The sequence below is a fragment of the Euleptes europaea genome, chromosome 18 (assembly GCF_029931775.1).
Source record: "Euleptes europaea isolate rEulEur1 chromosome 18, rEulEur1.hap1, whole genome shotgun sequence".
NCBI classification, from domain to species: Eukaryota; Metazoa; Chordata; class Lepidosauria; order Squamata; family Sphaerodactylidae; genus Euleptes; species Euleptes europaea.
The window spans coordinates 21451091-21573625 of record NC_079329.1 but is presented as its reverse complement, the minus strand read 5'-3'; the positions used below and the strand labels follow the sequence as shown (position 1 = coordinate 21573625).

General features: G+C 48.7%; 5 protein-coding genes and 1 non-coding gene across 6 annotated transcripts; 2 read left to right on the top strand and 4 right to left on the bottom strand.

The window, feature by feature from the left end:
• Positions 1-1424: 1424 nt before the first annotated feature.
• Positions 1425-1498, top strand: TRNAA-AGC (transfer RNA alanine (anticodon AGC)). Its single transcript has one exon. It is a non-coding gene; the product is annotated as a tRNA-Ala (tRNA).
• A 2126-nt stretch (positions 1499-3624) lies between these two features.
• FUZ (fuzzy planar cell polarity protein) lies at positions 3625-20943 on the bottom strand. Its single transcript, XM_056863913.1, has 11 exons — positions 20816-20943; positions 18601-18722; positions 17538-17622; positions 14824-14892; positions 13380-13484; positions 11037-11234; positions 10858-10953; positions 9918-10024; positions 9722-9792; positions 4695-4796; positions 3625-3857 (listed from the first exon to the last, which is right to left on the bottom strand). The coding sequence occupies exons 1-11, from the start codon at positions 20915-20917 to the stop codon at positions 3655-3657; spliced, it is 1260 nt and encodes a 419-aa protein (XP_056719891.1). The 5' UTR covers positions 20918-20943; the 3' UTR covers positions 3625-3654.
• Positions 20944-22698: 1755 nt separating this feature from the next.
• Positions 22699-38142, top strand: MED25 (mediator complex subunit 25). The gene is made up of 19 exons (XM_056863909.1): positions 22699-22921; positions 24387-24432; positions 24550-24674; positions 24871-24969; positions 25952-26072; positions 26915-27071; positions 28423-28553; positions 28631-28724; positions 30101-30297; positions 30423-30545; positions 30640-30725; positions 31600-31657; positions 32652-32759; positions 33955-34128; positions 35505-35606; positions 35744-35818; positions 37333-37506; positions 37627-37834; positions 38016-38142. The coding sequence occupies exons 1-19, from the start codon at positions 22785-22787 to the stop codon at positions 38123-38125; spliced, it is 2325 nt and encodes a 774-aa protein (XP_056719887.1). The 5' UTR covers positions 22699-22784; the 3' UTR covers positions 38126-38142.
• Positions 38143-39800: 1658 nt separating this feature from the next.
• On the bottom strand, positions 39801-43317 carry LOC130490110 (lutropin subunit beta-like). Its single transcript, XM_056863911.1, has 3 exons — positions 43303-43317; positions 41860-42045; positions 39801-40038 (listed from the first exon to the last, which is right to left on the bottom strand). Exons 1-3 carry the CDS (start codon positions 43315-43317, stop codon positions 39808-39810), a joined length of 432 nt encoding a protein of 143 aa, XP_056719889.1. The 3' UTR covers positions 39801-39807.
• Positions 43318-54558: 11241 nt separating this feature from the next.
• Positions 54559-55068, bottom strand: LOC130490800 (brain-derived neurotrophic factor-like). The gene has a single exon (XM_056864608.1). It carries the CDS (start codon positions 55066-55068, stop codon positions 54559-54561), a length of 510 nt encoding a protein of 169 aa, XP_056720586.1.
• Positions 55069-66663: 11595 nt separating this feature from the next.
• Positions 66664-79016, bottom strand: LOC130489550 (brain-derived neurotrophic factor-like). Its single transcript, XM_056863305.1, has 2 exons — positions 78906-79016; positions 66664-67301 (listed from the first exon to the last, which is right to left on the bottom strand). Exon 2 carries the CDS (start codon positions 67278-67280, stop codon positions 66666-66668), a length of 615 nt encoding a protein of 204 aa, XP_056719283.1. The 5' UTR covers positions 67281-67301; positions 78906-79016; the 3' UTR covers positions 66664-66665.
• Positions 79017-122535: the final 43519 nt, after the last annotated feature.

Genomic DNA, 122535 nt, shown 5'->3' with positions numbered 1-122535 from the left:
ACAATTGCGGGGTGGGGGTAAGAGGACCCGTGCCAGTCTTTCCTCCGGGAGTGATCTTCCTCTCGCCAGGAGGGTGGCCCTTGGAGGCCGAGATTTGTGGTCTTAACCCTCGCCAGCCCACACATAGACACACACACACTCCGGATGACGTTAGGCTGGCATTTTTGGTTTCTGTTTACAATATTAACCCCTTCTCTCCCTTCATCGTCCTTCCTCTGGGAGGGGGAAGATGGCTGAAACACACGTCACCTGCTCCCATTTCCTTCTGAGCTAGCTGGAGGGAGGAATAGGAAGGGTGGGGAGAGAATGCTCGTAGGGGTTTTTGTGTGTGTTTCTTTGCCTTGTGTCTTTTCCCCTAGGCGGTGTGTGGGAGGTGCATTCTCCCTTTCTTTTGTCATGGACCATTCCAGTGTTACAGTGTGTGTATTTTGTGGGGGGGGGGAGTAATATGATGCGGAGGACAGGCCTGCCTTCCTGTTCTCTCGCCCCCACCCCGAAAGGAAAGCAAGCTGCACAGGGGGGCGAGAAGCAGAGTTGGTCCCCCCCCCCCCAGTCCCTGCAGTTTTAACAGGATCCTTAAAAAGCTGTAAGGTTTGGGAAGAGGGGAGACGAACTCTGGAGTGCCACCCTCCATGCGTTTTTGGAACAAAAAGGGAGCGGGGAGGGGAGGGGTTCAGTTCACGCTAGTTTGGGGGTGTCCCAGCTTTCCATGCTGGCCCGGGCTCCATGTTACTCTGCTGTGTAGGTGTTATCTAGCGCATCTTAGTTTTAATCTGGGTTTTTGAATGCCTGTATCTTATCTCCATGTGACTCTAATAAAGCCGTGGGGGCGGGGGAGAGCCAGAATCAAGCCAGGCTGGGCCACCCCCACACCGCTGACTGACTAGTTGCCCATGCTGGTCGTTGCTTGCAGATGATCTGAGTGCAAGACGGAGGTGCCGGACCCTGGAGCCGAGACATGTCCGCCTCTGAGCTAGGGGCAGCCATGATTTCATGAGGCTGAGTCTGCTGTTCTCAGCATAGGGGCTTCTAACCCTATCCCAGCGTGGCGGGTTTCTGGAGCTAATATCCCTCCCTCCTGCAGAGTGGTTTTCCCTGGCTCCAGTAGGAGGCCAGGAGGGGAGGGGCTGTGGCTCAGTAGTACAGCATTAACTTGTCATGTGGAAGGTCCCAATCCCCGGCATCTCTAGTTAAAGGAACTAGGCCAGTTGGTGACGTGAAAGACCTCTGCCTGAGATCCTGGAGAGCCACTTCTCGTTCTGGGTAGACAATACTGACTTTGATGGACCAGGGGTCTGATTCAGTATAAGGCAGCTTCATGTGTTCAAAACATGGGACCCCGCAGAGCTGCTGCCAGTCATAGCAGAAACCACATACTGAGCTAGCTAGCTGGACCAGTGGCCTGAGGGTTGCCAGGTTGGGGAGGGGCTATGGCTCAGTGGTAGAGCATCTGCTTAGCATGCAGAAGGTCCCAGGTTCAATCCCCGGTAGTTCTCCAGTTAAAGGGACTAGGCTAGTAGGTGATGTGAAAGACCTCTGCCTGAGACCCTGGAGAGCCGCTGCCAGTCTGAGTAGACAATACTGACTTCGATGGACCAGGGGTCTGATTCAGTATAAGGCAGCTTCATGTGTTCACGTGAGACTGTTCAGAGTCGTACGGAGTCAGTTGCGCCGTTTTGCCAAGAGGGGGAAGGACTCGGCACACAAATGCAAAAACCTGTAATCGCCCAGATACAGAAGAAGAGTTGCTTTTTCTCTACCTTTAAGGAGTCTCAAAGTGGCTTACAATCACCCTTCCCGCATCAGACACCTTGTGAGGTGGGTGGGGCTGAGAGTTCAGAGAGAACTGTGACTGGCCCCGGGTCACTCAGCAGACTTGGGGAAACCAACCCTGTTCTCCAGATCAGAGTCCACCGCTCCAAGCCACTGCTCTTAACCACTATACCACGCTGGCTCCTTGTGCAGTAGGTGGGGCCAAGAGAGTTCTGAGAGAATTGTGACTAGCCCAAGGTCACCTAGCAGGCTTCACGTGGAGGAGTGGGGAATCGAACCCCGTTCTCCAGATTAGAGTCCACCGCTCTTAACCAGTACACATTGCTGGCTGTGCCAACTTGAGCCAAGTCTTACAAGGAAGCAACTGCTACCCAGGAAGCAGCACAGTGGAACTGCCAGGATCTTGTGAGAACTCCATCCTGGAGAAGCAGGAGAGAGCTGTTAGACCACATTTGTATCCTTGGCACTCAATGCTTCTGCCCAGCAGTTAAACTGTGCAGTGAAGAACTCCCCCCTTCATCTGCATAAATATTTGATTTGCATACACCCTATTTAATTAACCACTGCGAAAGTCTTTGTTCAGCTGGGAGGGAAATGGCGAAGAAAAGTGTTGAATTAAAGCAACAGTGGAAGAAAGGCAGTTGGATCTGTACAACTTTATATAAAAAGTGGGTTCACAAACATTTTATTAACTGTTATAACAGACATATGATTAAAAGGGAAAGGTATTCCGCCAGTGCAAGCACCAGGTCATTACTAACCGATGGGGTGACGTCACTTCCCGACATTTACGGGGCAGACTCTTTATGGGGTGGTTTGCTATTGCCTTCCCCAGTCATCGACACATTACCCCCAGCAAGCTGGGTACTCGTTTTACCGACCTCGGAAGGACAGAAGGCTGAGTCAACCTTGAGCTGGCTACCTAAAATCAACTTCCGTCAGGCTCTAACTCACGTCAGCAGAGCTTGGACTGCAGTACTGCAGTCCGTGGCTTTCCAGTGAGCTGGCAGAGGCCTGATTTGAGCAGGACACATCTCAGCCGCACCAAATTCTCAAAGCGCAAGTTGTCGCTTTGAGAGATCCGCAGCAGAAGCATTGAAAGGAGAGTCTCCGTCTGTAGAAACGCAGAGCATGCATGGCATATGAAGTCGAGAGAAGCTGACCAAGTTACCATGGAAATTGTAAGAGGAGAGGCAGGAGCACGAGTACCCACCCTGCTGGGGGAAAATGGGCTGACACCAATTTCAGTGAACATCAAACCCCAACCCAGGTGAGTCAGCCACTGTGCAAAGCTGTCCTGTGTCAAGGACCTTGATTTCTTGGCTCCAAGTCTACCGCCGCTTTCGACCTGTCCTGCAGGAGGGACAATTGCTTTCCTTGCTGTATAGTTGTTATATCAATGCATAAATACCTATAAGACCAGGCTTGTCCAAACCGGCCCCCAGGCCACACGTAGCCCAGGATGGCTATGAATGTGGCCCAACACAAAACCGTAAGCTTACTTAAAACATTATGAATCAGCTAGCGTTAGTGTATTTTATGTGCGGCCCAAGACAATTCTTCTTCCAATGTGGCCCAGGGAAGCCAAAAGATTGGACCCCCCGCTATAGAGAACAGTGGGAGATGCACTTCCTGCCAACCTCTTCGAAAAAGTAAGCATTCCTTTCTGTAGGGGGGTGGGGAAAGAGAAGAGTCCACAGCCAGTCTCCCAAGAATGTCTTGGTTAGCTCCCGCTTAACAGGCAGGGTGTCAGGGGGGCCCTGCTCCCATCTTCAAAATTCTTCCTGCTTTGGGAATTTCTTCCACATCCGGGCTGCTCCAGTATACAGGAAATACGCCTATATGTGTCCCATCCCAGCATCCTGTTCGGAACTCCTCTGATCAGAAGGCAGAGTCTTCTGCTGTGAGGGTCTGCATCGTGCTGGTTGCCAAGGAGCGCAGGGCAAAGGTGGGCACGTCTGGCTTCAGGAGCAGGAAGAGCTGGTGCCGCCTCCCGTGGATGGCGTAGGCCTTGTGCATGGCGCTGACCACGTAACAGTGCTGCGGGGGGTGAGAAAAGCCTGCCTGGAAGTCCTGCAGAGGTGCTGAGGGAGGGACAAGAAGGTTAGGAGGTTAAGTGGGCAGCGGCCGAAGCGGAGGAGAGCTGTGTATGTTCCGCACGCCTCGGAGTTAGACTATAAAAATGCCGAACGCGGGCTCCAGCCAGGCCACCCCAAGAATCTCTATTTTTATCTCAGTTTTAAACCACTGGGATTACCCCAGAAGGTCAGACCAGAACCAACGGGTTGAAATTAAATCAAGATATTAGGAAGTCTAACAGAGCAGTTCCTCAGTGGAACAGGCTTCCTCGGGAGGTGGTCAGCTCTCCTCCACTGGAGGTTTTTAAAAAGGCTAGATGGCCATCTGTCAGCAATGCCGATTCTATGACCTTAGACAGATCATGAGAGGGAGGGCACCTTGGCCATCTTTTGGGCATGGAGTAGGGGTCACTGGGGGGTGTTGGGGGGGAAATTGTGAATTTCCTGCATTGTGCAGGGGGTTGGACTAGATGACCCTGGTGGTCCCTTCCAACTCTATGATTCTATGAGCAGGCAAGTGAGGGGGTGGAATTTCTCCTTTTGCGTCGACCATGAATAGGCATTTTAAAGGTTGCATTTTTTTAAAAAAAGCTTTGAGCGAGCATCAAAACTGGCCCTGCATAAATGGCCTTAGAGTAGCTAGCGGCTACCCTAGCTACTCTTAAGTTATCCATCGTACTGGCCTCCCCATGAAGTTTCAGATGTGGGAAAGCCTGAAAACTGCTCAGTGTGCAAATACTTGGCATCGTTTTTGAAGGTCCTAGAAAGACCTTTTTTTGCTCACGGTACAAAACATGAAGGGTGACACCGATGGTACCAGGTGTCCCTACCACCGTGACTCACCCGTGCTCCCTTCTGCCTTCTCGGAGGGAAAGTACAAAGAGATAGCTAAGGCGTAGAAAGAGCGGAGGGCGCAGAGGCGACTCTTCAGAGGCATCTCGGATCCTGGAAGAGGGAGGCAGAAGGCTTCTGGTTAGAAGGGGGCTTCTGAGAAATTGCCGGCCCACCAGCACCCAGAAAGATAAATCATAAACATCTAATTCATGGAATGGATGGGAGCTTTTACTACAGTTTTTGATGCCCCTCTGAGAACGAGCCTTGATTACTTACCGTGAAGGCTCCTTCTGCTCTGAGATACGAAGGGCATCTATGATTGGGTGTTTCGGCTTCGCTTGCTTCGGGAGGCAGGACCTTAAAAAACTTTCGCTCCCACTTCCTGGCTCCTGGGAAACGCCCCCCTTCTTCTCCAGTTCAAAACTTTCCGAGAAGCTAAAGGGCTCAAATATAAGTCCCCCAGGAAGGTAGTACTTAGAAAAAACAGGTTATGAACAACAAGGAATAACAAGGAGTAACAGTATTTGCAGATATGAGTCATGGCATAACAAAATAATGGAAGACAGAGAAGGAAATAACCTAACTAACGAAGTACTGTCTAACGTTATACTAATCTCTTTCAGGAACTAACTGATCCAGGACGTCTGGGCGGGGAGATGCCCTTCGTATCTCAGAGCAGAAGGAGCCTTCACGGTAAGTAATCAAGGCTCGTTCTTGCTCTCAGAGAGAAGGGCATCTATGATTGGGACATACCAGAGCTGTCCCCTATAGGGCGGGCTTAGACGTCCTGTAGTATGCTCTGAAGGACGCGCCTACCAAAGGTGGCATCCGCTGAAGCGTACAGGTTTAATTTATAGTGCCTAACGAACGTGGAGATGGAGGACCATGTTGCAGCCTTGCATATTTCTTCCAAGGGGGCCCTGCGGTCAAAGGCCGTAGAGGTGGCCGCGCTCCTGACTGAATGGGCCGTGATTCTTGGTGGAACTGTTAGGTTACTGTGTGTGTATGCCTGAGAAATACACTTCGTGATGGTTCTGCTAATAGCCGCCCATGACATGGCTTTCCCTTTGTTGGGCGAGGAGAGATTGATAAAGAGAGCATCTGATGTTCTACAACGGCCTGTGCGTCGAATGTAAATTCGCAAGGCGCGTCTCAAATCTAGGGAATGCCATTCTTTCTCTAATGTTTTTGGGTGAGGACAAAAGGAAGGCAAAACTATTTCCTGTTCCCTATGAAATCTAGAATTAATTTTTGGGCAGAAGGATGGGTCTGACCTCAGCACCACCTTATCCGCGTGGAAGGTGCACAGACCTGGTCTGACTGACAAGGCGCTAAATTCTGAAACCCGTCGAGCTGATGTCACTGCCGTTAAAAATAGTGTCTTCATGCGGAGCCAAGTAAGCTCCACTTGGCGAAGGGGTTTGAATGGGGTTTTGGTTAATGCTGTTAAGACTGTATGTAAACTCCATGTCGGAAACCTATGGACGACAGGTGGAGAAATTAATGCTACACCCCTCAAAAAGGCCTCAACATGAGGATGTTTGGCAATTGGAAAATCTGAGATCTTGGGAACTATGGTGACAATGGCGGCCAACTGCCGGCGTAGTGTGGAAACCTTCAGTCCCTCTTTACGCTCGTCCTGTAGAAAGGCTAGAACATCTGACACACGTGTTTTTAGCGGGTTGACGTGTTTACATCGACTCCATCTGGCAAAGGCTTTCCAGGTGGAATTATATATTCTGATTGTCGAAGGTCTCCGAGACGCTAAGATGGTGTCTGTAATCTCTGGAGAGTAGCCTAAGCCTAGGAACCTGTCCCTTTCAATGCCCAGGCGGTCAGCTTGTACCATCCTGGGTTGGGGTGAAAGATCGGCCCTTGATGCAGAAGATCTTCCCTGTCCGGTAGTCTCCAAGGCTCCTGGGTGGACAGTTCTCTCAGGACTGGAAACCAAGGCTGACGTGGCCAATAAGGAGCAACAAGGATCACCGACGCCCGTAGACCCCGTATGCGACGTAACACCCGTGGAATTAAGGGTAGCGGGGGAAAGGCATAGAGAAGCTCTCTCTTGTCATGGAGACACCAGTGCGTCGGTCTGTTCTGCTCCGCTCTGCTTGTATCTGGAGTAGAACCTGGGAAATTGATGGTTTCAACGAGCTGCGAACAGATCTATCTTTGGATGACCGAATCGTAGGGAGATCTGGTGGAACACTTCTTGGTGGAGAGACCACTCTGCTTCACTCAGGGTTTCCCTGCTGAGCCAGTCCACTTGTACACTCAAGGTCCCTTGAATGTGTTCTGCTATGATGGAGGACAGATTGGCTTCGGCCCAGAGCATCAACCGTCTGGCTTCCCTGCTAAGTACCGCTGAGCGGGACCCCCCCTGTTTGTTGATGTGAGCCTTTGTGGCCACATTGTCTGTCCTGACCAGGAGGTCCACACCCCGGATCTGGGACTGAAAGAATTTCAAGGCCTTTAGGACGGCTCTGGTCTCAAGGGCATTGATATGAAGTTTCCTTTCTCTGGAGTTCCATACTCCTTGAGCCGGCCGACCCAGGAGAGTGGCTCCCCATCCCGAGAGGCAGGCATCTGTAAAAATCTCCGTCGGTGTGGGCCTGATGAAAGGAAGCCCTCTGGATAGGTTGTTGGGCTCCGACCACCAGATGAGACTGGACTTCACTTGTTCTGGCACGACTAGGAGTCTGTCCCGCTTTTGTGTGATGTCCTTTTGGTAAGAGTTGAGAAAACCCTGAAGAGGTCTCGCATGCAGTCTGGCCCACTGCACAGATTGGATGCAGGCTATCATCATGCCTTGGAGTTTGGCCAAAAGCATTCGCCGAGATGATTTGGCGGCGATTGTCTTCTTGGAGATGTCGCATATTTTGCAGATCTTATCCTCTGGTAAGATGAGAAGGTTGGTGGAGGTCTTGATGTAGACTCCTAGATGTCGGATGTGCTGTGATGGAGTCAACTGACTCTTCTCGAAGTTTGTCAGGAAGCCATGCTCTGCGAGCATTTGCAGCACCATAGCTGTGTGTTCTTGGCTCTGCTGTTCTGATGAAGTACAAATCAGGAGGTCGTCCAGATAGGGGTGGGGTCTTATGCCCCTCTCGCGTGCCAGCGCCACCAAAGTTATCATCACTTTGGAGAACACTCGCTTGGCAGAGGTAAGACCAAACGTGAGGGCTGTGAACTGGTAGTGTAGATGGTGAAACTGGAAGCGCAAGAATCTGCGGTGTGAAGGATGGATCGGAATGTGAAGATATGCTTCCCTGAGGTCCACTGAGGTGAGGAAGTCTACAGGTCTGAGGGCCTCTGAGATCGACTTTAAGGTCTCCATGCAAAACTTTTTTCGATAGATGAATTTGTTTAGAAATTTTAAATCGAGAATGGCTCGCCAATTGCCGTCTCTTTTTGGCACCATAAAGAAATAGAGTAGACTCCGGATCTTCTCTCCAGCGGAGGGACTTCTTCTATGGCACAGATGTCCACAAGGTGATGTATGGCCGCCAACGTTCTGAGTCGTTTCTCTTTGTTCATGGGACGTGGGGAAGGCACCGTACGGTCTGGAGGATCCCTGAAAAATTCTATTTGATAGCCCAATGTTACTATTTTCAAAACCCAGGGGTCTGGATGGGAGGAGGACCATTGCTCCTGGAAAAACTTGAGCCTGCCCCCCACAGGCTGCAGGAGGGTGTCATTGTTTGGGCTGACGTGGGGCTTTGTCCCCTCTATCCGACTGAGTATTGGAGAAGCGGGAGGACCTGGAAAAACGACCTCCCCTACGAAAGGACCCACGCTGTGAATTCCACTGGCCTCTTCTATTGTCAGGTCTGTAACGCGACAGGGCATGAAAGGACCGAAAGGGAGTCTGGCTGTGATATTTGTAATCTTTGCTTAGGACTTTGCGGAGGGCCTTCTTTTTATCTTTGGTTTCAACTAAGATAGATTCTAAAGATTCCCCAAACAACTTGCCATCTTGATATGGGTAGCCCATCAGAACGATTTTGGACCGGTGTCCAACTTGCCAAGGGCGGATCCACATGGCCCTCCTAGCTGCCACTGAGGTGGCCAAGGCTCTGGCGGAAAAGACCATGGCATCCAATGAGGAATTGGCCAGGAAGGAAACCGCTTTAAGTATCCTTGACACCCCCTAAAGGGCGTTCCTATCGTCTTCAGGTATAAGCTGGGCTAACTTCCTGACCCAAACAATAGCCGCCCTAGAGACTAAGGCCGAAGTGATGGACCCGCTGGTAGCTAGCGCTGAGGCTTCATGGGAACGTTTACAGGCAAGATCCACCTTGCGATCAACAGGGTCTCTAATCATTACCTGGCCCTCTTCCGTAGCCAAGTCTGCAGAGTGTAGGGCTGAAACAGGGGATTCAACTGTGGGGACCCGAAGTAGGTCGGCTGAGGTAGTTGCCAAGTTGTAAAACTTTTTGGTGAATTGAGGGGCCCTTTTTCTCCCCAGAGGCTTAGCCCACTACTCGACCATTACCCTTTACTAACACCCTAAACAGAGGTGAAATAGTCAAGGAAGGGTAGATTACAATAGATTAGAATAGAATTAGGTAGATGAGATTTAGATAAGGATCTCAGATAAGAAAAAAGGACCTTTCCTAAAGCTGCTGCAGAGAGCTGGAAAAAACATGCTCTCCCGATAGCGAGGCAGGAAAGAACTGGAGAAGAAGGGGGGCGTTTCCCAGGAGACAGGAAGTGGGAGCGAAAGTTTTTTAAGGTCCTGCCTCCCGAAGCAAGCGAAGCCGAAACACCGAATCATAGATGCCCTTCTCTCTCAGAGCGAGAACCTGAAGCTGTCTTATACTGAATCAGACCATTGCTCCATCAAAGTCAGTATCTGTCAACTCAGACCGGCAGCGGCTCAAGCAGAGGTCTTTCACATCACCTGCTGTCTGGTCATTTCGACTGGAGATGCTGGGGGTTGAACCTGGGACCTTCTGCATGCCAACCAGAGGCTCTACCACTGAGCCACAGCCCCTCTCCTCTGTCTTTTCCTTTGCAGCGTGCTCGAGCCCTACCTTCCGCCCAGGTGCCGTGAGGTTGTACCGTGAAGATGCTTTTCCTCTGTTCTTGGTTGATCAGCAATAACCTGTTGGTGATAAAGGGATGGGCAGTATGGTTTTGGAGGGGAGACGCAATAGTGCTTAGAAGGAACCCGTTCTCTACAAGAACCAACAGTTCTCAAGAGTGTCTTTGCTATGGCGGAAGACTCACCCAAGGATGCCAGGGGCAAGAGACGTGCTAGGAGGGAGGCAGCGAGGAGAGGCTCTGGCGGTTTGCTTCAGGAGATCCAGCAACGGTTGCCAAAACTGTTTCACAAGCTATGGGGTGGAAAGAGACTGCTAGCGACAGCTGCCCCCTAGGGTGATGGAAGCTGGCTGGCTCTTGCTATTTATCTGCTGTAACCCAGGAGGGGCCTTAGACTCACCTCTCCCTTTGATTCCCCCATGCAGATGGATAAGTAATGTACATTATCCTACCTAGTACATTTTCATCCTGCCCTTTCCCCATGAAGCTTAGGGTTAGGGTGGCAATATGTGGTTCTCCCCTCCCATTTCATCCTCACAACAGCCCTGTGAGGGAGGTTAAGCTGGGAGACAGGGACTGGCCCATGATCACACAGCAAACTGGCAGAATAGGGGACCTGAACTCCAGTCTCCCAGCTATTTGTCTGGCACTCTGATCCAGACACCGCACTGGTTCACTAATGGATGGGTCGGCCCTAGGTGTGGGTTGGAGGGGTCGACACTTGAAGAAGAGTTGGTTTTTATATGCTGACTTTCTCTACTACTTAAGGGAGAATCAAACCAGCTTACAAATCACCTTCCCTTCCCCTCCCTGCAACAAACACCCTGTGAGGTAGGCAGGGCTGAGAGAGTGCAACTAGCCCAAGGTCACCTAGCTGGAGTGGGGAAACAAATCCAGTTTGCCGGATTAAAGTCCGCCGCTCGTGTGGGGGAGTGGGGAATCAAACCCAGCTCTCCAGACCAGAGTCTGCCGCTCCAAACCACCACTCTTAACCACTACACCACACTGGCTCTTAACACGTCGAATGGCTCTTTCCTACCCAGCAAGGCTGCAAGGAAACAAAGGCAGGTTGCTTCATTCGCAAGCGCCGAGGTTGATATTCCACGCCCCCCCCCCACACACACACCTCATCAGCCAGGTACTGTAAGGAGGGACTTGGCCCGCACAGCAGCACCACCTCCAAACCAGGAACAAGCTGGAAGGTCAGAAACCGGTGGGGGACCTGTTGGAGAGAAAGATGTGGAAAATCGGAAGACTCCCCTCCCCTCTGGGCTCCTTCCCGCCCTGATCTGTCTGCTTGCTCACCGTGGGACTGCCGTGTGGAAGGTAGACAGGCAGATCGCGGGAGGTGTGAGGGGGCAGGGTGCGCACCAGCCACACCAGCAGCATGGCCTCCTGGCCTGCAAGCTGCCACCACTGCTCCGTTGCGCACAGCACGTGGCCCCCCGTAAGCAGGCTGCCGAACCTTGACTCGGCTGCGCTGGCAAAGGCCTCCAGGCATTCCTGAACGAGGGGGAGAAAACACTGACGTTTGTACCTTTGCTTTGCTGGGGATCCTTGGAATACGTCAAGCCATGTTTCAATCCATCGTTACCCTATTTTAAAGGTAAAGGTAGCCCCCTGTGCAAGCACTGGGTCATTACTTACCCGTGGGGTGATGTCATATCCCAACGTTTACTAGGCATACTACGTTTACGGGGTGGTTTGCCAGTGCCTTCCCCAGTCATCTTCTCTTTACCCCCAGCAAGCTGGGTGCTCGTTTTACCGACCTCGGAAGGATGGAAGGCTGAGTCAACCTTGAGCCGGCTACCTGAAACCGACTTTCATCGGGATCAAACTCAGGTCATGAGCAGAGCTTGGACTGCAGTACTACAGCAGTACTACGGGGCTCTCTTACCCTGTATTAGCAAGCCCTTAACATGTGTTGTTTTTTGTTCACTTAACTCTTCTGGCAGTGCAAGCAATAAAGTCAGCTGGAGTATATATGACACATGAAACTGCCTTATACCAAGTCAGACCACTGGTCTATCCTGGCCGGTGTCTAGTCTGACTGTCATTGGCTCTCTTAAGACCTCAAGCAAAAGGCTTTCCCATCACCTATTACCTGATCCTTTTGACCAGCGGCACCACAGATTGAACCTGGGATCTTCAGCATACAGAGCAGATGCTCTACCTGTGAATCACCACCCCTTCTCTTAAAAGAATGCAAATTGCAAGGGGTGCTGTACACAGTTCTCCCATTCTCCGTTTTGTCCTCACAACAACCCTATGAGGTAAGGTTAGGCTGAGAGAGCGAGAGCAGGACTGTGAGTGGTTCAAGGTTACCTGGTAAGAGATTTGTCTCGCCAGGGCTCGGACCACAACACCCCAGTGGCATCCGTGGAGATAGATCACGATGGGTAGCCATGTTAAGAACTTAAGAAAGGCCCTGCTGGATCAGACCAAGGCCCATCAAGTCCAGCAGTCTGCTCACACAGTGGCCAACCAGGTGCCTCTAGGAAGCCCACAAACAAGACCACTGCAGCAGCACGGTCCTGCCTGTGTTCCACTGCACCCAAAATAATAGGCATGCTCCTCTGATACTAGAGAGAACAGGTATGCAGCATGATCAGCATCCATTCCAACTAATAGCCATGAATACCCCTCTCCTCCATGAACATGTCCACTCCCCTCTTAAAGCCCTCCAAGCTGGCAGCCATCACCACATCCTGGGGCAGGGAGCTCCACAATTGAAGTATGCGTTGTGTGAAAAAATTCTTCCTTTTATCTGTTTTGAATCTCTCACCCTCCAGCTTCAGCAGATGACCCCGCCTTCTAGTATTACGGGAAAGGGAGAAAAGCTTCTCCCTGTCCACTCTCTCCAAACCATGCATAATTTTATAGACCTCTATCATGTCTCCCCTTAGCCGCCTTCTTTCCAAGCTAAGACCTTAGTCTTGTCTGTAGCAGCAGAAAAGAGCAAGAGTCCAGTAGCACGTTAAAGACTAACAACATTTCTGGCAGGGTATGAGCTTTGGTGAATCACAGCTCACTTCAGATTCAGCTACTCCATCTATCCTTAAGTAGAGAAGAGTGAAATAGACACACAATGGCAATAGCATGTAAATGTCAATAGCAGGTAAATGACATTAGCAGGCGTGATCGGATTAGGTGTGATATGCAAGAGGGGTGGTAGGCATGGAGAAATCAGCAGAGATTTCAAAGGGAGGCTAGAAAGAGAGACTGCTGAATTACAGCTAGTAATGAAGCTCAAGAATGCTGATTTCTCCACGCCTACTACTCCTCTGCATATAACACCTAATCCAATCACACCTGCTATTGACATTTACATGGTATTGCCATTGAGTGTCTGAATTCACTCTTCTCTACTTTAAAGTATAGATGGACTCACATTCTAGCTGTATCTGAAGGAGTGAGCTGTGACTCACGAAAGCTCAAACCCTGCCAGAAATTTTGTTAGTCTTTAAGGTGCTACTGGACTCTTGCTCTTTTCTACTACCGCTGTGGCAGTTAAGACTTCTGTTGCTTTTGAGCTTCATTCTGGTGGGAAAGTGAAATGTGATCCCTGACTTGACACCCCCCCAGGTTTTTTTTTGGGGGGGGGAAGTTATGGGAGGTGGTAACCTGTTGGTCGAAAGCCAGCCTCACCTGCAGGATGGCCCTGGAGGGCATCACAGCACACTCCACATACTGTGTCAGGTCAGCGCTGCATTTGCTAGGCTCCAGGAAGCTGTCAATCAATCTGTAACATGCCTAGAAAGAGGAGGGGAAAGCAGGGTGTGCCTTTGATATTTAAACAGGTATCCCAAATCTCTCCAAACACTTCAGAACAAGATGGCAAAAACAGTTTGGGAAATTATTGTTCGGGAGCAAAAACCGCAGAGGGAAGTTAAAAAAGGAAACATCCTGCTAAGAAATCACTGATAGTCCCTTGCCGCTAACAGTCCACATAATACGGCCTTCCACTCTGCGAAAGACTATCTTACTCAGCCTCTGATGGGCCCAAGACTACCTGAGGGGGAGTAAGGGAGGCACTTGCCTCAATCACAGAAACTTAAATTTAAAAAGGTAAAGTAGACCCCTGTGCAAGCACCAGGTCATTCCTGACCCATGGGGCGACATCACATCCCGATGTTTACTAGGCAGATTATATTTACGGGGTGGTTTGCTAGTGCCTTCCCTGGTCGTCTACACTTTACCACCAACAAGCCGGGTACTCATTTTACCGACCTCAGAAGGATGGAAGGCTGAGTTTTTGACTGCGGTACTGCAGCTAAGCGCCACAGGGCTCATAATCTTAAATTTACTTATTAAAAAAAAATACCCTGACACACACTTCCAGCTGGTCACCAAGAGGTCTAGAGTGACGTCCGAGTGACCTGCACTGCCCCCTCGGATGGACCTTCTGAGGGAAGGAGGCTCCAAATCAGGTGTAGCCTAAAGAGGAGACGACTGAGAGGGATATGATGACCATCTTCAAGTACTTGAAGGGTTGTCATATAGAGGATGGTGCCGAGTTGTTTTCTGTTGCTCCAGAAGGTCGGACCAGAACCAACGGGATTGAAATTAAATCAAAAGAGTTTCTGTCTAGACATTAGGAAGAACTTTCTAACAGAGTGGTTCCTCAATGGAACAGGGAGGTGCTGAGCTCTCCTTCCCTGGAGGTTTTTAAGCAGAGGCTAGATGGCCATCTGTCAGCAATGCTGAGTCTATGACCTTAGGCAGATCACGAGAGGGAGGGCATCTTGGCCATCTTCTGGGCATGAAGTATGGGTCACTGGGGGTGTGGGGAGGGAGGTAGTTTGGAATTTCCTGCATTGTGCAGGGGGTTGGACAAGATGACCCTGGTGATCCCTTCCAACTCTATGATTCTATGATCGGCAAAGCTGCTCTGCCATTCAGACTGCAGCCAAAGACCCCTTCAGTTGATCTGAAAGAGCACAACGGACTGGAGCAGCAAGCCCTTGATCTCAGCCCTGCTGGGAAGTTTACTCTGTACCCCACACTTCTACCTCTTAAGGTCCCAAGAGGAAGTGCAATCACTTCTGCTCCAGCCTCTCGGTCCCTGGCAGGCCCTCGGCCAAAAGGTTACCTTCAGGTCCTTTTTGAGACGTTCGACGTTGCGTGCATTGACTAGTTCCTCCAGACCCAACACGAGAACCTGTAGCAAAACAGACAACCGTCTCCTAATTCGGAAGGGGAAATCTCTCCAGGAAAGAGGGCTGCTGTACTTTGAGCAAAGGAGCACAATGCCCAGCTCTCTCAAAAGCTAAGCGGTTTTCTAGCCCTGGTTTTGTTGGCATGTGCTCTGTGATCTTTAGGATCTTCTGGGTTCTCTAACACCCCACACACAAAGATCGCACCCTTTTCTTGCAGAGTAATTTATCTACAATGGTCCGAGATCCATGCTCACAATCTTTAATAAAGACTGGCATTCCCACTCCCGCTACAGGGTTCCCAACATCCCTGTCAGGGATGCTCTAGGCTGATCCTGCATTAAGCAGGGGGTTGGACTAGATGGCCTGTATGGTCCCTATGATTCTATGGTGCCCATGGGCACCCACCAACATCTTTCCTGGCACCCATCAAGTGTTTTTAGAAAGTGGGTGGGCCAGGCGGGGCTCTTGCCCATCAGGGCTTCTGATTGCCCACTGGAGACCTGATTGGCTTTGCAGATTAAGTTAATGTTATTTCACAGGAAGCTGCCGCCACAGTGTTGTTTTTATTCTCTCTCACTGTCCTTTCTCAGTGCATTTTTAACATTTGGGCTTCCTTTGCATGGTTCTGCCTCACCTCCTGTGGCAGCCACTTTGTGGTTGTGCCTACCCTGGACCACCCTGGGTCAGAATTCCAAAGGTGCACACAAGCTGGAAAAGGTTGGGGGACCCCTGAGCTACGGCGTGCACTAGAAGACTGGAAGACATCTACCCTTTCACCACCAGTACCAAAAGGAGGGCTAAGGAAGGCTTTGGAGATCCAGAACAGAAGATTTTTAAAAAGGTTGCAAGCTCTGCACTAATTAATTCCTTGGGGTTAGCAGGCTGGTGGGGAAAGGGTTGGAAATTGAGAGTTGGGCTCTTGGAAAGGTATCTGCTTTTGGAGAGTACAGCAAGGGCCCCGGAAGAAAAGGCTCACCCATCCCCATCCTGGTTCAAGTAGCTACCTAGAAGAAGAAGAAGAGTTGGTTTTTATATGCCAACTTTCTCTACCACTTAAGGGAGAATCAAACCAGCTTACAATCACCTTCTCCTCCTCACAACAGAGTAGGAGTGAGGAAACCAACCCAGTTCACCAGATTAGAGTCCGCAGCTCATGTGGAGGAGTGGGGAATCAGATCCGGTTCTCCAGATTAGAGTCCACTGCTCCAAATCACTCTTAACCACAACATCATGCTGGCTCCCTACAGTCAAGACAGTGGCTTGCCTAGCACTCTCTTGGCTTTTCAGAAACATTGGTTCAGGCTTCAGGCCTACAAAATCATAGACGCTTCTCTCTCTCTCCGGGAATTTGAGGTCATGCTGACTGAAGTTTCATTTTTTTTTTTAAAAAAAAGATTTTTTATTTTTCCATACAATCATTATACATTTCATTACACATTGTAAAAAGTCTAATTCTTTGACTTCCCCTCTCCCCTCCTCTGATCCTTTAATTAACATTTTTTCTCTTTGTATTGTTTTTCTAATTCAATTATAACAAAACCGATGCTGACTGAAGTTTCAGAGCACAAGATAAGGAGATGGGAGTCTGCTACAAGTGCCAGTGAGTCAAGGGTCCTGGAGGTTTCAAGGCCAGGAATTGGGAGGGCGTTTCCCTTACACATTCGATCTCATTAGGGCAAGGACTGGTGGGTGGGGTGGCTTGCTTAACTGGGCCTACGTGCAGCTGTGGAGTACCTGGGTTCATGCTATCAACACCCCTCATTGGTTAAGGTCACTTGGTTAGCCACACATTTGATTGGTCAACTAGAATCACGCCAATGAAGATCGCTTGGCATAAAGGAAGATCCCTCATTCTAGTCCGTGTCCTTCGTCTGGATTCTATCTGCTTTTGGTTCACCTATTGATTCTGAACCAGGTTGGGGCTTTTCTGGTTGGAACACCTGCCTGGAACTCTGAAACTCTGTCTACACTCAATCTGGTAAGGTAACATCTGGATTAGAAAACCAATGCTTGTAAAAGTGCCTTAGGTTATTTAGCTTTTGTTATTTTATTCATGCTATTCCCTGCTCTTGTATTCTATTATCTCTGCACGCTCTTTTAACAAAGCTTATTATATTTTGTGGTGTTCTACGGTTTTGGGGCATCAATCTGAATCCAGTACTTTAGCCCGTTATTGGCTACAGCTACCACAGTAATTGTTTTTGGAACTCAACTTGCAAGTGCTCCACCTTGCAAGGCTGACTTCTTGATTTAGACCCAGGAGGGCTGGAAAATCTGTCCCTTGATTTCTGGCTGGTTACTAAGGGGGCTGGTGGTGGCTTGCTACTCTGGAGTCGCAAGGACTCACTCCCAGCTTTTTGCTCTTGTCTAACCTGTTACCCTTTAGGAATAACTGTTTGACACCTACTGCAAAGGCAGTAGTTTTTCTTTTGGGTCGTTCTAAAATTATCAGGAGCAGCTCCGGACACCAGTGGAGATTTAACACGGAAAAGGATCTGCAGCTTTTACGTGCAATATTCAAATAAGGCCAGGCTCATCACATTACTTCACTGCTCCCCTCAGAATGCTTGTCCCACCCGCCAATGGACTGGGCTTGTATTGCGAGCTCCTTTTGCACAACACTATTCCATCACCCCTGATGGCTCACCATGGCACTGAAGACATTCTCAAGGAGCCTCCCAAGGCTGTAGTCACTTGCGCCTTCATCTGAGGACAGGACAATGAGGGTGATGCTGGGAATGTGAAACATAAAATGTAGAAAGAGAGAGGCATAGATGCCTGAATGCCACAGAAGCTCTGCCCATTAAATGCGACAGCTTTCAAGAGAGACCTGTATATTTTCAAAGACTATAATGGTTAGCAACTTGTTTGGGGCATTATCCTTATCCTGAAACAAGATACAAAGGACCTGAATAAATTCCTCATAATAGTAATTGCGTGCCGTCAGGTCACAACCAAGCCACAGTGACCCCAGGACCATGGATTTTGAAGGCAAGAGATGAGCAGAGGTGGTTGTGCCATAGCCTTCCTCTGCATAGCAATCTTAGTGAGCTCCCATCTAAGTACTAAAAGTGGCTGACCCTGCTTATCTTCTGAGCTCTGATGAGATCAGGCTAGGCTGGGCAATCAGGCTGCTCTAGGTGGATGTTTGTGGGGGGAGTTATCTTAGGAAGCAAAGACAGCCCAAGGAAACAAGGCCTCCTTTTAATTGCCTTTTTGTTTGCAGTCCTTTGTTCTCCATTGCTGCGGTCACTACATGGCGCCACAGATCTTTGCAACCAGAAAAGTGAATGAGAACCCCGCCCCAAGTTCTAACAAGGTCTCAGAAGTTAGATAACATACAACCCCCAATGTACATGTCTTTATGAGGCTTACTGCCTACTGTTGTGGGAGCTAATGAGAAAGGTGAGGGAGCCGGGCCAAGAAAAGGGTGTGAGACCATTCTGCCTAACAACCCTCCCCCAACATTCTTAAAATGGCTGTACTGAATACAGCCTGCAACCTTCTGCAACCTTAGCTAGAGGCCTGATTGGTCTAGATTTTTATATGCAAGCACAGAAACTAGAAACCGACTTTTTAAAAAAGCAAGAAACTGATATTTTCTGTATTGCCAGTACCTGATGACAACTACAAAAATGTTAACCCAGTTGATTATAACTTGCATACTAATGTGTACCCCCCTGATTAGTTGATACAAATTCTTTGCTCACCTGTTGTGGAACACTTTCCACACCACACGAGTGTTCTCTGTACAGGCAGCTGTTAGCTGGACATCCAGGTTGGAACCAAACATGTGAACCCCATTCAGGGAGCCAATCACCGAGAAGGGCAGCTAGAAGAGGAGCAAGTGAGCATGACTATCATTTTTTGTATGATTTATAACACTTCTTGTTTACTAAGTGCTTCACAATTTTCTCCCTCTCCCATAATACTAGAACGCAAGGTCATCTGCTGAAGCTGGATAAAAAGAAGTATTTTTTTCACACAACACATAGTTCAATTGTGGAACTCCCTGCCCCAGGATGTGGTGATGGCTGCCAACTTGGAAGGCTTTAAGAGGGGAGTGGACATATACATGGAGGAAAGGGGTATTCATGGCTATTAGTTAAAATGGATACTAGTCATGCTGCATACTTATTCTCTCTAGTATCAGAGGAGCATTCCTATTATCTTAGGTGCTGTGGAACACAGGCAGGATGGTGCTGCTGCAGTCGTCTTGTTTGTGGCTGCCTAGAGGCACCTGGTTGGCCACTGTGTGAACAGATTGCTGGACTTGATGGAACTTGGTCTGATCCAGCAGGGCCTTTATGTTTTTAATTCTCATCTGTTTCACCCTAATAACAACCCTGAGTAGTTTCCAGAACAGCTACGCAGCTGCCACAGCTGAAACCAGAATCTTCACACTAGCAGCTTCCCCAAGGTGCAAACACACCCTGCCTTTGAAACAAAGTGGGACTTATTTGCTATAAGAAAGCTTCATATGTTTACTAGTAGGTTAAACCACTGACCTCTCACCAAGTATAGTCTACTCTGACTGGCAGCTGCTCCCCAAGGTCTTTCCTGAAAGTATTTTCAGTGGGTAGCCTATGCACTCCACCACACTAACTGCACAGAATGCTGGATCTAAAGCTTTCTTCCAACTGACTGTAACACTTATCCTATTGATTGCATCCATTTGCATTGAGTAATCTGCCTTGAGTCTCAGTGAGAAAGGCGTACTATAAATTATATAAATAATTTCAAAAATAAGATGAATTTGACAAGGTGGGCTCTGGATCACAAAAGATCATGTCATACACGTGTGTTAATCTTTAAATGTGCTAAAAGCCTATTATATTGTTTTGGCTCCAAAGACTCTTGTGGCGCCTTAAAAATGAACATATTTACTGTAGCAGAAGCTTCTTGTGAACCAGAGTCCTTTAATTCTTGGTTTATTTTGTACTTGTTGGGGGAAAAAACAGTTACCACAAACAATACATTAATCAAAGTAACTGAATGAAGAATATAATAAAATGTTCTGATCTGTTTTGGGAGACAGAAGGAAAGTAACAGTCATATAGTTTCATCAAAATGCTTTCCCAAGAGAAAGCAAAAGAGGTTGTAATGGTAATATTACAGCACACATCTCATGATTAATATACTATAATGAAAAACGTTGTGGTTTTAATATAAACATAACTGCTGTTCTGAGTACAGCAAAAATCACTAAAGTTTCTCAAGAAAGCGGCTTTTACAAGCCAAAGATTTTAAGTGCCGTCAAGTCGCTTCCGACTCATGGCGACCGTATGAATGAAAGTCCTCCAAAATGTCCTATCTTTGACAGCCTTGCTCAGATCCTGCAAACTGAAGGCAGTGGCTTCCTTTATTGAGTCCATCCATCTCTTGTTGGGTCTTCCTCTTTTCCTGCCGCCCTCAACTTTTCCTAGCATGACTGTCTTTTCCAGTGACTCTTGTCGTCTCATGGCGTGACCAAAATATGACAGCCTCAGTTTAGTCATTTTAGCTTCTAGGGTCAGTTCAGGCTTGATTTGATCTAGAACCCACTGATTTGCTTTTTTTCGGCCATCCACGGAACCCGGAACCCTCTCCTCCAACACCACATTTCAAAGGAACCTACTTTCTTCCTATCGGCTTTCTTCACTGTCCAGCTTTCACACCCATACATAGTAATAGGGAATACGATGGCATGAATTAACCTAGTCTTGGTGGCCAGTGTCACATCCTTACACTTCAGAATCTTTTCTAGCTCCTTCATGGCTGCCCTTCCCAGTCTCAATCTCCTTCTGATTTCTTGGCTGCAGTCTCCCTTTTGGGGAGAATATCAGATGCACGTCAAAAATAAAAATAAAAAGATCCCTGTGCTGAGCAAACGGGAAGCAACGAGATTCCCGCGAGGGAGGAAGAAGCAGAAACCGCAGCCCTCACCTGCTGCTTGACGGAGCCTCCCCGGCTCCTGCAATACAAAGGCACCCCGCTACTGGCCGTGAGGCACAGCAAGGTCACGGAGTCCCCTGTTTCCTCCCACATCTTCAGACCGAGGAACTCCGCCGCCGGGCCCCGGGCCCTGCCCCGCTCTTTGCATCACTTTGGCAAAGGCCAACCCCCGTTCCCCACGCTTTCCCCTCACTCAGGGCCGCCATCTTGACGGCCCGCTGCACGCCGGGATAGACAAGCGGCCCCGTTGTCATGGTGACGGGCGCGCCTTAGCGACCGGCGACTCGTCCCCGCTTCTTTCCCGCCCCCTCCGCCGGGACGCGTGCGCCTGCGCGCAACTCCTGCCTAGCGCAGCAGGGGTTGTGCGCACGCGCGCCGATGGGCGGACCAGAAGGAGAGCGCTTCCGGTCGAGGGGAAGCAAGGTGGAGCTGGCCGGATGTCAGCGCTGGGTACGAGAATGGAGGGGGGCCGGTGAGGGGTGGGAGTCAAAATCTTTGAGGGGAGTATTGCCTTAGGAGACGCTGAGGTGAAGATCCCGTCTCTGTCTTCTCCCTTTATTTGGCACATGGTTTCTTTCTCTTTCCGTTAAGCTAAATTGGTGACCAGTGTGGAGAGTCAGAGAATTTTGGACTCTCTCCTCTATAATGCTAGAGTTGGGACTGTGGTAATCTCGTGCAATTGATGAACAGGTGGTTCAGACCAGAGCAAGTAGGGTTGCCAGCCTCCAGGTAATAGCAGATCTCCTGCTATTACAACTGATCTCCAGCCGATAGAGATGAGTTCACCTGGAGAAAATGGCCGCTTTGGCTATTGGACTCTATGGCATTGAAGTCCCTCCCCTCCCAAACCCCACCCTCCTCAGGCTCCGCCCCAAATTTCTCCCACCGATAGCGAAGAGGGACCTGGCAACCCTAAGAGCAAGCCATCGTCTTTTCTCATCTATTACCCTTAGAACGTGTAATTAATCCATGAAACTCGTAGCCGCAAGATGTAGACTTATGATTGCCAGCTCTGGGTTGGGAAATACCAGAAGATTTTGGGGGTGGACCTTAAGGAGGTGGGGTTTAAAGAGGGGAGGGACTTGTCATAGAGTCCAATTGCCAAAGCAGCTATTTTTCTCAAGGTAAACTATCTCTGTCGCCTGGAGATCAGTTGTAATAGTGGGAGATCTCCAGCCACCACCTGGAGGTTGGCAACCTTAGGTTTCTAGTGTCGATGGCTTTAATGGAAACGGTTAAGATAAATTGAGGATGCACATCCGTGGCTATTAAAATAATTATCACAAAATGAAGCCTCTGCTTATTCACTTGAGAGCAAGCATGATGTGTTGCTTTGAGTGTTGGACTGGGATCCGAGAGACCTGAATTCAGATTCCCCCTTGAAGCTTGCTGGATGGCCTGGAGATGGTTAGGGTTGCCATCTATCAATCTCACTTCCCTGCCAGGGGTGTTGTCACCCTGAGCTCCTTGGATAAGGGCAGTCAACAACTAAACTGATAAATTTGGTAGTACACAGACATCCAAGCAGGGTACTTTGGAATACAAGTTGGCAAAATGAAGGTGAAAACAATAGCAAAGCTTTCCTCTGCATGTGGGCTTGCTGGAAGCATTGGGATGGTCACTGTGGTGAATATATGCAAGATGGGATGGATCTTAGGTCTAATCCAGGAGGCCTCTTATGTCCTGTGTAAACCACTCTGCCTCTGCCTGACTTATAGCTCCACTTCTGCTTGATTCTCCCCTACAATAACCTTCCCTCCACTACTAAATTCTCAGTCTCTAGTTCTCTCCCTTTTTATTGTTCTGCTTACTCTGTCCCCCACCAGATACATATAAATTCTGTGTCTGTTCCTTTGGCACTGAATATTATTAATCGTTGGTTTCAATTTTGCCTCGGTGATTAATTTCATGCCATGTTGTTGGGTGTATAGCCCCTCCCCATCCTAGGTAGCTGGAGGAAATGGTGGTGCCAATGCTGGACATGCCTGCTCAGCCCATGGGGATGGTAGCCGACGTGGTCTTCGTCATTGAGGGCACTGCCAATCTTGGACCTTACTTCGAGTCCTTGCGCAAGCATTACCTTCTTCCTGCCATTGAGTGAGTGTTGAGTATGTTCCAGCATATAAGAATATCTCTGTTGCAAGGAAAAAGAGGCTCTTGGGGGGTACAGGCACTTTTGGAGAAGGCAGTGCTCAGAAAACGCTCCATTCTCAGAAAGGACTATATAGTTAGTAACTACCTACTGCTAAGTTCTGTCTGTTTAACTGTATTGTTATTTAAATGGCTAATAGCTGTAATATAAAGTATGTTGTCTTCTAACAAGTGTAAATTACAGATAACAGTATTAAATCGGACTTTGCTCTGGAAAATTGCAGATTCGTTGAGTGAGCGTGGGCAAATCCATTGCTCCTTTTTCACATTTGTGCAATGAAATATTAATTACTGATTTCATGGCATATTTGTGTGGATGATTGAACAAAAGGCTAAAATATTTGTTTACTCAATATTTTATGCAAGTTGGTGATAAAACTCATAATATCTATCAAGTATGTTGTGTCGGCTTTGCAGTTAAGTCCACAAAAGATACTGGCTCGTTTTACTAGTCCACTTGCCAGTGAATGCACAAATGTGTTTAAAGAGCCCTAATTAAATAATCAAAAATTTGATCTCCTACTTCTAATGCTATAAAAAGCCATTGTGTAATTAGAGGATGAAGAAAAGAAAAAAATAATGTGAAAGGGAGAACCAAATTTTTATTTCTTTGCAACTACGAAGAAGGAATCCTCCCTTTCCTCCCCCAAATACCCCTATATATTTGTCCAAAGTTATGTGTGAAGGCGGACCCTATACAACTCTACTTTTAAGTAACGTGTGCCATTTTCAGTAGGGCTTATCCCCAGGTGAGTGTCCATATAATACCGTGTGGTCTTACATCCAAGTAAACTTACATAGGATTATAGTGTTAGGATGCACATTTACTTGGAAATGCATCCCACTGACTTCAGTGAAACATATGTGGTAATAGGAAGCTTGGAATAGCATTTTATTGATGGTATTTTATTAATAAATTGTAGTTATGTTCTCCCTTTTTGCTTATGTGTTCAAGGTGGTTTAAAATAATGGCTTACAATGTGAAATATATGGTACAGAAGGAGGGGATGGAGAGGGAAGAAGAACATTCAAATTTCCGCCATTCTTCCTTCAAGTCAAAAATAATTGCTGCAAAAAGAAAGAATGGCTCATCTTGCAGTTTCCAGATTACTCTGTTTCGAAGCCTCCAGGAAAATCACGCATAAAAGTGCAGTATTAAGCTAGCACTGATAATGAAGATGATTTAAACAATTAAAGGCTTCACTGAGGTACAGTACAAAGGTATCCGCATTGTTTGCAATAGTTTCCCCAGGCATTCGGACAGGTGATAATATAACTAGTCTCATGGTTTCACTACTGCTCTCTCAGTAAGTTCATGATTCTTCCATAAATTCTCAGTGTGTCCTTGTTTGAGACAACCATCAACGATAGCCATATCTGTCTGCTAGATTTTGTTTTCTGTTGTTTCCAGGTACTTCAACGGTGGTCCCCCAGCAGAGACAGACTTTGGAGGAGATGTAAGTGTGCAAGTTGCAGAAAATCAGTGTCCTGGGTCGCAAGAGGCATGGTGCTGAGAATATTTCTGCCCAGAACCATCCTCTTTAACCGGCTTCTCCCTCTTCACTGTTTTGCAGTATGGAGGAACCCAGTACAGCCTGGTGGTGTTCAATACAGTCGACTGCGCCCCTGAGTCATACGTGCAGTGCCATGCGCCAACTAGCAGTGCTTATGAGTTCGTCACGTGGCTTGACAGCATTCAGTGAGTTGGATTTCCACATAATGCTGGGAGATGCTGTATATTCATATGACTTAATTCTGGTTCTGGCTTAGATGTGTTAAGTGTCTGGTTTGGTGTGTGGCAGTTTTATATATGCATAAGGTTCTGTGTCAGGTTTCAGGATAAGGCCTTTAGGTCCCATTGCAAGTTCAATACCGTTTTGTCTCCTTCATCCAAGATTTGTGGGTGGTGGTGGAGAGAGCTGCAGTCTCATTTCAGAAGGGCTCAGCACGGCTCTGCAACTGTTCGACGACTTCAAGAAGATGAGAGAACAAATGTAAGTTTTATTTTTGGGGCACGTATAAGGCAGGGGAGGAAGCTGGAAGGAAGTGTGTGTATGTACATGAGGGGTTCCTGTCTGTTTTTAGTACTTGCCAGTGATCAGGCTCATTAGAAGTGTGCAGCATTGTATTTATGTTGTGATTCTGAACCAGTTTAAAAGTTGGGAGTTGTTCTGTCGGATTCTCAGCTTTCATTTAAAAAGTCTCCAGCCTGTTTTGTTGTAAAGATATAAGGGGAAAGGCATACCGTGGCATCTGAATGCTGAACTCTTTGCCTTTGTCTTTTCTTTCTCACATCTGTCCAGCCCAGTTGATGTGGGTCTGAGACGACTCCCCATTCATGAAACCTCTGCCAGTGTTAAATCCATGGTTTACACCAGGCTTGTATGCAAAGCCATGGTAATAGACCCAGCTGCTATAATCAAGACATGACAAAGTCATAATAATGTTGTCCTGAGAGGGGATATGATAACCATCTTCAAGTACTTGAAGGGCTGTCATATTGAGAAGGGTGCCAAGTTGTTTTCTGTTGCTCCAGAAGGTTGGACCAGAACCAACGGGTTGAAATTAAATCAAAAGAGTTTCTGTCTAGACATTAGGAAGAATTTTCTAACAGTTAGAGCAGTTCCTCAGTGGAACAGGCTTCCTCAGGGGGTGGTGAGCTCTCCTTCCCTGGAGGTTTTTAAGCAGAGGCTAGCTGGCCATCTATCAGCAGTGCTGATTCTATGACCTCATGCAGATCATGGGAGGGAGGGCACCTTGGCCATCTTCTGGGGATGGAGCAGGGGTCACTGGAGGTGTGTGTGTGGGGGAGTAGTTGTGAATTTCCTGCATTGGGCAGGGGGTTGGACTAGATGACCCTGGTGGTCCCTTCCAACTCTGATTCTATGACTTCTGAATCCTGCTTTGGATCCAAACAGGACATGTAGTTTCCTTGGCTTCACCTGCAGTCCCTTTTTATATTCTCCCCCCAAACAGAGGACCCACTCACAAAGTCTGCATCCTTATTTGCAACTCCCCGCCCTACTTGCTTCCAGCCGTAGAAAGTACCACATATTCCGGTTATACAACAGAGAACCTGGTTCAGAAGATTGGTGAGGTGAGTGATAACCTGGACTCCTATGCTCTTCAGCATAATGGGCAGGGAGATGAGGAAGTAGGGGCTTAAGTCGTCAATGTCCGGCCCAGCAAAATGACATCACTTCCAGCACAACCTGAAAGTGACATCGCACCAAGGAGGGCGCTCTAGCATTCGTCCCAAACTCTGTGCTTTAAATGTAGAGTTCTTAGCAAATGCTAGAGCATCACTCAATGCGATGACCTCACTTTTGGGTTGCGCTGAAGGTGATGTCATTTCTCTGGGCCTGACACTGACATCTTAAGGTTGGGATTGATGGCGGTGGAACAGAACCAGGAACCAGTTTAGGGATCCAAGCAAGGAACAAAGGCCCAGGATCTGAGAGGGGGGGTGTATTGTTTTCAGAAGGAGGGTAGAAATACAGAAAAACAGGCTGGCAGCCCTGCTTGGATCACACAGCAGCAGAGCTGGAATATCAGGGGTTTGAGAAAGGGACTGGGGCCAGAGGAGGAGGAGAAGTTGAGACTGAGGCATTCCAAGTTGTATGAATGTCGGCGGATGCTCAAAAGCTGCCTGGGGAAGGAATCTACAGGAGACCTCCCTGTGCCACCTTGGGATAGTTAGAGTACCGGACTAGGTACCCACTCTACCATGGAAGCTCGCTGGGTGACCTAGGGCCAGCCACGAGCACTCAGCCTAACCTACCTCACAGGGTTGTTGTGGGGATAAAAAGGGGGAGAGGAGAACGACGTAAGCTACTTCGGGTCCCCAGAAAGGCAAGGTATAAATGAAGCGACTAAATAATTGAATACGGGAGGGGTAGCCCTGTTCAACCATCCATCCTTTTTTATTTTTCCCCCTAGCGTGGCATCCACTTTTCCATTATCTCCCCGCGGAGGCTGCCCGCGCTGCGCGTCCTTTTTGAGAAGGCCGTGATGGGGGGCATGATGGAGGCCCAGCTGAAGGAATTCAGCCAGGACCCCCGGCATATGATCCTCATCCGTGGCATGGTGCTGCCAGGTAAGGACTGGCTGGGGAGGGGTGGGAGAGCGGTCGGATGCCACTGGGAAGCACAAGCCTAACTCGGAGATATTGCGGGTTCGGCTCCAGATCAGTGCAATAAAGCGAATCACATGAATGTTTTGGTTTCCCAGTGCTTATAAAAGTTACGTTGACACTCTACTGTAGTCTATTAAGTGTGCAATAGCATTATGTCTAAAAAACCCCCAATATACTGTAATAATAATGATAAAGTTTGAAATATTGCAAGAATTACCAAAATACGACACAGGCAATAAAATGAGTTGTGCCTGTATCACGCCGAGTAGCGGCAGGCTGATGGAACTGGCCTGGAAGGAGGGAGGAAAAAAAGAATGCAGGGAAATGTTTGCTAACACCCCACATGAAGGAGGGTGGTTTCCACCCCACCCTCCAGATCCGCCCAACTCCTTAAGCATCTATGAGCAGGCGATGCTTTTGTTGGGGGGATGGGGGAGAAACATACCTGGAAGTCAGCTAACAGTAAGGTTGTAATCCTAGGCCAGGCTCACTAGGTTCATGTCGTAGGCCACAGGTGTTTGTATTCAAGTGGCTGACAGCGGCTGACATGTGCTTTTTTAACAATAAGAGTTGTTCGACGTTGGAATCAGCTACCTAGGGAGGTGGTGAGCTCCCCCTCGCTGGCAGTCTTTAAGAAGAGACTGGACAAACACTTGTCAGGGGTGCTCTAGGCTGATCCTGCATTAAGCAGGGGGATGGACTAGATGGCCTTTATGGTGCCTTCCAACTCTATGATTCTGCAATTCTACTCTGCAGTTAGGCTTTTGCACGGCAAAAGTCCCAAATGTGGCATAAATATGTAGGATTTACCTTCCGGGATTCTGCTTCCACTTAAAAGGTGCAGGTTATTATCCCTTATTGGTGATTTAGAAGAACTTGACTACGTATGAGTTAAATGCCAAGTGAAATCCTAGGAGCTTGAGGAGAAACTGAATATGACTTCCAAGCTTTGGGGCTTTCTTCTCCTGTATTTAGGGTTGTCAAGAACTTGGAGGAAAAAAATGTCCCACCCCTTTAAATAAGGCCTAATAGCATATGTTATTAACCAGATGCTGTGATTTATCTCCATGCCACAAAAGCTTCAGCTGCCCTTTTCCACATATCAAGCCCTCTGTTAAAGGGACAGGAGATTTTTTTCTCCAAGTTGTTGGCAACCCTATCTGTATTGTTCCTTGTTCTTTTGCACCTCTAGCCTATCAGATCCAAGCTGTACGGTTGGAGAGAGCCAAGGACTGCGTGCAAAAGGTTATTGGTTATTGGCTTGCCTCACCCCTCTCTTTCCAGCTAACACATCTTCTTTCTTTGTCTCCAGTAGGAGGAGGAAGTGCCCCCAACGCCCTGCAGCCCAAACAGGCCTTGCCCCAGCCCCAGCTCCCCACCGTGCAGCCCCAGCTCCCCGCCACCCCTCCGCAAGCCATGCCGCCGGTGTCCCAGCCGTACCAGGTCCGTCCTTGAACCTGGGAGGTGTGGGGGAGGAGGGGCCCTTGCCTCCCAGCTCTGACGTCCGGTTTCTTCTTCAGGTCCCGCCCTCCGCCACTCTCACTGCTGCTCAGGCAGCTGCTCAGTCCGCAGTGGAGGCCGCCAAGAACCAGAAAGCCGGCCTGGGCAGTCGCTGTGAGTCCTTGCCTGTGTCTCAGGCTGGGAAGGGGAGGGGAAGAACAGGGGATTAGGCTGGAAGAGGTGAAGGGGGTTATTGGTGTGTTTGCATCAGCCCTCAATTCAGCCAACAGTTCAGCCATGTGCACACTCCCTTCCTCCCTCCCCTCTCTCCCCTTTCTCCGGCCCTTCCCCCCTTTTTTCCCTTTCCCCTTTCCTTTCCCCTTAACTACAGCATGCGGTTAAGAGCGCTAGACTCTAATCGGGAGAACCGGGTTCTCCCCAGTCCTCCACATGAGCAGCGACTCTAATCTGGAGAACCGGGTTTGATTCCCCTCTCCTCCACATGAAGCCAGCTGGGTGACCTTGGGCTAGTCACAGTTCTCTCTGAACTCTCTCAGTCTCACCTACCTCACAAGGTGTTTGTTGTGGGGAGGGGAAGAGAAGGAGATTGTAAGCCGGTTTGATTCTCCTCAAAAAGGTAGAGAAAATTGGCAAATAAACACTCAACTTTCCTTCTCCCTCTCTTTCCTCACCCTCTTCTTCCTGTTCTTCTCCCTCTTCTTCCACGCCTTCTCCCCCCTCTCCTTCCTTTCCTTCTTCTTTCTCTTCCCCTTGCTGTTTTTCCTCTTTCCACTTCCCTGTGTACCTTTTTGGGCCTGTGAGCTCTCATTGGTTGGTTGTCCCCCCCACATCTACCTTCTACCCTCCTGAGACCCCTACATGAGGTGGCTTCATAGCACAAGGTGCCATCTTTTAACCTATAACTTAATACATTTTGTAATATTTAGATCAGGAATTATGGTTTTACATGTTATGTATTTACTTTATACTGCATGAGTTTTTTGGGCTCTCCTTCCCTGGAGGTTTTTAAGCAGAGGCTAGATGGCCATCTGTCAGCAGTGCTGATTCTACGACCCTTAGGTAGATCATGAGAGGCCCCTTCCAACTGTATAATTCTATGATGAGAGGGAGGGCAGGAAGGTTTGCACCAGTGTTTGGCTCTCGTGGCCCTTTCTTACATGCCCAGGGTGGTGCCGATTGCCACTTTGGGGTCAGGAAGCAATTTTCGTCCAGACCAGATTGGCCAGGGATCGTGGAAGGGTTTTTTTTTTTTTTGGCCATCTTCTGGGCATGGCGTAGGGGTCACTGGGGGTGTGGGGGAGAGGTAGTTGTGAATTTCCTGCATTATGCAGGGGGTTAAACTAGATGACCCTGGTGGTCCCTTCCAACTCTATGATTCTATTCTATGATTGTTGGAAGCTGCCCTGAGCCCAGGCTTGCCAAGAAAGGTGCAGGGTAGAAATCAAATCTATACTCCCTGAGGTGGTGGGACTGAAGACTGCAGTCCTGTTAGCATGTTGCCTTCTCGCTCTTTTTCCCATTCTCTGCAGTCTCCCCCTTGAACCCCATGCAACCGACCTTCAGTCCCGCTCCGGCACAGACCCACCCAGCCGGCTCGGTCCCAGCCCTGCCTCCGAAGCTTCCTGTCTCTTCCCAGTCCAGTCTGGTCTCCACCGTTACCACGGGCTCTGGAATGTTGGTCCAGCCGAATGTGCAGACTCCTCCACAGCCTGGCGCCTCGGCAATGGTACATGCAGGCCCCGACCGTACGGCCATGCGCGCGCACCAGGCCTTTCCACCCTGGCGTGACTGCGCTTCCGTCTAGGCGACAGCAGAGCTGCTTGTAACAGTGATCCAACTTTGCCCTTCCAGCCTGGTGGCGTTGCTGCCGGCAACATGAGCGTTAACCAGCCGGCGGCTGCACAAATCGGCACAACCCAGCAGTCGGTCGCAAACAGGGTGATGGCATGGAGCGGCGTGCTGGAGTGGCAGGAGGTGAGGTCCGAATTGCAGGGGGGCGGGATGAGCTGAGAGCCAGGAACCCCCTACCTTGGGATGTTTTGACTTTCTGCCTGTCCCTCTTCTTCAGAAGCCCAAGCCAACTTCTGTGGATTCCAATACCAAACTCACTCGTTCCCTTCCTTGTCAAGTGTACGTCAACCAAGGGGAGAACTTGTAAGTTTCTGGGGTTCTCTTTCCTTGTCAGTCTGCTTCACAGAGGAGAAGGGAGGATGGCTGTTCAGGAAGGGGGAGGAGGGAGCAGGGCCGGTGCCAGTCATTTTTGCGCCCTAGGCAAGGCTAACTCTTGTGCCCCCACCCACCCCGGTTGCTAACCAATTTTCAAAAACAGACGTTTTGTAGGAAAAAATAAAAGCACAAAACTTTTTATAAGACGTTAGAATTAATTATATTCCATAGCACAGTTGTGGTACTCATCTTAAAGTAAACATAAATTTTCAGTTGCGTTTTTTTTCAAGACGCTAATCTGTTTAAAACTGTATCCCTCAGGCTAGTTCTGCACCCCTCTGAGGTCTGCGCCCTGGGCAACCGCCTAGTTTGCCTAATGGGAGCACCGGCCCTGGGAGGGAGAATGGAACTATTGTGGACGTACTGTGAATAGACTGAGAGCTTGGAGGGGCGGGTGGGTTTGGAAGGGATGGGAAGGTTGAGGAAATGATGGAGGAGACAAGTCCTCTGGCTGTGCGACACCCTGTCCAGGGAGCCAGAACGGACTTCCAGTCCCAGCTCAGTAAGGTCCTGCCTGTAAATGGGGGGGTGGGGTGGATAGATGGGTTCAATCTCCGGCATCTCAGGTTCCAGGTTCAATCCCCGGCATCTCCAGTTAAAGGGACTAGGCAGGTAGGTGATGTGAAAGACCTCTACCTGAGATCTTAGAGCTGCCAGTCAGAGTAGACAATACTGGCTTCGATGGACCAGGAGTCTAATTCAGTATAAGGCATCTTCATGTGTAATAATGTGTTCAATACAATTTTGGCCTCAGTGCAACTATCAGCAGCGACTATCTCCCCTGCTCTCTCCCCCCTTCCAGGAAGGCCGAGCAGTGGCCGCAGAAGCTCATAATGCAGCTCATCCCCCAGCAGCTCCTGGTAAGAAGAAGCGCTTGTGATTGCCGTGGCCTGACTCTGGGCTGTAGCTTCCGAAGATCCAGGGCAGTCCGGTATCTAGCAGGTTGGATCTGAGCCGTGGGGAAACCTGGCTTTGGTTCCCTGCTCGGACAACCTTCGTGGCTGCCACTGTAAAATGGGGGCAGGGGGAAATATGTAACAAACCCTTCTGTGCAAGGCTTGTTAGTTTTCTTTAAAGTGTTCAGCATGGTAGGGGTGGGGCCACTTGGTCTGTCCTGAAAAGCATAAGAAACAGATTGTGAGTCTTGAGCCTTCTGCTGATTTTCATCATTTGCACGCCAGTTCTGTGCAGTTCAGTTAACAGGCGTGTTGCTGTGCGGTGGACTCTGATCTGGGAAACCGGGTTTGATTCCCCACTCCTCCACATGAGTGGCGGAGGCTAATCTGGTGAACTGGGTTTTGTTTCCCCGCTCCTGCACATGAAGCCAGCTGGGTGACCTTGGGCTAGTCACAGCTCTCTTGGAGCTCTCTCAGCCCCACCTACCTCACAGGGTGTCTGTTGTGGGGAGGAGAAGGGAAGGTGATTGTAAGCTGGTTTGGTTCTTCCTTAAGTGGTAGAGAAAGTTGGCATATAAAAACCAACTTCTTCTTCCTCCTCTTTTTCCTCTTCCTCCTCTTTTTCCTCTTCCTCCTCTTTTTCCTCTTCCTCCTCTTTTTCCTCTTCCTCCTCTTTTTCCTCTTCCTCCTCTTCCTCTCCTCCTCCTCCTCTTCCTCCTCCATGGCTGTCTTTAGTGATTAGAGGCTTGAACTTTATTCCCTTCTTCCCCCTGCCATGACTTCCCCCATTAGAAATCGGTGTGATACTGATAACTTTTGTATGGACAGTATAGGACATTCCATTGTATCTCTCGGTTTCTGTATTATAGGACAAGTCCGTTTAGGGCTTGATTGTCGGTATGTGAAGCTCCGTTTCCTGTTGGCCTAACAGTTGGCTGCCTTTGTTTCCCCCCTGTAGACCACTCTGGGCCACCTGTTCCGTAACTCGCGCATGGTTCATTTCCAATTCACCAACAAGGACCTGGAGTCACTGAAGGGCCTCTACCGCATCATGGGCAATGGATTTGTAAGGCGCTGCAGAGCTGGAGGGTGAGGGTGGATGGAGGGGTGGCCCCATTCATTCAGAGAAGGCAGAATCTCCCCAGTGTACCTCAGGCACAAGTAGGATTGCCAGCCTCTAGGTGGTAGTAATGCTAAGACTTGTGCTGTTATTAGACTGAGAAAACCGAAAAATAATCTAACAGACACACAAACCACAATCAAGTAATTAGAACATAAGCCTAGACTCTTTCAATATTATGGCATGTATTATAACTCATACGTAAAGAATATCAAGACTTACTCTTTGCTTGATATTCTTTATGTATGAGTTATAATACATGCCATAATATTGAAAGAGTCTAGGCTTATGTTCTAATTACTTGATTGTGGTTTGTGTGCCTGTTAGATTATTTTTCGGTTTGCTCAACCTCCAGGTGGTAGCTGGAGATCTCCCACTATTACAGCTGATCACCAGGCCACGGAGCTCAGTTTCCCTGGAGAAAATGGCCGCTCTGGAAGGTGGGTTTTATGGCATTATATCCCACTGAAGTCCCTCCCCTCCCCAAACCCTGCCCTCCTTAGGCTCCACCCCCAAAATCTCCAGGTGTTTCCCAAACCAGATCTGGTGTAGTGGTTAAGAGTGGTGGTTTGGAGTGGTGGCGTCTGATCCGGAGAACCGGGTTTGATTCCCCACTCCTCCACATGAGCGGCGGAGGCTAATCTGGTGAACTGGATTTGTTTCCCCACTCCTACACACGAAGCCAGCTGGATGACCTTGGGCTAGTCACAGCACTCTTAGAGCTCTCTCAGCCCCACCTACCTCACATGGTGTCTGTTGTGGGGAGGGAAAGAGAAGGTGGCTGTAAGCCGGTTTGAGTCTCCCTTAAGCGGTAGAGAAAGTCGACATATAAAAACCAACTCTTCTTCTTGGCAAAGGGTCAAGCATTCCTATTTCCAGGAGGCTTGACCATGAACTTTGCAGGCGGGGTTTCTGGCTCACTTTCTTGAAGGCTTGTAGTCACAGCTGGCGAATCTTGGCCATGGGAAAAGAACCCCCCTCTCTTTTTTTGTTAGGTGGAGTTTCTTGGTCATGCGGGCAGCCTTCATCTTCCGCATCGGGCTCCTTATCGCTCTTGGGGAGGAAGAAAGTTCTTAGCTGTCGTGGGCTCCGGATTCTGGAGCGGATGCATCACGATCTAATTTGTTTTTATTTTCTGGAGCAGGCGGGCTGTGTGCATTTCCCTCACACCACTCCCTGTGAGGTGCGGGTGCTGATGCTGCTGTATTCTTCCAAGAAGAAAATCTTCATGGGCCTCATTCCCTATGACCAGAGCGGCTTCGTCAATGGCATTCGGCAGGTCATCACCAACCACAAACAGGTTCAGCAACAAAAGGTAGATATTCCCTTTTCCCACACCCCAGGCAGTGACCTTTCTCCCTCTTCTCCCCCGCCCAAGAAAATATATTCCCCTTATCCTTTAATACAGGGGTGGGGAACCTTTTTTCCACAAGGGCCATTTGGATATCTATAACATCATTCGCGGGCCATACAAAATTATCAACTTAAAAATTAGCCGACCAAGCCCCAAGCAGGCAGCTGCCCCAGATGACCCCATCCCCCGCGTGGGCAAGCAGGCAGGCATCCAACTGGTGGCGCACTCACCCACCTGGTGGCACAGGATGATCTGTTGCACCAGCCGGGCATAGCTGTCCAGCCGCACGCTGGAGTTGCTCCTGCTCCGCATGGTCGGGGCCGGATTCTACAGCCAGCTCCTGCTACCTCCGCCTGCAGGGGTGAAATGAGGACACACTGGCTAAGAACTCCCCCCCACACACACACATTCTGTCCTTGTCCCCTTTAACCCCTCCATTGTCGCCACTTCCACCCCCAGCCCTCTTGTAGTACAGAGGGAATATGTTTCTTGAGCGGGCCTAGCAGCTCCATAGCTAATGACTCTTCTGCAAGGGGAAAAAAGGTTCCTTTTCTCAGCAAAACAAATTCACATCCGCCTTGAATAGATCCTATTCCTGTCTGCAGGAGGGTGCAGATGGCCAGTCTTAGATCCTTCTGAACTAGAGATCTGCCAGGACCCACGAAGGGCCAGACCAAATGATTTCGCGGGCCTTCAACGCCCCCCCCCGGGCCTGACGTTCCCCACCCCTGCTTTAATATATACATGTTTTGCCATCTTTACCATTTCCGAGTTGTTCGTTATTTTAAAAAATTCAGGATGGGTGAGTGCCTTCTTTCTGTTATCAAATGACTCAACCAGTCTCTGTCTATTAACCTCAAATAAAGGACATTGAAAAAACAAATGACTTCTTGTACCTATACTGCCACACCCACAAAAGCAGATCTTATTGGAAAAATTGGAACTTTACTAAATCTGCCCTTCAAGTTAGGTGGCTGCAGAGCATTCAGCCGAACCGTCATATAGGCTGTTCTATACTTGGGAAAGGTTAATAGATTTTACTACTTTGGCATACTCTGTGGTAAAATACCCCAAAAGAGGGTGGAGCAAACTCCGTGCTCTATTGTGCACACTATTGCATTTCTTCTTGTCTGACTATATTACTTTGTTTGCAAGTTTACGTTTTGATAGCCTTCTCAGCTCCATAGAACCCTTAGCGCAGGGGGAAGCGGGGGCTGTTGTTTTTTTTATTGAAGTGGGTATCCAGTCCACAGGTGGTCACTTCTGGCCTGGCACATTCTCCCCCGCCCCCCAGTTTCCATTGTTTATTTCTCCTCTCGCTTTCTTTCTCTTCACAGCAAATGGGGGGGTCTCAGCCTCTCGGGTCCGCGCCTGGCACGCAGAACTTCCTGCCAAAGCAGCCCGGGGCTCTGCCGGTGGCACAGGGGGTCCAGCAACAGGTAAGAAGGTGTATCACATGAGGTTGTTGGTAGCCGTTCTGGTGAAAGCAACCGGATAAAAGAGGGCCACCGCTCTGAGCGTCGAATCGCACTTCCTCTGCTCCTGTCACAGAAGTTACCCCCTCTCCCTCCTGCAGATGGGTGGCCAGCAGGTGAGCCCCGGTATGCCTCAGGTGGGAATTATGGAAGAACAGCAACGGCAACAGGGCATGGTGAGTCATGGGACGGTTTACCGAATCAGTTGGGGGTGGAATCCCTGGAATCATTGGGAGGGGCCGTGGCTCAGTGGTAGAGCCTCTGCTTGGCATGCAGAAGGTCCCAGGTTCAACCCCCGGCATCTCCAGTTAAAGGAACCAGGCAAGTAGGTGATGTGAAAGACCCCTGCCTGAGACCCTGGAAAGCTGCTGCCGGGCTGAGCAGACAAATACTGACTTGGGGTGGGGCTGTGGCTCAGTGGTATAGCATCTGCTTGGCATGTAGAAGGTCCCAGGTTCAATCCCTGGCTTCTCCAGTTAAAGGAACCAGGCAAGTAGGTGATGTGAAAGACTGCTGCCTGAGACCCTGGAGAGCTGCTGCCGGGCTGAGCAGACAATACTGACTTCAACGGATCAAGGGTCTAATTCATAGAATCATAGAGTTGGAAGGTACCACCAGGGTCATCTAGCCCAACCCCCTGCCCAATGCAGGAAATTAACTACCTCCCCCCCACATCCCCAGTGACCCCAACCCTCCCCCCACCATGCAGGATCCCACAATCAAAGCACTCCCGACAGATGGCCATCCAGCCTCTGCTTAAAGACCTCCAAAGACGGAGACTCCACCACCCTCCGAGGCAGTGCATTCCACCATCGAACAGCCCTCACCGTCAGGAAGATCTTCCTAATGTTTAGGTGGAATCGCTTTTCTCTTAGTTTAAATCCATTACTCCATGTCCTAGTCTCTGAAGCAACAGAGAACAAGCTAGTTCCCTCATTAACATGACATCCCTTCAAATATTTAAACATGGCTATCATGTTTAAATTCAAGATTCAGGATAAGGCAGCTTCCTGTGCTCATGTATTCCCCCCTCTCACCCTTCCTGTGATGGCCCCCCTGTTACCAAACGCCCTGCCCTCACCCAGAATGTCATAAAAGACCCTTTGGTCATTGGCCTGTTTCAAAAGCTGCAGGGTGAGTTGTGCGTATATGCCTGATTGCACTGGAAAGCAAGTGGCGGGTTCTTATCTAAAGCGTAGCAGACCGTGCAGAAGCTCTTCGGGCCTTCATTGCCTCTGCACTGTTCTAGGTTGTGATGCCCCCCAAACTGAGGGCAGGGCAAGGTGGTGTTTGAACTCCAGAAACCTCAGACATACATAAATCTCTGTGACTTCTTGGTGTAGTGTTTGTAGCGTGGTGTAGTGGTTAAGAGCGGTGATTTGGAGCGGTGGACTCTAATCTGGAGAACTGGGCTTGATTCCCCACTCCTCCACATGAGCGGCAGACTCTAATCTGGAGAGCCGGGTTGGTTTTCCCCACTCCTCCACACAAAGCCTTGTGGGCGACCTTGGGCTATTCACAGCTCTCTTGGAGCTCTCTCAGCCCCACCTGCCACACAGGGTGTCTGTTGCGGGGAGGGGAAGGGAAGGAGATTGTAAGCCGGTTCGATTCTGCCTTATGTGGTAGGGAAAGCTGGCATATAAAAACCAGCTCCTGTTATTATTATTTTCGTATCTTTTTCTCGATCCAGATGCCGATTAGAATGCAGCAACCCCAGTCGGCTGCTCCGCCCACCAGCCAACCCCCACAAGCACAAGGTCCCCCGCAGTCTGGACAGCAGGCCACCCAAGGAGGGGCGATGCTCCGGCCCCAGAACCCCGGAGCCAACCCGCAGCTCCGCAGCCTCCTCCTGAGCCAGCAGCCGGTAAGCATTGAAGTCTCCTCCTCTCTCCACCGGGGCCTGTGAGGTCGCTCAGGGAACGAACGTGCACAGCGAAACCCGGCGTGTCTGATTTTCTGTCTTTATACTTTCATATGCACTTAGCCCCAAGCCGGAGTTCCTCAGTCCCAGGCGCCCCTCCATCACCTCCAGCAGGGTTCTCCGGGAATGTTGCCGCATCAGCCCATGGGGCAGCCATTGGGGCACCAGCCTCCCGGACAGCAGCAGCTCCAGCTCCCAGGACAGCCCCTCATGCACCAAGCCCCCGGGCAACAGTGGCCTGGGCAGATGGCACCCCGGGCACCGTTGCAAGGTACTGTGGCGACTTTACCTATTCAAGCAAAAAATGCTGTTTCCCTACCCCAGGGACCACCGTGTGTGAGAAGCTGGGGGAGGGATCTTGGCTTAGAATGCTTTCCTGTCCCAGCGATTGTCCCCGCGTGTGCCCTTTCAACCTGCTGTATCCCCTCTCACCTTTTCTGCCCCCTCCCCAGGTCAGATGCTGATGAACGCCGGGCCCCGGGGCCCCGTATCCCAGCAAGGCTTGCAGCAGGTCCCCGCCCCGAGCGTCATGGAGGACGATATCCTCATGGACCTCATCTGACAGTGGAGGATCTCGCTCCAGCGTCACCCGGAGCTGAAACAGTTTCTGTTCTCAGGAGGGCACTTCCCTGCTGGGAGACCATCGCATCTGTTTCTCCCGTGTAATATTTCCCCCCCTGATTGTTAACAAATATTATTATTATTCTCTTGCTCTCCACGTTTTGGTCTTTCTTGAGAGAGGTTCCCATTTGCAGCCGTCGTGCTGAGCCTCCCCTTTCGCCTGCTGGTTCCCCTTTTGGGTCACCAGACTCTGGCATTTGTCCGAGATGGAGAAAGGAAACCAGAGTCTTAACCCAGCCCAACCAGACTTGTCAGGCTGGCCCACCAATACCCCTCCTCCAGGAGATCTGGGTGCCATTATCCCCATTTGAGCCTTATATTATTTGCATTATTCATAATCTGCCTTTCTTGTTGAAACTCAGTGGATTGTGTGTGTTAGGTGCCGTCAAGTCGCTTCCGACTCATGGCGTCCCTATGAATCAGTATCCTCCAAAATGTCCTATCTTTGACAGTGTTGCTCAGATCTTGCAAATGGAGGGCCATGGCTTCCTTTATTGAGTCAATCCATCTCTTGTTGGGTCTTCCTCTTTTCCTGCTGCCCTCAACCTTTCCTAGCATGACTGTCTTTTCCAGTGACTCTTGCCTTCTCATAATGTGACCAAAATACAATAGCTTCAGTTTAGTCATTTTAGCTTCTAGGGTCAGTTCAGACTTAATTTGATCTATAACCCACTGGTTTGTTTTTTGGCCGTCCACAGTATCCGTAACACTCTCCTCCAACACCAAATTTCAAAGGAATCTACTTTCTTCCTGTACTTTCTTCAGTGTCCGGCTTTCACACCCATACATAGCAATAGGGAATAAGATGGCATGAATTAACTTAATCTTGGTGGCCAGTGACACATCCTTACACTGTGCAATCCACTTTTATTCTGAAGTGTAAGTCAATACGTTCAACAGAATGAGGCACCCAGTAAGCAATGTAATAAGACTAGGATTGCAGACTGTGCAAATGGAGGAGAAGAGAATATCTGGATTGCGACCTCAGCATGCAGGGAGAGAGGGGGTGTATGCCTTGTACCCTCACTGTTTTCCTGACCTGGATTAGCCCTGGGAGGGTGCTGTTTGCCCCACTGGTGAAACCTAGGTATGCCCTATTATCCCACATGGGCCTCCTAGTGGGACAAACGGTGGCCCCCTAGGGCCATTTCAGGAACATGGCATTATGGGGGAAGGTATAAGGATCCTCTCCCTGAGGTTCTCATCCAATTTGGGCCTTTGCACCTGGGAAATTGAGCATCCAGCACAGAACCTGAAACGGGCTTGATTGCAGAGACCCAGCGGAAAATGTAATGTGTCATTAGGCCCTCATTGTCTCTTAAGGAGAAAGATGGAGACTTGGGAACCTGAGGGTGGCAAGTAGGAAGAGAGACTCCTAGCATTCTCTGACGAGAGCGGCGGAGAGGGGTTGTGACCCAGGACTTGATGCAATTTCAGAGAGGACCGCGGTGCAAGGAGGAGACGGTGAGCTGGGGAAGTATGAAAGATTGGGGCTTTCCCCCCCTTAAGACTCAAAAACTGGCAATCTAAACCATTTATTGACCGAACCCCTCCCAGAGATGCACACACAGTTTGCCGGTCTCGAGCAGCATTTATTGGTCACTTCCTTCCCCCCCCCCTTTTTCACTGGGAGGAGACGCGTTGGTTGATGCAGAAGTCGGGCCCGATGCTCTGAACGGTGCAGTCGCTGGAGTCCAGGTTGCAGAGGTCACAGTGGCAACTGACAGCCACGGGGTAGGTGAAGGACGGGTCCACTCCTGGCCGGCATCCACGCAGGCGCACGGTCTCGTAGCGCACCTCCTTGTAGGTGCAGACTCTTTGGACGTGGGGTGAGAGCACGTTGAATAGGATCTCCTGTAAGGGATGTGGGTTCAGGTGTGAGGGTTCTGCAGGTCTCTCTCTCACACACACACTCAACACTCATGCTCTCCCTCTCTCTCCCTCTCACACACTTTATTGTGTGTGGGGCCGTGGCTCAGTGGTAGTCTGCTTGGCATGCAGAAGGTCCCAGGTTCAATCCCCGGCGTCTCCAGTTAAAGGGACTAGGCAAGCAGGTGATGTGAAAGACCCCTGCCTGAGACCCTGGATAGCTGCTGCCGATCCGAGTAGACAATACTGATTTTGATGGACCGAGGGTCTGATTCAGTATTAAGGCAGTTTCATGTGTTCATGTGTTCAACTGTACTTTAATGATACTGCTCATACAACCAATTCGGCTCTGAACAGTGTCACACTAAGAGTACACACACACACATATATGTATGTACATAGATCATGATGGGTAGCCATGTTAGTCTGTCACTAGCAGTAGAAAAGAGCAAGAGTCCAGTAGCTCCCGAAAGCTCACACCCTGCCAGAAATTTTGCTAGTCTTTAAGGTGCTACTGGATTCTTGCTCTTTTCTAAACACACACACGTGTGTGTGTGTGTGTGTGTGTGTGTATCATTCAAAATTAATAATTTTTAATCTTGATTAACTGGGGGGAAAAACTTGTCAAATGCCAAAGTAATATTAAAATCCACCCCTGCTAAAAGAAACCTCAAATTATCCCATTCGCACCTAGAGTCTCTGTCACTCTCACATGTGCATGCTTACAGCTGAGAAAGCCATTTAAAAAGAGAAAACCCTCCATCACCGACCTGTGGTTAGTGCCTGTACTTCTGCACTAACCTCTAACCCAAAGCACTTCCTCCAGGCAAATACAGGCTGGCACTATGGGATTATCAAGTGTGCCTTCCTGCTAGGACATCAGCACAGGTGATTCCCCCCTCCCTAAGAGTGGTGGTGTGTTTTCCCCCATAAGCTATATGAGTGCCTGGTCACCTACCAGCAGGTGGTGAGGGGTGCCAGGCAATTGGCAACACCCAAGACGCAGAGCCAGTCTAGTGACCTCGGGAGGGGCTTTGGCTCAGTGGTAGAGCATCTGCTTGGCAAGCAGAAGGCCCCAGGATCAATCCCCGGCATCTCCAGTTAAAGGGACTAGGCAGGTAGGTGATGTTTAAGATCTCTGCCTGAGACCCTGGAGAGCCGCTGCCGGTCTGAGCAGACAATACTGACTTTGATGGAATGAAGGTCTGATTCAGTATAAGGCAGCTTGATGTGTTCATTGAAGCAGGGAGGTATTTCTAAATGGTGGTTTTACAGCTAAAATGTCGGGCTAAGTAACGGGCACGAGCCCCGTGACGCAGTTGGGTAAGCTGCAGTACTGCAGTCCAAGCTCTGCTCACAACCTGAGTTCGATCCCGACGGAAGTCTGTTTCAGGTAGCTGGCTCAAGGCTTACTCAGCCATCTTCCCAAGCTCGGTAAAATGAGTACCCAGCATGTAGATGACTGGCGAAGGCAATGGCAAACCACCCCATAAACAAAGTCTGCCTAGTAAACTTCGGGATGTGACATCACCCCATGGGTCAGGAATGACCCCGTGCTTGCACATGGGACCTTTACCTTTAAGAGTAATGGGCACTCCTGAATTGGTACATCTTTAGTCTCTTCTCCAAAATGGCTCTCGTGCTCTGGAAACCAATGGAGAGCTGCCTATAAACCTCTTTTCAGGTCTGTGCCTGGTGAGTCTAACACTAAGATGTGATTTGAAGTTTGGCTCCATCAGGTCGACAAACCACCATCCGGAGTCCTCGATGGATCCCCTCCCTGCCATTTCACACACTGGCACGCACCGTTGTCTCACAGTAGCCACCGCAGATGGCAGTGGTGACGCTCATGCAGACTGGGCACTCGTCCTTCTCAGCAGCAATGGTGGCGTTGACAGGGTGGCAGGATGGGCTCCTGATGGGATTGCTCCTCCGGCCGGTGCAGTGGCTGGCGATCACTAGTAAGAAGGCTGCCAGCAAGGGCTTCTTCTCCTAGGCAGAAATGTGTGAAGAAGAAGAAGAGTTGGTTTTTATATGCCGACTTTCTCTACCACTGAAGGAAGAATCAAACCGGCTTACACTCACCTTCCCCTCCCTGCAACAGACACCCAGTGAGGTGGGTGGGGATGAGAGAGCTGTGACTAGCCCAAGGTCACCCAGCTGGCTTCGTGTGGAAGAGTGGGGAAACAAATCCAGTTCACCAGACTAGCATCCGCCGCTCATGTGGAGGAGTGGGGGAATCAAACCCGGTTCTCCAGAGCAGACTCCACTGCTCCAAACCACCCCTCTTAGCCACGACACCACGCTTGGCTGAAAAGCCAAGAGCTACCGAGGAGTCAAAGATGCATATGGAAGGGTTGTGTCTTTGAGCAGGTCTGCCGTTTCGTCCGGCTGCTTGTACGCAACCGCAGTTTGATATGAGCAGCTGATGTAGTGATGTACTTGCAGTTTGTGCCTTTGGCGCATGGGGGTGTAGTGACTGGATGTTCTGACATACTGGAGCCAAACGATCAGATGGAGAGAGAGAGAGACCCACACACACACGGTCTACGCCGCGCATTAAAGGGAATAATCATTTAGTTTTAGCCTGTTGGGACATTCACAAGGGTGCTCACAGTTTCTGGCATCCAGAAGAAGACGAGTTGGTTTTTATATGCTGACTTTCTCTTCCACTTAAGGAAGAATCAAACCGGCTTACAATCATTTGTAAATCCTTACCGGCCAGCCCCTGTACGTAGGAGGTTTGAAATAAGACAGCAGGGCTGTGGAACGCAGGAAGCACAAAGTGAAATACAATTATGTTAAGTTCGGCCGTATAGAGGGGGGAAAAAGACTATTCCTTACTTATGCTAAGTTAGTAAACTAGCAATGAACTGGGTGGTGGTGGTGTAGATCAGAGGTGTCAAACATGCAGCCCACAGGCCAAATCCAGCCCCTTGAGAGCTGTTATCCAGCCTGAGAACCAGCCGAGGCAGCCCCTCCACCCCTGGCAGTCTCAATCTGGTCTAGCGAGGCATGGCCCGGCCAAGTGACATGTCATATCTTGCCCTCCTAACAAATGAGTTTGACACTCCCAAGTGTAGATTTTAAGAGAGTTGCAGTTACAGATACTGAGGACAGCTTAAAAACCATCTTGCACGAAGAAAGAAAAACAGACACCTCTGGGTTCCAAGCTTTCCTGTTGAGAGCTGTCCTCCAGTACGCACCCACCCCATTTCTGCTTCAGGATTCCCCCTTCGTCGCACATACCTGTATTAGCTTCATCGCGGTGTCCGGGCAGGGCTGCTTCAGAGCATCTCTGCTTTGTTGTCTTTTTATAGCGTGGAGTCTGAACTACCTCCTCCCGTTGCCGAACCAATGGTAGTCCCAAGGTCAAGCAAAGGCGGGGGCATCTCTTGTCGTCACCCAGCCCATTTTGTCTAAGCCTGGGCATTTTCCCTCTAACAACACTAGGCTGGGTACTCCCTCCCCGCACTCTCCGCAACCAATTTCATTCTCCCTGGAATCCTAGCTTTAAGTACCCAGATTAGACTCCCATCTACTATAGCAACTATTAGGCTGCCGTGGATTTAGTACCAGAATCCTTTATTTTTCCTCTTTCCTCCAAGAAATTCAGGCTTTTCCCTTATTTTATCGTCTCAGTTACTCTGTGGCGTAGGTGAGGCTAGGAGGTATGTTTGCCAGTCTCGGTGAAACCATGAAGCTGCCTTATACTGAATCAGACCCTTGATCCATCAAAGTCGGTATTGTCCGCTCAGAACAGCAGTGGGTCTCAGGCAGAGGTCTTTCCCATCACCTCCTTGCCTAGTCCCTTTAACTGGAGATGCTAGGGACCTTCTGCATGCCAAGCAGATGCTCTACCACTGTGCCACAGCCCCTCTAGGCGGTGGCTGGAGCTCTCCCGGGACTCAGGTCTCCAGGTTACAGCGATCAAGTCCCCAGGAAAAAATGGCTCCTTTGAAAGGCAGACTGTATGGCATGATACCCCACAGAGGTCTCTCACTTCCCCAATCCCCACCCTACCCAGGCTCCACCCACCAAATCTCCAGGAATTTCCCATCCCAATGAGCAACCCTGTAGAGGGGAGTGAATGTGCCAAAGGTCCCTCTGAGAGTTTAAGGACTGAAGGAGAATTTGGTTCTCTGCTGTCCAGCATTTAACTGTGGACACATGTAAAAACATAGGAAAAGCCATGCTGGATCAGACCAAGGTCCATCAAGTCCAGCAGTGTGTTCACACAGTGGCCAACCAGGTGCCTCTAGGAAGCCCACAAACAAGACTGCAGCAGCATTACCCTGCCTGTGTTCCACAGCACTTAATATATTACACATGCGCCTCTGAACTTGGAGAGAATAGGGATGCATTATGACTAGTATTCATTTTTTAAAGTACACATGAAGCTGCCTTATACTGCATCAGATTCTTGGTCCATCAGTGTTGTCTACTCAAACCGGCAGCGGCTCTCCAGGGTCTCAGGCAGAAGTTTTTCACATCACCTAGATGCCGGGGACTGAACCTGGGATCTTCTGCATGCCAAGCAGATGCTCTATCACTAAACTACAGCCCCTCCCCAGTATCCATAGGATACCCAGTAGCCATGAATACCAGCCTCTCCTCCATGAACATGTCCACTCCCCTCTTAAAGCCTTCCATATGCACTCTTGCTGTATATAAAAATATTATTACATTCTTTCTCCAATGGATGAGGGTAGCATATGTGACTTACCTATCTGCCCCCTCCCTCAAGAGACAAGTGTCACTGATTTCCTGCAGTCTCTCCATCCCTCCCAGCTCATATCCAAGGCCATGGCTCTTGGCTCTGCCTAGCAGGATGCTGCGAAGGCAGGGAGGGATTGCTCACCTAGGTGAGAAATCCCTTCTTGCCCTTGTGGATTCCCTCCCACCCTAGCTGCCTGCTGTTCCTAGAACAATCCTGGGCCCGTAGCAAAAAGAGCATGGCTGCTGTTTGCTATAAAGAGGAAGCGTGTGTGGCTGGGGCCTAGGGTTGCCAACCTCCAGGTACTAGCTGGACATCTGCTATTACAACTGATCTCCAGCCAACAGAGATCAGTTCACCTGGAGAAAATGGCCACTTTGGCAATTGGCATTGAAGTCCCTCCCCTCCCCAAACCCCACCCTCCTCAGGCTCCGTCCCAAAACCTCCCGCCGGTGGCGAAGAGAGACCTGGCAACCCTACTGGGGCCCATGGGAGAAACAGCTAGAATGTTGAACTGGGGAGGCCTGAGATCAAATCTCTACTCACCCAGGAAGTCCCTGCTATGTGTTGTGTTCAGACTGGCTGCTTTCGAGGAGCTCCTGTACATTGAGTACAATTAACTGCCCCAAACGACAGCAAGTCAAAATTAAGGATCAAGTCATTTCTTGCAAAGTGGCAAACTGCCTTGAATCACCGGAACGCTGGAGCTAATTTTATTTCCCCCACAGAAATTCACTTCGGTTTGTTGATACCATTCTTTTGCCTTTTATTTTATCCGGTCATTCTCTTCCAGAAGCCAAAAGTGCAAATCAACCCCCCAGGGCTTCCTCATCCCCGAACCAGCTCATTTTTAATCTGGAGTAGTCCAATATTTTGTTAAGAGCCCCGTGGCGCAGAGTGGTAAGCTACAGTACTGCAGTCCAAGCTCTGCTCGCGACCTGAGTTCGATCCCAACGGAAGTTGGTTTCAGATAGCCGGCTCAAGGTTGACTCAGCCTCCCATCCTTCTGAGGTTGGTCAAATATGTACCCAGCTTGCTGGGGGTAAAGTGTAGATGACTGGGGAAAGGCACTGGCAAACCACCCTGTAAACATAGTCTGCCTAGTAAACGTCAGGATGTGATGTAACCCCGTGGGTCAGGAATGACCCGGTGCTTGCACAGGGGACCTTTACCTTTTTTTTAAGTCCAATATTTGCTTCCCCCCCATGAAAGGCTCCAAATACCACGCAGCAGTGTAGAATCATTTCATTAAAACAAACACACGCAAGGAAAAAAATATTTATATTTCTGTTTGGGAGAAGGATGGGGACTGAAGCTTTTGCGGAATGGCTGTGCCCCGATCTCACACTGGCATGGGCTTGCCACTTCCATAACACTTATACTCTGTCTCATACATGCCTGGTACGCACATGAGCTCTACCACGGGCACCTTGTAGGAGACAGTGGGCGGCCGCTCTACTGGGCAGAAGCGGTCCCACGTGCGGCGATGGTCGTTGGGCAGTTGGTAGGACTCCTGTGCCAGGCTGCGTAGGCCGCGGTATGGCACGGCGGTCGTGTTGGGAGCCAGACGAGGCACCCGGGTGCCATTGAGGAACTGGCAGACGTCCCGCATAGGCCCAGGCGCCCGAATCAGAGGATAAGTATCCCGGCCCTGTGGGTTCTGCTTCAAATCATCCTTCCGGGCGTAACCTTGCAGTTGCTTCCTGTGTAGGAATGGAGAAAGGGAACATACGGTGGAAAAATCAGAAACTGGTTTCTCTGGAAGGAGAACAAGGCTTATCCTGCTATGTTGAAAAAAGAACACAGAATGTGATACCTTTCCTTCCTTTCCTTTATCCCTTAGAAGCTCCTTGATCCATTGATCTTGAGCAGAGTAAATCTAATGTTTGAGGGATATAAGGACTGAAATAAATCTTGCCACTGACAATGTAGCCTTGGGATCCCTGTCACTTAATAAAAAAGGCATTATGTCAGACACAGAGGCATTAGATTTATATGTTAAAAGGGGAGAGATATAACATGATCATAGAAGCGGCATTCCAAGAGGGAGAATGTGATACCAGTGTCAGCATTCAACATCCTAAGAATCTCTCTCTTTAAAAAAAATCAAGAGTCTAGTCCCTAGGAGGACAAAGAAGAAGAAGAGTTGGCTTTTATATGCCGACTTTCTCTACCACTTAAGGAAGAATCAAACCGACTTACAATTACCTTCCCCTCCCCACAACAGACACCCTGTGAGGTAGATGGGGCTGAGAGAGCTCTAAGAGAACTGTGACTTGCCCAAGGTCACCCAGCTGGCTTCATGTGTAGGAGTGAGGAAACCAATCCAGTTCACCAGATTAGCCTCCGCCGCTCATGTGGAGGAGCGGGGAATCAAACCCGGTTCTCCAGAGCACAGTCCACCTCTCCAAACCACTGCTCTTAACCACTACGCCATGCTGGCAGGTAAGGCTTTGAGCAACAGCGCGTTAAAATCTCAGGACGGCAAAAAATCTTGCTCTGAATAAGGTTTCCAGTGGGCAGAGAGAGGGGTTTTTGTTACCTATATGGCACTGTGCCCACCAGGGATAAAAGAAACCAGCCCAATTAACCAGCCCAATGTTAAAAGAATTGTATTATAATTAAATATACATTTCAGAAAAGCGTAATGGATTGGCACCAGGACAAACAAAGGCATGTAGACCTGGGCAAGGATAAAGAAGGCAGCATCAAAGGCCAGAGCACTGGGGTTAGGAACAGGTCGACCAAAGGGATGAGACAATGGAAATGTCTGGGAAGGAAATGGTGTGTAGCCTGGGTTACAGGCAGAGGAAAGCAACGGATTGTCACCTACAGTGTGAAGGGTCGGAAATCCTGGGTGGTGATGGACATGTAGGGGTCGTTGAGCCGTAGGACTGCATTGTCGCGGACGTAGAAGGGAGTTCCTGCCAGTTCTTCATTCCTTGTGCTGGGCACGATGGACTGTAAGGATTCAAGGACACTGGTGTAGGACAAAGCCTCAAACCCACCACCACCACCCCCTTCCCTGCAGGAGAATCAGCCGAGGGGGCCCGCCCCCAACCCAACGCTTGCGTTTCGAACCCACAGAGATTACTTCCTGATATGATGGGCCAGAAAAGTAAAAATAAAGGAATGTACAGTGTGGAAACATGAGCCCCGTGGCGCAGTCATAAGCTGCAGTACTGCAGTCCAAGCTCTGCTCACAACTTGAGTTCGATCCCGACGGAAGTCGGTTTTAGGTAGCCGGCTCAAGGTTGACTCAGCCTTCCATCCTTCCGAGGTTGGTAAAACTGGGAGTAAAGGGAAGATGACTGGGAAAGGCACTGGCAAACTACCACGTAAACAAACTCTGCCTAGGAAACGTCGGGATGTGACGTCACCCCATGGGTCAGGAATGACCTGGTGCTTGCACAGGGGACCTTTACCTTTACAGTATGGAAGGAAGCACAAAAATCCCAGTGCTAAGAGCAGGACTCCATTTTGTACCTGTGCAAGGCTATGCTTTTAACATCACACACACAGACACAACCACACCTCAGATGAAAAATTATTTGCCCCAATACCGGCTTTGATCTGTTTCATTTTAACCCATTCTTCCCCTGTGGAGGCTCCTCCTCCTTCGATCCTCACAACAGTCCTGTGAGGTAGCTTTCATACAAGCAAATTGACGCTTGCGGAAGTGGACTTTTCAACTGCCCCCTCTCCTACTGCAGCCTCCCCAAATTATGCTCATTGAGGGGTCAGCGTACCCCTAGAAATAGTATGGTGGGCAAAATGAGGGGAGGGTCTGCAGTGTAAGAGGAAAATTGGTAAAAACTACCCAGCAACTCAGGATCCTGTCAGGATCAGACGTCTGCCCCTAGCATCCCATAAGCAAACTCATCCAGGCAGGTATTCCTGAAGCAGTAATACTTTATTAGGAGCAAAAAGACAGATTAAGGGACTGACTGCCTAGAGGCAGGTGAGGTGAGTAATGAGGAAACATAGGCAGGTTACATGTTTAAAAGCAATACAGGCTGTGAAAGTAAACATGGCCAAGCAGCCCCGCGATAAGCGCTTCCCAGGAAGGGAGACTAAACATCAGCACAGCTGTGGAAAACAGGATGAGCGAAACTGTACACAGACGCTTACAGGCATGAGAACCAGGACTTGACATGTAGCCAGAAACTGGCCTAACTCATGTCAAGAGCCTTTGCTCCTGCAGGAGGGAGCAAGGCCTGCCATTTCCGGGCCGTTGTTGGGCTCAAGATCAACCAGTAAGGTTAACAACGTGGCGGGGATTTGAACCCAGGTCTCCCCAGCTCAAGTCCAATACCCTGGGCACTACAAAGCCTCAAGAAACCTACCCAGGAGGATTCCACTAATCTAAAACACTAGAGGACAGAAGTATGGGAAAGGGCTGACTTGACCAAAGGAAGAATTAGGGTGCCCTTGGCATATGTGCCACTCACCTTGGATGCACCCTCAGTGTGATGAGCGGCCAACCCAAAGGGTTGCGGTCCAGCGTAAAAGGCAGGGTAGTGTGGCAGGTTGGGCCAGCCGGGGTAGCGATCCCTCGTCTCACTCTTCTGGTTCGCCATGGTCAGTGGGAACCTCCATGCCCTCTGCTTCAACTGTGAAGGAGAAGAGCACGTTGGAGAAGAAAAAGAGTTGGTTTTTTATATGCTGACTTTCTCCGCCACTTAAGGAAGAATCAAACCGGCTTACGATCACCTTTCCTTCCCCTCCCCACAGCAGACACCCTGTGAGGTAGGTGAGGCTCAGAGAGCTGCGACTAGCCCAAGGTCAGCCAGCTGGCTTCATGTGGAGGAGTGGGGAAACCAGCCCAGTTCTCCAGATTAGCATCCGCTGCTCATGTGGAGGAGTGGGGGAATCAAACCCGATTCTCCAGAGCAGAGTCCACCGCCCCAAACCACCTCTCCTAACCACTACACCACGCTGGCAGGGATATCACGGGAAGGGTCACAGCCAGGGACAGTCTCAGTGATGAAGCACATGTTTTGACTGCAGCGCCAATGAAAGGGTTTCAAGAAGCAGGTGTTGGGGAAGATAAGCGCCTTGCGGTCTCCCTGGGAAGAAGTCTATTTCAAGGAATTTTCCTCCAGACCAGATTGGCCAGGGATCCAGAGGGTTTTTGTAGCCACCTTCTGGGCATGGAGTAGGGACCACTGGGTGTGTGTGGAGGGAGGTAGTCTATTGAACTCAGTGGGACCTACTCCTGAGTAAACATGCAGAGACGGGAGCTGGAAGTTGTCTGCGACATCCCACCCCTTTTCTCCTTAACAAAGCGACCATCCTGTTACCCCTTGCAGGAACCCAGGCGTCCGGGTTCCAGGCCTCCCCAAAGCCTCCAGTACCGGCACTTCCTGGGCCAAGAGAGGCCCCCCCACCCACTCCCACCCCCACCCCAGCCCCTACCTTCTCTCTCAAATCTTTATTGTAGTGAACATTCCAGTGCAGGTCGGCTACAGGGTGGCGCAGCTGAGCCAGAGCCCCCCCATGGTCTTTCGGCCCGTGGGCGAGCTGCGCGGTGGTCGCCAGCCGCGGGATGACCTCGTCTCGCCAGGCTTTCTCCGAGGCGGGGGGCAGCGGCTCGTGGATCGTAGACTGGTGAGGAGGAGCAGGGGCAGAGAGGGGGAGCAATGAGAAGAACCATCAGCGGGGGCGGGGGGGAAGGAGGCATTGATGCAACCTGAACCCAGGTGTTCCGGCACCTGTGCCCTTTGCTAGGAGGACCCAGGAATCTGGGTCCTGGGCTGTTATAGCTAGGATTGCCGGGGGAGGTTTTGGGGGCGGAGCCTGAGGAGGGAGAGGTTTGTGGAGGGGGAGGGACTTCAATGCCATAGAGTCCAATTGCCAAAGTGGCCATTTTCTCCTGGGGAACTGATCTCTATCGGCTGGAGATCAGTTGCAATAGCAGGAGATCTCCAGCTACTACCTGGAGGTTGGCAACCCCAACCTGACACCAGAGGGGCACAAGGACTTTGATACAGCGGGGTTTGGGGAGGGAGGGACTTCAATGCCATAGAGTCCAATTGCCAACGTGGCCATTTTCTCCTGGGGAACTGATCTCTATCGGCTGGAGGTCAGTTGCAATAGCAGGAGATCTCCAGCTACTACCTGGAGGTTGGCAACCCCAACCTGACACCAGAGGGGCACAAGGACTTTGATACAGCGGTGTTTGGGGAGGGAGGGACTTCAATGCCATAGAGTCCAATTGCCAACGTGGCCATTTTCTCCTGGGGAACTGATCTCTATCGGCTGGAGGTCAGTTGCAATAGCAGGAGATCTCCAGCTACTACCTGGAGGTTGGCAACCCTAACCTGACACCAGAGGGGCACAAGGACTTTGATACAGCGGGGTTTGGGGAGGGGGAGGGACTTCAATGCCATAGAGTCCAATTGCCAACGTGGCCATTTTCTCCTGGGGAACTGATCTCTATCGGCGGGAGGTCAGTTGCAATAGCAGGAGATCTCCAGCTAGTACCTGGAGGTTGGCCACCCTAGTTACAGCCCTCCACGCGCCGTCTCCCCGAAGCCTCGCCTCCCAGCCCTCCCCACCCAATCGGCCCCCCTGCGCCGCACTGGAACCCAGGGCGTGGGTTTGCTCACTCGTGCAAAAGGGGGTGGGAAGGGCAGCGGGGGCGCGTAATCCAGCCCCACGCCGCTGCTGCTCAGCCGCCAGTCTTGCCTGCGTCCCCGGCCCGGCGCCAGCAGGCCGGAGTCCACCTCCCAGCCGGAGGGGAAGGCGGAGAACGTGCCCGCCATGCCCCGCTCTGCATTTGGGGCATGGCGCGCGGAGCCGGGGCTGCTGCGGGCTGCCGCCGCGGGCGAGGGGCGGGGCGACTGGAACGTTTGTGACCACACTCGTTGCTATGGAGATGGAACGCCGAGGAGCCGGGCGTTCTCGCCTGCCTTTGTGAGCCGGGCCGCCCGGGTTCCTCTCTGGGTTGCCAACCTCCAGGGGGTGGCTGGAGACCTCCCGCTATTGCAGCTGATCCGCTGAAACATTAGGAAGAACGGTTCGAGCGGTTCCTCAGTGGGACAGGCTTCCCCGGGAGATGGTCAGCTCTCCTTCCCTGGAGGTTTTTAAGAAGAGGCTAGATGGCCATCTGTCAGCAATGCTGATTCGGTGACCTTAGGCAGATAGAATAATCGAATCAAAGCGTTGGAAGGGACCACCAGGGTCATCTAGTCCAACCCCCTGCACAATGCAGGAATTTCACAACTACCTCCCCCACACACCCCCAGTGACCCCCACTCCATGCCCAGAAGATGGCCAAGATGCCCTCCCTCTCATGATCTGCCTAAGGTCATAGAATCAGCATTGCTGACAGATGGCCATCTTAGCCTCTGCTTAAAACCCTCCAGGGAAGGAGCGCTTACCACCCCCCCCCCGAGGAAGCCTGTTCCACAGAGGAACCACTCAAATTGTTAGAAAGTTCACCGCTCTTAACCACTACACCATGCTGGCTTCCCACCCAGCCTCTGCGAGATTCAAGCATCTCGTTCCAGGCAAAACCAGCTCTAGTAAAATTTTATTTTTATTTTTTTGCTATGGCGAAGAATGTGTGATTTAAAGAATGTGTACCGTAATCAATCCTTTAAAAAAGAAAAGAAGAAAGAAAGTGTTCTTAGTGTCCCTAGAGATAATATTCTCTGTCCATTCATGAATCTGATTTCAATAATTTTTTCCTTAAAATTCATAGAATCATAAAGTTGGAAGGGGTCACCAGGGTCATCTAGTCCAACCCCTTGCACAATGCAAGAAACTCACAACTACCTCCCCCACACACACCCAGTGCCCAGAAGATGGCCAAGGTGCCCTCCCTCTCATCATTTGCCTAAAGTCATAGAATCAGCATTGTTGACAGATGGCCATCTAGCCTCTGCTTAAAAACCTCCATGGAAGGAGAGCTGACCACCTCCTGAGGAAGCCTGTTTCACTGAGGAACCGCTCTAACGGTTAGAAAATTCTTCCTAATGTCTAGATGGAAATTCTTCTGATTTAATTTTAACCCATTGGTTCTGGTAATATTCAGTAATAGATTATAGCTTTTCCATTTATGCAGGGATGTCCGTATTCACTATTGTAGGCCTTTAACAATAATAATAATAAAAAAAGCAGGGCCAGGAGCTCCAAGCCAACAGTGTCTCATTATTTCAATAACGTTTATGCAGCTCTTTTCAAAGAATGAATGAGGACTTGCCATTTCACTTCCAGCCATTAGGTGGCACTCAAGGACAGAGAACGCTTTCGTTTCTAAAGATCCAAGTAAAATGCACTATTGTTGGGTTTAGGATGAGTCAGGCCTGCTCACAGTCCAGTTTTAATTTCCAAGCCTCTTGCTTTCCATAACCACCAAGAGATGGGAAGCATTCAGGACACGGGAAATCAAATTGCATGCCTTTGGATTTTTAATTTTCCCATAGAAGAGGGAAACCTCCCACCCACCCCCTTCCAAGCCGTGCACTCACTCATCTTCAGTCCTTTCTGAGAATTAAATTTTATATATTTACTTACTTCATTTATATCCCGCTTTCTCCCCCAATAGGGACCCAAAACAGCTTACTTCGTTCTCCTTGCCTCCATTTGATTCTCGCAACAGCCCTGTGAGGTAGGCTGGGCTGAAAGTGCATGACTGGCCTGCGGTCACCCAGAGAGCTTCCATGGCTGAGCGGGGATTCAAACTTGGGTCTCCCAAATTGTAGGCTGACACGCTAACCACTATACCACAGTGGCTAACTCCTAAGAGCGTCGACGCAGGAGTCTACCACTGCTTTGGCAAACTGCCCTGCTGGCTCAACTCCAATCAGCAACAGGATGACAGATGACATCCTCTGTATTCCCCCCCATTCACACTGAGCCAGATGTTGCCACCACTGTCTGCCCTCAGCAACTCAGGGCAAAAAAAAACAATGTCTCCATATTGGACTCTAGCCAGAGGAAAAGGCTACTAGGAGGGATGAAGAAGAAACAAGGAGGACAAAGAAGAAGAGTTGGTCTTAATATGCCGACTTTCTCTACCACTTAAGGAAGAATCAAACTGGCTTACAATCACCTTCCCTTCCCCTCCCCACAACAGACAGCCTGTAGGGTAGGTGGGGCTGAGAGAGTGTGACTCGCCCAAGGTCACCCAGCTGGCTTCATGTGGAGAAGTGGGGAGACAAATCCAGTTCCCCGGATTAGCCTCCACCGCTCATGTGGAGGAGTGGAGAATCAAACCCGGTTCTCCAGATCAGAGTCCACTGCTCCAAACCACCGCTCTTAACCGTTACACCATGCTGGCAGTCTGCAAGGAATCATCCCTCCGTTGTTACCAATGCTGACTGTATACTGAACTATTATCTGAGCGTGTGCAAGCTTCCAGACAATTATCTGAGTGTGTGCAAGCTCCCAGACATCCCTCCTAGCAGCCCTTTCCTCTGGCAAAAGTCCAGTAGGAAGACATTGCTTTCTCTGCCCTGAGTTGTTGAGGGCAGATAGTGGTTGCAACATCTGGCTCAGTCTGGAAGCCAACCTTCCTGTAAGCCAACCCCAGAGGATTTGTGGCCAGAATTTCTAATTGTGCATTATAAGGGATGCTTTTTTAAAAGAAAGAGAAACAGAGGGAGAGAGATGGCGTTTGTAAGCTTTATTTCCTGATTATTAGATGTTGAAGGCAGCAAGAACTATGACAGGTGCATCCATTGGCACATGGGGCGGGGGTGAGGGTGGAGAGCTGTGCATTGATGGGCTGAGAAGACCGTTCCACCCCTCTTCCTCTCTACTTCTCCTTCTCTTCCTCTCTACTTCTGGCCAGTGCGGACAGACAGGGAGCAGACACAAGAGGTGTCGATGTGGATCCAGCGCCAGCCCACACCCTCGTGAGAATCCAGAGTGAGGGCCCGGACATATGACTGTTTCGTCTGGCACTCAGAGACCCAGTAGCGCTGGTCCACCCCCCGGCAACCTCCTTCGGTGGCCCCTGCAGGATTACACTTGGTCTCGTAGAAATACTGCTTGAGCGTGCCTTTCGGAGTCGGGACTGCAGAAAGCACGGTCACGTTTCTGCCGTCAATGTCCACCGCCGTTCGCTTGTCCGTCACCCACGTACTGACGCTGTCACACATCAACCACTCTTGATGATTGGAGTCTTCGGCCAAGGGGGAGGCCCAGGGCTCCTGGGAGGAAAGGGAGACCCGTGGGGAGAAGAGGTCCGCATCTGTGACCTCCGTAATGTTGACGAGAGAGCCCTCCTGGACACCACGAACGATGCAAAGCAACGGGGCGATCACGGCATGGAACAGAATCAGCATTGCTCCCTGTGCGGCAGGGGAAAGAAATGAGTCCAGGAAAGTGTGAAACACCAGACCAAAGTCACCTGTGTGTTGTCAAACACAGGAAGGCTGAAACGGGACTGTAAATCAACCTTTCCGCAAGGCCCTCGATCGATGTAGAAAATGCAAACAAATGCGTTGAAAAGTGCCTTTCGGTTTTTCGCACAAGCGTGTTGGCAGCAGGAGAGGATCTGAAAAGTGCTTTGGATGTAGGGGTCACCGGGTGTGTGCGCGTGGGGGAGGTAGTTATGAATTTCTTGCATTGTGCGGGGGGTTGGACTAGATGACCCTGGTGGTCCCTTCCAGCTCTATGATTCTGTGAATAACTAAAGCATGGTTCCACCTTTCAAGTTCTCCAGGCCTCTTCATCGGGCTGGAAGTTTACAAATAAAAGCCGTGTGCATTGGCAGGGAGGGGTGGGGGACTCTCCATCTGCATTCAGTGTAAAATGCCTGGCAGATATGTGTAGATAGAGGGGCGCATGGTAGAGCTGGTATCAGGTCCTCTGGAAAGAAGAAGAGGTGATAGCAGCCTCCAGTTGAAAAAATACAAAAACCAGGAGCTGCTCAAATGTCCCCCTGTCACCAGACACTCCAGGCAGGTCCCTTAAAAGGTCAAGAGCAGAAGACAAACTAGGAAAGTTCACATGTTCCTCTCTGGGGAGGTAATGCTAGATGAGTAGCCAGATTAGCCTGTAGCAGCAAAATAAAACCAGGCTCCAGTGGCACCCTAAAGACAAACAAAATATATTTCACAGAAGCTTGTGCTGGAATCGATTCGGTTAGTCTTTAAGGTGCCACTGGAGTCCGGTTTTATTTGTTTATCTGCGGAAAGAGCAAGAATCCAGTAGCACCTTAAAGACCAACACAATTTCTGGCAGGGTATTAGCGATAGAAATAATAGTCATGTAGGGTATGAGTCACTGGAAAAGACAGTCATGCTAGGAAAAGTTGAGGGCAGCAGGAAAAAAGGAAGACCCAACAAGAGATGGACCGACTCAATAAAGGAAGCCACAGCCCTCAATTTGCAAGATCTGAGCAAGGCTGTCAAAGACAGGATATTTTGGAGGACTTTCATTCAAAGGGTCGCCATGAATCGGAAGCGACTTGACGGCACTTAACACACACACACACACACACACACACAGGGTATGAGTAAAAAAAATGGATTGGTGTTTCTTTCCTTTTTTTAACATAATTTGCCATTTAGAGTAAGATGGAAGGTACAAAATAATATAGCTTCACCCAGAGAAATGTATGTTGGATAGTAGATTAGGAGTTGATTGTTTAATTTAGTCAATGCATGGTTGTGTGTAGTGTGTACTGATTGTTATGCATTTTGTGTCTGATGTTTTTTATTGTGTTGTTTTGAAAAGAAAAGTTTACTTTAAAAACATTTCTGGCAGGGTATGAGCTTTCGTGAGCCACAGCTCATTTCTTAAGAAGGCTCATACTCTGCCAGAAATTTTGTTAGTCTTTACGGTGCTACTGGTCTCTTGTTCTTTTCTACTGCTATTGACAGACTAACATGGCTACCCATCGTGATCTATATACACATATAACTTATGAACTTCATAAATAGAATCATAGAGTTGGAAGGGACCACCAGGGTCATCTAGTCCAACCCCCTGCACAATGCAGGAAACCCACAACCACCTCCCCACCACACCCCCAGTGACCCCTACTCCATGCCCAGAAGATGGCCAAAATGCCCTCCCTCTCATCATCTGCCTAAGATCATAGAATCAGCATTGCTGACAGATGGCCATCCAACCTCTTCTTAAAAACCTCCAGGGAAGGAGAGCTCACCACCTCCCGAGGAAGCCTGTTCCACTGAGGAACCGCTCTAACGGTGGGAAAATTCTTCCTAATGCCTAGACGGAAACTCTTTTGATTTAATTTCAACCCGTTGGTTCTGGTCCAACCTTCTGGAGCAACAGAAAACAACTCGGCACCCTCCTCTATATGACAGCCCTTCAAGTACTTGAAGATGGTGATCATACGTACGTATTTACATGTGTAGATTCTACACAGAAAACCGAGACTACATTTACCAAGGCGTCCAATCACCCAGCATATACACCTGTTACACAGTGTGCCCCTGAGTGTGAGTAGGGTTGCCAACCTCCAGGTACTAGCTGGAGATCTCCTGCTATTACAACTGATCTCCAGCACATAGAGATCAGTTGCCCTGGAGAAAATGGCCACTTTGGCCATTGGGCTCTAGGGCATTGAAGTCCCTCTCCTTCCCAAACCCCACCCTCCTCAAGCTACGCCCCAAAAATCTCCTGCCAGTGGCTAAGAGGGACCTGGCGATCCTAAGTGTGAGTCATGGGCCAGTGAAATCCATCCCCCCATTCATTCATGCTTCCCGGATAGGAACTTCTGAAGAGTCCTCTGCATTTGAGAAATCATAGTAAACAATCCAGGCAGGGCTGTGTTTCCCAATGGTGGATCTTCAACCTTTCCAGAGTAAGCTACCTTTAACCCCAATCTGCAACATGGGACCAGGTTTCCCTTATTTTTAAACACGTCTATTTTTACCTTGGTCTGTCTGGACCTGTCGTTCTTTCTCTCTCGCTCTTCTCTCCCCTTTCCCCCTCTTTTTTTCCTCTTCGGGAGATATTCTCTGTGCTCTCAGCGCAACCCACCTTTGGTCAGGAAAACTGGTCAGCGATACAGCAGACGAGAGGTCAACGCTCTAGGCGTTGACGTCTCTGCCCTCTATGACACTTTGGGCTTGGGAGGACCGGCTCGTCACCACTGAGCGTATCTCAGACTGGAAGCATATCTCAAAGCCGTGGTCTTGAGAGTCCTTTGGCAGGATTCAAGAAGCATCCAATGGGGTCTGTAGACAGATTGGGGGGGGGGCGTTCTGGCACTGCACCACCTTGGACCAATTGCACCAAATCAGCGTGGCGTAGTGGTTAAGAGCAGTGGTTTGGAGCGGTGGATTCTAATCTGGAGAACCAGGTTTGATTCCCCGCTCCTCCACGTGAGCGGCGGAGGCTAATCTGGTGAACTGGATTTGTTTCCCCACTCCTACATATGAAGCCAGCGGGGTGACCTTGGGCTAGTCACACTCTCTCAGTCCCGTCTACCTCACAGGGTGTCTGTTGCGGGGAGGTGATTGTAAGCCGGTTTGATTCTGCCTTAAGTGGTGGAGAAAGTCGGCATATAAAAACCAACTCTTCCTCTTCAAACCCAGGGCCACTGGAACAGTTTAGCTGAAGCAGAACCATACGGTTCCACTCTACAGATTTCACAGCAGATAAAAAGATGCGTTTACCATGCAGTAATGCTTGGCTGGCGCCCTCACACCCACCTGGTTTCAATCTGTCTGGGGTAACTGAAGACTACCTCTGCTGCAGTGTGGGGGCCGAACACCCTTAGGCTGTGACGGACAAGCCAATGGTCACTCCTAGCCGAAGAAGAAGAAGAGTTGGTGTGAGTCCAGAGGAGAGTAACATGTCCAGAGGAGGGCAACAAAGATGGTGAGGGGTCTGGAGACCAAGTCCTATGAGGAAAGGTTGAAGGAGCTGGGGATGTTTAGCCTGAAGAGGAGAAGACTGAGAGGGGATATGATCACCATCCTTCAAGTACTTGAAGGGCTGTCATATAGAAGAGGGTGCCGAGTTATTTTCTGTTGCCCCAGAAGGTCGGACCAGAACCAACGGGTTGAAATTAAATCAAAAGAATTTCCATCTAGTCATCATTAGGAAGAATTTTCTAACCGTTAGAGCGGTTCCTCAGTGGAACAGACTTCCTCGGGAGGTGGTATGCTCTCCTTCCCTGGAGGTTTTTAAGAAGAGGCTAGATGGCCATCTGTCAGCAATACTGATTCTATGACCTTAGGCAGATAATGAGAGGGAGGACACCTTGGTCATCTTCTGGGCATGGAGTAGGGGTCACTGGGGGTGTGTGGGGGAGGTAGTTATGAAATTCAACATTGTGCAAGGGGTTGGACTAGATGACCCCGGTGGTCCCTTCCAACTCGACGATTCTATGATTCTGTATGTCAACTTTCTCTACCTTTTAAGGAGAATCCATGTGGCTTGCAATCACTTTCCCTTCCTCTCCCCACAACAGACACCTTGTGAGGTAGGTGGGGCTCGGGAAGTTCAGAGAGAACTGTGACTAGCCCAAGGTCACCCAGGGGGTTCCTGTGGGGAAGTGAGGGAACCAACCCGGTTCACCAGATTAGAGTCTGCCGCTCCTAACCACTACGCCACGCTGGCTCCCAGCACCCTCTGTATCTTTCCCTCCCCCTTGTGCATGCTTCCTGCCTCCATCTCCCTGCCTCCTCCAGAGGACCCAAAGACCATCCACACCACTATGGATAGGCAGCCTTGGTGCTTAAAGTGCCTACAGTGGGGATGCAGTTGTTAGGAGCCTGTTTCGGGCTCGGGGCATTTGCCTCTGGCTTGCAGGCGGTAGTGGCTGCAGCATGCCACTTTTTGGGGTGGTTGGCCAGGAGCAGGCAATGCGAGAAGGGATTCCTCTAGCAAGGGGCTGACGTGACTGTGGGTGCCGGCTGGCTGCGTGTAGGGTTGCCAGGTCCCTCTTTGCCACTGGCGGGAGGTTTTTGGGGTGAAGCCTGAGGAGGGCGGGGTTTGGGGAGGGACTTCCATGCCATAGAGTCCAATTGCCAAAGCGGCCATTTTTTCCAGGGGAACTGATTTCTATCGGCTGGAGATCAGTTGTAATAGCAGATTTCCAGCTACTACCTGGAGGTTGGCAACCCTAGCTGTGTGAGAAATCATGAGTGTGTGTGTGATGTGTACACAGTATGTATTATATGTGCTCTATGAACCCAGCATGGAAAGGGCCATTGTGCATTCCACCTGTACGCACTTGGGAGGGGGTTGGCTTTGTGTGTCTCTTATGTTTATGAGAATGACTATTTTTCTCACGTCTCTGTGTGATGGCGGATGAGTGCCTCTTGTAATTTGCAGCTCGCCTCACCTTTTGAAGTGACCGGCTCCACCTGGTATGTGTGTTGCACATCTTTTGAGTTCTCTGTTGTAGAATAATTGATAGCCCTTGGGACTAGCCAGCGTGTAGTGGTTAAGAGCGGTGGTTTGGAGCGGTGGGCTCTGATCTGGAGGACCGGGTTTATTCCCTGCTCCACCACATGAGCGGTGGAGGCTAATCTGGTGAACTGGATTTGTTTCCTCACTCCTACTCACGAAGCCCGCTGGGTGACCTTGGGCCAGTCATACCCTCTCGGCCCCACCTACCGCACAGGGTGTCTGTTGTGGGGAGGGGAAGGTGATTGTAAGCTGGTTTGATTCTGCCTTAAGTGGTAGAGAAAGTCGGCATATAAAAACCAACTCTTCTTCTTTCAGTGTTACCTGTCTATACAATGGGTAGATCTTCTTTACATTGTCTTTAGTGGTTAATGATAGGCTGTATATATATGTTTGAGAGCCCACGTGGCATAGTGGTTAAGGTGTTGGTCTAGGAACTGGGATTGTAAGTCGGTTTGAGTCTCCCTTAAGATAGAGAAAGTCGGCATATAAAAACCAACTCTTCTTTTTCTCCTTTACTTTAATGATACTGTTCATGTGGCCAATTCGGCCCTGAACCAAAAAAGAGAGAGGAACTATCTAAATAACCCATAAGGAAATTAGTTTTTTTTAAAATCTTAATTGGCTGGGAAATAAATTTGGTGACTGCCAATGTAGTATTAAAACCCACCCCTGCTAAAAGAACCCTCAGATTATCCAGTTTAGAGACAGATTCCCGAATAAAAGTCTTTATCCATCTGCCTCTAGCCTCGCTGAGCAAGTCACAGCTAAACAAGGAATGCTGAAGAGTGTCTGTTTGGCCAGAACCACGTTGACATCCTCTCTCACAATCCGGTACCCTATTTAACAGTCTGGCTCTCCAATGCCAGCATGCGGGCAGGGTCAGGACAGCCGGCTGGGTACTTTAAGGACGAGGCTGGGGGAGGCGAAAGGCAGGAGGCAGTGAGGCAGACGCCAAGGAAAGCCGGCGAGAGTAGGAGCAAGCTGGAGGAAGACACGTCCAGAGACTCCCCCGACCAAGTTTAGCCAGGAACGCAGCAGGCCACTGGGAAGACCACCCATGGAAGAGGCCAACCTCTCTGCTCCTGCCTATGCACGGGCTCCAATCTTAATTCTTTTATCTTTTATCGTATAGCATATCCTGTAACTCTGCTTAGCAAAGGTTGAAGCAGTCGTCACATGCACACATGGAATTGCCTTGTGCAGTCATACCGTTCTGTCCAAGTCTACATCATACTTGAGAGCCAGCATGGTATAGTGGTTAAGAGCGGTGGTTTGGGGCGGTGGAGTCTGATCTGGAGAACCGGGTTTGATTGCCCACTCCTCCACGTGAGCGGTGGAGGCTAATCTGGCAAACTGGATTGGCTTCCCCACTCCTACGCACAAAGCCAGCTGGGTGACCTTGGGCTAGTCAACGCTCTCTTAGAGCTCTCTCAGCCCCACCTACCTCACAGGGTGTCTGTTGTGGGGAGGGGAAGGGAAGGTGATTGTAATCCGGTTTGAGTCTCCGTTAAGTGGTAGAGAAAGTCGGCATATAAAAACCAACTCTTCCTCTTAAGGGGAGACACGATAGAGGTCTCTAAAATTATGCATGGTATGAACACAGGGTCATCTGTTGAAGCTGGAGGGTGAGAGATTCAAAACAGACAAAAGGAAGTATTTCTTCACACAACACAGTTAAATTGTGGCGCTCCCTGTCCCAGGATGTGGTGATGGCTGCCAACTTGGGTTTAAGAGGGGAGTGGACACGTTCATGGAGGAGAGGGGTATCCATGGCTACTAGTCAAAATGAATACTAGTCATGATGCATACCTATTCTCTCTAGTATCCAAGGAGTATGCCTGTTTCATGCTGTGGAACACAGGCAGGACAACGCAGCTGCAGTCATCTTGTTTGGGGGCTTCCTCGAGGCACCTGGTTGGCCACTGTGTGAACAGACTGCGGACTTGATGGGCCTTGGTCTGATCCAGCAGGGCTTTTCTTATGTTCTTATGTCAATGGTACTCACTCCATGCCTTACAGCGATGACCATCACTCTGAGGAGCCACATGACTTCCATAATGTACCCTTTGCACCAAGCCACCAAACACACCATTAAAATAACATATAATTATTCATATTAAATGTAGAACAATGACCTTTTTAATGACCAGAGGGCCTCTGTGCACGCAGCAAGGCCTCTCCCTATCTCTGCTGAACTTTAGCCAGCCCTAGTATCTCTGGAGTGAAGGGAAGTGCTTGCAAGTCAGACTGAAGACACAACACAGCGTGCAAGCGTTCAAATTCTCCGGAACTATTTATTAGGCTGGATGTTAAAAGATAAACACTTCCTTATGCTCCTTCCCTTCAAGTTGAACTCTAGCGTTGCACGAAATGGTGGTTAGAACAGCACAGTTAGACCTTCTGTGATATGTGGGAACGAACAGCCAACCACAACCCATGGTCTTACCCACTTCCCTGATGCCATGATGAGGAATTAGGGTTGCCAGGCCACCCTCCTCTCCATCGGCGGGAGGTTTTTGGGGTCTGGGGCAATTATGTGCAGCTGCGCACGACGCAGTTACATCACTTTGTGCTAAAGGGGATGTGGGGATGCAGCGCTTCCAGGGGGGGGTAAACCCGGAAGTGACGTAATGCACGCGATCCCTCTCCGGAACAGCTCGGCGGGTTGGCGGGCAATTGCCCACCGAAACCACCCACCTGGCAGTCCTATGGGGAATGGTGTTCAGAAGAGCCACAGGTGGTGTATCAAAAAGCCAGCTGTGGCTCCCAAGCCACTGAGTGAATATCACTGGACTACTCTGAGTGGCAGCAGCTCTCCGGGATTTCGGGCTGAGGTCTTTCGCTTCACTAACGCCCTGATCCATTTAACTGGAGGTGTCAAGGATTGAACCTGGGACCTTCTGCACTCAAAGCCGATGCTTTACCACTCAGCCACAACCTGTCCCCTAAGAAGCTTCCTCTAATGTAACATAGCTCTTCTTTCAGCAGAAGGGCCATGTAAGTTGGAGGAAGGCTACAAACTTGGCTGAGAAGAATGATGGGATTACTGGCCAGAACTTGTGTTCGGGTTGCCAGGTGGTTTGGAATGGCAGGCAATTGCTGCGAGCGACGCAATCCCGTCACTACTGGTTTACTTCTGGAAGCGCCGCAGCATGAAGGGACGACTTACCACTCAAATGGGGGTTTGAGTGGTAAATAATCCAGCGCTTCCGGAAGTAAACCAGAAGTAACGGGATCGCGCCGCTCGTGGCTCTGTGCGTGTGGTCCCCACCCCAAAAATCTCCCCCCCCCCGAAGGAGAGTTGGGACCTGGCTACCCTAACGTGTGTCCCTAGTTCTTTATATGGGATTATTTTAAAAAATAAGGGGCTGTGGCTCAGTTTGTAGAGCATCTGCTTGGCACGCAGAAGGTCCCAGGTTCAATCCCCGGCATCTCCAGTTAAAGGGACTAGGCAAGTAGGTGATGGGAAAGACCCCTGCCCAAGACCCTGGAGAGCCGCTGCCAGTCTGAGTAGACAATACTGACTTTGATGGACCAAGGGTCTGATTCAGTATAAGGCTGCTTCATGTGTACCTGCTCCCACACAGAAGTCTTGAATCGCGTCAGTAACACTAACTTGCTAATTTTTACAGAACCAGTCATCCAGCAGCCAGACTACACAATATGTTTTGCAGCAACTCGGCAATTCCATTTGCAGCTCAAAAGTTATGCAAATAACTCTCCAGTGAGAGGCTCGGTGCACCGGTACGTTCCCTGCGACTGCTGGGCGACCCAGAACCTACTTGTTAAACAACGGCCTTTTATGCAGGGACGTTTCCCCGCAGTCACCCCCGCTGACTGCTTCGGGCCTTTGGGGGATTATGCATGCCTTTTCTGCCCGTCAGAGGTGGCCTCACTCTCCCCGCACGTTTTGCCCGCATTTTCTAGATTCTGGCTAAAACAGCATATGGAAAACACGGGGCCAAACGCACAGGGAGAGCGAGGTGACCTCTGACGGGCGGGAAAGGCCTGCATAATCAAAAGGAAGCCCCGAAGCAGTCGGCGGGGGTGACCGCGGGGAAACGTCCCTGCATATAAGGCCAATGTATCCTGCAGTTTGGCCTGTAGCAGCGGCACTCTATACCCCTTCAGGAAATGGTCTTGCAATTCCACTTATTGCCATGGGATGGCAGTCATGGACACTTCCCCTATTTGAATTCCAGGCAGGCAGGGAGGGAGTCTGAAGTCCCCCCTTGTTTTCTTTTGGGGGGGGGGGTTTACCAAAGAGCCTAGGGTTGCCAGGTCCCTCTTCGCCACCGGCGGAAGGGGGACCTGGGGCGGAGCCTGAGGAGGGCAGGGTTTGGGGAGGGACTTCAATGCCATAGAGTCCAATTGTCAAAGCGGCTATTTTCTCCAGGGGAACTGATCTCTATTGGCTGGAGATAGGGTTGCTAACCTTCAGCTACTAGCAGGAGATCTGCTATTACAATTGATCTCCAGCCAATAGAGATCAGTTCACCTGGAGAAAACGGCCGCTTTGGCAATTGGACTCTATGGCATTGAAGTCCCTCCCCTCCCCAAACCCCACCTTCCTCAGGCTCTGCCCCAAAAACCTCCCGCCAGTGGTGAAGAGGGACCTGGCAACCCTAGCTGGAGATCAGTTGTAATAGCAGGAGATCTCCAGCTACTACCTGGAGGTTGGCAACCCTAACGGAGCCACAAGATGGTGTGGGTGCTTCCGTGTGTGTTTGTGTGTAAAATGCAACTTGTTGGGACGGGGAGACGTTAGCGAGCTTGTGGTGGCCCGATTTTCCTTCCCAAGGCACTTGCCTTCCGCACTCGCCGAAGCTTGCACATCAGCCAAGACACTGCACGTGAAGTAGCAGGCGTGCTTCTCATTCTTTTAATCCAAGCGCCCCCTCGCTCCACCGTGTCCCCCCCCCAGAAAGTATTTCTTGCAAAGAGTGAGGTACATAAATAAGTTAACAATCAAAATGACAGTACAGGTTCAGACACAGCTGGAGGCGAGGGGAGGTAATAAATATGAAGAGAGGGGGAGAAAGCGAAAGGGGGAGGGGGAGAGATTCCAGAGGTTACTCTGATCAAGCACAGCGGTTTTCATAACGGGGTTCCCAGAACTCTGGGATTCCTTAGGAATGCATCAGGAGTTCCATACTGGTAACAGAAGACCAGCTTCAAAGTAGGGTTGCCAACCTCCAGGTGGCGGCAGGAGATCTCTTGCTATTACAACTGATCTCCAGCCGACAGAGAACAGTTCACCAGGAGAAAATGGCTGCTTTGGCCATTGGACTCTATGGCATTGAAGCCCCTCCCCGCTCCAACCCCCATCCTCCTCAGGCTCCACCCCACAAACCTCCCACTGGTGGCGAAGAGGGACCTGGCAACCCTACTTCAAAGCCATAGAGTCCAGTTGCCAAAGCAGCCATTTTCTCCAGGTGAACTGTCCCCTATCGGCTGGAGATCAGTTGTAATAGTGGGAGATCTTCAGCTAGTACCTGGAGGTTGGCAACCCTAACCCTAACCTCCAAACCACAGCCCAAAGGGAATGGTGGCTGCTCTGTAGGGGCACAGCCCCTGTGGCAATTGTGGGGCTGGCAGGCCACATGCAGTCAAAAACATGCCCAAGAACTTTCTGTTAAGCGCAGGGGAACCTTGGTAGATACATAGCGATGGAAAGGGTTACCAAGGGGTACAGAGTTTGGGAAACAGCGGATGGAACAGCCCGTACCTACAGAGACACGCACCGAAGTCCACTGTGCATAGGGTTGCCAGCTCCAGGTTGGGAAATACCTGAACAAATGGGGGGGGGGGACCTGAGGAGGGTGGGGTTTGGGGAGAGGAGGGACTTCAATCCCATAGAGGGGAGGGACTTCAATCCCACTTCAATCCAGTGGCCATTTTCTCCAGGTGAACTGACCTCTGTCGGCTGGAGGTCAGTCGTAACAGTGGGAGATCTCCAGCCACCACCTGGAGGTTGGGAACCCTAACTGTGCAGTCCATGGCGGAAAAAGGCAGGATTTGCAGGGAAAGGGGGTCTAAACCAAGAGCCCCACGTCAACAATGCCCTGGCCACATGTGGCAAACACATGTGCCCGTCTGATCATTAGTCATCCATGAAGAACTCCGTTTATCTTTGTGGCCGTCTCCCAAATGGATTTTCCCCCCTTTCCCCAGCTGGTCCACCCAATCTGCCAGTGGCCACTTTCCAGCCGTGGGAAGAAGGCCGTCAGCCAATCTTGTGAAGAAGGACGTCAGCCAATGGGCCGTATCCTATAGGCATGGCTACGCTACGGAATCCAGTCTTGGCTAGAGGACCTGTGAGCCGCGGCTGATTGCCTGTCAATCAGCAGGGGCCTTATCCCCATCTTCATGGGCGGTGGGAACACTGCGCATGTGCCCCCTCAGCCAATAAGAGATGACGTTGTGCTTCGGGATCCCACCAATCCGTAGCTGGACACCGTCCTCTGCTGTGGTGCGAAGGATAAAAGCCTTGATCCGCCGCTAAGAAATCATGGATTACACCCTTTCCCCTCCCTGCGCTCCCCTACGTCCGGCCGGTGCGGGTGAGCAGGGTGCAAACGCAGGAGGTGTCAATTCGGATCCAGCGCCAGGCCACAATCTTGTCGGAATCCATGGTGAGCGCCCTCACGTACGACTGCTTCGCCTTGCACTCGGAGATCCAGTGGCGCCGATCCACGCCACGGCAGCCGCCCACCGTGCCCCCCGCGGGGTTACACTTGGTCTCGAAGAAATATTGCTTGAGGGGCCCCGTCAGCGTCTGGACCTCCGAAAGCACCGTCACCGTTTTCCCGCGAATGTCCACGGCCGTCCGCTTGTCTGTCACCCAGACGTTGACGCTGTCGCACACCGACATCTCCCCCCGCCGTATGGCCCCCTCCAGTGACCGTTTCGACTTCAGGGTTCTGTTAGCGGCCTGCCCCGGCTGGGCACCGGAGTCCTCCATGAGGAAAAGCAAAGGGGGGTCCACAGGATGGTAGCTTGAAAGGGTGACGCGCGGAGAGAAGAGGTCCCAGTCCCCAAGAGGGGTCTCAGCCCAGAGGGCCTCAGTAGTGTTGGCGAGGGCACTGCTGTTTCGAAGTGGCGCGGCGCAGGTGACGCAGAGCAGTGGGGTGAGCATGACATGGAACAGAATAAGCATCACTCCCTGTGCGGCGGAGACCTGTGTGAGGAGAAAAAGGAACACGTCTGGGAAAAGGGCAAAGCACCAGGCCCAAATCACCCATGCGTTCAGCAAGTAGGGTTGCCAACTTCACTCAACCAAATAACAGCCGTTATGGCTCACAAGGCGTGCGCTAAATCAGAATCTCCAATTTGTAATAACATGTAATTGACAACTACGCTGAACACTTAGAATACAAATATAAATCCAGTCATGTACTCAAGTATGACAACAGAGGTAAGTAAGTACAGTTCAAAATATTGTCGAAGGCTTTCACGGTCAGAGTTCATTGGTTCTTGTAGGTTATCCGGGCTGTGAAAGAAAATACCAAGGAAAGAAAATACCAAGACCACGGTTACACAGCCCGGATAACCTACAAGAACCAATAAGTACAGTTCATTACACAAATGTTCAAATGGGATCCAAAGAAAAACGTCCATTTATTTCCTCTCATAAATAGTCCTTGTATCTCGTGGACTTTCCAGTAGTGCGTTAATCCCGATGTCACCACAGCTGGAATTGTAATTCTGGACCCTGAATTGTGGTTCTAGGGAGCCCCGAAGGGATCCCTCGAAAAGACAGGTATCCGGCAGTCACCTGTTTTGAGTTTTTTCTTCGTCAGGATTCGCTATTGGCACTCTTGCTAGTTCACATGCTAAGCCGGAACTCATACGTATGAGCAAAGAGCCAATTCCGTCTTTCCTTCACCTCACTGAAGGAAGGAGTGGCTCAAAAGAGCCCAGGAGGCATTGTTTCTGTGTCTGTACAATGCCGTTGATAGGGTTCCCAACCTCTAGGTAGTAGCTGGAGATCTCCCGCTATTACAACTGATCTCCAGCCAATAGAGATCAGTTCACCTGGAGAAAATGGCCGCTTTGGCCATTGGACTCCATGGCTTTGAAGTCCTGCACCTCCCCAAACCCCACCCTCCTCAGGCTCCACCCCCAAAACCTCCCACCAGTGGCAAAGAGGGACCCGGCAACCCTAAGAGACCTACATACTTAGGGTTGCCAGCCCCGTGATGGGAAATACCTGGAGATTTTGGGGGTGGAGTCTGAGGGGGGCAGGGTTTGGAGGGGAGGGACTTCAATGCCATACAGTCCAATTGCCAAAGCGGCCATTTTCTCCAGGGGAAGTGATCTCTATCGGCTGGAGATCAGTTGTAGTAGTAGATCTCCAGCCACCACCTGGAGGTTGGCAACCCTATACATAATAGGAGGATGCTTGGCTTGTAACCCACCCACTCAACATTTTGTGATTGGCAGTCATTTTGTGATTGGGGCCGCTCTTCAAAAATCTGAAAGGATGTATATAGGCTCAACAAGGTAGGGAACATTTTCTAATGCAATGGTGGAAATTACATCCATTGAATGTCAACTGAGTTGTGGTGGACTGGAGAACATCCCTGCCTAATGACCGCAGCATCTTTTTCCCCCCTATCATTTTCCCCTATCATTTACCCCCCCCCCCATTTTCTTTGGAGATGCTGCCTCCTTTCTCTCTTCGGCTTCCTCAGGACCCAAGCTCCCATCACAGGTGGCAGGCTGTGGCTCAGCGGTAGAGCATCTGCTTGGCATGCAGAAGGTCCCAGGTTCAATCCCTGGCATCTCCAGTTAAAGGGACTAGGCAAGTAAGTGATGGGAAAGACCTCTAGCCTGAGACCCTGGACAGCCGCTGCCGGTCTGAGTAGAAAATACTGACTTTGATGGACCAAGGGTCTGACTCAGTATAAGGCAGCTTCATGTGTTCATCATGCTGGTTCTTAAGATGACAGCCATGGTGGCCTCGTTTTTGAGGTCTCAAGTGGTGGTGGAGGCTTGTTCAAGGATGAGACTCAGTCCAGGCCGAGAACCTGTAGATTTGCTAACCCTGGGGGCTGATTCCCTCACTACAGAGTAGTGTTGGGTCTGGGGTCCCCACCCTAGGTCCTTTGTAACCCTAGAAATTGAGGAACTCACATGCGACTGTGTGGGGACCTCTGGACCCAACTTGTGTGCTTTGTCATGTTGAAATCGGCCCTCATGCCAGCCTCTTCTAGACGCGGTCCCCCTTTCCTTGACCGAGCGAGTCTGCAGCCGGAGGCGCGATGCTGCCTGTGTTTCCCAATGGAGGCTCAGGTCTCATCTGTGACAGGCCCCACCTTGAACCAACTTTGCCAGCTGCACCAGTTCCGGGAAAAGCAAGAGCCGGCTACGGTTATCTGTTCTCCAATCACGCCCAGATTAGATTACAGCAACACACTGCATTGGGGGCTCCTTTGAACATTGTTCGGAAACTTCTGTTGACCCCAAATGCGGCAGCGAGGCTGCTGACTGGAACACATTATCAGGAAAGTACCTTGCCATTTCTGGAGGGGAGCGGAGGGGACGGACTCCAGGGATATCGGTTTATTTCCTGAGGGCCCCACTAGATGATACGTGTGGGACAAGGTGGGATGGAGTCCCTGAGACCTTATTTGCATCACACGTAAGATCAGGGAATTAATGTTCCCGAGGGCTGCTGGTCCAGATTCAGCTCGTGAGCGTGGCAAGAGGGAAGGAGGAGATTGTGGGTGAAAACGCATGGTCATTTTATCCTCCTTTAATCCCTGTTTTAGCCAGGATTAAACTCACATTAGGTGAAACGCATGGGTTCGATCCTGGATGAATCCTGGCTGAAACAGGGATTAAAGGAGGATAATGCGACCATGCGTTTTCACCCTCAGTCTTCCCTCCTACAACATTTTCCCAAGCTGAGACAGCTGTAGGGGTAGGGTTGCCAGGTCCCTCTTCGCCACCAGTGGGAGGTTTTTGGGGCGGAGCCTGAGGAGGGCAGGGTTTGGGGAGGGACTTCAATGCCATAGAGTCCAACTGCCAATGTGGCCATTTTCCCTAGGTGAATTGATTATCAGCTGGAGATCAGTTGTAATAGCGGGAGATCTCCAGCTACTACCTGGAGGTTCGAAGAATATTTACAAACAAGGTGCAATTTATATAAGCTACTGAGATACCTATATACATACAATGTACAAACACAAGTAACCACACTATAACCAACACACAGTATGTACAAAATATACAATCAAAGGGCAAAAAGTCTTTCAAAGGTCTCAGCAGAGTACCAAGTAAGTAATGAGTTCAAGTTCAATATTCAAGATGAATGAGAAGCCACAATCTTCAATAGGAATAGAGGTGCCTGTTTCTCCCCCACTACCTGGAGGTTGGCAGCCCTATGAGTAGGGGGGGGGCTGTTTGCTCTGCTGTTGGGCTCCACATGTACTAAGTGCAGCAATGTAGAGTCCCAAAGAAGACCAAACAGCCCCTCCCACAGCTTGAGGGAAATGGCATGGGAAGAAAGGCTGAAGCCCCTTCTCCTCCTATGCCGCATTCAGGAGCCGACTCAGGCCCCACAGCCCTTAGGAATTTTAGTTCCCTGATCTTAAGTGTGAAACGAGTCAGGGTCTGATAAATGGTGGGGACCCCAGACCCAACCTGTGTACTCCATAATGTGTGAAGCTGAGCTGTCAAATCCAGGGAAGATGGAGGGGTGCCTGCCGGTTTCCTCCCCTCCCTCTGACGGCCTCATCAATGGAAGGTGAAAACAGCGATGCTTTGAACTTGACCTGGGCACAACAGAATGGGTCTCTTGTCTGAGTGATGACAGTTGACAGGGGCAAAGTTCTCAACTTGGGGTGGATCCTGCCCTGAAGGAGACGTGTATGATCTACTTTACATTTTAACTGGGATCTGCCAACCAGAGCCACTTATAAAACAGCAGCTTTGTGGAAAAAGACTGGTGTTATCTGCAGGCCTTTTATGCAGGAACGTTTCCCCGCAGCCACCCCCCACCGACTGCTTTGGGGCTTCCTTTTGATTATGCATGCCTTTTCTGCTGGTCAGAGGTCGCCTCGCTCTCCCTGCACGTTTTGCCCACATTTTCCAAATTCTGGGTAAAACAGCATGGGGAGAACGAGGCGACCTCTGACCGGCGGAAAAGGCATGCATAATCAAAAGGAAGCCCCAAAGCAGTAGGTGGGGATGGCTGCGGGGAAACATTCCTGCATAAAAGGCCACAGTCAACAGAAAAACATTATCATTTCATTGTTGATTTCATTGATTTTTTTCCAGAATTTTTCTTTTAGTTCATATTGCATGCAGCTTTGGGATTTTATTTATTTATTTGTTTTTTGTTTGTTTATTTGCTGAGAGGTGGTATAGATATGCCTTAATCAATCAGTTACATCCAGGGATGCAAATTCGGGGCTGAAAGTGCTGCCAGGCTGCACAACTATCATTTGTTTAAATGTTTATATTCTGCTTTTCTCCCCAACGGGGACCGGAAGCGCCTTACAACATCCTTCTCCTCTCCTCCATTTTGTCCTCTCAACAACAACCCTGAAGTAAATTAGGCTGAGAATGACTGGCCCTAGGTAACCCAGCAGGTTCCTATCGCAGCGTGGGGATCTGAAGCCAGGTTTCCCAGATCCTAGTCTGACACCTAGGGATGCCAGCCTCCAGGTGGGACCTGGAGATCTCCCAAAGTTACAGCTCATCTCCAGACTACAGAGATCAGTTCCCCTGGAGAAAATGGCAGCTTCATAGGGGGGCCCTCTATGGCAGTGTACCCCCCTGAGGTCCCTGTCCTCCCCAGGCTCCATCCCCTGGGATCTGTCATCCTGGATCTGTCAACACTGCCCCCCATCCTCCACCAGTGGTCGGAGGGGACCTGGCAACCCTACTGACACTATTACCAGTATGCCACTCTGGAGCAGGCTCATCACTGTTCAGATTATCACATTTTTGTGTGCGTGTATCTTTATGGCTGTATGTGCCTTCGATATAAGAGACATTATACATTATGTTTTGTGCCTCTAAGTGTGCATTTATGAGTACCGGTAAGTGCTGCAAGCCAGCATGGTGTAGTGGTTAAGAGCAGTGGTTTGGAGAGGTGGACTCTGATCTGGAGAACCGGGTTTGATTCCCCACTCCTCCACATGAGCGGCGGAGGCTAATCAGGTGAACTGGATTTGTTTCCCCTACACATGAAGCCAGCTGGGTGACCTTGGGCTAGTCACAGCTCTCTCGGAACTCTCTCAGCCCCATGTTTGAGTCTCCCTTAAAGTGGTAGAGAAATCGGCATATAAAAACCAACTCTTCTTCTTCTTGGTTTGCTGTGAGTGATGTGCCCTTTCTGGGTCTGTTATGTTTGCCTGGGGGGTGAGGGGTTGGTTTTATGTGTGCCTTATGTGTGTGGTTATATATGCATATGAAAGAGGATGTGTCTGCATGGCTGTATATGCGTGCCTCGGTCTATAGTTTGTGGCTTGGCTCGCTTTCATAAGTTATCTGCTCTGCACATGTTTTGCACCCCCCCTCAACTGATTGACCTTGAGATTAGCCACAGCATTAACCCAGATGGGATGTAAGGGAAGCATTAACAGAATCTCTCATGTTTGTTTATTTTTAAACTAATAAGTAGCCCATGCAGCTGCTCCGAAGCTGGAGGAAGGGTTGCTGGGTTGCATGTTTAGCACTTGCTTCTCATACCTTGTTAACAATTTACATTGTCCCTCTGAAGCTACAATTATCTTTGTAATAACTAAAAAGGTACAGGAGGAGGAGGAGGAAGAAGAAGCAGTAGTAGCAGCAGCAGCGCCCCCCCCCCCCCCCGATTTTCTCGACCATTAAGGAATCTCAAAGAGGTTTACAATCGCCTTCCCTTCCTCACCCCACAACAGACACCTTGTGAGGTAGGTGGGGATGAGAGTTCGGAGAGAATTGTGACTAGCCCAAGGTCACCCAGCTGGCTTCATGTGTAGGAGCAGGGAAACAAACCTGGTTGGCGCAGAGCCCCACCAACTCAGGCTGGTCCCAGCCCACTCCGACCAGCCTGCCTCTTTAATGCCTTCACCAGACAGTCCAGGGAGTACTAACCTGCCACCTAATCCATAGGGTTGCCAACCTCCAGATACTGCACAAAGAGGCAGCACGTGGCTCAAAATAATAAACATCAACCTCAAAAAAAAAAATTGTGTTTATCTTACTGTCAAATGTATTGAAAATAGACCACCAAAACAAATGAAAAGTGTGTCAAAAACAAAATTATGAAAAAACCTTAACATCTTGTAGTATCAGATGGGGTTATACATGTGATGAACTATTCTACTAAGTTCTAATTCCTTCTCTAAAAGTGGTTGGGTCGGCAAACTGAAGAAGATTCGAAACGCGTCTTTGCGACGGACCCACCTTGGGCCGCATTTTTGTTTTGTTACTATTGTGTTTGTAATACCACCATTGTTGTGTATTGCTTACAACCACCACTATTGTTGTGTACTGCTTATAACCATGGTTTATATTCAGCCTGGGAGGCTTTATTTTTGTTTAGCTGTTCGGCTTTCCTATATTTTCAGTCTATTGGCACTGCCTTAAGCCCTGCGAGGCTATTGTGTGTGTTTTTGACACACTTTTCATTTGTTTTGGTGGTCTATTTTCAATACATTTGACAGTAAGATAAACACAATTGTTGTTGTTTTTTGAGATTGATGTTTATTATTTTGAGCCAACCTCCACATACTAGCTGGAGATCTCCTGCTACTACAACTGATCTCCAACCAACAGAGATCACTTTGTTTAACTGCAAGCAGAAGGCTTTTCTTCCCCTTTAAACCTGGCCCATCCATGCCTGCCTGTACATGGAGCAGGAGCCTTCCTTTACTTCCTGATTAGCCAATAGCTCCATAAGACTATTGATGATAGGGTTACCAGGTTCCTCTTTGCCACTGGCGGGAGGTTTTTGGGGTGGAGCCTGGGGAGGGCGGGGCTTGGGGAGGGGAGGGACTTAAATGCCATAGAATCCAATGGCCAGAGCGGCCATTTTCTCCAGGTGAACTGATCTCTATTGGCTGGAGAGCAGTTGTAATAGCAGGAGAGCTCCAGCCAGTACCTGGAGGTTTGTGTGGCAAACTAAAGTTAGCGTGCTGACAATGACTTAGCAAACAAAAGACAGCAACTTTAAATGCAGTACTTTGCACTCTAGATGTAAACGCCCTTTATACTAACGTCCCTACAGACGCTGTGCGTAACATTATTGCTGATCTGCTTAACTCTCGCCCTCTCTTGCAACCACCCACTCAGTTTCTTTTAAGTCTCCTGGACATTGTTATGGAGAAAAATTATTTCATTTTCAATGAGGAATTTTATTTACTGACGCACGGAGTTGCGATGGGTAGCGCATGCGCGCCATCGATAGCCAACATTTATATGGTGGCTTTCGAGCATGCGCATATACTGCATAATAATCCGTTTTGTGAGAAAATCTTTTTTTATGTTCGATACGCTGATGACATTTTTTTGGCCGTGCACGACTCCCTTAGCTTTGTAGAATTTACTACATGGATAAATGAACGTGATCCACATATTCAATTAAGCGGGGAGTGCAGCATGGAAGATATTCCGTTTTTAGACGTAAAGGTCTATAAGAAAAAAATGGCACGCAATACCTTATTGCATTATAAGTCGTTCCATCCGCCCCATTTGAGGGACAATCTCCCATACAGTCAGATGCTTCGTTTAAAACGGAACTCTACAGAGAAAGAGGATTTTGTAAGGTCAGCACAACATTTTGAAATGGATTTAAGACAACGAGGATATCCTAAAAATATCATACAGCAGGCTAAAATTAAAACTCAGAACAAATCAAGGGAAGATTTGATAATGCAGACCTCCAAACAATCTTCCAAACGTGTTACTTGTGTAATGCAATACACGTCAATGTCCCCTTTGATCAAACGCATTGTGCTCAAACACTGGCATCTTGTTCAGCATCTTCCAGGCTGCCAGTTACCACCACGCATGGCATATAAACGCACTAGGTCCTTTAGGGACCTGTTAGTGAATAGGATACCACGTCCTACTATAACATCCACTTTACCTAAAGGAAATTTTAAGTGTGGTTCTTGCCAGAGTTGTAGATTTATGTTAACTGTTAAAGAAATCACAAACCCTGTTACAGATCGGAAATTTACTATAAACAGCTTTAATAATTGTGATTCAAAAAATCTTATTTATGTTATCAAATGTGCGTGCCAATATTGGTACATTGGTAAGACACAAAGAGCCATTAAATATCGGATTAGTGAGCACCGGTCTAGGGTTAGGAATACAGTGCTTGAAGCACCCCTGACTCAACACTTCCTAGACAGAAACCATACTGATAGGAACTTTCATTTTTTGTACTTTGGCGCTTTATTGCTACAACTAAATATGATAGGTCTGATATAGACCTTATATTAAGGAGCCAAGAATCCAAATATATCCAATTCTTTGACACCCTTATTCCTAAAGGATTAAATACTTCTATGGATTTGGCATGCTTCTTATAAGAGCTTTATGCACCATGTCTATATAACTTTATAATGTAACTGTATCTTTAACTGTGAAGGCTTGATAGATAATAGTCTCCCAGGTGTTAGCAATGCTTAAATAGAATGTAATGACTGAGATATTTTGCCAATGCGCAAGCAAGTTACTAACAGCAAGCGTGTGAGTACTCTATTCTATTTTATGTTATGCATATTTTATTCTGGTTGTAGTTTATTCTTTTCCTTATGCCTTTTGCGTTTTTGCATTGTATTAAGCTATTGTGTTATGATTTAATGGTCCCTGAGGAAGGCTTTGATATAAGCCGAAACAGATGGTTACCAGACACCTGTCGAAAGAACTCACAACACTCCTCTTGGACAAAGTGATGAGCTACACATGCTACTATGCACAGTGTATTTTTTGAACAATCATAACTGTATTATTTGTTGTACCTGTTGTAATTGGCAAGTTTGCCTTTCTGTATTCCAGTATACCCAGTACTATATACAGAATTATTATTTTTTATGCGATAGTGGATATGATAAATTAATACCACTTGCATTCTTCGCAATTTGTTGCTGTCTTTTGTTTGCTAAGTACCTGGAGGTTGGCAACCCTAGCTGATAAAGACTGCCAATCTTGTTTCTGTCCCAGAGAAGAGGATTCGTTTCACAGTAGGGTTGCCAGGTCCCTCTTCTCAACCAGCGGGAGATTTTGGGGGTGGAGCCTGAAGGGGGCGGGGTTTGGGGAGGGACTTCAATGCCATCGAATTCAATTGCAAAAGCTGCCCTTTTTCTCCAGGTGATCTGATCTCTATCGGCTGGAGATCAGTTGAATTAGCAGGAGATCGCCTAATTGTGATTTACTCAAGAGTAAAGAATTGTCGTCTACTCAAGAGTAAAGATAAGACTGTAACATTGCACATGAGCCTCGTGCTGTTGTTTCTTATTGAAAACTACCTGGCAGTTGGCAATGGGAGGAATGGGAGGAAAGGGTTAACTCCCTCATGACCCTCCCTGATTTTCAAAGCAATTGCTAATTAGCTTTTAAAAAGAGAGATCTTAATTACAGATCCCTCACTTCTCATCTAGATAATCCTCTATATTTCATATTTGTAAAACAGGTAATATTATCTAGATTATATAATGCAGTACGTACAACTTATTTCTGGCTGGACTCACTTCCTTGAGTTATCTGCTGTGCATGTGTTTTCAGTTTGCTGTCATGGCTTCATTGATTGTTCCTGTGATTAGTCTCAACCTCAGTGTTCCTCCTCTGTAAAATGGGTGTATGTCATCTAAGACGGTCTTTTATTGCTTCTCCTCCTTAATAATATGCTACATGTACGTGCATGTTAATCTATATATGATGTCTGCAGCTCGGCTCATCTGCTTTAATTAATCTGCTCTGAATGCACTTTTAGTTCTTACTTCATGCTTGCGATAGTGTTGTAAGCCTGGACTGTGTTAAGATGGTCTACGATTACCTGATATAGTGTGTTGATGATACTGCTTGGTGATAGTGAACTTGTATGCACATGCAGTAGTTATACAGCTAGAGGAAGTGAGTGTTCTCTGTGTGTTCCTCCCCCTGACTCACACGATTCTGCCCCTAAGCAGCTATTTTATGAGCAGCTGTGGTTAGTGGACCCTGGAGTCCTGCTTTTTTAAAAATAAAGTAGATCATACAAGCCTGAAATCTGCTCACCCCAGCAAAGCATTAAAATACGCAAAGAGCCCTGCTGGTTCAGACCACCTAGTCCAGCATCATGTTTCTCACAGTGGCCAACCAGTGGCCTTGCAAACAGAGCACAGAGGGCCGGCAAACAGAGCACAGAGGTCAAGGCCTTTCCTTTGTTGGCCCCTGCTGAAAACAGAAGGTCAATTTAGTCATCGTGGCTCATATTGATAGACCTTTCCCCATGGATTTGTTTGATCGACATATCTAAATCTCAACGTGGCCAAGTCTGTGGATACCTAAATCGGAGATTGGAGTCATGGACAGGTAAGTCAGATATTTCTTCAAACTTGAGGAAAGCCCCAGGTTTGCAGTAATATATGACATCTTAAAAAAAAAAACCTGGGATGGTTTAAAAAAAAAGAATGATAAATGAATTGCCTGCAGCTTTATGAAACAGATGTCCTCAGTAGCTGTTGCTAGGCAACCACAACAGCACTGCCAGTCTTCCGGGTTTGTCTTAACCTGGGTTTAAACAGGACAGCTGCCTTTCTTAGCCTCGGCTGATGTCAAATTGCCCAGTGTAACTAGGTAATTTGTGTTATCAACCATTTCAGCCGTTGAGAAGAGCCACTGTGCTAATTCTATAGGCTTTAGAGTCTTGCAGAGCAGTACAAACAATACCCGTTGCCCTTCATTATCTGTTAACCTATTCTTCGAAATTTGAGGAGGGGCTTTCGCTTAAAAGGCAGAGCATCATTTCGCATGAACAAGGTCCCCGGAATCAATCCCCAGCACCTCCAATTAAAGGGATCAAGTACTAGGTGATATGTTCAATTTATCCACATCAGTTTCTCATTATATTTATTTCTGCTAGGTGAAGTTTCCATTTCATGCAGCCGACAAAGCTGCAGGGATGTCTCCCCGCGGTCACCCCCGCCGACTGATTCGGGGCTTCCTTTTGATTGTGCATGCCTTTTCTGCCCGTCAGAGGCCGCCTCATTCTCCCCGCACGTTTTGCCAGCGTTTTCCAGATTCTGGCTAAATCAGCATCTGGAGAACACAAGCAAAATGTGTGGGGAGACCGAGGTGACCTCTGACAGGCAGAAAAGGCATGCACAATCGAAAGGAAGCCCCGAAGCAGACGGTGGGGGTGACCGCAGGGAAACATCCCTGCATAGAAGGCCTATGTGGGTTCTAGGCCATGAAAGCTTATGCCATAATAAAACTGTTATAAAGTAAAGGTAAAGGTCCCCTGTGCAAGCACCTGACCATTCCTGACCCATGGGGTGACATCACATCCCGACTTTTACTAGGCAGACTTTGTCTACGGGGTGGTTTGCCAGTGCCTTCCCCAGTCATCTTCCCTTTACCCCCAGCAAGCTGGGTACTCATCTGACCGACCTCAGAAGGATGGAAGGCTGAGTCGACCTTGAGCCGGCTACCTAAAACCAACTTCCGTCGGGATCGAACTCAGGTCGTGAGCAGAGCTTGGACTGCAGTACTGCAGATTACCACTCTGCGCCACGGGGCTCTTCCAAAACTTATAAAACTGTTAGTCCTTCAGATATGGGAAGTGGGAGGTTACCTGTAGTTTCAGTGTTTCCTTCGGCCACAGCCAAGCAGATCCTGGGCTTTATTCATGACCTTGCAGCCTAGAGTCTTGCTCTGATACTTCCTGATGCAAGCCAGCCTGGGAAGAGTGTGCTCTTCTTTGCGGCTTCTCTGTGCTGCCCAGTTCCTATTGAGCTCTGCTACCTGCTTGTGGTTCATGTGCCTGAATAGCTGGACTCCTCATGGTCTCCGCAAACCTCAAGCCTCATCCTTATTTCTCTCTGGGAGGAGCGAGGAGGAACGGACCCTTTCCCAGAGGGCACCGTTTCCTGCTGATGACCAAGGACTGCACTGCAGAAGACGGAAGTCCGTCAGGGGACGCAGAGTGGGCGCAGGGTTTGGTGTCAGTCACAGGATCTGGAGAAGGAAAGAGAAATCCAAGCTGTCAGTGGCCAGAACCCAGGAGACCTAGACCGCAGACCCCCCCCCCCCGTTTTGATCCTTCAAAGCAGTGTTCTTCAGCCCATAAATTGAGACCCTCGGACCATAGAGCCTTTATATTTTTTCTTTGTTGTTTTTGTGGAAGAACCTGCTGCTTGGTGTAGTGGTTAAGAGCAGTGGTTTGGAGCAGTGGAGTCTGATCTGGAGAACCGGGTTTGATTCCCCACTCCCTCCACATGAGCGGCGGAAGCTAATCTGGTGAACTGGATTTGTTTCCCCACTCCTCCACACGAAGCCAGCTGGGTGGCCTTGGGCTAGTCACAGCTCTCTCAGCCCATCCTACCTCACAGGGTGTCTGTTGTGGGGAGGGGGAGGGAAGGTGATTGTAAGCCGGTTTGATTCTCCCTTAAGTGGTAGAGAAAGTCGGTATATAAAACTCTTCGGTATATAAAAACCAACTCTTCTTGAGCCTCCGCCGCTCATGTGGAGGAGTGGGGAATCAAACCCGGTTCTCCAGATCAGACTCCACTGCTCCAAACCACCATTCTTAACCACTATACCACACTGGCTGTCACCTGATGCTCCTGTACACTGGCTCTCACCTGAGCTCCTGCGTACCCCTCGGAATATTTCTCACATGGCAGGGATCTGGAAACAGATCCAAAACTTTATCCTCCCTCTGGAAATTGCAACCCAGAGAGGCTGAAACGCTTGAAGGAGTAGCTACTCTTATGCCAAACAACGCACTCCCTGGTCATGCAGGTAATCCCCACCTTTATACACAGTTGCACACTTTTGTAACGAGGTTTAGGGAACACCTCTTTGCCCAGCAACTCCCCATCCTATCCCAGGGGCAGCTGGGAAACATCAGGTGACGCCTGCGGATTCTGCAACTGCTGACCGGAGCCAAGGGAATGGGATCCAGATGTAGCAACATCTGGGGAGGACTGCCACATGGGGGATGGGGCTAGGAAGGGTGGCTAATCCCTTTCGCCTTTGAACTGCCAGTGACGTAGTCCCTCCAAAAAAACCCTTCCCTTTCCACAGCCCCCACAGTCAATTTAGGAGGAGCTAAACCCATCCTCTACCTATTTCGCCCCGCCAATACACTTCACTCTTTTGCCGCTCCAGAGGACTTAATCCATTACACCTTATTCTGTCATCTTTACACCAAGCCCAGATCTAAATTTCTTGGAGTGTTTCTGAAGGGCATACATCTTTTTCCAGATCCAGAGAAGCTGCTCTTTCTCCTATCAGACGCCAATTGATGTATCCTACAAAGTGCCAAGAAAATCCGAGCGAAAGCTGTTTTTAATCAGGGAATTTAACATATTTAATTCTAGCTTCTTGGGGGTCAGATTGTTTTAAAGTTATTTCATGTTATTTTAATCTTATTTTAATGTTTTGTATGATAGATTGGGACGGCCTTCGGCCACAAACAATAAACTTTATCACCATCATCACACTGCGCTCTTTCGATAGGGAAGGGGAAATAGGATGGGGGAAGGCAGGGGAAATAAATATCTCTCACCCCATGAAGGGCTGGGTGCGATTGCAGAGAAAGGGGGCATGAGATCAGTCCGGGCAGGGCTCTTTTTTGCACTGAGATCTCCTTTGGGTCCTCCAAGAGAATAGTGTTGCCTGGTGGGCAGAATAAGGGGAGGGAACAAGAAAAGTCTGGGGTGCGGTGGGCTGGAGGTAGAGGGGACCAAGAGTCAGCCATCCTAGCTGCCCCAATAAGTCGGGTAGCTGGTGGAAAAGAAGAGGCTAAGGTAGTCAGTCCATTGGGTTGCCAACCTCCAGGTACTAGCTGGAGATCTCCTGCTATTACAACTGATCTCCAGCCGATAGAGATCAGTCAACCTGGAGAAAACAGCCACTTTGGCAATTGGACTCTATGTCATTGAAGGCCTTCTCCTCCCCAAACCCCACACTCCTCAGGCTCTTCCCCAAAAACCTCCTGCCGGTGGCGGAGAGGGACCTGGCAACCCTATCAGTACTTGGGACTCCGAGAACCAGGTCAGTCAGAGTAGCTACAGCAGAAAAACTAGGAGCTAGGTCTTCTGAGTTCTTTGTGGGAAGCAAGTGAGGGTGTCCTCCTCATGGCGTAGCAAGAGCAGGGGAAGGACCCTAGGATCTTGCGTTCTGTGGCTTAGAACAGGGCGAGGCCTGGACGCCTGGGCTCTCTGGCAGGGGAGTGGTGCCTAGTGGCTAAACAAACAACCCGAAGAGAGAGTTAAGCCTGACCCTTAGGCTATTTGCATAAGCCATCTTTTTCCCACAATGCCCGGCGCCCGTGACCTCGCTCCCCTCCCAGGAGAGAAGAGAGGGGGTTGCGGGGGCCCGCTGTGCAAAGCTTGCAGGCATTCGAAATGTGCAAAGGGAACCAGCCCCTGCTCCGAGGAGGTATGCGTAGCTTAGCACCGGGCAGGCTCTGACCTGCCACCTTCCAGCCGTGACGCCGATCAGGGAGGCAGGAAACGGGGGCTTTTGCGGGAGATGCCCGACAGTTCTGGCCTGCAGTCGCTAACCCTTTCTTCCTCTCCTCCGACGGGTCCTCTTAGGGACGCATCTGGCTCCCCACCTAGGGCAACACCTGGGCGGTGCACACTGTGTACCCGCTGTTGACAAAACAAACAAAGGCCTTGCTGCTGCATGAGGAGCCCCACGCAGCCCGGCCAGCTCTGGTTCTTTTCTGACAAAGGACAGTGTTGCCTAGGGGGCAGAGGCTCAGACCATGACCAGCAGACCACAGGCTCAAGTTCCTACTCAGTCATGAATCTCGCTGGGAAAGTTTGGCCTGATCGTTGCCTCTCAGGCTGACCAGCGGGGTGTAGTGGTTAAGAGTGGTGGACTCTAACCTGGAGAACTGGGTTTGATTCCCCACTCCTCCACATGAGTGGTGGGCTCTAATCTGGAGAACCGGGCTTGATTCCCCACTCCTCCACAGCAACGGCAGACTCTGATCTGGAGAACCGGGCTTGATTTCCCACTCCTCCACATGAATGGCGGACTCTAATCTGGAGAACCAGGCTTGATTCCCCACTCCACCACATGAAGCCAGCTGGGTGACCTTGGGCCAGTCACAGCTCTCTCAGAACTCTCTCAGCCTATCCTACCTCACAAGGTGTCTGTTGTGGGGAGAGGAAGGGAAGGAGACTGTAAGCCGATTTGATTCTTCTTACAAGGTAGAGAAAGTCGCCATATAAAACCCAACTCTTCTTCTTCTGCCTCACAGGGCTGTTGTAAGGCTAAAATGAGGATTCAAAGGGAGAAAAACTACATTTTGCTATCTTGAGTTTCTTGGGGGGAGGGCACTTATTAACACATAATAATACAATGACTCTGTCTGCTTTCAAGCGACCACCTGTGTCTGCTTCCTAGGTTTAATAACTTCCAAGCACATTGATTGGAAAAGAGGAAAGGATATGGGACTGAGGTGAACGGGGTTTGTGGAGCCAGTAAATAGTATTCCACAGGAAAGGAGGAAGAGGTATTCAAAGAGCCACTGCCTCTTTCCAAGATTCCCTTGTGCAGTTTCAAGTTTTTCTCCCCATGAGGGCCAGAAACTTGCTTTTGTTTGTAAAATTAAAAGCCAAGGTTCTGAGGATGCCAAATTCTAATCCAATGATTTAATTTGGTGCTTGAGCACTTAATTATAACATCAATGAAGCAGGCTTTCTTTGCTTTAAGCCTTCCACTCTCTTCCTCTGTTTGAACCCGGGAGACCTCCCTTCCCAAATAATTCAGAAATCCTGACAGCCCGGCGCTCCTGACTGTTGCTGCTCAGAAGCCATCCACCAGAGAATCCTGTAGCCTAGCCACGATCCACAGGATCTGGGATCTCCACATCTTCAACTACTTGAAGGGCTGTCATATAGAGAGGATGGTGCTGAGTTGTTTTCTGTTGCCGTCGGACCAGAACCAATGGATTGAAATTAAATCAAAAGAGTTTCCATCTAGACATTAGGAAGAATTTTCTAACAGAGTGGTTCCTCAATGGAACAGGCTTCCTCGGGAGGTGGTAAGCTCTCCTTCCCTGGAGGTTTCTAAGCAAAGGCTAGATGGCCATCTATCTGATGCAATGCTTATTCTATGACCTTAGGCAGCTCATGAGAGGGACGGCATCTTGGTCATCTTCTGGGCATGGAGTCGGGGTCACTGGGTGTGTGTGGGGGGAGGTAGTTGTGAATTCCTGTATTGTGAAGGGGGTTGGACTAGATGACCCTGGTGGTACCTTCCAACTCTATGATTCTATGATTCATTGCAGTAATACCTGCCCCCATTCCTCACACATAGTGTAAGGGAGAGATCTGGCTTCTCCATCTGCTTTAGCAACACTTGAATGCCTGGCTGCGTCAATCACCGTCGCTTTGAATTTACCCTGAAGTCAAGGCAGATGCCTCAGTGTTATTGCTGCCCCAGGAAACCGAGAGGGGAGCGAAGGGGGGGGGGGGAAGAGGCAGAGTAATTCAGAAACTAAAGATTACCTTGGGACAAAAGACTCAATATTGGGATCCGGGAACTAAAGAATCTCTGGCTAAGATAGGAGCTGGCCTTTTCCAGGGAACCTAGGAGTTTGGGTATGCACAAGAGAGAATCTAGGTATTCTCCTCCTTTATTCGAATCTAAACTAGGGCAGAAATCCTAAACACATTAACTAGGGAGCAATTCCCACTGAATACAGTGGGATTTATTTCTGAGTATACATGATTAGGATTGCGCCGAGTGTATGTAAAGTCCTGTCAAGCCGCAGCTGACTTCTGGCAACCCAGTAGGGTTTTCAGAGCAAGAGACTAACAGAGGTGGTTAGCCGTCTCCTTCCTCTGGATAGCGACCCTGGTATTCCTTGGTGGTCTCCCATCCAAGTACTAACCAGGGCCGACCCTGCTTAGCTTCTGAGATCTGATGAGATCAGGCTAGCCTGGGCAATCCAGGTCAGGATTATGCCATAGGCCTGGAATAATTTCCTTCCTCCTATTCTCTCTAGAGCAGTGGTTCCCAATCTTTTTTGACCAGGGACCACTAGGACTTTTGTGTTCGGTGCAGGGACCCCAAGGTTCAAAATAAAAATTCAGAGAATTTGAAAATAAACTTTAATCATAACTGTTAGTTAAACATTAAACTTAGAATAATATTTGAATATATATTTTTATAATAGAGAACTTTTAATTGAAAATATTAATTTATTATGGGTTTATAACTTTTGTTTCGCGGACCTTAATTTAGTTCTCGTGGACCCCTGGGGGTCCACGGACCCCAGGTTGGGAACCAGTGCTCTAGAGTAACAGTGCGATCCTAGGCGTGTATACTCCAGAATAATTCCATGGAGTTCAGTGGGACTTTGTAAATTTGTTTAGGATTGCAATTTAAGTCACTAGATCCAAAAGTCTTGGCCTTCAGGGCCTACCCTGGTCTGACCAATTCTCAGAGGTTCCATTTGTGGAACGTGGACGGCATAATCCTTTCCCACCTTTATTTCAGACCACGCTTGAATGGTACACAGTGACTTTTGTATTAGCCATGAAATGGGACAATAGATTTATCATGCATGCCAAGGGTACTAACCCGTTTGCTCAGAAAAAAAAAAGATGGGGAAAATGGAACCAACTGATATGTGTTGAGACCAAACTCTGTTTTTGCATCTTCTTTGACTACGATCAAGCTCCTAAAGGCTTAGCTGTTTTAATATGCCACTAATTTTATGAAGTGTCAAAAATAACCACAATTTAATGTGGTTAAAAACATTCCATTGGATTGGTTGTGTGTGTTATGTTGTGGTTTGCCCCTGAATCTTGAACATCCAGGAGTCTTTAAGTCTTTAAAACTTGCTATCTCCAAGTCCCACTTAATACACCTGAATCCTACCCGTTCCAGTAGTCCATGCCAATAGACCTGATGTTCAGTGATGGACTGGTTGGTATGTCGAATTAGGATCCGGGAGACCTGCGTTTAAATCTCCACCACTGACAGGAACCTCACTGGGTGATTTGGGGCCAGTTGCTCACATTTAACCATGCCTACTTCACAGGGTTGTTGTAAGGATAAAACGGGGAATGGGAGAATCACGTGCATCCCCCTTTGAGCTATTGCTCCTGCCTATGAGACCCCCAAGCAGAAAACTCATTGCTGGGTATTGCACCGAGATGGCTTGGATCCTATTAAACCAAACGGTAACCACCCCACAATCCTAGCAGTCTGGGTGGTTCCTGGGTTGTCAGAATGACAATCCAGTTGCTTTCAAGACCATAATGTCTGCTATTCATTATTGATGATTGTAGAGGGTGGTGGGATTCAATGAAAAGGGGCGAGATCTACCGGTGTTTGGCGGGGATAGCCCCTCGCTCCAGCTTTTCTGCCACTGGTATGCCCTCCCGTCCAAGGAACCCAGGCGTCCTGCTTTCCATCACCAGCCAGTAATCCAAACCAGGCGGGGCAGAGGAGCGAACAAGCCAGGGATATTTCCGCCTTTCCATTCATCTCTCACCAGCTGGTTTTCATCTAGCCTTCCTTGTAGGCAAATATCTCTCTGTGTGTAAGGTGGTATTTCCCTTGACCATGTCCCCCTGCCCCCCCCCTTTACCTGGCTGCAGTAGATCCCAAACGAGGACTGAGGGGTTTGTAGCCCAAACACCTGAGTTCTTGGGCTGGGAAGGGGCATCAAGCCGGGGTGTGTGTGTGGGGGGGGTGTTTTGGGGCTGGATTCTCCAAGGGGCATAAAGATTAAGTCACTGGAAAGGGAGAGGGTGTTGCTGAAGTCCGGGTTCTGTGGGCTGGGTGGGAAAGTGCTTCAAGGGGGGGGCGGCGGCATGCTTTGAGCCTGGCCTCTTTAAATGTAGGGACTGAGGCAGTGGAATGGGCTTGACGCCCGGACTCCTGGGTTCTCCATACAGGGAGTCGGGTCTAGATCAGCCCAGAGGGCAGCCTCTTCCAGCCCAAGGTCTCTTGCAGTGCCCCAGGCATCTGCACTCCTGCCCCTTGGCATGGAATGGAGAGGGGGGGGCTTGAAGCCTGGACTCCTGGGTTCTCCAGACAGGAAGTCGGGTCTCGATCAGCCAAGAGAGTGGCCCCTTCCAGCCCAAGGTCTCCTACCTTGAGGATGCCCATACAGTGCCCTGGGCATCCACGCTCCTGCCCCTTGGCATGGAGGGGGGAGTGGAATGGAGAGGGGGGGGCTTGACGCCCGGACTCCTGGGTTCTCCAGACAGGGCGTCGGGTCCCGATCAGCCCCTTCCAGCCCGAGGTCTCCTACCTTGAGGATGCCCTCGCAGTGCCCCAGGCGTCCATGCTCCTGTCCCTTGGAATGGAATGGGGTGGGGGGGTGGGGGGTTTGAAGCCCGGACTCCTGGGTTCCCCAGACAGGAAGTCGGGTCTCGATCAGCCCAGAGAGCGGCCCCTTCCAGCCCAAGGTCTCCTACCTTGAGGATGCCCACACAGTGCCCTGGGCATCTGCGCTCCTGCCCCTTGGCATGGAGGGGGGAGTGGAATGGAGAGGTGGGGGTTGACGCCCGGACTCCTGGGTTCTCCAGAAAGGGCGTCGGGTCTCGATCAGCCCCTTCCAGCCCGAGGTCTCCTACCTTGAGGATGCCCTTGCAGTGCCCCAGGCGTCCAAGCTCCTGTCCCTTGGCATGGAATGGGGTGGGAGGTTGGGTTGGGGGGTTGATGCCCGGACTCCTGGGTTCTCCGGACAGGGCGTCGGGTCCCGATCAGCCCCTTCCAGCCCGAGGTCTCCTACCTGGAGGATGCCCTCGCAGTGCCCCAGGCGTCCACGCTCCTGTCCCTTGGCATGGAATGGGGTAGTGGGGGTGGGGGGGTGATGCCCGGACTCCTGGGTTCTCCAGACAGAGCGTCGGGTCCCAATCAGCCCCTTCCAGCCCGAGGTCTCCTACCTTGAGGATGCCCTCGCAGTGTCCGAGCATCCACGCTCCTGTCCCTTGGCATGGAATGGGGGGTGGGGGGGTTGATGCCTGGACTCCTGGGTTCTCCAGACAGGGCGTCGGGTCCCGATCAGCCCCTTCCAGCCCGAGGTCTCCTACCTTGAGGATGCCCTCGCAGTGCCCCGGGCGTCCACGCTCCTGTCCCTTGGCATGGAATGGGGTGGGAGGTTGGGTTGGGGGGTTGATGCCCGGACTCCTGGGTTCTCCGGACAGGGCGTCGGGTCCCGATCAGCCCCTTCCAGCCCGAGGTCTCCTACCTGGAGGATGCCCTCGCAGTGCCCCGGGCGTCCGCGCTCCTGCCCCTTGGCATGGAATGGGGTGGGGTGGGGGCGTCGTCGTCTCCTCTCCCTCCAGCCGGACGGTTCAGGTCCGCCCGCACCGAAGGGGACCCGCCGGCGATCCCATTCCCCCGCTCCGCCGTTCAAGCGAGCGCAAAGCCTGCCGGAGTCGAGGGGGGGGGGTTGGAGACAGAGAGAAGGAGCGCGTCGCCGGAGGCTCCGCTCCCAATCCTGGAAGGGGGGGGAGAGCGATGGGAGCGGGGAAGAAAGGGACGGGACGGCTCCAAGACAGGAGGGGAAGACCCAGGCGGAGAAGGACCGGAGGAACTGGTTTGGAGGTGCCGCCGCCGCCGGAGCGGAAGGGAAGGCGAGCGGGACGCGCCGGAGAGCCGTCGAGGCTGGGCCGGCTCGCCCCTCTCGCCCCGCCCGACCCCCAGCGCGCCCTGCCCGGCACGGACGGACGGACGGACGGCCGCCCAGCGCGCACGCCTCGCCGCCCAGCCCCGTCGGGGAAGGCACGAAGGCGCGCTGGGAGTGGGGGGGAGAGGCTCGATGCGGACTAGTCGCCTGCCACGTGCCGCGCCTCGGGGGAAGCCCCCCGCCCGGAAGCCCCCGGCCCAGCCCCATGAACCCAGCCTTGTACTGAATCACACTTTCTGGCCCATCAAAGTCAGTACTCGCAGCGGGTGGCCGTGTTAGTCTGTCTGCAGTGGTAGAAAAGGGCAAGAGTCCAGGAGCACCTTAAAGACTAGCAAGAATATTTTCGGTAGTAGAAAAGGGCAAGAGTGCTCACAAATATTTTCTGTAGCAGAAAAGAGCAAGAGTCCAGTAGCACCTTAAAGACTAACACAGATATTTTCCGGTAGAAAAGGGCAAGAGTCCAGTAGCACCTTAAAGACTAAATATTTTCTAGTAGAAAAGGGCAAGAGTCCAGTAGCACCTTAAAGACTAACACAAATATTTTCTAGTAGAAAAGGGCAAGAGTCCAGTAGCACCTTAAAGACTAACAAGACTATTTTCTGTAGCAGAAAAGAGCAAGAGTCCAGGAGCACCTTAAAGACTAACACAGATATTTTCCGGTAGAAAAGGGCAAGAGTCCAGTAGCACCTTAAAGACTAACACAAATATTTTCTAGTAGAAAAGGGCAAGAGTCCAGTAGCACCTTAAAGACTAACACAAATATTTTCTAGTAGAAAAGGGCAAGAGTCCAGTAGCACCTTAAAGACTAACACAAATATTTTCCAGTAGAAAAGGGCAAGAGTCCAGTAGCACCTTAAAGACTAACAAGAATATTTTCTAGTAGAAAAGGGCAAGAGTCCAGTAGCACCTTAAAGACTAACACAAATATTTTCTAGTAGAAAAGGGCAAGAGTCCAGTAGCACCTTAAAGACTAACACAAATGTTTTCTGTAGGGCAAGAGTCCAGTAGCACCTTAAAGACTAACACAAATATTTTCTAGTAGAAAACGGCAAGAGTCCAGTAGCACCTTAAAGACTAACACAAATATTTTCCAGTAGAAAAGGGCAAGAGTCCAGGAGCACCTTAAAGACTAACACAAATATTTTCTAGTAGAAAAGGGCAAGAGTCCAGTAGCACCTTAAAGACTAACACAAATATTTTCCAGTAGAAAAGGGCAAGAGTCCAGGAGCACCTTAAAGACTAACACAAATATTTTCTAGTAGAAAAGGGCAAGAGTCCAGTAGCACCTTAAAGACTAACACAAATATTTTCTAGTAGAAAAGGGCAAGAGTCCAGTAGCACCTTAAAGACTAACACAAAGATTTTCTGTAGTAGAAAAGGGCAAGAGTCCAGTAGCACCTTAAAGACTAACACAAATATTTTCTAGTAGAAAAGGGCAAGAGTCCAGTAGCACCTTAAAGACTAACACAAATATTTTCTAGTAGAAAAGGGCAAGAGTCCAGTAGCACCTTAAAGACTAACACAAATATTTTCTGTAGTAGAAAAGGGCAAGAGTCCAGTAGCACCTTAAAGACTAACACAAATATTTTCTGTAGTAGAAAAGAGCAAGTAGCACCTTAAAGACTAACAAAAAGATTTTCTGGTAGGGTGTGAGCTTTCGTGAGCCACAGCTAGAATGTGAATCCATCTGTCTTTAAGTAGAGGAGAGTGAATTCAGACAAGCATTAGTATGTAAATGTTAACAGTATGTAAATGTGAATAGCAGGCGTGATGGGATTAGGTGTGGCGTGCAGAAGTGTCTGTGATGTCCAGGGGAGAGATGGGTGTGGAGAAATCAGCACTGGTAATGAGCCATGAATGCATTTACAATGGGCTGAATAAAGACCTTGCATTCATGGCTCATTACCAGTGCTGATTTCTCCACACCCATCTCTCCCCTGGACATCACAGACTCTTCTGCACGCCACACCTAATCCCATCACGCCTGCTATTCACATTTACATACTGTTAACATTTACATACTAATGCTTGTCTGAATTCACTCTCCTCTACTTAAAGACAGATGGATTCACATTCTAGCTGTATCTGAAGAAGTGAGCTGTGGCTCACGAAAGCTCATACCCTAGCAGAAAATCTTTTTGTTAGTCTTTAAGGTGCTACTGGACTCTTGCCCTTTTCTACTAAAGTCAGTATTGTCCACTCAGACTGGCAGTGGCTCTACAGGGTCTCATAAGAACATCAGAAAAGCCCTGCTGGATCAGGCCGAGGCCCATCAAGTCCAGCAGTCTGTTCACCCAGTGGCCAAACGGGCCTCTAGGAAGCCCACAAGCAAGACCACTGCAGCAGCACCATCCTGCCTGTGTTCCACAGCACTTAAGATAATAGGCATGCTCCTCTGATACTGCAGAGGATAAGTCTGCATCACGACTAGTATCCATTTTAACTAGTAACAGGGCCGGATTTAGGTTTGATGAGGCCCTAAGCTATTGAAGGTAATGGGGCCCTTTATATGTCCAGCTGACCTTTGTCAACAACACATTGTCACTGTTTTTTGTGTTGAATATATGCTATATGGTAATTTATGGACCTAATAGTTATCTAAAGCCATTTGCACATAACAAAATATGTATTTTATCAAAGTTATATATATAGAAATGAGCAAACCAGTGATATTTTAGGGAGCAGGCTAGCAGGCGGGGCCCATTACTTACATCATAGGAGCCTACACAACAAAACACTGTTGCTGTATGTAGGTTTTATTTTGTTTTTTTTATCTTATATTTTGGAAATGTACATCCAGGTTTTTTTTCCCTTTAAATTTTTTTGGGGGGGCGCCAAGACAGTGGGGCCCTAAGCTATAGTTTTTTAGCTTATACGTAAATCCGGCACTGACTAGTAGCCATCAATATCCCTTTCCTCCATGAGCATGTCCACTCCCCTCTTCAAGCTTTCCAAGTTGGCAGCCATCACCACATCCTGGGGCAGGGAGTTCCACCATTTAACTATGCATTGCGTGAAAAAATACTTCCTTTTATCTGTTTGGAATCTCTCACCCTCCAGCTTCAGCAGATGACCCCACCTTCTAGTATTACGGGAGAGGGAGAAAAGCTTCTCCCTGTCCATTCTCTCCAAATCATGCATAATTATATAGACCTCTATCATGTCTCCCCTCAGCCGCCTTCTTTCCAAGCAGAGGTCTTTCACATCACCTCCTTACCTGGTCCCTTGAACTGGAGATGCTGGGGATTGAACCTGGGACCTTCTGCATGCCAAGCAGAGGCTCTACCACTGAGGCACAGCCCCTCCCCTAATAAACACATGAACACATGAAGCTGCCTTCTACTGAATCAGACCCTCGGTCCATCAAAGTCAGTATTGTCCACTCAGACCGGCAGCAGCTCTCCAGGGTCTCGGGCAGAGGTCTTTCACATCACCTCCTTGCCTGGTCCCTTGAACTGGAGATGCCGGGGATTGAACTGGGGACCTTCTGCATGCTGAGCGGAGGCTCTACCACTGAGCCACAACCCCTCTCCCCACCCACCCCATGCCCTGGGCTGGCTGAGAAGAGGGAGTCACCATGGAGATTAAGGAAATGGCCTCCTTCGCGCCTCAGTTGTGCTCGAAGCAGGAAAAATGACCGGCCGAAGGTGGGCAGGAATGGGAGGGGGCGACCCATGAAGCTGCCTTATACTGAATCAGACCCTTGGTCCATCCAAGTCAGTATTGCCTACTCAGACCGGCAGTGGCTCTCTAGGGTTTCAGGAAGGGGTCTTTCACATCCCCTGCTTGCCAAGTCCCTTTAACTGGAGATGCTGGGAATTGAACCTGGGACCCCCTGCATGCCAAGCAGAGGCTCTACCACTGAGCCACGCCCCCTCCCCAAATCAGTATTGTCTACTCAGACCAGCAGCAGCTCTCTAGGGTCTCAGGCAGGGGTCTTTCACATCCACTGCTTGCCAAGTCCCTTTAACTGGAGATGCCACAGATTGAACTTGGGACCTTCTGCATGCCAAGCAGAGGCTCTACCACTGAGCCACGGCCCCTCCAAGAGCGTGGTGGAACGCAGAGGCGAGTCAGATTTATTTCTTTTAAAACACAGTCCAGTCAGGAGTTGCTTTCCCAAGAGATGCCTCCAAATCTGTTTCTCTGTTCTCTTCTGCCTATGGCCTGCGGTTTGATTTGAAACTGGCCCTCGTTTACTTTCATTCAGATCATTCACGCCAGCGTGGAAACAGAGGCTCAAAGGGGCCTTTAGTGTCACGCTTGGGGGAAGGAAACGTCCTGCACAGAGAAAATAGAAATCGGCTGGCGAAGCTGCCCCGTTTCAAATCAGGTGCCAAAGTAATTTCTCAAGTCACCCGTGGACTGTCCATTAAATATGTCCCAAACACACGTACATAAAAACAAACAGCTCCTCCCGTAGTTTCTCCCCATTTTCCCCAACATGTCATCCTGGTTTTGTCAGACATAATTTATGGAAGGGCCTCCATTGTGAAACCACAGGCTGTCAGCCATTTTCCAAATTGAAAGGACGTTCCAGCCAGACATAGGAAATGTAAACATTAGCTTACAATTATATCATAATCACTGTATCATTTTGCAATTATGTAGCATTCTCCCAAAGTGCCCAAGGCATGACAAAGCGCAATTTTTTTGAGCAAGCATCACAACAATCCTGTAAGGTAGACCAGTTTTATGGCCCAGTATTACAGTGGGGAGGGGGCTGATTGGTTTCCCTACTAAACAAATGGAATATTGAATGGGCAGACTCTAGCATCTTTTGGCTTGGTCAATAATGTGATCCAGCTGGCAAGGTTAGCACAGAGAAAGGGGTACCCTTTTGGGAAACAGTGCCATTCTGAATGTTTATTTAGAAGTTTATTTTAAAACATTTGTATCTTTTCCTTGTATGAGCCTGAGGCAGCTAACAATACATCATAAAGCACTGCCAGAACTCAAAATTAATCAATCCAAACTTTCAGTAGCCTCAAAATACAACCCACATATAGCCATAAAAATGGGTGCAAACCCCACAGTGTCAGGCTGATTCCCAGTCTGCCATGGAAGCTTGCTGGATCACACACTCTCAGCTTAAACTACCTCTCGGCGCTGTTGTGAGGATAAAACGGAGGAGAGAGTATTGTTAGCTGAAGCAAATACAATTAAAAAGACCCTTTGAAATACAGTTTTGTCTGTCCATCTGCAAGCCTGAATCTCTTCGGAAAGCTCTCTCTCAAGGCCCATGATTGAAAAGGCTCAGGAGCAAGTTTTGATAGAGAGTGCTGCTTTCATAAAATGTGCAGCCAAGAAATTCTGATGTGAATTTTGGCCTAAGGGTTTATAAAGGCAGAAATGGCCCTTCGGGTATGTGGGCCCTAGGTTGCATAGGGGGGTCAGAGGCTGCGGGTGGGGGGCTTTGGTGCAGAAATCTGGTAGGGGAAAAAGATTTTTCCTTCTTCCAAAAAGCACTAAACGGTCCACATGGTTCTCCTTTCCTGCATTTAACCTCATAGCAACCCTGTGAGATAGGTTGCGGCGGGAGGAGCTAGCTAACTCATCCAATGAGTTTGATGGCTGATTTCAATTCAGGTCTTCCCGGCTCTAATTCAACCACTACAACATGTTCTTCTTGCAACATTTCTCCCCTGCTTCATTAACATAAAAAATTGGAAAGCAAGAGAAGACTGTGAAGGAAGCATTGCCATGAAAGATCTTCAACAGTGTTGTTAATCTGCTATTCAGAATCTGTATAGATCTTCCGAACTCTAAAGGACATTCCAACTTCTGCTGGCATTTCCAATAATTCACTTCTAGTAATGGATTCCCTGGTGGCTAATTTGGATGCTGTAAAAAAGGGGAGCCAGGTAGCCCCTTTAGCTACCCAAAAGCTTTGCTAGAGATCAGGGGGCCTGCATGAAGAAAAGCCACGGGACCTGGAATAAAGAGGGAAATTGGGTGCAATTGGTCAAAACAAAATTGGCTGGACCCAAGTCAGTATTTAATAAACTAACTTTTAAACAAATTACCCTTGCTGAATATATTTGTTTCCAGTTCACACTGACCCCGCCAGCATATCATTTGACTTCACCTGTGTGTGTAAAGTGCCGTCAAGTCGCAGCCAACTTATGGCGACCCCTTTTGGGGGTTTTCATGGCAAGAGACTAACAGAGGTGGTTTGCCAGTGCCTTCCTCTGCACAGCAACCCTGGTCTTCCTTGGTGGTCTCCCATCCAAATACTAACCAGGGCTGACCCTGCTTAGCTTCTGAGATCTGACAAGATCAGGCTAGCCTGGGCCATCCAGGTCAGGGCCTTGACTTCATCTACCACCACCAAATTTGTATCTGACGAAGAGGGCTTTGACTCCGAAAGCTTGCCCCAAAATCTTGTTGGTCTCTAAGGTTCTACTGGACTCAAATCTAACCGTTCTACTGCAAACCAATATGGCTACCCTCTGAAACTACCAAATTTGTGTGGGTTTACATCCCCAAGAAGCCAGGAATGCAAGCTCCCACTCTTAAACTTTCAAACCTTATTCCTTTTCACCCTCCTCCTGCTGGAGTAGAATCGTGTATTTCAGATTATAGTAACATAAATGTGCATATATAAATGTAAATTAACATATGCAGATTTTGTACAAATATTACCCTCTTTTGTCTTTTTTCAAGGGTTCTTGTCCTGCAGCATGATGTAGTGGTTAAGAGCGGTGGTTTGGAGCGGTGGATTCTAATCTGGAGAACCGGGTTTGATTCCCCACTCCTCCACATGAGTGGCGGAGGCTAATCTGGCGAACCAGGTTGGTTTCCCCCCCTCTTCCACATGAAGCCAGCTGGGTGACCCTGGGCTAGTCACAGCTCTCTTAGAGCTCTCTCAGCCCCACCTACCTCACTGGGTCTCCCTTGTGGGGAGGGGGAGGGGAGGTGATTGTAAGCCGGCTTGATTCTTCCTTAAGTGGCAGAGAAAGTTGGCATGTAAAAACCAACTCTTCTTCTGTTTTGTCGTCATTGTCCTCCTCCTCTTCCTCCTCCTCTCTTTTGGGTCACCCATATAGGGTAACCCTAGTTCAAGAGACGTTATGCCTTGGGTTACCAGATGCTTCCAGGAAAGGCCATCACCTTCTTTGTGAGTTTGCAAACTCTGCAGGTGCCTTTTATTGCGGATTAGATGGGCCTGGGTCTGACCCAGAAAGGCCATGCGCATGTGCTTATGAAACAGTTGACCTAGCGAAGAGCCTCAAAACATGGTTGCTTTGAGCCTGAGATTGCCTTTACCTTGGCATTAAGGACTAATCTTTTCCTAACGCTTCTTGAAACCAGAATTTCCCCAGCATCCCTCATCTGGGTTGGGTCCTGGAACCCTGGCCTGCCTTTTTCATGAAAACAAAGCCAGCTGCCTCTTTTCAGCACCTCACATCAAACGGTGGGGCCGCCGGCAGCACAAATCCCAGACCTGTCTCTCCCCCTGGCTTTTGTTGCCATGAATAGGCGGCCTTGTCTGCCTCAAAGAGGGACAGAGACATCAGTAATTAACAAAGATAGCCTTCTCCAATTACCCAGGAAAATTTCGAAGAAAGGCATATTCCTTGCCTCCCCTTCATTTCCCTGAAAATGTTTTCATTGTCGGGGAGGAAAACAATACACACCGGAGTCGGGGCTAAAAACCCTTCAAAAAGGGGAGCGCACCTTGTGTTTTCTTTTTTGAAGCAGCTATGTATGCACGAAAACCTGGACGTTCCACACAAAGACGTCCGTGAAAAGAACTTTCCAGAAAGCAAAGCAGGACCATATATTCTGTAGCCTGCCTCGTGTTTCAAATTAATAGAGAGAGAAGGAACCTAAAGGCCATCTAGTCCAACCTTCATGCAAAGTCAGGACCAGCTAGGGTTGCCAGGTCCCTCTTCACCACTGGTGGGAGATTTTTGGGACGGAGCCTGATGAGGGAGCAGTTTGGGGAAGGGAGGGACTTCAATGCCATAGAGTCCAATGGCCAAAGCGGCCCTTTTCTCCAGGTGAACTGATCTCTGTCAGCTGAGGATCAGTTATAATAGTGGAAAATCTCCAGCTACTACCTAGTGGTTGGCAACCCTAGGACCAGCCCAGGTCCACCTGCATGATCCAGGCCACAATTTCCCACAAGCACTTCAAAAATGTCCTGTTGAGCCATACAAAGCAGGTGAGAATCCTTGGGGTCACCATGACCTAAGAGAAAGTTTCTTCCCAGTCTCAAACCAATCTGACAGTATGTATACCACAGGTTTCAAATAGTTATAGAGGACTTGTATGTTGGAGATCTCTGAGACTTGTCAGCATCCTCCTCAATAGGCTTGCCAAATGTGAGTTGAGAAATTCCTGGAGATTTGGGGATGGAGCCTGGGGAGGGCAGATTTGGGAAGGGTCATCAGTGGGTTATAATGCCATGGATTTCACCCTCCGAAGAAGCCATTTTCTCCAGGGACCAGATCCCTATAGCCTGCAGGTCAGTTGTAATTCCAGAAGATCTCCAGGCCCCACCTGGAGGTTGGCAAGCCTACTCAAAGCACAACCCCAAAGTTTGTTGTAGTATAGACATGGCTTCAGACTGGGGCCAGAGTGAGCCAGTACATTGCCAGGAGCTGTAGGAGGCCGTGGACATGATCTGAATACCGGCTTGGATCCTGCCCCAAATCTCTGCTGATGGAAGGACTTCTTTGAGACATGTTCCCTCTATGCCAATAAAGGTTGTGTGAATGTGAATGGAGACATGTTCCCCTCCCACTATAGTCCCCAAATGCTACTTCTGGAAGAACAGCATGAGAACAGAATCAGAGAACTGCCCTGGGATGGGGGAAATCAGTGAAAACAGTCCTCTCTTCCATCTACATAAATGGTCAGTGGGATCACATGAATGCATGAAGCTGCCATATACTGAATCAGGCCCTTGGTCCATAAAAGTATTGTCTATTCCAGGGTCTTTCACATCACCTACTTGCCTAGTCCCTTTAACTGGAGATGCCGGGGATTGAACCTGGGAAATTCTGCATGCTGAGCAGATGTTTTGCCACTGAGCCTCCTATCCAGTGGGTTTTACTTGCTTGAGATGAGAACATTTCCTTGAATTGGCCCAGCGTCGCTTCTTGACCGGGACCAAAAAGTCTAACCAAGTTACCCCAAAGATATTTTATTGGGTACAGCTGTGTGCCATCCAACATTCTGTCTTTCAATAGCTCCACAAAGAAAAGAAGGAAAAATAAGCAAAATAATGAGTCAGGAGGAGGGAATCCTTTCTGACTTCAGTTGACCACAACTGAGACATCGGACCGTGGAGTTCATGGAACATCTTGGCCAGCGAATATCCCAAGATTTGACTTTTTGGCCTCTGCTGGTAATTCAAATAACCTCACTCAACCATTTAAATTTTTTTTATCAACCACGTCAAGATCCCTGTGGACTGGTGGGTGGGGAATATATATTTCCAATCAACAGAGACAAGTAATTCTAACCCCCGCTCCTTCAAATGCGAGCAAGAGTGATGATAAAACCCTGCCACTGAAAAAATTACAAATGTGTTATATCCGTAATAAACACTTCAAAAGTTCATCACAGCCGGTCAAATATGGAAGTCTGTGGCGTCGAAGCTTCTGCAGAAATACATCGAATGAGGTTTATATTGGGTGCGAGCTAGTATGATCATGGGAAAAGGTCAATGGGAGGTGACAGGCTTATTTCAGTCGTGGTCTTCTCTAGCAGGTAATTAAAACAGCATGTCGCAGACTTTCACAAGTAGTGAGCATCCATACTAACAGAGCATTCCCGAGAGGAATGCCTTCGCCGGGCTTAGGAGGCAACCCAGCGGCATTGCCTCCTAAGGAGGTTTCAGCACCGCCGAAACCTCTACCCGGCGCCCAAAACCCGTGCAACCCTCACAGAGTTGCACGGGAGATACGCCGCCAAAAACGAAAAGGGCCGTTCCCGAGCCAAAACGGCTCAGGAGGCCGACCAATGTCGGCCCTGCCCCCCGGCCGGCGCCGTTACGCCACAGAAATGCCTCCCGGCTCGCCGCCGCAGCCTGTGCTGGTGGCCAGAGGCCAGCGGGAGGCTGCGGCGGCGTTTGGGACCAGCGCTGCCACGGCGGTGACCGGGGACCAGCGTCCGGGCTTGCATGCTGGCGCTGGGGCCCCTCACGCCGGCGTGTGCCTTCCGGGCGCTGGCATTGTGGGCCCCCGCGCCAGCAGAGGCCTTAGTCGGCCTCCAAAGGCCTTTGGGTCGAGCCGCCAGCGTGGCTCAGTGTCAGACTCCAGGACCTCGTTGCATCTCAGGAATAATAAACTTCGCTCCAGGCGTGGCAGAGAGTGTTAAAAGTTTTATTAAGAAAGCAAACGGGTTCAGTGGTCTATACAACTTAAGGTTAGAATGGCGACGGGGATTTTACAGATCAGCTTTATAGGATGCACACACGAGAACTGTTTACCCGTAATGGCTTTGAAATGCAAAGCATCAGAGTTCTCTCAAACTTCAAGAGAGAGAGGGTTCCCACAAAATCACACCTTGAGATCAGAGTAGATTTATAATAGGAAGGCTACTTTGAAATGGAGACATCGGAGCCTCTGGCCATAGCACCTCTCCCCAAACTGAAGAGACTTTCCCAGGGGACCAAAAGGTGGTGGTGGGGGAAACACGGAGCTTGCTATCCGGGGCTCGACTGCGTGCCCTCGCTGACACTCAGGAATGGGCGGTAAATCTTTTTAAAATGCCAGAAGTTATTTTAGAACCTGAATCCCAGCTAATCGTCTACAGCACTGGTTCCCAACCAGGGGTCCGTGGACCCCCAGGGGTCCGCGAGAACTAAATTAAGGTCCACGAAACAAAGTTATAAACCCATAACACATTAATATTTTCAATTAAAAGTTCTCTATTATAAAAATATATATATTCAAATATTATTCTAAGTTTAATGTTTAACTAACAGTTATGATTAAAGATTATTTTCAAATTCTCGGAATTTTTATTTTGAACCTTGGGGTCCCTGCACCGAACAAAAAAGTCCTAGTGGTCCCTGGTCAAAAAAAGGTTGGGAACCACTGGTCTACAATAGCTGTTGAGCTGATTCTGCTTGGTCACATCCCCTCTCGGCCTTTCATGTTCAAGAGCATTTAAATCAGGCCCAGCCTGAGACCCTTCAGGACATGAGGCAGAAAAAGCAACAGCAAAATGTTCTAACAATAATTTAAACAATGGACAATTGGCTGAATAAGAATGCCATCCAAAATATTTCAGTTGAGGAAGAAGAAGAGTTGGTTTTTATATGCCAGCTTTTTTTACCACTTAAGGAAGAATCAAACGGGCTTACACTCATCTTCCCTCCCCTCCCCACAACAGACACTGAGAGCTGTGAGTAGCCCAAGATCACCAAGCTGGCTTCATGTGGAGGAGTGGGGAATCAAACCCGATTCTCCAGATTGGAGTCCACCGCTCCTAACCACTGCTCTTTACCACTACACCACACTGGCTCTCAGATGACAGGGTCAGTCCTCTTTCAAATAGTGGAAAGGGGTAGCTGTGTTATTCTGTGGCAGCACAAATAAACAGAAAATTAATTGTAGAACCTTAAAAAGCCCTGCGTAGTGAAGGTTCACTCTCGTCATCAGGACAAGTTAGTTTAAACTGCCTTTCAACTTTAAAAAGTCCGCAAAGAGGTTTGCAGCATAATACCCTACAAAGCCAATTAAAAAAAACCATGAAATACAATGAAAATTCTGTTATAATTCAGTAAAAATAAAATGCAATAAAACCCAGTTTCCCAATAGTGCCACTCAGCTTTGGCAATATTGAAATACCACGGTGATTAATATTCCAATGTTTTGTAAAGCATTAGGCTATAGTTGTACGTTTTGTATTGTTTCTCTTTCAACATATTTGGTGTGGAAAGAGGGTGTTATAGCTCATGTCAGGGGGGATGCTGAAGAAGCATTTTTCTGAGCCTTGCAAAAACTTGTAACACTTTCCCATACACATATACAATTCTTTCCCATGCTTGTAACCTCATCAGTCACGAAATAAATATTTCTGTTGCACCCCTGAAAATGATATAAATGCATCATATCATGGCCATGGGCTGGCCGTCTGGGCTAAACACCTCCTGGGCTCCAGCAAATTGTACCTTTGCCCCTTCCTCTTGTGCTAGTTCCCCACTTAAAGGGAAAATGTCTGATAATAAAGCAAAGATTGGCAAGGCACTTTCAGGAAATTCATTGGCTGCCAGAGCCTATTAAAAAGAAATATATATCACTGGCACCTGGAAAACACAGATTTTTGCATTTAGATACCACATGCTTGAATATTTTTCTTATCATGTTATCTTCATCTAACTCCCGAGTGTGACAATGTTCAAAGTTTCAAAATTCCATAAGCCCTAGCGAATTTGTTAGACTCCTGTTTTAAAGCAAGAAATCTGGTATTCTGCCAGCCATATGGGAACACTGTCAAATGGCACGTGCAAGCTTTAGGTGCCGATTGGGTAAATGGGCTGGCATGCATAAGCATGCATAAAATCAGCATGCATAAGCACAGCTTATCCTTATTAGATGGTGGGCATTGTAAGAAAATAGGTATCATTTGTCAGAAGTGGTAAATGTACCACTTGGCACTTAAAAGATGTGGAAATGTCTTGTGGTGCCTTATCGCGCCACAAAAGTTGTTGTGGGCTAGAGTTCTTTTCCTCGGATCCAGGACGCGAAGCACGTTTCACGTCATGCCTCTGAAGAAGCGGGCTTTAGTTTACAAAAATGTACGGTACAATGATTCTGTTAGTTTTTAATGTACCACATCATGTCTCTTCTTAGGTTTCCTTGCAACGGCTACCCCCACTGAAATTTAAAAGATGTGTAAACAATAGGCATTTGATTCTGAATAATCCCCAGAGCCACATTTAAAGCTTTTCTTTTTTGATTGGAGAAACTAGGGATCAGCTGCTGGGATACCTAGGGCTGCTAGCTCTGGGTTGGGAAATACCTGGAGTTTTTTGGGGGTGAAACCTGAGGAGGGTGGGGTTTGGAGAGGGGAGGGATTTCAATGTCATAGAGTCCAATTGCCAAAGGGGCCATTTTCTCCAGGGGAACTGATCTCTTGTCACCTGAAGATCAGTTGTAATAGCGGGAGATCTCCAGACACCACCTGGAGGTTGGCAACCCTAGGGCTACCCCACAGCCAAACTCAGTACCTTGATGGGGGGTGGGAGTGCTTGATCCCCTCAACCCACAGGGTTGGTAGAGCAGTGAGACTTGCTGACATCCTGTCTGGTGACCTTCGTGGTTAAGGAAACATTTGAACTCCCAGTTTCCCGGCTTAGTATCCAGCAGGGTTGCCAACCTCTAGGTAGTAGCTGGAGATCTCCTGCTATTACAACTGATCTCCAGCTGATAGAGATCAGTTCACCTGGAGAAACTGGCCGCTTTGGCAATTGGACTGTATGGCATGGAAGTCCCTCCCCTCCCCAAACCCCACCCTCCTCAGGCTTCGCCCCAAAAACCTCCCACCGGTGGCAAAGATGGACCTGGCAACCCTAGTATCCAGTACACCACATTATCTCTCGGTGGAAAGGGATTCTGTTTGCTTTTAGGGAGGGATGGAATAAAGCCAGAGAGATGAACTCCTTACTGAGGAGTAGCAGCTTGAGATGTGGACCAGCTGAGTAAATTCCCTACACCTCATGGTAGAACGTGGTGTAGGGTTGCCAGCTCCAGGTTGGGAAATACTCTGGAGATTTTTGGGGCAGAGCCTGAGGAGGGTGTGGTTTGAGGAGGGGAGGGACTTCCATGCCATAGAGTCCAATGGCCAAGGCGGCCATCTTCTCCAGGTGAGCTGACCACTATCGGCTGGAGATCAGTTGAGATAGCAGGAGGTATCCGGCTACTACCTGGAGGTTGGCAACCCTAATGTGGTGCCTGTTTTGCTACATATCTGTTCCCCATGAATCTTTCTCATCCCCTTTGAGAGCCAGCTATGCTAGTGGCTTCACTACAAACTTTGACAGTGAGTGCCTTCAGGTAAGGTATAAGAATTCTACTATTAGAAACATAGGCTGCAGTCCTGGACCTTTTCTGGGAGAGAGTCTCATTGAATGAAATGGAACTTACTTCTGAATAAATTGCTTAGGATTGCTCCAGTACTAATACAGATTGCTTATTAACTGAATAGTTTCAAGGTATTCTGCTCCCAGTCTTTTTATTTTAAAACACACAAACCTTTTTCCTGCATGGACATAATGAAATCCTGCTGGCTCCTTGTTCCTTTTGCAGTAAACCAAGAAGTCATACAATAGGGAGTAACAGAAGTACAGATGAAGTAAGGGGAGGTGCATACAAGACATTTGCTCCTCTAGTGAGTTAGGAATCCCAGGTCTCTAAGGGCGAAAACACATGGGTCACTTTATCCTCCTTTAATCCCTGTTTCAGCCAGGATTCAGCCAGGATCGAACGCATGCGTTTCGCCTAATGTGTGTTCGATCCTGGCTAAAACAGGGATTAAAGGAGGATAAAGTGACCATGCGTTTTTGCCCGAAGTTCTTGTGGGGGCATTATGTCTTGAATTTGTTAATGAATTCTAATTCAGCAATTTCATGTTGAATTCTTCCTTTGAAATTCCTTTGTTAGAGACCTGTAATGTTTAGATCAATGAAGAAAGCTGACAGGAAGAAAGTAGACTCCTTTGAAATGTGGTGTTGGAGGCGAGTGTTATGGATACCATGGACTGGCAAAAAAAAAAAAAAAAAAATTCAGTGGGTTATAGATCAAATCAAGCCTGAACTGACCCTAGAAGCTAAAATGACTAAACTGAGGCTATCGTATTTTGGTCACGTCATGAGACAAGAGTCACTGGAAAAGACAGTCATGCTAGGAAAAGTTGAGGGCAGCAGGGAAAGAGGAAGACCCAACAAGAGATGGACTGACTCAATAAAGGAAGCCACAGCCCTCAATTTGCAAGACCTGAGCAAGGCTGTCAAAGATAGGACATTTTGGAGGACTTTCATTCATAGGGTCGCCATGAGTCGGAAGCAACGTGATGGCACTTCACACACAAACACACACTGTTTAGATCAGTAACAGTATGCCTGTTAAATGTCCCTCGACTGGTTTCTGAATATTGCTTTTTTATGTCCATTTATTCTTTTGCGTACAAGAATTTGCTGTAAAACCGCTCTACAAGAATTTATATTAAACCAAGAAACTAAACCCCTGTTCTAAAACTACAAAGCCCCCACCACTAGCAGCCTTCTGGAAAACCCAGGAGTCTCTGCTCCTGTTCTTAATGTGCTGTGTATTTACCTTAACCATTGGCCACTACTGCCTTGTCAAAGAACTCTGGAGTGTCGGTTTGCAGGTTCGCCCTGCCCTGTTCTGTTCGGAGTCCTGCCCCTCCCATCCTAAGAACAAACAGAAACCAACCACTTGGACAAAGAATGTGAATTAATGGGTCAAATTATACATTTTTAAAGGGTTTGAGGGGGGAGGGGGTGCTGAGTGAACGAGCCAATCCAGAGCATTGCTGAAGGGGGAGGGATAGGAAATTGCACGGGGTTCGAGGGGGGGTTTGTCCCACATTTGGTAAATATTAGTGCCCTAATCCAGCAGTGCCTAGCTATTTCTTTTATTGTTCGTTTTGCCCCCCTTTTTCGAAGCATTTTCCAAATTAATAAAAGGGATTCAGGGAACGACTGTGCTTCAAGGGACATGTTAGCAACTGCTCCGATGTCTTCCCTCTGCCCTTGTAGCTGGATGGATGGATGAGGGAAGGAGGGAGTAATTTAAAACAATTCCTTTGTTGATGCCCTGGTTGTAACATCTGCTGAACAAGAGAAAGAAACCCGATCGTTGTCAAGTCCTCTTTCAATTAATGGGCCCTGGAAAAAAGAAAAGAAAAAAGAAAAGAAAAAACCAAGATCATTGCTCAAGAAAAACCACAAAAACAGAATAAGGTATATGGGAAGAGAGGAAGGTATAATGTACTTTATGTTGCCCATAATTATAAATTTGGGGGCTATTATTTATTTAGATTTTTAAAAAGTTTATTGTCCCATGGCTGAAGTTCAAAGTGGTTTAAAATCAAAAATTAAAAACCTAGAAGTGCTTTAACAAGGAGGCGAGGCGGCATGGCATAGCCCGATCTCGGAAGCTAAGCAGGATCACTACTTGGATGGGAGACCACCAAGGAAGACTCTGCAGAGGAAGGCAATGAGCAAACCACCTCCCCTTCTCTCTTGCCTTGAAACCCCCTTGCTGGGGTCGCCATATATTGGTTGCGACTTGACGGTGCTTATTAGGGTTGCCAACCTCCAGGTACTAGCTGGAGATCTGCTATTACAACTGATCTCCAGCTGATAGAAATCAGTTCACCTGGAGAAAATGTCCGCTTTGGCAATTGGATTCTATGGTGTTGAAGCCCCTTCCCTCCCCAAATCCCGCCCTCCTCAGGCTCCGCCCCAAAAACCTCCCGCCGGTGGCAAAGAGGGACCTGGCAATCCTAGTGCTTATGTACATACGTACTTTAACAAGCTAGAAAATCTCCATGCCCAGTGTGGTGCAGTAGTTAGAGACTAGGATCAGAGAGACTCAGGTTCAAATCTTCACTTGTCAAGGAAGTTCTTGGGTTGACCTACCTCACAGGGGTTGGTTTTGCAAGGATAAAATGGAAGATGGGAGAATAATGTCATAAGCTGCTTTGGGCCTCCGCTGGAGAGAAAAGTGGGGTATAACTATCTAAATAAATAAAATTAGGCTCATACAGGGAGAGACAGAGTTCTTTGGATATGTCGGTTTTTGAAGGGCTCTATAGGTAAGACCAGTTACCTTGAATTGAGCCTGGAAGCAAACTGGAAGCCAGCTATTTGGAAATAAAACTGGACAGAGAGTCTTGGATTCTGGAGGGTGCAATAGAAGGATGTGGGATAGGGTTGCCAGGTCCCTCTTGGAAATCGGCGGGAGGTTTTAGGGGTGGAACCTGAGGAGGGCGGGGCTTGGGGAGGGACTTCAATGCCATAGAGTCCAGTTGCCTAAGCGGTCAATTTCTCTGGGTGAATTTATCTCTTATGAGCTGGAGATCAGTTGTAATAGCAGGAGATCTCCAGCTAGTACCTGGTGCTTGGCAATCTTAATGTGGGAGAATGCGCGGAAAGGATGGATGTTTATAGGGAAAGCAATGGATGCAAAGAGGAATGGGGAATGGTACAGAGCCAAAGAGACTTGGGTGGGTTGTAGAGAGTGAAGGAGTCCTAGGCAGACACTGATGGATCTGTGTGTGGGGATACCTTACGGTGGCTTGATCAAAATGACAAATAGCAGCAGCCCTGTCCAGGATATTAGAGGATAAAAGACATCTGTTACATTTTACGGGGGGGAAAGGCTATTTCCCAGAAATCAGGGAGGCCTGTTAAAGCCATTGCGATCTCCAGCTGCCATAAAAGCAAGGGACAGATGCTCATGAAAGGCAAAATGGATGAACGTCTTAAACTGGGGGCTCCGGGCTCTCTGGAGCAGGAAAAGACCCACAGAGCTGAGCAGGTGGATGAATAACTCGAAGCTGCTCCATTCTGTTACTGCTAAACCCATCCTCCTTTATCCTTTTCCATCCTCCTCTTTGCTTAGGGCGAAACACCGATTTGGGCAGTTGTTTATTGTTGGAAAGGCAGTTTATGTGAAAACAAGCTAGCTGTAGTGCCCTAGCTGGCTAGCCATGGATTACTAATATGTCAGGAAATCTGGAAAGGAATAAAAGGGGGGAAATTAAGAGCAGTTTAGCAGTGAAGTACTGCAATGGTGAAGTACTGAGAGACTGTAAAACACATGTTCAGTTGTTATTGTTAATATTATGATTGTTAGCACCATAAAGATACCCAGTGTTTTGCAGAGTTAATTTGAACAAAAAGACAAATTCCCGCCCCACAGACTAATTAATATATATCCCATTAGACATACCATCTCATTAGGGTTGCCAGATCTGGGTTGGGAAATACCTGGAGATTTTGGAGGTGGAGTCTGAGGAGGTTTGCAGATAAATTTTATATATATATTGGCTATATAAAACACCAAGACAATCAGCAATGATCCACAAAATATCTCGATATAAAGCAAACATCAAAACCTGTGGAGCTGGGAGTCCACGGGGTCTCTGAACAAAAGGAACCTCACGTCTTTTGAGCACTTCCGTCCTTCAAAGGCAAGAAGGGCCGAGGGGTAATGACAGCGTGCTCAGGGTAATGCAAACCATCTTCTCTCAGCTTCTCCCTCCGGCATGGTTGTGTTGGCAAAGGGCTTAGGAAGTGTGTGTATGTGTGTGTGGGGGGGGGGGAGGCAGGGCAGGAAAACAGGCTGGTGTTCTTCCATCCTGACTTCAGGCTACACCTACCCACCTCTCCACTGCCCAGCCGTAGATTTCTTTCCTTTCCTTTCTGTTCCCCTGGAGGAAGAACCAAAGGAGAAAAAAAAGAATGTTTCCCTTTATAATTCCGTAACAAACCACAGTCCTGCCCTCCCGTTGCTCTGTGCAAAAGGCGTAAGGTCTGAGACTAAGGATAAAGTTACCAGGTCCCCCAAGGCCAGCGGCAGGGGATGTGGGGGCAGGGTTGCCAGATCCAGGTTGGGAAACTCCTGGAGATTTGGGGATGGAGCCTGGGGAGGACAGGGACTTCAGTGGGATACAATGCCATAGATAGGGTCCCCAACCTCCAGGTACTAGCTGGAGATCTCCTGCTATTACAACTCATCTCCAGCTGATAGAGATCAGTCCACCTCGAGAAAAGGGCCGCTTTGGCAATTGGACTCGTTGGCATTGAAGTCCCTCCCCAAATCCCGCCCTCTTCAGGCTCTGCCCCCCAAAGCTCCCGCCGGTGTCAAAGAGGGACCTGGCAACTAGGGTTGCCAACCTCCAGGTACTAGCTGGAGATCTCCTGCTATCACAACTGATTTCCAGCCAACAGAGGTCAGCTCACCTGGAGAAAATGGCCGCTTTGGCAATTGGACTGCAGCAGAAAACGGGGGTTCGTGGGGGAGAGAAAGACCCAAGACTGTTATCAAGAAAAACAGTTTTTTTATTCGCAGCTACGGCTCAGGTACTCTAACAAGCAAAAATCACTGAGCCCCAATTGTAACTGGGGAAGAGACATTTATCCCAAATCCATGATCAACATTCCATGCTTATCTAGTTGTTTTACATAGTCTGGAGCCTTAGAGCTTCAGCAGTTCCATCCAGATCCCGTTATCATTCACCATGACTTTCCATGACTTTTCCCCTACTAAACACACACATAGCTAGCTTGTATTGAAGCAGACATTGTATTGAAGCAGACATTTCCCCCCTCCTGCCACAGGACGATGGCATTAAAGTCCCTCCCCTCCCCAAACCCCGCCCTCCACAGGCTCCACCCCCAAAACCTCCCACCGGTGGCGAAGAGGGACCTGGCAACCCTACTGGCAACCCTAACCATAGAGTCCACCCTCCAAAGCATCCATTTTCTCCAGGGGAACTGATCTCTGTAGTCTGGATATGAGCCGTAATTCTGGAGGATCCCCGGGTCCCACCTGGAGGCTGGCGTCCTTCGGCTACTTCCACACGGACACTTATCTCCACCTTTGTTTCCAAGCTGGAGCTCCGTTTTTAGGGAGCAGCCACAAAACATCGTTCTCTATCCACTATCATAAGTTTGCCCCGTCTCCAGCACGCTGCTCCTCAGACCTGTGATATTTCTTGAAAGAATGCAGTTCAAGATTAGCATGCCATCTGGACAGGCAGGAGCATATTTTATGAAGGCCCTACCCACATCAGCACCATGTTCTGTCAGTTGGCCCTTTATAGTCACCATGTTTCCTGTCATGACCCTGGAGGGCTTTTTTTCAAAAAAGGTAGCACTATAGCAATTGCTGTGTGTTTTTTTTTTTAAGCTCTCCAAAAAAGCCTTCTGGTCGCACGGCAGGAAAACGGCAGCGGATAGAGGAAAATGCACAGAAAACTCGATGCAGACAAATGCCTCCGCATTTGGGTTTCACATCAACTACTGCCTGATTCTTTTAACTGGCCACGCTCAATATTGAATTTGGGATCTTTTACACACATTGTTGTCCAAATAGGCTCTTGGCCTGGCGAGTGTATCCCTCCCAATTTACACAACCAGTTAGACTCCAGAAATAGAGAAAAGAAGATTTATTGCATTATTGTACTAAAGGTGAAGTCAGGGTTTAAACACCCGAATTTTAACACACGCCCAGACTCTTGGGTCTTTTCTACAAAGTTCACAAAAGGGTCACATGTTTTACCAAGTCCACCTTCTTTTCACCTTATGGGGTTATTTTATTATAAGAGCGCGCGCACACATCCTTATGTCCATATTTTGGGCAGTGATCATGCATTGTCCAGGTGATTTTGGTCTAAGAGTAAGCAATTGTAAATTGTAATTTCTTCCATGTGCTGTGTGTTATTTCCCCCCACCTCCAGCCAACTCAGTCCTAGAACACTTTGGGCGCTAGCCTTTCACACATGCTGAATAATGCACTTTCAATCCACTTTGCAGCTGGATTTTACTGTGGCCATTTATGCAGGGTCAATTTTGATGCTCGCTTAAAGCTCTTTTTTAAAACGTGACCTTTAAAACGCCTATTCACAGTCCCGATGCAAAAGGAGCAATTCCACCCACTCCCCCACTTGCTTGCTCCTTTGTTCCTGTTTGCCTAGCCATTAGCAGCCGCCATGTGCATAGCTAACATGTGGCTGTAATTTTGCATGGTTCCTTGAGGGGATTCTTCCTGGCCAGGGCAGAGCAAACACAAAAGGTTGTGTTAAAGGGGCTCTTCAGAAATGCAAAGCAGGTATGTGCCGGTTTCGCAGTCACTTCCTAAATGACGGTTCAGTGTGAAAACTAAAAAAAAATGGGGGGAAAGTGGTGTGGTCAGACTGACAGAAGACGTTTCATTAAAGGTCTCAAAAACGTTTCTACCATTTGTGCAGAAGAGGCCTATGATTCCATGATTCTATGAATTATACTCCCCTCAGACAGCAGAAAAGATAGTCATGCTAGTAAAAGTTGAGGGCAGCAGGGAAAGAGGAAGACCCAACAAGAGATGGACGGACACAATAAAGGAAGCCACAGCCTTCAATTTGCAAGATCTAAGCAAGGCTGTCAAAGACAGGACATTTTGGAGGACTTTCATTCATAGGGTCGCCATGAGTCGGAAGCGACTTGATTGCACTTAACACACACACAGACAGCAGAAGAATAATTCAAAATCTGCTTCCCCCCCTTTCCCCCTTAAAAGATCCTAGTGTGGGAAAAAACCCAAAAGACAGAGGGTTCCATGTACTGGGGAGTTACCCCGTGAAATGAACATGCGACGCATAACATGCTTTAGTGCAGGGGTGGGGAATGTCAGGCCCGGGGGCCGTTTAAGGCCTGCTAAATCATTTGGTCTGGCCTTTTGTGGGTCCTGGCAGATCTCTAGCTCAGAAGGATCTAAGACTGGTGATCCGCCCCCTCCTGCAGACAGGAATAGCCTCTATTCAAGGCAGATGTGAGTTTGTTTTGCCGAGAAAAGGAACCTTTCTTTCCCCTTGCAGAAGAGTTGTTAGCTATGGAGCTGCTACGACCGCCCAAGAAACTGTGTTAACCCTTTCCCACCCGGGCCATGGAGACACGTATTCCCTCTGTACTACAAGAGGGCTAGGGGCGGAAGTGGCGACAATGGAGGGACTAAAGGGGGCAGGACCAGAATGCGAGCAGCGGGGGGGGAGTTCTTAGACAGTGTGTCCTCATTTCAACCTTGCAGGTGAAGGTAGCAGGAGCCAGCTGTAGAATCTGGCCCCAATCATGCAGAGAAGGAGCAACTCTGGCGTGCAGCTGGATGGCTATGCCCAGCTGGTGCAACAAACCATTCTATGCCACCAGGTGGGCGAGAGCGCCACCGGTTGGATGCCTGCCTGCTTGCCTGCATGGGGGAGGTATCTGGGGCAGCTGCCTGCTTGGGGCTTGGTCAGCTAATTTTTAAGTTGATAATTTTGTATGGCCCGCGAATGATGTTATAAATATCCAAATGGCCCTTGGCGGAAAAAAGGTTCCTTACCCCTGCTTTAGTGGGTCGAGGTGTGCTGCTGTTCTTGTTCTGTGGCTGATCTTGTCTTTTCCACACACAATCCATCACCAGGGTAGTGGATGGCATGAAACACATTAGGGCTGTCACGTGTGATGAAATGCCTTCAGCGTGTGCTTCTTTTTGCCTAATGGCCTGTGGAAAGGGAGCTTCCTGGAGGATTGTTTGTAACAGGCAAAACCTTAGTGTGAGAAACAGTCCTTTCCAGAGGGGCAGCCCACATCCTTTGCAGCAAATAAACCCCCCAACAACCCATCTTGAGGAATCAGAGAAGAGCAACCAAAATGATTAGGGGACTAGAGCAACTGCCCTATAAGGAGCGGTTAAAACACTTAGGGCTGTTTAGCTTGGAAAGAAGGCGGCTGAGGGGAGACATGATAGAGGTCTATAAAATTATGCATGGTTTGGAGAGAGTTGACAGGGAGAAGTTAAATGGGGGAATCCCTGCCCCAAAATGTGGTGATGGTTGCCAACTTGGAAGGCTTTAAGAGGGGAGTGGACATGTTCATGGAGGAAAGGGGTATTCATGGCTACAAGTCAAAATGGATACTAGTATTGATGCATACCTATTCTCTCCAGGATCAGAGGAGCATGCCTATTACATTAGGTGCGGTGGAACGCAGGCAGGATGGTGCTGCTGCTGTCGTCTTGCTTGTGGGCTTCCTAGAGGCACCTGGTTGGCCACGGTGTGAACAGACTGCTGGACTTGATTGGCCTTGGTCTGATCCAGCAGGGCTTTTCTTATGTTCTTATGTTAATTTTTGGGCATCACTTTCTCCGGGTCCGACCATGTGGGCATGGGCCCGATAAAGTTCATGCCGTAATAAATATACAGTACAATCCTAAACAGACTTGAGGGGAGATCTTGAGTCGTCTCTGTTCATGGTAAATCTGGCCAGTGAACAGGGGAGTGGCTATTGCATCCAACAGACTTACACCCTTCTAAACCCATCAGCTTGAGTTGACTTGGAAAGGTGTCACTCTGTTTAAGATTGCACTGAAATCTGCCTTAAGGTGTCGCAAGAGTCTTTGCAGGTCTTGCAGAGATGCTGAACCTGCTGACCAACAGGCCCAAGATGTTATTTGCTCTTTGTCTCCTTTTAAAAAAATAAATATTTTTGCTGATCTTAAATCATATACAATACACCCAGATGACAGGTGATTCTCTGCAAAAGACAGTAATAGATGTGGAAAAAATTCTGTTTACTGGCAGAATTCTGTTTTTGATGTAGGCCGAGGCAGATGCTGTAGTTTTACAGTCGACCTTGAGGAGGAATTGCTGGTTACCTCAGAACACATTGCACATTTAAAGATTTCAAGAACAAATCTTTTTTATCGTCTTGGTGTTTCCCTTCTGCTTTTGCTCTTTGCAGAGTGAGCTCATTCTGACGGGCCATTAACTAGCCTGTCCTCGTGAAGTTCATGGAGTCTCATCCGGAGAACCAGGTTTGATGCCCCACTCCTCCACATGGGCGGCGGACACTTATCTGGTGAACTGGATTTGTTTCCCCCACTCCTCCACACGAAGCCAGCTGGGTGACCTTGGGCTAGTCACAGCTTTCTTAGAGCTCTTTTGGCCCCACCTACTTCACAGGGTGTCTGTTGTGGGGAGGGGAAGGGAAAGGGATTGTAAGCCGGTTTGAGTCTCCCTTAAGTGGTAGAGAAAGTTGGCATATAAAAACCAACTCTTCTTCTTCTTCTTCTTCATGTAGGAGATGTCCGTCTGAACTCTGGCTGCTATCCACTGTTACTCAGTTGATACTGGGGCAGATCCTTGCTCTATCCTACCCCTCCAATGTATTTATTTATCAAAAGACCCCACCTTTCCTTTTGGCTCAAGTTTGAAGCCTTCCTCCAATCTAAGAAAACTTCATTCAACTTAAAGAAAGAGTCACTTAAATTCTTATTTTTTTAAAAAAATTTCTAACCATTACATTACAGACAAACATACAATAAAAGGTAAAGGTCCCCTGTGCAAGCACAGGGCCATTCGTGACCCATGGGGTGACGTCACATCCCGACATTTACTAGGCAGACTTTTTTGTTTGCGGGGTGGTTTGCCAGTGCCTTCCCCAGTCATCTTCCCTTTACCCCCCAGCATAGCTGGGTACTCATTTTACCGACCTCGGAAGTATGGAAGGCTGAGTCAACCTGGAGCCGGCTACCTGGAACCAACTTCCATTGGGATCGAACTCAGGTCGTGAGTAGAGCTTGGACTGCAATACTGCAGCTGACCACTCCGTGCCACGGGGCTCTTTAAACATACAATACATAACAGCAAAACAAAAACAACACAATACACACATAAAAACTATAATATACCAAAAGAAGCTTTAGTTGGGTGAACGTACAGAGTTTTGTTTTCCTCTAATAATCTACCCTATAATATGATATTCTAATTTAATGATATTATATATGCTACTTTTTATTCGATCATTCATCTCCTAATTGATGTGCATTATATTTGCATAATAAAGCTAGCCTATATTAAATCATGTTAACTCATTTATATTTGCTAACAAGCTTGTTTATAATCGATAAGAACCATAATAAACTTTTCCAGTATAATCTTGTATCTGAGCATTCGGCGGTGCTGAAACCTAGGAGGCAGCGCCTCTGCGTTGCCTCCTAAGCCCGGCGCAGGCATTCGGCTCAGGAATGCACAATTAGATTTAGATCATTAAAAAGAAATCTATACAAAAGGTTTCCAGATTATTTTGAGGAAACCTGTTACCCCAAGGCAGCAAGTGTACTCTCCCCAGATCCATGGCCCGTCTAATAACCCCAGTGGTAGCATTGCTGCTGTTCTCAACTTTGTAAAAAAAAATGTTTTTTTGTAAAAGGAGCTTAGTGAGAACTCTAGGACTAGCTTAAACACAGTGTGGGGAGTGCATAGCTGGAAGGGATTCTTTTGTTAAAAAATCAGTAAAGATTCATGGAGTGGAAGGACAATGAGGGGTGGGGGAACGAGAGGGAGCCTTGCTGATTTTCAAGCATAGAAAATAAGCTAGTATCAGCATGTTGTAGCAGCACACCAGGGAAACTATAGCCAGGAAGAAAGGGCGGAAGACAATCGTGTGGTTGTTGAATAAGCAAAGAGTGTAGGATTGCCTGGTGAAAAAAGCCCCATCCCTTTAATTGAGAGTTAATGAGATGTTATTTACCAGGCTATGAGTTAGATCTCACTTAGACTTCCAGGGCCACAAGGAGAGGTAATTTTTGTTGATTCCTCTCCTCCAACAGCAGCCCAAAATACTGTGTAAAATGCTAAATATTTCTCAGCAATTAATATACACTGTAAGAATCTCATGAAGCCAGGGTCAAAAAGTTTCTGGTTTGAATGCTAGGAAAATGCAGTAGAAAACAGCGAGAGTCCAGTAGCACTTTAAAGACTAACAAAATTTCTGGCAGGGTCTGAGCTTTCGAGAGCCACAGCTCACTTCGTCAGATACAGCTAGAATGTGATTCCATCTATCCTTAAGTAGGGTGAATTAGAAACAATAGCAATGTACATGTCAAAAGCAAGTAAATGACATTAGCATGCATGATTGTATTAGGTGTGATATGTAGAGGGGTAGTAGATGTGGAGAAATCAGCATTGGTAATGAGACAGGAATCCCAGATCTCTATTCAGTTCAGGAGAATGCATAGTCTTGAGCTTCATTATTAGTTGTAATTTAGCTGTCTCTCTTTCTAATCTCCCTTTGAAATCCTTTTTGTAAGAGAATTGCTACTTCCAACAACTGAATGTCCTGGAAGGTTAAAATGTCCCCCCCCCCCTGGTTTCTGAATGTTGTGGTTTCTGATATCAGACTTATGTCCATTTAATCTTTGTCACAGGGACTGGCCTGTTTGTCCAGTGTAGAGGGTAGAAGGGCATTGCTGGCACACGATGGCATAAATCACATTAGAAGATGAACAGGAGTATGAACCTGAGACAGAATGGCTGACGTTGCTGGGCCCAGTGATGGTGTTGCTAGGATCTATATGAGAGTAAAGTTGACATCTTGGTTTGTTGCAGGCGTTGGTGCCAGAGTCCATGCTACTGTTAAGTAGTTTATCCTTGCGGGTGAGAAGTTGTTTTAGCTTAGCAGTTACCCTGGACACAAATTGTTTCTTTGAGGAAAGAAATCTAAATCCTCTGAAACAAACATGTGGTAAATGCACAGGTATTGTACGCAGAGCCAACTGTCTGGAGAGCTGCCAGCACCTGACCAGATCATGAATAGCACACGGCAGTACTCTTGAGCTACCGAGTCTCCAGAATGTACCACCAGTTACCACTCTGTGCCACCCTGGGAGCAGACACATGTATTATTATTTATTTAGTACATTTTTATCCCACCATTTCTCCAAGGAGCTCAAGGAGACATACGTAGCTCTGCTCTCCCATTTTATACTCACAGCAACAGCCCTGTGGGGTAGGGCAGAGCGAGAGAGACTGAGTCATCCAAGGTCACCCAGTAGGGTTGCCAACCTCCGGGTACTAGCTGGAGATCTCTCCTGACAACTTCGGGTCTTTGTGTTGATTGTGTATGCCGTTTCTGACTGCCAGAGATTGCCTTGTTCTCCTCCTGCGTTTTACCCGTGTTTTCAGAGACCTGTTTTATTTTGGATGTGAAAACGCGGGCAAAGCACGGGGAAACGCAGGGGGAAAGCAAGGCGACCTCTGACTGTCGGAAACGGCATGCATAATGAACACAAAGACCCGAAGTCGTCGGGGTGGGGGGGGGTTGGAGGGTGACGGTGAGTGAAACAGCCATGCGTAAAAGACCATAGGTGCATAATCAACAGAGCAGTGTGTGGTTATGCCCTGCAGAGGGCAGCAGAGGAAGAAAGAGATATAGTACAGTAGGGCTGAATTATGATTCCGGGGCAGGTATGTTTCATCTTGAAGCCAGTTCTCTCCAGCTTCATGCAGAGAAACACCCATTCCCCCTGTTTCTCTATGAGCTGGTACAAGGAGTGAACAATTGTTTTGCTACTCAGGGGAGGGAATCTCTCCTGCCTGCCCCCTTCTCCAGCCAGATGCATACCTTGCACATCTGCCCATATGTTAGGCAGATGCCGGGGGGGAGGGGTTGATCTCGCTTAGAATCCCAGACTCACACCTGCATTCCAATAAATGGAACCAAAAATAGATCAGAGAGTTAGATGGAGAAATCCTTAGTTTCTTAGGTTGGTTAGTCTGCATGCAATTGGTCCAAAATCGTTCCATGAGCTTCATGGGGATTTGAACTCAGGTCTTTCCGGGTCCAATACATTATCCACCACAGTATATGACTTCTTGCTATAACACAGCACAACAGGCTACTTTATTGATGCAGAGGTCATATCATCCAAGTGAGAGGACAATAGTTTTGTCTTTTTTAATCTGAATAGGGAAAAGATGGAGCACGGACGTCTGTTCAAGTTTTAAAAAAAAAGGGCTTGTAAAATAATTTCATAATTCTTTACAGTATTTTGCTTTAAGATTGAAACTTCAGTGGTTTGAGTGGTGTTTCATATTGGAGAAACTAGCTCACTGGGAGAGAACTGCAAATGTCCAGGTTGCATTCAACACTTACTGGTCCAAAGAAGAATTCCATGCAAAGTTATCTGCCTTGACTCGCTATCCAGTTCAACATATACCTCCTAAACCATTCTGATTTATTTTTTTGTTTGGGACCATCTCAGCTCTCAGGACTCTGCCCTTTGAGATGGGAGGCCAGATTTTAGAGAGGAACAAAATCTAGGGTAGCCAGCTTTTAAACTGGCCCTCTAGCTGACCAGGCCACCGTCTGGAGGTTGGCAACCCTATCTTTGCAGTAGACCACCATGCATCTCCGCCCATCTTCTTGCTGCTTGCAGTGGGAAGTTCACACCCCAGGCAAGTTCTTTGCCCCCTTCATTAGCCTTGATTCTTCCTGCTGCTACTGCTGCAGACACTTGGAGATCTTCCATCTTCCCCTGTTCTGTTCCTGGAAGCCCTCCTGTGGGCCTCTCTTTTCTGCATGGAAGTGTCAATCGTCTGCCCGACTAGAAAAGTTTGAAGCAGCTGTGGGACTGGTAGGTTTTTTTTTAATAGGCGGAAATTGCATTCTGGCCAGTAAAAGCCAGATGCAACAGATGTGGAGAAATGAAGCACATATTGCTGGGCGGCAGGAGGGCTCGGAAGAACAGATTTTAAAATGGGCTTTGTTGGCTGCTGCTCAGGCTCTCTGTCTCCCCCCCCCCAAAAAAAAAAAACTTAGCTAGTTGATCAATCCACAGTGAGATGTGCAAAATTCAGGCTGGCTCTCACCAAATACAGACTGAAGAACGCCAGAAGAAGACAAATGAGACCAAAAAGACTTCTTCATAAACCAGACTGCATACTGAGGAAAGTTAGATCATTTATGTAACATTACTAGGCTCCAGAATCTATTTCATGATCATTCTGAACTCCAGAATATGGTTTTTGATTTATCACTTGTTGGCCAAGACTCTTTTAACCCACCTGCAAAGTGGATAATTAGAGAGGGCCTCCAAGAATATGGGGAATATCTTTCCTTCCTTATAATGCAGGACGTATTAGGTGACAAAGCTTCCGATCAGAGGCAACTGAGAAAGCTGAGGCTGTCTGTATTTCCATATTTGTCACCATGTGCATTTTTCATTGTTAATTATTATTTCTATCCCGCCATTCCTCCAAGGCTCTCAGGATGGCATAGTTGGGGGAGTGATGCAGGCAGTGTTCCATCTCCATGACCAGGTACATTAGGGTTGCCCGGTCCCTCTTCGCCACCAGCGGGAGGTTTTTGGGGTGGAGCCTGAGGAGGGCGGGGTTTGGGGAGGGGAGAAACTTCAATGTCATAGAGTCCAATTGCCGAAGTGGCCATTTTTTCCAGGTGATCTCTATCAGCTGGAGATCAGTTGTAGTAGCAGGAGATCTCCAGCCCCCACCCGGAGGCTGACAGCCCTATAGATCTATGCACTGCAAATGTAAATTCATTAAAGACTGGTTCAATTGATATAATTCCTAGGGAATTGTGGAAATTGTAATTTTGGGAGGGTGGTACTCTAAAGTCCAAACTAGACATTATGATATTTTGAGAATTGGATCTGGGTTCCCCTGACACAACAAGGGATGCCAGCCTCCAGGTGGGACCTGGGGATCCCCTGGAATTACAGCTCATTTCCAGACTACAGAGATCAGTTCACCTAGAGAAAATGGCCGCTTTGGCCATTGGACTCTATGGCATTGAAGTTCCTCCCCTCCCCAAACCCCGCCCTCCTCAGGCTCCGTCCCAAAAACCTCCCGCCGGTGGCGAAGAGGGACCTGGCATACCTAGCCTTTATCCTATGCTGTTTTCCCTATCTGGGAAGGGAGGTGCCCTTTTGGGGACCTTCATGAGTATTGACACATGCTCAAAAGTTTGGCCTTAACACCCAGTTGCCAACCCCCAGGTGGTGGCTGGAGATCTCCCCCTATTACAACCGATCTCCAGGCGACAGAGATCAGTTCCCCTGGGGGAAAAGGCTGCTTTGGAGGATGGACTCTATGGCATTATTATACCCCATTGAAGTGCCTCCCCTCCCCAAATCCCACCCTCCTCAGGCTCCACTCCCAGAATCTCCAGGTATTTCCCAACCCAGAGCTGGCAATCCTGCCTTAAGACCTCTCTGAGCCACAGTCCACAGGATGTCTTGGGGCAGGAGCCATGCCAGTTAAAATAGTTCAAGAAAAAATCAGTGAAGAGTCCTGGCAGTGCTTTAAAGTTTATTTTGGCATGCATTCTCATTAGACAAGCGTCTGCTTCATCAGTCCCATGAAACCGACAGCCAGACTCTAGCCATGATAGATGAGTTCGCTGCTTTTGTGGTGCCGCAGGATTCTTTGTGGTTTGTAATGCAAGCGTCCAATTAACAGGGCCGCTCTTCCAAAATTGGTTAAGGCTTGTAGTGCAGATATGGGGATGATGGATCCGGTCAGGTTTTTTACCCAGGGACCTGTTTGACCTCAAATTTGAAATGTGGTCAAAACGCGGGGAAACACAGGAGGAGAGCGAGGCGACCTCTGACGGTCGGAAACGCCGTGCATGATCAAAACAAAGACCTGAATTCGTTGGAGGGGTGACCGCAAGGGAAACAGCCATGCGTAAAAGGCCAATGCGTTAGGGTTGCCAAGTTTAAAACTGTCCCCCAAGCTGTCCTTTTAAAATCAACTTAAACTGCAATGCAGGATTGCTGACTTCAGTGTGGCAAATTCCTGGAGATTTGGGCAGGTTACTTAGCAAGGTTGTGATGCCACAGAGTCCTCTGAGAGAACTGATCTGGTGATGGGTTGTAATTCTAGAGCTCCAGGCCCTACCTGAAGTTGGCAACCCAAGCAATAATCAGGGGGTGTTAATTACTACCACTTAGGGTTGCCAGCTTCCCGGTACTAGCTGGAGATCTGCTATTACAACTGATCTCCAGCCGAGAGAGTCAGTTCACCTGGAGAAAATGGACGCTTTGGCAATTGGACTCTATGGCACTGAAGTCCCTCCCCTCTCTGCCCTCCTCAGGCACCGCCCCCAAAATCTCCAGGTGTTTCCCAACCCAGAGCTGGCAACCCTATAGATTTAGCACTTCCTGGTCAATAAACAGTCTGGTGTTAGTGCTGCAGTAGACAGAGAGTTGGATGTAGATTTGGGAGTCCTGGTTCAAATCCTTATGATTCTTACTGAATGACCTTGGGCTAATTCATCTCAGGTGAATGTACCTTAGGGTTGCCAATTCTAGAGCTCCAGGCCCTACCTGAAGTTGGCAACCCAAGCAATAATCAGGGGGTGTTATTTACCACCACGTAGGGTTGCCAGCTTCCCGGTACTAGCTGGAGATCTCCTGCTGTTACAACTGATCTCCAGCTGACAGAGATCAGTTCACCTGGAGAAAATGGCCACTTTGGTAATTGGACTCTATGGCATTGAAGTCCCTCCCCTCCCCACACCCCGCCCTCCTCAGGCTCTGACCCAAAAACCTCCCACCAGTGGCGAAGGGGGACCTGGCAATCCTACCTCCATGCCATGAAAGGCTTCCACTGCCCACTTCCACTCTATTAAAGAGACAGGACATTTCTTTCCTGTTCACTTGGCAGTCTTCAGTATTTCCCAATTCTTTTCATTGCTATGGCCTCCGTAACATGTGGCTTTTGTCCATGCTGATCCCACGATCCCCAGCATGGCTTTTTTTGGGTGGTCAAGGGGGACCTCTTCTTTATTTTCACTCGCAGAAAAGCTGGGTAGAGATAACCTATGCTTTTCCCACCTAAAACAGCGCTTCCTGGTAGGGTTGCCAACTCCGGGTTGAGAAATTCCTAGAGATTTGGGGGCAGAACCTGGGGAGGATAGAAGTTTTTGAGGGGAAGGGAACTGAGGAGGGATGTGATGCCACAGAGCCTGTCCTCTAAAGCTGCCATTTGCTCCAGGGAAACTGATCTCTGTAGTATATGCCAGGAGAGCTCCAGGCCCACCTGGAGGATGGCAACCATAGTTTCTTGGTTGGTAAAATACGGACCCCAAGAGTGCTCTTAACTTCTGCAGATTAACTCTCTGCTCGTAGGGATGCCAGCTTCCAGGTGGGACCTGGGGACCCCCTGAAATAACAGCTCATCTCCACACTACAGAGATCTGTTCTCCTGGAGCAAATGGATGTGTGGTGTAGTGGTTAAGAGCAGTGGTTTGGAGCGGTGGACTCTGATCTGGAGAACCGGGTTTGATTCCCCACTCCTCCACGTGAGCGGCAGACGCTAATCTGGTGAACTGGGTTGGTTTCCCCACTCCTCCACATGAAGCCAGCGGGGTGACCTTGGGCTAGTCACAGCTCTCTCAGCCGCACCTACCTCACAGGGTGTCTTGTTGCAGGGAAGGGAAGGTGATTATCAGCCGGTTTGAGTCTCTCTTAAGTGGTAGAGAAAGTCGGCATATAAAAACCAACTCTTCTTCTTCTTCTGCGTGGAGGGTGGGCTTGGTGGCATTGTATCCCACTGAAGTTCCTGTCCGCCCCAGGCTCCATCCCCAAATCTCCTGGAGTTTCCCAGCTTGCTTCTACCCCCATCCCCCACCAGTGACCAGGGGGGACCTGGCAACACTATCGACTTGCCTTCTCCCGTCGTAATATTGCAACAGTGATAATTATTAAATTAATTTGTGATAATTATTAAATTAATCTGCACGTAAATGCAGATGACGACACCAAAAGCAGCGCCTGGCAGAAGTTTCCCTTCTGGGCAGCTTGTAAAGGAACAGGAACCTCTGTAAGGGGCTGGAAATAGCAGCCCTATTCAGATTTCAGCCCTATTGGCAGAATCTTTGTATCCGCACCCTTCCAAGGCGGCGCGGGTGGGGTGGGTGGGTTTGGGGGTGGGGGGTTGCATCTGCATTTGACTTGTCAATGCCAGGATTAGCAGTACAATAGAGCTGGCGATAGGATCCTGCGGCTGGCTCATCGTCCTCCCCCTTCTTTGGGCCCCAGATGGATTTGGCAGGATCTTGGCTAAGACACTGAATATGTCCGGGAGAAAAGCATTAGCAGGACCAGGTGTAACAGGGACAGCAATTTGGGGAGGGACTGGGAGTGTGTGGAAGGAGTTTGTGCTCCTCTGATAAGATCAAAGCGAGGGTTTGATGCTTTGGAACAGAAATGTGTTTTCAGAGTGTTCTTGATCAAAGATGGAGTGAGCTAATGGCATAATGTTGCTTTCCCCCCCCCACTTCTGTGCTTTTAATAGCTGCATGACAATCAAATTCAGCATAGCATAGTGGTTAGCATGTCAGACTAGGACCCAGGAGATCCAGGTTTGAATCCTGACTCTGCTATTAGGGTTGCCACCGGTGGGGTTTTTTTTGGGGCAGAGCCAGAGAAAGGCGGGGTTTGGGGAGGGGAGGGACTTCAATGCCATAGAGCCCAATTGCCAAAGGCGGCCATTTTCTCCAGGTGAACTGATCTCTATTGGCTGGAGATCAGTAGTAATAGCAGGAAATCTCCTGCTAGTACCTGGAGGTTACAACCCAAAAAATACAGTCACAACTTAATATAGATGCAAATTCTTTGTTAAAAAAATTGTCAACACACCCCTATAAACTATACAATTCACCAACAAGTGTACACATGCAAAGTATCAAAAAGGTACAAGATCTTTCTCATATCAGATAAGTATAATAAATATTTTGTTTTTACTCTAGTTAACAATATTGTCTATAAAAGACTAATCATATATGAATTCTTGTTTCAGATGCCAGGTAGAAGAAGAAGACGGCCGTTTCTTTCTTCTTCAGTTCCTCTTCAGAACCTTAGGTTTACCAGTTGGTATATTCCTTCATTTTTACATAAGTTCTTTCCTTTATTCAATGAATAAATGTAAAAATGAAGGAATATACCAACTGGTAAACTTAAGGGTCTGAAGAGGAACTGAAGAAGAAAGAAACGGCCATCTTCCTCTTCTACCTGGCATCTGAAACAAGAATTCATATATGATTAATCTTTGATAGACAATATTGTTAACTAGAGTAAAAACAAAATATTTATTATACTTATCTGATATGAGAAAGATCTTGTACCTTTTTGATACTTTGTATGTGTACACTAGTTGGTGGATTGTATAGTTTATAGGGGTGTGTTGACAATTTTTGTAACAAAGAATTTGCATCTATATTAAGTTGTGACTGTATTTTTCAGGTTGTAACTAACATTTGTACAGCAGTGTCTATTTTTTGCTAAGTACCTGGAGGTTGGCAACCCTATCTGCCATGGAAGCACCCAGGGTGATTTTGGGCCAGTTATTTTCTCAAGGTTACCGCATTACTCCCAGCAATGTATTAAGAGTTTGAAAATGTTATAAAAAATACTGTTCACACTTTCTATGAATTCCCACCAATGTATTAAGAGTTTGAAACTGTTATAAAAAATACTGTTCGCACTTTGTTTGGCCCCTTTAGCTGTGAAGACGTCTTCAAACCATTTTTTAGCCATGGCATCCAAAAACCATTTTAAAGTGGTGTTTTTTATAACACTTTCAAACTCTTAATACATCGCTGGGAATACATAATGCGGTAACCCCCTCTCTCAGCCCAGCCAACCTCAAAGGGTTGTTGGGGTTGTAAGGATGAATGATAGGAGAGGGAAGTGATGTTATAAAACCACTTTGGGTCCCCATTAACTTAAAAAAAATTCAACAGATGCACCTTTCCAAGAATGGACTTGGTGACCGTAGAGTTGCCAGGTCCCCCCTGGCTCCCATGGGGATGGGGGGGGGGGTTAGGGCTACCAGATCAAGGTTGGGAAACTTCTGGGGATTTGGGGATGGAGCCTGGGGAGGACAGGGACCTCAGTGGGGTACAATGCCATTTAGTCCACCCTCCAAAGCATCTATTTCCTCCAGGGGAACTGATCTCTGTAGTCTGGAGATGAGCTGTAATTCCAGGGGATCCCCAGGTCCCGTGTGGAGGCTGGCACCCCTAGGTGATAGGGAACGCTCCCCTGTTGAA

Coding starts and splice junctions, on each gene's coding strand:
- FUZ (XM_056863913.1), bottom strand. CDS start 20,917: ATGTGGGAGGAAACAGGGGACTCCGTGACCTTGCTGTGCCTCACGGCC. Junction 18,723..20,815: donor GAGGCTCCGTCAAGCAGCAG/GTGAGGGCTGCG, acceptor CTCCTCTTCTAG/CTGCCCTTCTCGGTGATTGG. Junction 10,025..10,857: donor TACAGTACCTGGCTGATGAG/GTGTGTGTGTGG, acceptor TCCACCCCATAG/CTTGTGAAACAGTTTTGGCA.
- MED25 (XM_056863909.1), top strand. CDS start 22,785: ATGGTGGTGCCAATGCTGGACATGCCTGCTCAGCCCATGGGGATGGTA. Junction 30,726..31,599: donor GTCAACCAAGGGGAGAACTT/GTAAGTTTCTGG, acceptor CCCCCCTTCCAG/GAAGGCCGAGCAGTGGCCGC. Junction 31,658..32,651: donor TCATCCCCCAGCAGCTCCTG/GTAAGAAGAAGC, acceptor TCCCCCCTGTAG/ACCACTCTGGGCCACCTGTT.
- LOC130490110 (XM_056863911.1), bottom strand. Junction 40,039..41,859: donor GTGGCTACTGTGAGACAACG/GTGCGTGCCAGT, acceptor CATCCCTTACAG/GAGATCCTATTCAACGTGCT.
- LOC130490800 (XM_056864608.1), bottom strand. CDS start 55,068: ATGCTGATTCTGTTCCATGCCGTGATCGCCCCGTTGCTTTGCATCGTT.
- LOC130489550 (XM_056863305.1), bottom strand. CDS start 67,280: ATGCTTATTCTGTTCCATGTCATGCTCACCCCACTGCTCTGCGTCACC.